At 38.0% G+C, this 144,179-nt stretch overlaps 1 protein-coding gene across 4 annotated transcripts; it reads left to right on the top strand.

Moving 5' to 3' along the window:
• Positions 1-29,844: 29,844 nt before the first annotated feature.
• CCDC7 (coiled-coil domain containing 7) lies at positions 29,845-110,209 on the top strand. Of its 4 annotated transcripts, none has more exons than XM_045554017.1 (6): positions 29,845-30,084; positions 33,837-34,166; positions 35,644-35,727; positions 43,254-43,337; positions 92,312-92,419; positions 110,127-110,209. In XM_045554017.1, the coding sequence occupies exons 2-5, from the start codon at positions 33,888-33,890 to the stop codon at positions 92,387-92,389; spliced, it is 525 nt and encodes a 174-aa protein (XP_045409973.1). In that variant the 5' UTR covers positions 29,845-30,084; positions 33,837-33,887; the 3' UTR covers positions 92,390-92,419; positions 110,127-110,209. The 4 variants fall into 4 exon arrangements, with proteins under 4 accessions (XP_045409973.1, XP_045409983.1, XP_045409995.1 ...); XM_045554027.1 differs by lacking the exons at positions 92,312-92,419; positions 110,127-110,209 and adding exons at positions 47,161-47,181; positions 49,504-49,535; XM_045554039.1 differs by lacking the exon at positions 43,254-43,337.
• Positions 110,210-144,179: the final 33,970 nt, after the last annotated feature.

Here is a 144,179-nt window from a genome sequence, read left to right as displayed (position 1 = left end):
GCCCCTCTCAGCTGATAAGTCTGCATGTGGGGGTGGGGCTGTCTGAGACCTACAGTCTAGAGCAGGCCTCACTCCTTTCCACCCTCCCCTATTCCACAGTTTCTCCCGGACCTCTGCCAGCAGGCAGGACCTCAAGCCAGTGGATCTCCTCTGGCTGTGATGCTGGACGTGAGGTTCCCTGCTCAGGATCACAGCCTGGGCTGGGTGCACAGCCTTCCTGTGGGAGGAGGATTGCCCCTCAAGCACGCTGCTCTGCCCTTGAAGGCACAACATCTCAGTAGGCTCATTCACAAATATCCCTTCTGTGCCCCCGGGCACTGCGATTGAGACTTGTATGTATGGGATCTGGTCTGTAGGCCTGTCCCTTGGGCTCCAGAGATCAATCCCTGAGTGCTGCCAGGGAGAGGAGTGCTGGTCTCAAGGCACCCTCAGGGTGCCTAAGCTGGATTGATGTTTCTCTGCCTCTGGATTTTCCCCAGTCTCTTGGAGTTACCAGGCAAGCAGCACCTGGAAGGGTTGGTGGGTAAGGTACATCTGAGTACCCCTCAGATCACTGTAGGGTCCAAAAGGAAAAGTCCCATTCCCTGCAGATGTCTCTGGGTCATGGCTAAATTGTCTCTCTTTGGGGGCCACGGGTAGGGAAGGGGAAGGGGAGAATGAAGCTATATGGTGCCTGCCAATCTGCTCGGGTCTGTGGCTCAAAGGTGCCCCGAGGGAGCTGGGAGCCTGGTGCTGTGTCTGAAAGAGGCTCATGCCTCACTGGTGGCGGTCTTCTCTGGGCTGGTATCAGGTCTCTCCAACTGCTCAGGAGCCCACCCACAGTCCGAGATGCAAGGGAGGGGAAATTTAACTGCTTCACCTACTGTTGTCACTGGTCTCCAAGCCTCTCAGGGGGACTTTCTCCTTTCAGTTCTTCTCCGGAACTTCTACCCATGGAGTCTCCTGCAGGTTCAGTCACCCTTCCTTCCAACCCTCATTTGATCTGTGTTTATCTGCCTGTTTTTTTTTTCACTTTCTTCTAAAATCTGACTTTCTTGAAGATACTCTGGCTGGTGGTTTTTCTTATCTGCCATCTACACCAAAATTTTAACGGCTATTCCCATAAGTAATTTTTTAACAGTTTATTATTAAAAGATGTTGAATATTTTTAAATGCTTTTTCTGCATCTATTAAATTGATCATGTAATTTTGCCCTTCTTTGTGTTAATATTATGAATGACATTTGTTTGTGTTTGTGGAACTAATCTTGCATCCCAGGGATAAATCCTACTTGATCATGGTAAATGGTGCCTTTAATGTACCATTAAAAATGTGGTTTACTGGTTGAGGATTTTTGCATCTATGTTCATCAGTGATATCATCCTGTAGTTTACTTTTCTTGTATGTACCCATGTAACTACCACTCTAATCAAGATACAGGCATATCTCAAATATATTGCAGGCTCAGTTCCAGGCCACCTCAATAAAGTGAATATTGAAATAAAATAAGTCACATCAATTTTAAAATTTCCTATTGCAATAAAAGTTATGTTTATTCTACACTGTAGTCTAATAAGTGTGCAATAGTATTATGTCTAAAAAAACAATGTACATACCTCAATTAAAAATACTTTATTGCCACAATGCAAATAATTATCTGGACCTTCAGCAAGTCATAATCATTTTGCTGATGGAAGGTCTTGCCTCGATGTTGATGGCTGCTGACTGATCAGGGTGGTAGCTGCTGAAGGTTGGATTGCTTGTGTCAATTTCTTAAAATAAGACAGCAATGAAGTTTGCCACATTGATTTACTCTTCCTTTCACAACTGATTTCTCTGTAGCATGCAGTGATGTTTGATAGCATTATACCTACAGTAGAACTTCTTTCAAAATTAGAGTCCATCTTCTCAAAACCTGTTGCTGATTTATCAACTAAGTTTCTGTAATATTCTAAACCCCTTGCTGTCATTTCAACAATGTTCAGAACATCTTCACCAGTAGACTCTATCTCAAGAAACCACTTACTTTGCTCATCCATAAGGAGAAACTCCTCATCCATTCAAGTTTGATCATAAGATTGCAGCAATTCAGTCACATCTACAGGGTCCACTTCTGTTTCTAGTTCTCTTGCTATTTCTAGAGTCTTCACCGCTCAATGTCATCCATGTGGATTGGAATGAACTTCCTTCAAACTCCTGTTAATGTTGATATTTTGATCTCCGCCCATGAATCATTAATGTTCTTAATGACATATAAAATGGTGAATCCTTTATGGAAGTTTTCAAGGTACTTTGCCCAGATCCATCAGAGGAATCACCGTCTATGGCATCTATAGTCTTATGAAATGTACTTCTTAAATAATAAGTCTTGAAAGTCAAAATTACTCCTTGATCCATGGGCTGCAGAATGGATGTTGCATTAGCATGAAAACAACATTAATCTCGTCATACATCTCCATCAGAGCTCTTGGGTGACTAGATACACTGTCAACAAACAATAATAGTTTGAAAGAAATCTCTTTATTTTTTTTGAGCAGCAGGTCTCAAGAGTGGGCTTAAAATATTCAGTAAAGCATGCTATAAACAGATGTACAGTCATCTAGGCTTTGCTGTAGCATTTATAGAGCACAGAAAGAGCAGATTTAGCATAACTTTTTTCTTCTTGAGACAGAGTCTGACTCTGTTGCCCCTGGTAGACTGTGGTGGTGTCATCATAGTTCACTTCAACCTCCATCTCCTGGGTTCAAGTGATCCTCCTGCCTCAGCCTCCTGAATAGCTGGGACTACAGGCATGCACCACAATGCACAGATAATTTTTCTATTTTTAGTAGAGATGGAGTCTCACTTTTGCTCAGGCTGGTCTGGAACTCCTGAGCTCAAGCAATCCTCCTGTCTTGGCCTCCCAGAGCACTAGGAATACAGGCTTGAGTCACCACTCCTGGCCAAATTTAGCATAACTCTTAAATGCCCTAGGATTTTCAGAATGGCAAATAAACATTGGCTTCAACTTAAAATTACCAGCTATGTTAGCCTAGCAAGACATTCAGCTCGTCCTTTGAAGCTCTGAAGCCAGGCATTGACTTCTACTCTTTAACTGTGAAAGTCTTAGATGGCATCTTCTTCCAATAGAAGGCTGTTTCACTTACACAGAAGATCAGTTCTTTAATGTAGCCACCTTCATCAATTATCTTAGATAGATCTTCTGGATAACTTGCTGCAGCTTCTATATCAGCACTTGCTGCTTCACCTTGCACTTTAATGTTATGGAGATAGTTTCTTTCTTTCAACCTCATGAACCAACATCTTCTAGCTTGAAATTTTTCTTCTGCAGCTTTCTCACTTCTCTCAGCCTTACTAAAATTGAAGAGAGTTAGGGCCTTGCTCCCCGACAAATTACAAGTAACATTGAAGATCACTGATCAAAGATCACCATAACAGATATAACAAAAATATTTTAAATATTGTGGGAAGTAATGTAACACAGAGACATGATGTGAGCATGTGCTGTTGAAAAAATGGTGCCGATAGACTTGCTTGTTACAAATTTGACACAAACCTTTAATTTGTAAAAAATGCAATATCCGTGTCTGTATAAAACAAACACTCTGGTAGCTTTTTACAAAGTCAAATATACACCTACTATATGCCTTAGGAACTTCAACTCCAAGTATCCATAACTGAAAAATTTTATGCAGTGTATCAATTTGTAAAGATTTTTTAAAAATATTATTCATGCCTTTTTCCCTTATTTTTTTATTTTTCAGCTCTTCATGGGGGTACAAAACCTCAAGTTATATACATTGTCCATGTCCCGCCAATCCCCCTGAGTCAGAGCCTCAGGTGTGTCCATTCTCCAGACAGTGCACCTGGCATACACCATGTATCATATCTCCATCCACTCCCCGCCCAACTCCCCGAGTCAGCACCTTCAAGCATGACCATTACCCAGACGGTGCACAAAAAACACATCATGTAGGCATGCATCCATCCCCTCCCCCAACCGCCCATCTGAGTCTGATATCCAATTGGTATCCTTCCCCGATGTGCATTTAGGTGATGATCAGGGAAACCAGTTTTCTGGTGAGTACACGTGATGCTTGTTTTTCCATTCTTTGGATACTTCACTTAATATAATGGGTTCCAACTCTCTCCAGGAGACCAAAGAGATGTCGTATCATCGTTATTTCTTATAGCTGAGTAATACTCCAAGATATACATATACCACAATTAAATAATCCATTCGTGGATTGATACGCACTTGGGTTGTTTCCACATCTTTGCAATTGTGAATTGTGCTGCTATAAACATTCGGGAATGGGTGTCTTTGTTATAGAATGACTTTTGTTCTTCTGGGTAGATGCCCAATAATGGGATTGCTGGATCAAATGATAGGTCTACTTGAATCTGTTTAAGTTATCTCCATAATGCTTTCCACAGGGGTTGCACTAGTTTGCAGTCCCACCAGCAGTGTATGAGTGTTCTTGTCTCTCCGCATTCATGCCAATATGTGTTGTTTTGGGACTTTTTGATAAAGGCCATTCTCACTGGAGATAAGTGATATCTCATTGTGGTTTTGATTTGCATTTCCCTGATGATTATGGATGTTGAGCATTTTTTCATATGTTTGTTAGCCATTCCTATATCTTCTTTTGAAATAATTCTATCCATGATATTTGCATATTTTTTGATAGGATTGTTTGATTTTTTCGTTGCTGATTTTCTTGAGTTCTAAATAGATTCTTGTTATCAGTCTTTTATCTGATATGTAGTATGTGAAAATTTTTTCCCATTCTGTAGGCTGTCTGTTTATTTTCGTGACTGTTTCTTTGGCTGTGCAGAAGCTTTTTAATTTAATCAGGTCCCATTCATTTATTTTCGTTGTTGCTGTGATTGCCTTAGGGGTTTTCTTCATAAATTCTTTGCCTAGACCAATGTCTATAAGAGGCTTTCCTACATTCTCTTCTGGAATTCTAATCGTTTCCCATTTAACGTTTAAATCTGTTATCCACCATGATGTGATTTTTGTGAGAGGTGAAATCTGTGGGTCCTGTTTCAGTCTTCTACATGTGGCTATCCAGTTTTCCCAGCACCATGTATTGAATAGGGATTCTTGTCCCCAGAGTATGTTTTTGTCTATTTTGTCAAAGATTAGATGGCTATATGAGGATGGTTTTATGTTTGGATTTTCTGTTCTGTTCCACTGGTCTGTGTCCCTGCCCTTGTGCCAATACCAGGCAGTTTTAAGAACCACAGCCTTGTAGTATAGTTTGAAGTCTGGCAAATCAATACGTCCCATTTTTTTTTTATTGCTTAAAACTGCTTTTGCTATACAGGGTCTTCTCTGATTCCATACAAAGTGTATAATTATTTTTTCTAAATCTGTGAAAAATGATGTTGGTAATTTAATAGGAATTGCATTGAATCCATAGATTACTTTGGGTAGTATAGACATTTTACCAATGTTGATTCTTCCAATCCATGAGCATGGTATGGTTTTCCACCTATTTACGTGTTCTGCAATTTCCTTCCTTAGTGTTTCATAGTTCTCTCTATAGAGTTCCTTTATCTCTTTAGTTAAATATATACCTAGATGTTTTATTTTCTTTGCTGCTGTTTTGAAGAGTATTGAGACCTTAATTTGGTTCTCCGATTGAATGTTATTGGCAACTATGAACGCCTCTGATTTGTGTGTATTGATTTTGTAACCGGAGACTCTACTGAATTCATTAATTAATTCCAGGAGTTTCTTGGTTGAGTCCTTGGGGTTTTCCAGACACAACATCATATCATCAGCGAAGAGTGAGAGTTTGATCTCTTGTGTCCCTATTTGGACACCCTTGATTCTGCTCTCTTGCCTGATAGCTCTCGCAAGGACTTCCAATACTATGTTGAAAAGTAATGGGGACAGTGGGCAGCCTTGTCTGGTTCCAGTTCTGAGTGGGAATGCTTTCAATTTTTCCCCATTCAGGATGATGTTGGCTGTGGGTTTGTCATATATGGCTTGTATGATTTTTAGGTAGGTCCCATTTATGCCTATTTTGTTAAGCGTTCTTATCAAAAAAGGGTGTTGAATTTCATCAAATGCTTTTTCTGCATCTATTGAGATGATCATATGGTCTTTATTTTTGCTTTAATTTATGTGGTGAATTACATTTATAGATTTTCATATGTTGCACCACCCCTGCATCTCTGGGATGAAGCCTACTTGGTCGTGATGAATTATTTTTTTAATAAGCACTTGGATACGATTTGCTAGGATTTTATTGAGAATTTTTGCACCTGTTTTCATGAGAGAAATTGGTCTACAGTTTTTTTTTTTGTTGTTGCGTCTTTTCTTGGTTTTGGTATCAATGTTATATTGGCTTGCTAAAATGTGTTGGGGAGAATTCCATCCTTCTCGAATTGGAGAATAGTTTATGTAGGAGGGGCACCAGTTCATCTTTGTATGTGTGGTAAAATTCAGGTGTGAACCCATCTGGACCAGAGCTTTTCTTTTTGGGAAGGTTTTTTATTACTGTTTGAATTTCGGTTCTTGGTATTGGTCTATTCAGGAATTCTATTTCTGCCTGATTGAGGTTCGGAAGGCTGTGTTTTTCTAGAAATTTGTCCATTTCCTCCTCATTTTCCAATTTGTGTGCATAAAGATTTTTGTAAAATTCATAGACGATGTCATGTATCTTTGTGGCATCGGTTGTGATTTCTCCTTTCATGTTCCTGATGAAAGTTATTAGAGATTTTTCTTTTCTGCTCTTGGTTAGTCTAGCCAGTGGCATGTCTATTTTATTTATCTTTTCAAAGAACCAACTTTTTGTTTTATTAATTTCCCTTATAGTATCTTTGTTGTTTTTTTCATTTAATTCTGATTTGATCTTAATAATTTCTCACTTTCTGCTGGGTTTGGAGTCAGTCTGTTCTTCTCCAGCTCTTTGTATCTATTCATTAAGTTGTCTATTTGTAAGTTTTCTGTCTTTTTGAAATAGGCATTTAGGGAAATGAATTTTCCTCTAAGGACTGCTTTAGTTGCGTTGCATAGATTTTGAGAAGTTGTGTCACCTTTGTCATTTAATTCAAAGAATCTTTTGATTTCTGACTAGATTTCTTCCTTTAGAAAAAAGTCGTTCAGGAGAAGGTTGTTTAGCATCCATGACTTTAGCCTCCATGACTTTGAGTAGGGATGAGAGTTCCTGTTAGGGTTCATTATTACTTTTATTGCACTGTGATCTGAGAAGATGCATGGTATGATTTCTATTTTTTTAAATTTTTTAAGACATGCTTTATGTCCTAGGATATGGTCAATCTTAGAGAATGTCCCGGAGCTGATGAGAAGAATGTATATTCAGTGGATTTCGGGTAGAATGTCCTGTAGATGTTAGTCAGGCCCATTTGTTCTAGCATTCTGCTTAAGTCTACTATTTCTTTGCTTATTTCCTGCTTTGAGCATCTGTCCTGTGCTGTGAGTGGGCTGTTAATGTCTCCAGCTATTACAGTATTGTTGTCTATCATTTGGTTCAGATCAAGTAGGGTTTGTCTTATGAATCTGGGTGCGCCTAGGTTGGGTGTATATATATTAAGTATGGTTATGTCTTCTTGTTGAATTGTGCCTTTCACCAGTATGTAGTAACTGTCTTTGTCTTTTAATACTTTTGTTGGTTTAAAGACTAAGTTATTGGAAATTAAAACTGCCACACCAACTTTCTTTTGGCTACCGTTTGCTTGAAATATCGATTTCCATCCTTTTATTTTCAGTCTATTGCATCTTTGCAGGTTAGGTGAGTTTCCTGAAGACAGCAGTTACTTGGTTTGTGTTTTTTTATCCATTGGCCCAGTCTATGTCTTTTGAGTGGGGAATTCAGGCCATTGACATTTAGTGAGAGAACTGATAAGTGGGACAGATTTCTGTTCATCTTATTGGGTAGAACTTCATTGCTATGTTTTCTCTCTTGAGCCATTGTGGTGGCTGGAATTTGATCTTTAGCTCTTGGGTGGTTTCACATTTGTGGGTCTTTGTTGTGCTGATCCGTGTATAACTCTCTTTTGAGTACTTCTTGGATGGGTGGTCTTGTCTTGGTGAATTCCCTCAGTCCTTGTTTATCTGAGAATGTCTTAATTTCTCCTTCATATAGAAAGCATAGCTTAGCTGGGTACAAGATTCTAGGCTGGGCATTATTGTGTTTCAGAAGAGTGAGAATGGGGCCCCAACTTCCTCTTGCTTGTAAAGTTTCAGTTGAGAAATCTGGTGTAATTCTAATGGGCCTCCCTTTGTATGTTACTTGTTTGTTTCTCCTTACAGCTTGAAGAAGGGTCTCTTTAGTGGATATTTTGGTCAGCCTGCTAACCACATGGCGTGGTGTTTTCCTATTTGCTATGAATCTCCTTGGGGTTCTTTGAGCTTCTTGAACCTGTATATCTAGAGTTTTAGCAAGGCCTGGGAAATTTTCCTCTATCATGTCTTCAAATAGTTTATCCTGCCCTTGCTTATTATCTTCTTCACCTTCAGGGGTGCCGATAACTCTCATGTTGGACTTCTTCACTTAATCCCACATTTCTTGTAGACTCTGATCTTTTTTCTTATTTTTTGTTCTATCTCTGTGACTGACTTATTTAATTGTAAAGAGTTATCTTCAATCTGTGAGATTCTTTCTTCTGTTTGATCTACCCTGTTCTTGAGACTTTCCACTGTGTTTTGTAGCTCCCTGAATAAATTCTTCATTTCTAGGAGTTCAGTTTGGTTTTTCTTCAATATTTCTATTTCCTTAGTGAATTTTTCTTCCAAATCCTGGATTTTTTTGTGTGTTTTCTTTGTGTTGGTTTTCCATTTTTTCTTGTATATTATTCAGCTTATTTATAATCCATAACTGAAATTCTTCCGGTAACATGTTGGTATTCTGAATCTGGTTTGTGCCAATTGGAGGAGAGCTGGTATTTCTCTTTGGGGGTGAGATTTCTGTTTGGTTCTTTGTGCTCCCCATATTTTTCTGCTGAGCCCTTCCTATCTGGCTCTATCATTAGATCTTTTCTCACAGCTTTAATTTGGCTAACAGCATGCCTTGTACTCTGTTCTTAGGCTGTAGAACCATCAAGGTATGTTGCTTCCTTTGTCCAGAGGGGGAGACTGTTTTGTGTTGTTTAGAGTTTTTTCTATCTCAGTTAGGGGACTGCTTCTGATGGGTCTACCCCTAGAGGATCGGCTTGACCTAAGACCGGTTTGGCAAGTTAAGTCACTGTGTTGTGGACTTTCAATTAGCAGGCAGGATTCACACTATTTGCAAGCAGAAAGTCTTTCTCTCTTCCCCCCCCCCCCTGTCTTTTGGTTGTTCCTCTAGATGTGTGGTTTCTGTCTCTTTCCGCAGAAAAGACACTGGCTAGGGGGAGGAGGTCATGTTCTCGCTCTCTCAGTGCCCCAGCTGCTGCAGCTCCCATGGGCAAAGGTCTACCCTGTTCCAATGTCCCCAAGGTCCAGGCTCCACACTCTTGTGTCTGGGGAAGCACTGAATGTTCACATCTGGGAAGGGGACCTGGAGAGGGTCCACGGACCAGGGGATGGAGCCCCCTGGGGAGCCGCCTGGCACTGTATGTCTCTGCAGCATCTAGGACTTGGACTCCACAATGGCGGCTGCCCACCTGCAGATCACTGGCACTGGGTGGGAATGTTCAGTGTCTGGTAGGAACCAAAGCTGGGGGCCAGGAGAGCTCAGGACTATACAGTAGCTCCTGGGCTAGAGGGCCATCGAAAAGGAGAAAAGAAAAAGAAAGGAAAAAAAGAAAAAGGAAAAACAAAGAAAAAAAATAAAATAATAAAAATACGAATAAAAAGAAAAAGAAAAAGAGAAATAAAAACAAAAAACAAAAAACAAACAAAAAACCACTAATAATACTAAACAATATTAATATTTTAAAAAACCAATATGAATGAAAGTAAAAAGAAAAAGAGAAAACAAGAAGGAAAAAAAACCAAACAAACCTGTTATTATGCGACCAAGTATGTAAGCTCTTTCCCGTTGATGTCTCTTGTCTTCAGAGTTCATATAAAGCCACAGCTCTTGGCGTGGGCTCACGGATTATAAAAGGGATCTGCTCGGGGACCCGCATGGCCCCCTATGGATCCACAGTGGCTACGCTGTGGGATCCAAGATGGCGACCACATGCCCACCAGTCGCTGGCGCTGGGGGGGAATGTTCAGAGCTCGGCAGGCGCCAGAGCCCACAGCAGCTCCCCGGCTGGGGGTGTGGGGGGGGGCCGCCGAAGAAGAAAAAGAGAAATTAAAAAAACAAACAAACAAAAAAACACTTATAATTTCATGATCGTGGTCCCTCTCCTTGGCGTAGGTCAGCCCCTTTTCCCGTTAATTGCTGGGTACCTGTGGGGATCCCCCAGAGTCCAAGCTCTTTCCCGCTGATATCTCCTGTCCACAGAGTTTATACAGAGCCACAGCTCTTGGCATGGGGTCACGGACTATAAAAGGGAGCTGCGCGGGAACCCACGCGGCCCACTATGGATCCACAGCGGCTACGATGTGGTCCCCAGATGACAACTGCATGTCCGCTGGTCGCCGGCACTGGGGGAGAATGTTCAGAGCTTGGCAGGTGCCAGAGCCGGGGGCTCAGTGAGCACCATAGCCCACAGCAGCTCCCTGGCCGGGGGGCCACTGAAGAAGAAAAAGAGAAAAAAAAAATCCCCACTTTATAATCCCACGATCGCGGTCCCTCGCCTCGGCGCAGCTCCACCCCCTTTTCCCCTAATTGCTTGATCCCTGCGGGGATCCCCCAGATTCCAAGCTCCTTCCCGCTGATGTCTCCCATCCACAGAGTTCACACAGAGCCACAGCTCTTGGCGTGGGGTCACGGACTATAAAAGGGAGCTGCACGGGGACGGCGCGGCCCCCTATGGATCCGCAGCAGCTACTCTGCGGGACCCAATATGGCGACTGCGCGCCGGCTGGTCACCGGTGCTTGGGGAGAATTTTCAGAGCTCGGCAGGCGCCAGAGCCCACAGCAGCTCCCCGGCCCTGGGTCCACCGAAGAAGAAAAAGAGAAAGAAAAAAAAACCCACTGTAATATTTCATGATCGTGGTCCCCCGCCTCAGCGCAGCTCCTCACCTGTTCCTTTAAGATTTATGTCGCTGCGGAAACCCCCCAGAGTCTAAGCTCCTTTCCGCTTATGTCACCTGTCCTCGGAGCTCCGGGTCTCCTGCGGTGATTCTGCACCAACTTCAGTCAGATCTTTGATTGAGTGGGTGTGGAGGTCAGTGGGGAGAACAAGCCGCTTTGCTGTGGGGCTGAACCCGCTTCACTCGTTGGTGAGGCAGGTACAGCCGTCCCGCACTCTGCTGTCTATTTTCTGTCCCGCACTCTCCAAATTATCTCAGTCTGATTTCCCAGTCGCCTCTGTTTTTTCTTGTTCTCTGTGTCCCATGGTGATTCTTTGTGGGTTCACACCGCTGTTCCTGTGGGGGAGTGATCCTCTAGCATTGTGGCAGGTCGAGATCCCTGGCTTCCTCTCTAGGAGCATGAATCCAGGAGGTCACCTCCACTCTGCCATCTTCCCGACCCCAGATTTTTTATATTTTTAATTGAAAAATGAGCATACAGTAAAAATGACTTCTGTGCTATACAGTGCTATGAATTTTAACACATGCATGGATGTACTCAACATGAATCTGGATACAAAACTGTTCCATAACCCCAGAAAATTCCCTCATGCTATGATTTTTTTTTAGCATTAATTGGTCACATGCTATCTTTTATAGTCACACCCCCCCACTTCTAATCCCTGAAAAATACTGATCAATTCTCTCCATTAATACAGTTTTGTCTTAAGAATGTCACATCTATGGAATTATACAGTATGTAACCTTTTCAGACTGAGTCCTTGACTTCGTGGAGATTCATCTAAATTGTTCTGTTTATCAAATGTACATTCCTTCTTATTGGACAGTGTCCCTCTGTAATAGTATATCATAGTTTGCTTATTTATTGATTTGTTGATGGACAGTTTTGTTGAACAGTGTCTCACTGTAATCATATATCATCCTTTGCTTACTCATTCATTTGTTGATGGACAGTTGTATTTTAAAATTTGAAAGAAGTCTAGTATGCCATTTTTTTTGGGTTCATAATTTGCATCTTGTCAAAGAAAACTTTGCTTACATGAAAGTCATGAATGTATTCTCCTGTGTGTTCTTTATGGTTTTTGCTTTTATAGCATTATGGTTTTGTTTTCATGGTTAGATTTATGTTGATTTGGGCCCTTCAGGAGGCAGATGTCAAAATGAAATTATAAGTGAAGGAAATTTATAACTGTAAAAGTTAAAGGAAAGAGGGAGTAGCGGTGGCAGAGAGAGCTTTCAGACCATGGTGTTGGTCTGATACGTGTACAAGGAGAGAGGAGAAGAGAGGATTGTGCAGAAAGAGCATCAGACTTGGTGTGGCTCTGGGAAAGACTTAGAAAGCCCAATGGAGATCTCAAGAACAAAGACAATTCATAGAGGAATCCCACAGTGGCCGGAAATAGCAAGTCTTTATATTGGTGCATGCTAAGTCATGGGCTGGAGGATGCCTTGGAGGTAGGTGGCCTCAGCACAAGAGCTAAGACAAACCCTGAAGGTCTCCATAGATGGAGGCTTTCAAAGACCTGCATTCTTTGGTGCAGAATCCTTCCTGCAGGAGGTTGTGAGTGGCTTATCTTCAGTGCTGCCACAGTTCCCTCTTTGCTTCACATGTATTTCTCCTTACACATTTTGGGGTGCAGCTCTTCCATAGCTCTTGTGGACTTCTCTTGCTGAAGATAAACTTATAAATGGGAGACTAATGGGTCAAATTACAAAATGCACTGGTGGAGGTGTACTCATGGCCTCCCTCCTCCACTATCCATTCTAAACTTCCTTGTCTTCAACAATCACCTATGTTGGACATGACAGCTTACCTGGTGGTGTTACCCACACCTTTGCTCCCGAGCTGTCTGAGTCCCTGGATCTCATAATTCTTAGGCCATGTTTGCTCCATTTGCTCATTTACAGTCACAATTGTGCAAGGGAGTATCAAGAAGCTCTCAAGTAGATCACTTGAATTCCACACATATTCCTCCCTTCCACCACATTAGCTCTACCTCATCCTGAGGATCAGTGTCACTTAGACTGCTAAGATGGCAACTCTTCTTCCAGCCCTCTGGTTCCTGGGCAAAAGGAGCCCAGAGTGCCCAGATGGCAGCTGTAGCTTGTAGTTCAATAGGAAGCTTTCTGTGCCTGCTTTAGGGACCAACACTTTTAAGTTTTCAAAGTCCAGAGTTGCAGGAAGAGAAGCACAAAGTTCCTTGAGTGGTTGTTTGGAATGGGGCTAGTTGGGTATCTCCTGCTTCCATCTTTTGGTTTTAAGACCCATATATTAATATTTCATTGGCTTTTCCAGGTTGGAAGGAATATAATGTACCCAACCTGCCACCAACTGGCCAAATGGCCTCCTGAAGGAATGGTGTGATATGAGGATATTGGTTTCTGTTGCTACCCTATTGGTTATTCAGAGCAATGGTATACAAATAAGCCTTGATAAGAGGAGTCCATGCTTTTGGTCTCATGTGTAGCTTCAGTCTTTGCCATTCTGAAGACTTCTTTCATGTGACCAAAATGCCAGGTCTGGGGTGGCTGAAGACAAAGGTTAGCTAACATCAACTGGCTGAGTAATTTTATCCACAAAGTTGTTCAGTGCTTATTCTGTGATGGATTCCTTCTGGTAGGTAATCACATGTAGTATGAAAAATTTCTTATGTCGATCCACATGCCTCTCCCAAAGATTTCCTTGTCTCTGACCTTTCAGTCCATTTCCTTCCAGCCCTTGATCAGCAGGATAAGCCATTTCCCACCACTCATGAGTCCATATATATTCTCATATTGAGCCATTTCTTCAACACAAAGTGGGCGGGTAGAGATACTGCTCATAGCTTCTCATGTTAGGAAACATTTCTCTCAAAACTGTTGGTTCAAGACTATCATAACTGTGGATATGGTGCACAAAGGGATGCACATCATAATGCATACAATGACACGGGGGTGCAGGCTACCTCCTCATGTAGATCACTCCTGCCTTCTACTCCTGTTCAGGCTTAATCCCAGATGAATGTTTCCATCCTATGATGAATTGCTGCTTGGTTCACTTATCTTTATGGCTTGGTAGATCTGACAGGAGCCTAGTTCACAATGGGCAATTTTTGACAAATGAATTCTAGGGGGTGGGAGATAAACTCTTCCAAGATGCTGGGACCCACCATTTCAGTAAATATTTTAGAGATCCGATGGTCAAAAACATGCAGAGACACCCTCTTTAAAGAAAGTCTTTTTTATGTTGCATCTTCCCCTACTACACTCTTTCTCAACCTTTTTGTCATTAATACCATGGTAAGGAAACTTTTTAGAACTTTTCCCCCAATTACCTTTCCATCATGGGATATTAATAGCATATATATACTGTATTTTATTTTTTTAGGTACTGTGGCCTTTGGAGGACCACAAGACCACAAATCATTAGATATATATATATATATATATATATATATATATATATATATATATATTTTGCCCCCTACATACCAATTTTTATCCCCAGTAAGAACTCAGGCCCCACTGAAAAGAAGGAAGTACCATACCTTGGTGGGTCTCTTGGGTACTGGAGGCAATGCATTCCACACCTCCAATACTGATCCAGCACAGAAGGCATGTGGGTGGAAGGAGGCCACATTTGAGTGTGACTCAGTAGGAGATACAGGTTGTGACATCAGCTGTTCTGCTGCTTGAGCAATACAAGTTGTCATTCTCTATGGTGATGGGAAGATGCAGTGTGGAGATTATGGCAAGCCCAAGTAGGAAAATCACACATTCAAGGAGGTACTCACTCTAGGTCATGCAAGTGTAGGCCCAACACCTGATAGTGCTGTTGAGATCTTTCATAGCAGATGCCTCACTTGCCTTCCCACAGTCCTGTTCCTGTCTCTGTGGGTCAAGTTTCTGGACTACTCATACCTTGTTGGTTGTTAAGGTAGTGCAGGTTACTCATATATTTTGTTCTAGAACCTTTATAGATTTAGGTTTCACATTTAGGCCTATGTATGAATGTATTTATGGAGCTGTTGGGAGACAATTCTCCCATAGGTCTTATGCTTTTGCATATCTTCTGAGCAACTGCATTGATCTCTTTTCTTCTGGACTGTCTTTTCAAGGCTTTTTTTTTTTTTTAAATAAACATGTGTTGGAACCCATTATATTAAGTGAAGTATCCAGAGAATGGAAAAACAACCATCACATGTACTCACCAGAAAACTGGTTTCCCTGATCATCACCTAAATGCACATCAGGGAAGGATACCAATTGGATATCAGACTGGGATGGGGGGCGGGGGGAGGGGATGGGTGTATGCCTACATGATGAGTGTGTTGCACACCCTCTGGGTAATGGTCATGCTTGAAGGTGCAGACCTGGGGAGGTGGGGGGGGGAGGGGATGGAGGTATGACTACATGGCGAGTGCCAGGCGCACTGTCTGGAGAATGGACACGCTTGAGGCTCTGACCAAGGGGGATGGGTGGGACATGGACAATGTATATAACCTGAACTTATGTATCCCTATGATGAGCTGAAATAAAAAAATAAATAAATAAATAAATAAACATGTGTCTTTATTGTTTGTATGATGTCAGATGATTAGAGAAGAATAAAGATTTCAGAAAAACATGAAGAAATATTTAAAATATTGATCTGTATAATGTTAGGAAGATTGTATTTCATCCCAAAGAGTTGTAAAATATTTTTTAAATTCAGGATATTATGGGGGTACAAGCATTTTGGTTACCTGTAATGCCTTTGCCCCACCCAAGCCAGTGCTACAAGTGTGTCCCGTCCCCATACAGGGCATTCCACTTCCATTAGTTGTGGGTTTATCCCCTCTGCCCTCCCACCGGACTGGCACCCAATGAGTATTAGTACCATGTGAGCACCTTAGTGTTGGTCAATTAGTACCAATTTGATGGTGAGTACATGTGGTGCATGTTTTTCAATTCCTGTGATACCTCACTTCAAAGGATGGGCTCGATCTCTGTCCAAGATAATATAAGTACAAGAGGAACACCCTTACACTCTTGTTGGGACTGCAAATTACTACAATCCTTGTGGAAAGTAATTTGGAGATACCGCAAAGAGCTAAAAATAGAACTACCATTTGATCCAGCAATCCCACTGCTAGTCATCTATCCAAAGGAAAAAAAACATTCTCTAAAAAAGATATCTGCAATCAAATGTTTATAGCAGCACAATTCACAATTGCAAAGATGGGGAAACAAGCCAAGTGCCCATCAACATGAGTAGATTAATAAAATGTGGTATATGTATGCCATGGAATACTACTCAGTTACAAAAAACAGTGGTGATATAGCACCTCAAGGATGTTTGCACAGCAAACAGCTTTGGAAGATATTGCGTCTCCTTCTGGAGAAGAGGGTAGATTTGTTGGCTGTTATGATAATAAAGAAAATGTCTCCCACTGGAAAAAGGTTGAAAAGATTTTCTAGCAATATTTTTAGAAAAGATTGAGGTTTCCTAAATAGGGTTACTCCTGAGTAACACAACTCACTGAGTGTGTCCTGTGGGAGTCAGTCTTGAGGAATCAGCACAAGTGTTGCTGCTCTGATTACTATTGTTTCTGTGATTAATAAACTGTCCTTTATCTCTGGCCCAGGAGTCTCATATCTTTTGCCAGTGTCTCTGAAATTGTGGTATGCTAACTTTTTTATTTTTGGCAAATAAGGAAAAATTGCAGATACTTTATTGTTCTTGACAGTTGTGGTGACAAAGATGGAATACTGACAATATATGGCTATCTGGAATAGGAAAGACAAGAGCCTCCCCGCAGTCCAATTAACATGATTTGAGCAAAATCCTTGGGATGTAGTAGCAGCTTTATTACTCAGACTGTACTGTCAATCAAGCAATAAATGATCCTTCACTTTATTTTCTGCTACCGATGAGGAACCAGGAAGATGGTTGCAGGTGGAGTATTGGAAGGTAGGTTCAAAGATATCAGGTGGAATCAGGAGGGTGAATTGATTTTCTTTATTTTTTTCTTTTTCTAAATCATTGATTCCTGCTCTTATCTTAATTATTTCCTTTCTTCTGCTTCCTTGGTGTTTCATTTGCTCTTCTTTTTCTAGTTTCTCAAACTGGAAGCTGACGTCATTACTTTGAGAATGTTTTTCTTTTCTATTTTAGGCATTTAGTGATATACATTTCCCACTAAATGCTGCTTTATCTGCATCACATACATTTTAATGGGCTTTGCTTTTATTTTTATTAAGTTCAAAATACTTTCTAATTTCCATTTTGGTTCTTTCTTTGACCAAAGTTATTTACATTGTATTACATATTATAAGTAATGTACAGATGATTTAAAGTATATGAGAGGGTATGTATAGGTTATATGCAAATATTGTACCATTTTACATAAGGGACTTGAGTATAAATAGATTTTTATCCTGGAACAATTTCCCCATGAATACCAAAGGATGACTGTATATTATGTCACTCAAAGTTGCTCTACAGTTTGCAAGAATCCTGATAATTTTTTCCAATTTTTTCTGTATCTTTTATTCTGAATAGTTTCTCTTGCTATGCCATCAGGTTCATGAACCTTTCCTTCTCTAACTGCCAATTTGCTATGTCTCTCATCCAGTGCATTTTTTATCTCAGACATTGTAATCTTCATTTTTGGAAAGTTGATTTCATTGTTTCATATCTCCTGTGTCTCTACTTAACATTTTAAATCTTTCCTCTAGATTTTTGAATACATGGAATACAGCTATAATAACTTTTATTGTTCTTGTCTACTAATGTTATCATCTGTCATGCCTGGGACAATTTTGACTGATTGATTTTTATCCCATTATTTTCCAGTTTATTTATATACCTTGTAATTTTTTTTTTTTGAGACAGAGTCTTGCTCTGTTGCCTGGGCTAGAGTGCCGTGGCGTCAGCCTAGCTCACAGCAACCACAAACTCCTAGGCTCAAGCAATCCTCCTGCCTCAGCCTCCCGAGTAGCTGGGACTACAGGCATGAGCCAACATGCTCGGCTAATTTTTTCTATATATTTTTGGTTGTCCATATAATTTCTTTCTATTTTTAGTAGAGACAGGGTCTCACTTTGCTCAGGCTAGTCTCGAACTTCTGAGCTCAAATGATCCACCCGCCTTGGCCTCCCAGAGTGCTAGGATTACAGGCATGAGCCACCTAGCCTGGACACCTTGTAATTTTTGATTGGACACTAGACATTGCGATTTTTTTTTATCTAGTTGGGTGTTGGCTGTTTCTACATGCCTATAAATATTCTTGGGCTTGGGATCTTAGCTCTGTTATTGGAAACATTTGGTCCTTTTAGGTCTTTTTTTAAAGCTTTGTATGACAGGTTCAGAGGAGTGTTTACTATAAGACTAGTTTTGACCCCTTCCTCAGGCAAAACCCTTTTGAACACTTTCTCAATGCCCCATAAATTATAAAGCTTTTCACTTTAGCTGGTGGTAACATGAAACATTCTGAGCACTTTGCGAGCTCTGAATACTGTACCCTATGATGCTTTCAGATGGTTTTTTTCCTAGCCTTGGGCAGTTTCCATACATGCATACAGTGATCATTACTCTGCTGAAGACTAAAGAGGTCCTCTAAAGATTTATGGAAGTCTATTTCTGTTATTTAATTTCTTCTTCAGTATTCTCTCCCCTGAACTGCAGCTTTGTTGGCCTTCCTGGACACCCCCTCTTTGCATCATGACTTGGAAACACCTCTCTTCAGACAGTAAGCTTAGGAAATCAGAGAGATCATCTTCTTTATTTCCTGTTATGCAGGGATCAAAGTTATTCATTAACTGATATCAAATGTCTTGAAATTCATTGTTTCATATATTTTATCTGGTTATTTACTTGTTGTAGGCAGAAGGATAAACCCAGTCCCTATTATTCCAACTTGGCTGGCAGCAGAACTCTCCATATTATCCCTTGAAGGTTGCTATATGTGGTACATGTCCATGGTACAAAATGTATGATCCAATTCAAATTAACTTTCAGGGATGGTATGAGGCAGGGGTCATGGATAATTTTTTTCTCATAATGGTATCAGCCTTTTTGTTTCCATTTGTAGGAAAGATTTTTCTTTCCCCACTGAAGTGATTGTCACTGTTGAAATCAATTGCCTTTGCATGTGTAGGTGTATATCTGCACCCCCTATTTATTCCATTTTTGTCTATCTTTGTGAAATATTATATTATCTTGATTACTATAACTTTATAACTCTTGAAACTCTGTAGGATATATTTTAAAATATGTGCTCATTTTCAAGATTGTTTCGGCTATGCTATATCTTTGCATTTCCGTATTAAGTGCAAAATTATTTTGCCAATTTGCATAAAATGGTCTGCTTAGACTTTGATTCCAATGGCATTTAATCTATAGATTAATTTAATATTGATAAACAGATTAATTTTAAGAACAGTTGACATTTTAACAATATTGAGTCTTCTAATTCATGAACGTGGTATACATCTCCATTTATTTGGGTCTTAATTTCTCTCAGTAGTGTTTTTGTTTTGTTTTGTTTTGTTTTGTTTTCTATTTCAGCATATTATGGGGGTACAAAAGATTAGGTAACATATAATGCACTTGCCCCCCGTACCCCCAGTCAGAACTTCAAGCACGTCCATTCCCTAGACAGTGAGCATCGCACTCATTATGTATCTATATACCCATCCCCTCTCCCTCATCTGCCTGACACCTGATTAACATTATTCCTAAATGTGCTCTTAGGTGATGATCAGTGAAACCAATTTGATGGTGAGTACATGTGGTACTTATTTTTCCATTCTTGGGATACTTCACTTAGGAAAATGGGTTCAAGCTCTGTCCAGGAAAACATAAGAGATGCTATATCCCCATTATTTCTTATAGCTGAGTAGTACTCCATGGTATATATATATATATATATATATATATATATATATATATATACCACATTGTATTAATCCACTCATGTATTGATGGGCACTTGGGTTGTTTCCACATATTTACAACTGTGAATTGTGCTGCTATGAACATTCGGGTGCAGATGTCTTTTTTATATATTGTCTTTTTTTCTTCTGGGTAGATGCCCAATAATGGGATTGCTGATCAAATGGTAGGTCTACTTGTATCTGTTTAAGGTATCTCCATATTGCTTTCCACACAGGTTTCACTAGTTTTCAGTGCCACCAGCAATGTGTGAGTGTTCCTGTCTCTCTGCATCCATGCGAACATTTATTGTTTTGGGACTTTGTGATAAAGGCCATTCTCACTGGAGTTAAGTGATATCTCATTGTGGTTTTGATTTGCATTTCCCTGATGATTAGAGTTGTTGAGCATTTTTTCATATGTTTGTTGACCATTCTTCTGTCTTCCTTTTTTCTTTTTTCTTTTTTTTTAATTTCAGGTCTTCATGGGGATACAAAAGCTCAGGTTATCTGCATTGTCCATGTCCCGCCCATCCCCCTGGGTCAGAGCCTCAAGCGTGTCCATTCTCCAGACAGTGCACGTGGCACTCACCATGTAGTCATACCTCCATCCCCTCCCACCACACCCCCCCTCCCCGAGTCAGCACCTTCAAGCATGACCATTCCCCAGACGGTGCGCAAAAAACTCATGATGTAGGCATACACTCATCCCCTCCCCCCACCCCCGTCTCAGTCTCATATCCAATTGATATCCTTCCCCAATGTGCATTTAGGTGATGATCAGTGAAACCAATTTTCTGGTGAGTACATGTGATTCTTGTTTTTCCATTCTTTGGATACTCCACTTAATATAATGGGTTCCAACTCTCTCCAGGAGAACCAAAGAGATGTCTTATCATCGTTGTTTCTTATAGGTGAGTAATACTCCGTGGTATACATATACCACAGTTTACTAATCCATTCGTGGATTGATGGGCACTTGGGTTGTTTCCACATCTTTGCAATTGTGAATTGTGCTGCTATAAACATTCGGGTACAGGTGTCTCTTTTATAGAATGACTTCTGTTCTTCTGGGTATATGTACAATAATGGGATTGCTGGATTGAATGGTAGGTCTACTTGAATCTGTTTAAGTTATCTCCATAATACTTTCCACAGGGGTTGCACTAGTTTGCATTCCCACCAACAGTGTATGAGTGTTCCTGTCTCTCCGCATCCACACCAACATGAGTTGTTTTGGAATTTTTTGATAAAGGCCATTCTCACTGGAGTTAAGTGGTATCTCATTGTGGTTTTCATTTGCATTTCCCTGATGATTAGGGTTGTTGAGCATTTTTTCATATGTTTGTTAGCCATTCTTATATCTTCTTTTGAAAAATTTCTATTCATGTCATTTGCCCACTTTTTGATAGGGTTGTTTGATTTTTTCTTGCTGATTTTCCTGAGTTCTAAATAGATTCTTGTTATCAGTCCTTTATCTGATGTGTAGTATGCGAAAATTTTTTCCCATTCTGTAGGCTGTCTGTTTAATTTGTGACTGTTTCTTTGGTTGTGCAGAAGCTTTTTAATTTAATCAAGTACCATTCATTTATTTTCGTTGTTGTTGTGATTGCCTTTGGGGTCTTCTTCATAAATTCTTAGCCTAGACCAATGTCTGTAAGAGTCTTTCCTACATTTTCTTCTAGAATTCTAAGCATTTCCCATATAAGGTTTAAATCTGTTATCCACCATGATTTGACTTTTGTGAGAGGTGAAATCTGTGGGTCCTGTTTCAGTCTTCTACATGTGGCTATCCAGTTTTCCCAGCACCATGTATTGAATAGGGATTCTTGTCCCCAGAGTATGTTTTTGTCTGCTTTGTCAAAGATTAGACGGCCATATGAGGATGGTTTTATGTTTGGATTTTCTGTTCTGTTCCACTGGTCTGTGTCCCTGCCCTTGTGCCAATACCAGGCAGTTTTAAGAACCACAGCCTTGTAGTATAGTTTGAAGTCTGGAAAATTAATACCTCCCATTTTGTTTTTATTGCTTAAAATTGCTTTTGCTATACAGGGTCTTCTCTGATTCCATACAAAGTGTATAATTATTTTTTCTAAATCTGTGAAAAATGATGTTGGTAATTTAATAGGAATTGCATTGAATCTATAGATTACTTTGGGTAGTATAGACATTTGAACAATGTTGATTCTTCCAATCCATGAGCATGGTATGGTTTTCCACCTATTTACGTGTTCTGCAATTTCCTTCCTCGGTGTTTCATAGTTCTCTCTCTAGCGGTCCTTTACCTCTTTAGTTAAATATATTCCTAGATATTTTTTTTCTTTGTTGCTATTTTGAAAGGTATTGAGTCCTTAATTTGGTTCTCTGATTGACTATTGTTGGCATATATGAATGCCTCTGATTTGTGTGTATTGATTTTATATCCTGAGAATTTACTGAATTCGTTAATTAATTCCAGGATTCTCTTGGTTGAGTCTTGGGGTTTTGCAGATGTAAGATCATATCATCAGCAAAGAGTGAGAGTTTGATTCTTCTTTCCCTATTTGGACACCTTTGATTCTGCTCTCTTGTCTGATAGCTCTCGCAAGGACTTCCAATACTATGTTGAAAAGTAATGGGGACAGTGGGCAGCCTTGTCTGGTTCCAGTTCTGAGTGGGAATGCTTTCAATTTTTCCCCATTCAGGATGATGTTGGCTGTGGGTTTGTCATATATGGCTTGTATGATTTTTAGGTAGGTCCCATTTATGCCTATTTTGTTAAGCGTTCTTATCATAAAAGGGTGTCAAATTTCATCAAATGCTTTTTCTGCATCTATTGAGAGGATCATAGGGTCTTTATTTTTGCTTCTATTTATGTGGTGAATTACATTTATAGATTTTCATATGTTGAACCACCCTTGCATCTCTGGGATGAAGCCTACTTGGTCGTGATGAATTATTTTTTAATAAGCACTTGGATACGATTTGCTAGGATTTTATTGAGAATTTTTGCATCTATGTTCATGAGAGAAATGGGTCTGTAGTTTTTTTTTTTTTGTTGCGTCCTTTCCTGGTTTTGGTATCAATGTTATATTGGCTTGGTTAAATGTGTTGGGGAGAATTCCATCCTTCTCGATATTGGAGAATAATTTATGTAGGATGGGAACCAGTTCCTCTTTGTATGTCTGGTAAAATTCGGATGTGAAGCCATCTGGACCAGGGCTTTTCTTTTTGGGAAAGATTTTTATTGCTGTTTCAATTTCGGTTCTTGATATTGGTCTATTCAGGAACTCTATTTCTTCCTGATTGAGCTTGGGAAGGCTATGTGTTTCTAAGAAATTGTGCATTTCCTCAACATTTTCCAGTTTGGGTGCATAAAGATTTTTGTAGAATTCATAGATGATATCGCGTATCTCTGTGGTGTTGGTTTTGATTTCTCCTTTCATGTTCCTGATGGAAGTTATTAGAGATGTTTCTTTTCTGCTCTTGGTTAGTCTAGCCAGTGGTGTGTCTATTTTGTTTATCTTTTCAAAGAACCAACTTTTTGTTTTATTAATTTCCCTTATGGCATTTTTGTTGCCTTTTCCATTTAATTCTGATTTGATCTTAATAATTTCTCGCCTTCTGCTGGGTTTGGGGTCAGTCTGTTCTTCTTTCTCCAGCTCTTTGAGTCTATTCATTAAATTGTCTATTTGTAAGTTTTCTGTCTTTTTGAAATAGGCATTTATGGAAATGAATTTTCCTCTCAGGACTGCTTAAGTTGTATCCCATAGATTTTGATATGTTGTGTCTCCTTTGTCATTTAATTCAAAGAATCTTTTGATTTCTGACTAGATTTCTTCCTTTATATAGCTGTTCAGGAGAAGGTTGTTTAGCTTCCAGGACTTTGAGTAGGAATGAGAATTTCTGTTAGGGTTCATTATTATTTTTGATCCACTGTGATCTGAGAAGATGCATGGTATGATTTCTATTTTTTTAAGTTTTTTAAGACATGCTTTATGTCCTAGGATATGGTCAATCTTAGAGAATGTCCTGTGAGCTGATGAGAAGAATGTATATTCAGTGGATTTCGGGTAGAATGTCCTGTAGATGTCAGTCAGGCCCATTTGTTCTAGCATTCTATTTAAGTCTACTATTTCTTTGCTTATTTTCTGTTTGGAGGATCTGTCCTGTGTTAAAGTCTCCAGCTATTACAGTATTGTTGTCTATCATTTGGTTCAGATCAAGTAGGGTTTGCTTTATGAATCTGGGTGCGCCTAAGTTGGGTGCATACATATTAAGTATGGTTATGTCTTCTTGTTGCATTGTGCCTTTCACCAGTATGTAGTAACTGTCTTTGTTTTTATTACTTTTGTTGGTTTAAAGACTAAGTTATTGGAAATTAAAAGTGCCACACTAGCTTTCTTTTGGCTACCGTTTGCTTCAAATATCGATTTCCATCCTTTTATTTTCAGTCTAAATGCATCTTTTCAGGTTAGGTGAGTTTCCTGAAGACAGCAGATACTTGGTTTGTGTTCTTTTATCCATTGGGGCAGTCTATGTCTCTTGAGTGGGGAATTCAAGCCATTGACATTTATTGAGAGAAGTGATAAGTGGGACAGATTTCTGTTCATCTTGTTGGGTAGAACTTCATTGCTATATTTTCTCTCTTGAGCCATTGTGGTGGCTGGAATTTGATCTTTAGCTCTTGGGTGGTTTCACATTCGTGGGTCTTTGTTGTGCTGATCCGTGTATAACTCTCTTTTGAGTACTTCTTGGAGGGCTGGCCTTGTCTTGGTGAATTCCCTCAGTCCTTATTTATCTGAGAATGTCTTAATTTCTCCTTCATATAGAAAGCTTAGCTTAGCTGGGTACGAGATTCTAGGCTGGGCATTATTCTGTTTCACAAGAGCGAGAATGGGGCCCCAATTTCTTCTTGCTTGTAAGGTTTCAGTTGAGAAATCTGTCATAATTCTAATGGGCCTCCCTTTCTATGTTACTTGTTTCTTTCTCCTTACAGCTCGAAGAAGGGTCTCTTTAGTGTCTATTTTGGTCAGTCTGATGACTACCTGGCGTGGTGTTTTCCTATTTGCTATGAATCTCCTTGGGGTTCTTTGAGCTTCTTGAACCTGTATATCTAGAGTTTTAGCAAGGCCTGGGAAATTTTCCTCTATTATGTCTTCAAATAGCTTATCCAGCCCTTCCTTATTATCTTCTTTACCCTCAGGGATGCCGATAACTCTCACGTTGGGCTTCTTCACATAATCCCACATTTCTTGTAGACTCTGATCTTTTTTCTTATTTCTTTTCTCTATATCTGTGACTGACTTATTTAATTGGAAAGAGTTATCTTCAATCTCGGAGATTCTCTCTTCTGTTTGATCTACCCTGTTCTTGAGACTTTCCACTGTGTTTTGTAGCTCCCTGAATAATTATTCATTTCTCGGAGTTCAGTTTCGTTTTTCTTCAATATTTCTATTTCCTTAGTGAATTTTTCTTCCAAATCCTGAATTTTTTTTTATGTTTTCTTTGTGTTGGTTATCCATTTATCCATTTTTTGTTGTATATTATTTAGCTTATTTATTATCTATAACTGAAATTCTTTCTGTAACATGTTGGTATTTTGAATCTGGTTTGTGTCAATTGGATGAGAGCTGGTATTTCTTTTTGCGTGTGAAGTTTCTGTTTGATTCTTTGTTTTCCCCATATTTTTCCGCTGAGCCCTTCCCATCTGGATCTATTATTAGATCTTTTCTCACAGCTTTAGTCTGGCTAACAGTACACCTTGTACTCTATTCTTAGGCTGTGAAAAATTGTAGGTTTGCAGCTTCCTTTGTCCAGAGGGGGAGACTGTTGTGTATTGTTTAGAGTTTTTTCTATCTCAGTTGGGGGCCTGCTTCTGATGGGTCCCGACCCAGAAGATTGGCTTGACCTAAGACTGGTTTGGAAAGTTAAGTCACTGTGTTGTGTACTTTCAGTTAGCAGACAGTATTCACACTATTTGCAAGCACAAAGTCTCTCTCTCTCTTTTTTTCCCCTGTCTTTTGGTTCTTCCTCTAGAGAGGTGGTTTCTGTCTCTTTCCACAGGAAAGACACTGACTAGGGGGAGGAGGCGGTGCCCTCACTTGCTCAGTGCCCCAGCTGCTGCAGCTCCCACAGGGAAAGGTCTACCCTGTCCCAATGTCCCCAAAGTCCAGGCTCCACACTCTTGCATCTGGGGAAGCACTCAGTGTTCACACCTGGGAATTGGACCTGGAGAGGGTCCATGGACCAGGGGAAGGAGCCCCCTGGGGAGCCGCCTGGCACTGTATGGCTCTGCAGCATCTAGGCCTTGGACCCCACAATGGTGACTGTCCGCCCGCAGATATCTGGCACTGGTGGTGAATGTTCAGGGTCCGGTAAGCACTAGAGATGGGGGCCTGGTGAGCTCAGGAGTATACAGTAGCTACCCGGCTAGAGGGCCACCGAATAGGAGAAAAGAAAAAGAAAGAAAAGAAAGAAAGAAAGAAAGAAAAACCTGATAATAATAATAATAAAAAATTAAAAACATACAAATACAAATACAAATAAAAAGAAAAAAACTAATAAGAATAAAAAAATATTAAATAAATACAAAGAAAAAGAAAAAGAAAAAGAGAAAAAAAAATCTGTTATTCCACGACCCTTCGCGGCTTTTCGCCTTGGCGCCGTTCCTCCCCTTTCCCTTTATGCGCCACTTCCCTGCAGGGATCCCCCAGAGTCTAAGCTCTTTCCCGCTGATGTCTCCTGTCCACAGAGTTCATACAAAGCCACAGCTCTTGGCATGGGTTCACGGACTATAAAACGGAGCTGTCCGGGGACCCGCGCGGCACCCTATGGTTCCACAGCAGCTGGGCTGTGGACCCCAAGATGGCAACTGCGTGCCCGCCAATCGCTGTTGCTGGGGGAGAATGTCCAGAGCTCAGCAGGTGCCAGAGCCGGGGGCCCATCGAGCACCAAAGCCCACAGCAGCTCCCCGGCTGGAGGGCCGCCGAAGGAGAAAAAGAGAAAAAAAAACACTGTATAATTCCGTGATTGCGGCCCCTCACCTCAGCGCGGTTCCACCCCTTTCCCTTTAATTGCTGCATCCCCACGGGGATCCCCCAGAGTCTAAGCTCTTTCCCGCTGATGTCTCCTGTCCACAGAGTTCATACAAAGCCACAACTCTTGGCGTGGGTTCACGGACTATAAGAGGGAGCTGTGTGGGGACCCGCGCGGCACCCTATGGTTCCGCAGTGGCTAGGCTGTGGGTCCCAAGATGGCGACCGCGTGCCCACCGATCACTGGCGCTGGGGGAGAATGTCCAGAGTTTGGCAGGCGCCAGAGCTGGGGCCCGGCGAGCACCACAGCCCACAGCAGCTCCCTGGCCAGAGGGCTGCTGAAGAAAAAGAGGAAAAAAAAAAAAAACAACGCTGCATGATTCTGCGATCGCTTTCCTCGGCTTAGTGCAGTTCTGCACCTTTCCCTTTAAGTGTTGTGTCGCCACGGAAACCCACCAGTCTAAGCTCCTTCCCTCTTATGTCACCTATCCTCAAGAGCTCCATATCTTCTGCCGTGATTCTGCCTCAACTTCAGTCAGATCCCTGACTGAGTGGGTGTGGAGGTCAGTGGGGAGAACAAGCCGCTTTGCTGTAGGGCTGAACCCGCCTCACTCGTTAGTGAGGAGGGTACAGCCCTCCCGCACTCCACTGTCTATTTTCCGTCCTGCATTCTCCAAATTATCTCATTCTGATTTCCCATTTGCCTCTGTTTTTTCTTGTTCTCTGTGTCCCATGGTGATTCTCTGTGGGTTCACACCGCCGTTCTTGCGGGGGAGCACTCCTCTAGCATTGTGGCAGGCCAAGATACATGCCTTCCTCTCCAGGAGCACGAATCCAGGAGGTCACCTCCATTCCGCCATCTTCCGAGACTCTTCTGTCTTCTTTTGAAAAATTTCTATTCATATCCTTCACCCTCTCAGTAGTGTTTTGTAGTTTTCATTTTAGATGTCTCATGTTAATATATTTTGTTAACATTGTTATATATTTATTTTTTGGTGATAATGAAAATGATTATTTAAAAAGTATATATTCTATTATCTGTATAGCCGTTCAGTTATTTCTTACTAGTGTGTAGAAATACAATTGATTTTTGTACATTGAACTTCAACTCATGCCCCTGATACATTTAATTATTTGCTTTAGTAGTTTGTAGGTTACTTTAGGTTCTATTTGAGCACACTCATGTTGTCTGGAAATAAAGACAGTTTTATTTGTTTCATTGCAATCATTATGCCTTTTATTGCTTTTGTTTGCCTTATTGCACTGGCTAAGATGTCTAGTACAAATATTGAGTAGACATAGTGAGATCAGATATTCTTGCCTTGTTCCAAAGCTTAAAGAAAAATCATTCAATTTTCCACCATTAAACATTATGTTAGCTGTAGATATTTCAGAGGTCCTTCATCAGATGAAAAAGTTCCCTTCTATTCCTAGGCTTGGCTAAGTTTTCAAAGGATAATAGACTCCTTTGCGTCATAGATTTGAACCACTGCAAAGTTTGACATTACATGCTTAAAGTTGTTCACCTTTTAGACTTCTTCAACTTGCTTCGCCAGCACTGATAATTTTCTTTCGTTGCAATTATGTTGAATAATAAGGCTACAGATAGATATGGATGTTGGATTTTTGGCTAGACTCATGATGAGAGGTTTGCTCATGTATGCTAACTTGACAACTCTACCACTCAGATTTTACCAGCAAAATTAGAAATGACCACATACAATCAATTTTCAGGATTCTGGAAAACAGTGGAAATCTGTTATGTCAAATCTAGAAAGTTCAACAGTCTCTGTTCTCTAAATTAAATCTCTTTCCTGATTTTTAGTTCCATCTTTCCTACCCCTTTAATTTAAAATGGTTTTGGGAAATCTTGAATTTAGCAATTCTATGTAAACATCCTTAAATTTACTGCCAACCTTTTTTTTATGTTGGTGGAATTGTTTGATCACTACATGTGTATTTTCTTTATTATTAACATAAAACATGCATGAAGTGCCCAAATGATAAGTGTAAGCCTTCATGAATTTTTGAACACACCCAGGAAGAGCAGAAAACCTCTTCAGGTCCCTTTCCAGTTAACCCCAAAGGTAACTACCAGTGGTGTGCTGGAGCTAGCTTGCACCAGCCCTTGAGGGCTGATGGGTAAATTTTCAGGAACCTGAAAATACAACCACTATTAAAAATCAAGTTACATTGAGTTAATATTTTTAATATTAAAACATTTAACCTTGGTCATAACTTCGTTTTGGAGAGTGTTTTAAATTAACCTTCAACTTCTTTTTTAAAAACAAAATTTCTTGAGATGAAATTATCCAAGAAAACCTCTCAGAAAATTGCATGTAAAAGCAATGAGTGGAAGCTGACTGCAAAAGACTGCTTTGAGTTCATTTCTAGCCCATTATATTTTGAAAGCCACAAAGCTGCGGTACAATTCCGTGGGATCTTGGAGTCTGGTAAAGGACTTCGCCAAACCTGGCATGGAGAAGAGCCTGAGGCACCGGCAGCGGACGGCCTGGGGCTCAGGTATTGCGAGCAAAGCCCCGGTTCTCAAAGGCCCTACCAGGCTCGAGTTTTATTTCCCCCTCTCCAGCCTCCAGGTCAAACGCCTCAGTGACTCCGGCCCCGTGAGGCGTCCTGGAATCACAGAGGGAGCGAGTGACAAAGAAAGAGGGCGAGATCTCCACGGACATCACGTTCTCGCAGGCCCGCAGCGGCTGAGGTTTTTCGTTCTTTCTACTCGCTCGGAAAGCTTCCGCTGGGCATTCCCTCCGCGCGCCGCTTGCGCCCGTAGGGTCGGCGACGTTGGCGTCACGAAGAAGGGCGGCGGTGACGTGACGTCAACGGCCCTACCCGGCGCCGCTGGCCCTGCGGTGGTTGCGCCGCTGGTGCGCCGAGGCCGGGCCGTGCGCCTCGGCACAAATCCGGTTTGTAAGGGCAGGGCGAGGGTGGAGTCTGCGGAGCTCGCAGGCTTCCGCCTCGAAGGCCGGCGGGCTCGGGAGTCCCCCTTTCTCAGGCGGGCGGTTTTCGCCTTAGAGCCGCCTCCCCGCGGCGAAGTCCGCCGGTGACCCGCCGCCAGCGGCCGGGCAGGTAGGCCGGGCGGGGGAGGTGGAGCTGACTCTCCTGGCGTCTCTGCACGAGCGGCCTTGCCTGCAGGTCGTCCCCGCCGCTGCGTGGCTGCCTGCGGGGCAGGGGCGCTACTGTTGATGGAGGATCTGAGGCAAATCCTCCTTTCCCAACACCCCATCCCTGCTGCTGTCTCTGTGATTAAAGGGTTCGAAATGAATATCAAGTCAGTCTTTGAAGCATAAACCTACAAAACATTTGTTGTGGTGGTGGAAAGTGACGGGTAAAACTTGGGCAAATTAATAGTGATGTACTATCCACCTCCGAGGATTTTAGGAAGGCTAAATGAAGTAAACAGGTAAAATCCTTAAACATTTTCTTGTTAATATGAGTATTCACTGCATGTGACTGTTATTTTAGTATTTATGCAAACTTCATGGAAACATTTGTCAGGTCTGTTTTTTTTAAACATCAAGTGATCATCGTATCTTTTTCTTACTGTTTTTTAAAAAGTACCCCACCTCCACCTTCCTGTCTGTTACCATAAACAAACTTCTCCTTTACTCATCTGAAGAGGGTGGCCTCATTTATTTTTATTTTTTGGAGACAGAGTCTCACTCTGTTGCCCGGGCTAGAGTGTCATGGCGTCAGCCTAGCTCACAGCAACCTCAAACTCCTGGGCTCAAGCGATCCTCCTGCCTCAGCCTCCTGAGTAGCTGGGACTACAGGCATGTGCGACCATACCCGGCTAATTTTTTCTGTATATATTTTGAGTTGTCCAGATAATTTCTTTCTATTTTTAGCGGAGATGGGGTCTCGCTCTTGCCCAGGCTGCTCTCAAACTCCTGACCTGGAGAGATCCACCCGCCTTGGCCTCCCAGAGTGCTAGGATTACAGGCGTGAGCCACCGCTCGGCCACCTCATTTATATTAAAACACGTTTCTTCTTGTTTACACAAGGATATCCCAACAATTTCCTCTCTATGAGTCATACGTTTTTCTTTTCAAATTGGATCATTTCCATCAGCATGTATGTTTCCTCCTGGTAAACTTGGTGGCTTAAAACGGAAATTTATTCTTTCGTATTTCTGGAGTCTGGAAGTCCAAAATGAAGATGTTGGGAGGGTTAGCTCCCAATGGAGGCTCTTAGAGAGCTGATGCTCCATGCTTCTCTCCCAGCTTCTGGCAATCCTTGGCGTCCTTTGTTTTGTAGACTCATCACTCCAGTCTCCGCTTCTGTCTTCACATTATATTCTCTCCTATGGGTGTCTGTGTCTTTGTCCTGTCTTGTCCTCTCTTCTCCTCTCCTCCCCTCCCCTAACTTCCTCTTTTCTTTCCCTTTCCCCTTCCCGTCCTCTTTTCTTTCCCTTCCTTTCCTTTTTCCTTTCCTTTCCTTTCCTTTCCTTTCCTTTCCTTTCCTTTCCTTTCCTTTCCTTTCCTTTCCTTTTCTTTCCTTTCCTTTCCTTTTTCCTTTCCCTTTCCTTTTTTCTTTTCCTTTCCTTTCCTTTTTCCTTTCCTTTCCTTTTCCTTTCCTTTTTCCTTTCCTTTCTCTTTTCCTTTTTCCTTTCTCCTTCCCTTCCCTTCCCTCCCCTCCCCCCTCACCCCCTCCCCTTCCCTTCAGGATCTCACTCTGTTGCCTAGGCTGGAGGGCAATGGAGTGAATAGCTCACTGCAAACTTGAACTGAGCACAAGAGATCCTCCTGCCTCAGCCTCCTGAGTAGCTGGGACTATAGGCACATGCCACCACAACCATCTATTTTTAAACTTTTTTTGTAAAGAAGGGGGTCTTGCCATGTTGCCCAGGCTGGTCTCGATCTCCTGGTCTCAGAGATCCTCCAGCCTCAGCCTCCCAAAGTCCTGGCATTACAGGCATGAGCCACCAGACCTGGCCTGCTTTTTCTTCATATAAGGACATAGTCATTGAATTAGAGTCCACTCTAATGCTTTAAAAAATCTCTCCCTATCCCTCTCCTCTTCCCTTCCCACCCTCTAGTACCCTCTGTTCTATGTTTTACTTCTATAAGATCAACTTTTTTTAAGCTTCCACATATGAGTGGAAACGTGTGGTGTTTAACTTTCTCTTCCTGTCTTACTTCGCTTAACATACTGTCCTCCAGTTCCATCCATGTTGCTGCAAATGACAGGATCTGACCCTTCTTATGGCTGAATAGTATGCCATTCTCTCTGTCTGCCACATTTTTTTTTTTATCCATTCATCTGTTGTTGGACACCTAGTTTGATACCATATAAACACAGGAGTACAGATGTCTCTTTGATATACTGATTTCCTTTCCTTTGGATAAATGTCCTGTAGTGGGATTATGGTAGTTCTAATTTTAGTTTTTTGAGGAATTTCCACACTTCTCCATATTGCCTGTACTAGCTTGAATTCCCACCAACAATGTATGAGTTCCCTTTTCTCTGCATCTTTACCAGCATTTGTTATTTTATGTCTTTGTGATAATAGTCATCCTAACTGGGGATGGTATCCTCATTGTGGTTTTAATTTTCATTTCCCTGATGATTAGTGATGTTGAGCATTTTGTCATATATTGTTGGCCATTTGTGTGTCTTCTTTTGAGAAATGTTTGTTCAGGTCGATTGCCCATTTTAAAAATTGTATTGTTTGTTTTTTTGCTGTTGAGATGTTTGAGTTCCTTGTATATTCTGGACATTAATCCCCTGTCAGATGAATAGTTTGCAGATATTTTCTCTAGTTCTGTAGGTTGTCTTTTTACTCTGTTGATTGTTTCCTTTGCCGTGTAGAAGCTTTTTAGATTGATATAATCCCACTTGTTTATTTTTGATTTTGAGATCTTATCCATAAAAATCCTTAGCCAGACTGATGTCCTGAAGCATTTCCCCTATGTTTTCTTCTAATAGTTTTATGTTTTCAGGTCTTATATTTAGGTCTTTGGTGCACTTTGAGTTGATTTTTGTATAGGATGAGAGGTAGGAGTCTAGTTTCATTCTTCTGTATATAGATACTGGGTCTTCCCAGCTCCATGTATTGAAAAGACTGTCCTTTCCCTAGCGTATGTTCTTGGAACCTTTGTTAAAATCAGTTGGCTGCAGATATGTGGATCAATTTCTGGGTTCACTACTGTATTCCATTGGTTTATGTTTCTATTTTTATGCCAGTACTATGCTGTTTTGGTTATGACAGTTTTGTAGTATATATTGAAGTCTGGTCATATGATGTCTCCAGCTTTGTTCTTTTTGCTCGGGATTCCTTTGGCTATTTGGGGTCTTTTGTGGTTCTATACACATTTTAGGATTTAAAAAAAGCCAACACTTTCCATATGGAGATAACATGGTATAGAAAAAAAGCTGTATTTTTTGCCAATTGATGTATGTTGAAATTCCAACTTTAACATTTATTTGCTTTGTGACTCTTGGCTTCTCTGAACTCAGTTTACTCACATGTAAAATTGGAATAATGATATATATAAAGGATATATATTAGCTTAAAATGATTGACCTTTTACTATTATTGTTATTATACTTGGACTTAAGTAACTACTTGATGTAAATTAGATACTGTGATAACTGCATTGTATTTTTCTTTATTTTGTTTAAGTAATTGTAACTCAAAGCAGCCCAAAGTGTAATTGTAGCTTCCAGATGTTGCTTGATGTACTCTGAGCAAATTGCTATAGCATGAGAACAACAAAAACAGAAATGTAATATGTGAATTTAATTAGAATAAACCTATTTTTGTTGTTTAATTAAATAGTGTGATATTTTCTCTGAATCTCTTAATGTTTTATTCACAGGGAGGAAGAACATTTTTTCATCTATAGTTTGAAAGCTAAGTTAATAACAAAATGAAGTCAGCAAAGCATCTGTTGACCACTACTAAGAAGATGGCAAGTGTTTCAGAATTAACTAATAAAAAAGGACTACTTCTCTTACCAGTGTCACCTATGCCAAAGAAAAAACTCAGTCCAAAATTAGTACATGATAAAATTGAACCAATGGTCCTAAGATCTCCACCAACAGGAGAATCTGTTGTATGGTATGCTTTGCCTATTCCATCGAGTAGGACAAAGGACTTAGAAGCAGAAGATGAAATGACCAGGAAAATTATCAGAAATCTGAAGATGGTAAGACACTTGTTGGTCTCTGTGTTGGGGGATCCCTATGACCATCCCCAGGTTTGGTGACTTGTTAGGGGGACTTGCAGAACTCAGCATATAGTCATACAGATGACTAAGATTTATTATAGTACATGAGGTAGAATCTGGAGGAAATCAGATCTAAGCTTGCAAGAGTCTTCTCCCTTTAGTGTAACACAGAGTATACCTAATTGCTTTAGCAATAAATTGTGACAGCACATGTGAAATGTATACCAGGGAAAATTATTCAGCACTCAGGGTTTTTACTGGGAAGTTGGTCACCTAGGCACCCTCTGCCTAACCTGTTCCAAAATTCCCAAGTCCCACAAGGAAAGCAGGTATTCAGCATAAACCACATTGTTTGTACAAACAGTTTAGGGAGAGTGAGCTGCTCTTATTAGTAGGAACCCTCCCGAAATCTAAGTTCTCAGATGCAAGGTTAAGGCCAACCATGCAAGCAGTCCTTTATAAGGATAGGCCACTCTAAGTCTTATGCCTGCTTTTTGCTTTTTTTTTTTTTGAGACAGAGTCTCACTTTGTTGCCTGGGACAGAATGCCTTGGCATCAGCCTAGCTCACAGCAACCTCAAACTCCTGGGCTCAAGCAATCCTACTGCCTCAGCCTCCTGAGTAGCTGGGATTACAGGCATGTGCCACCATGGCCGGCTAATTTTCTTTATATATTTTTAGGTGTCCGGTTAATTTCTGGATATTTTTTAGTAGAGACAGGGTCTCACTCTTGCTCAGGCTGGTCTTGAACTCCTGACCTCGAGTGAGATCCTCTCGCCTCAGCCTCCCAGAGTGCTAGGATTACAGGCATGAGCCACCTCGCCTGGCCCTTATGCCTGCTCTTAACTCTTCTCTGTGCTTCAGAAACTTTAGCTATTAGTGCGGAAAAAAATCTTCTTTTTTGGTTTCTTTTTGCACAGTGATCCAGAATTGAATTGTTTGTAAATGTAGTAAACATCAAATGAGAACAGTGAGGAAGAACACTAATATAAAAAGAATATATAGTTTATCAAACTTCCAAAATACAAGTTTGTTCAAAGTTTGAGGGGTTAGGTCAGAGAATTTCTTTTAAAAACTGATTTCTTTCTGGTCTCCATCTTTCTATTTTCCATACTCTCTTCAGAGGAAAAAGTCAAGGCAGTCAGACTTTGAAGAAAACTCTACTTAATGCTTCAACTATTCATGGACAGACCCTCTCCCTTTTAGGGACCTGTCAACACAGAAGTTGTAAAGTCATAGAGAATCTCTCCACTGCTAAGAGGAGGATAAAGGACTATTGCCTTTTCCTCATAATGATATGAGATGGGGTATGGGATGGAAAATATAAGTTTATGGCACTGGCAGAAATAAGTCTTGCTGCTAAAAAGCTCCTGGCATGATTGCTTAAATATCTTTTATGTTCTGTAAAATAATTTTAAACTATGAAAGTGTTCAATTTGCTTTGATGTTTTTAATAGGTTGTTTCTAGTTTGGAAGAAACCTATGGATTTAACATTGAAAATGCTTCTGTGAAGCCTGAACAGAAAGAATTATCTTTATCTGTAAGTACAGGTAACCTTAATGTAGACACATTATCACTGAAAAAGGCCAAGATTTTCTTTTGGAATCCGTATGTGTTCTCAGAATAAATTCCCCATCCATTAAAATGATCCTCCTAGGAAATTAAAGTACTGTACTGATTTTTCCATCTTCTGCTAATACTTCTCTTAAAGTTTAATTAAGGCATATCTGTATCTTGGGACTGCTTTTAATAATGCTTCTTCTTCTGTTTAATTTTTAAGCATGGGCTTATCTGTTGGTTTGAGATTTATATTCTATATCACATCAAGAAAGTATTCTATTTCTAGCTTATTAAATAAAAAAACCCCAAAAGAATAAATGGGGTTAACAAATGTATTTATTGTGTATATTGAAGTAATGCAACTATTGAGGTAATTATATTGTTCTTCAATCTGTTGAGTTATTTTATGTATTAATATTGAACCATACTTTAATATACTTTATATATACAATACTATTCTTTTATTATATAATTTAGTTTTATTAGTTAGGGATTGAGTTTAGCTCTATGTAGTGAAACACCTATGCTGAGTCTTTTAATTAATGAACGTAATATGTCTCTCCATTTATTTAGGTCTTGTTTGATTGCTTTCATTAGCATCAAAAATTTTTCATTATATAGATCCTATGCATGATTTGATAGATATATACATGGATATTTCATGTTTTTTTGGAGCGATTGTTAATGACATTACGCTTTAAATTTCAACTTCCACGTGTTTGTTACTAGTAGAGAAACATGAATGATTTTTTTGTGTTGATCTTATATCTTGAAACTTTGTTCAATGTATTATTTTCATTTTAGGGGCTTTTATGGAGATTCCTTGGGATTTTCTACGTAGACAATCATGTCATCTTTAAATAGGGACAGTTTTATTTCTTCCTGTCCAATCTGAATGCTTTTTATTTTCTTCTCTTGACCTACTGTGCCGGCAGGGGTTTCTACTGTCCACTGAGGAACGGTGGTGAGAGCAGGTGCCCTTGCCTCATTCTGAGGGCTGCTTTCAGACGAGGGTAGGAGTACAGTTCCCTACTTGGCACCACTAGTATCACCCTGGTGGGGGCATCGAAATGCCACTTATTACTGCGAGGTAGGTGATGGAGATTTGCTCTCCAGTTAGCACTGCTGCTACCACCCTGGTGGGAGAGATGGTGTGGCAACTTTCATTGCCACATTATTCTTGGGCACTGCTGACGTATATGAGGTGGTGGTACAGAATTTTTCTTGGTATTTGGCTCAAGTAGGATAGGTATTGCCAAAAAGTTATATGTTATGCTAGAGACCCCTTTTCATAGTCCCTTGGCTTTTCTTAGGGCTTTTTTCATTTGTGCTTATTGGCAGTTGCAGGGTACAGACTTTTCCAGTGCCCCATCCAGTATATGCAGGTAAAAAGAAAACCCAGGGAACTCATTGACATGTGTTCATCAAGAGCTGAGATTCCTGCTGCCTTCTTTCCACTTTGCAGAATCTTCCTGTATTTGTTGTGTTGAGTCTAGGGTATTTTAGTTGTAGGAGACAGGATTGAAGGAATGGGGTTAGTCCATCATGGCCAGAACTGGAAGTCCAAAATAATTTTTTATTTTTGATACAACCTATGTTCTAAAGCATATTTTGTCTGATACCGGCTTTCTTATGATTAATCATTGCATGTTATATCTTTCAAAGTTTTAATTCCAAACTACTTATAACTGTATATTTATTGTGTATCTCTTTGAAACAATAGAGTTGAATCTTTTTTATCCAGCCTTGATAACCTCTGTCTTTTAATTGGTATATTTAGTTCACTTACAATTAATTAATACAATTACATGTAATTTCATATAATTATTGTAATAAAATGTTAATAAACTAATTTAATGTAAGTCTACTCTCAGCTGTTTTTTGCTCATTTTTGGTCCCATACAGTCTTTGTTCCTTTGTTCTTTCTTTTCTGTCTTATTTTGGGTTAATTATGTGTCTTTCTTAGTATTTTATTTTATTTACTTTTTTCTTGAATTAATATTATAACACTTTGTTTCTTATAGCAATACAATTTTATTAACCTCTACTTATTTTTTGTACTGTTTTTGTTATATCATTGTTTCCCTTTTTTTCTCTGACTGCTTTTAAGATTTTCTCTTTCATTTTTAGCAGCTTGAGAAGACATGTCTAGGTGAGGTTTTCTGTATATTTGTTTTGCCTGGGGTCCACTAAGTTGAGTCTGTAGTTTGATGGTTTTCACTAAATTTGGAAGATTCATTATTTCTTCAGATATTTTACTGCTTCTCCTCTGCCCTTTTATGGGACTCTAATTACACATATATTACACTGCTTGATAGTATGTAAGAAGTTATTCATACTCTGTTCATTTATTTCAGCATTTTCTCTTTTTGTGCTTTAGTTTGGACAACATATACTACCTTATCTTCAAGTTCACCAATGCATTCTGTAGTGTCTGATATGCTGTTAAACTCTATCTGATAATGTTTTTTATTTCCAATATTACAATTTTTGTATTTAGGATTACCTTTTGGTTCCTTTTTAGAGAGTTTTGTATCTCTCCTTCTGTTATCAATCTCTTATTCTCTCTTCCTGAAAATTCTTGTATCTTAATAATAGATTAAAAAAAATTCCTTGTCTGCTAATTTCAATATTGGGGTCATCAGTGTTTGCTTTACTGACTGTTTTTTCTTTTGACTGTGGATCATATTTTCCTGGTTCTTCATATGTTTTGTAATTATTCTTACTGGATTCTAAGCATTGCATATAAAAGAACATTGGAAACTGAGGTATAATATCTTGTTTTCTTTTGTTTCCTAGCGAATGGTGGTTGGTTTCCTTTGTCTGGAATTTAGGGCAAAGGGCTAAGCATTCACATTCTGCTAAGAATTGAGTTGAGGTCCACAGTTAACCTTTAGTTAGGTTGAGTTCTCATCTGATTTGTCTAATTCACAATCTCCCCTATTGCTACTTTCCCTGAAGGGCTGATCTTTTTGATCTTGTCAGTATTTGAGCTGGCAGGAGTTTGGATTTCACTTTTTAATAGTTTTGGTTCACATTTTGCTTCAATCCTGGCAGGAATTCAAAATACAATCGCCACAGGGACATTCAGGATAAGCTTTCTCTGCTTTCTAGCCCCTCCTTTTCTATAGTTGCGTAATCACCATCACAATCAAAATATGAAACTTTTCCCATCATCCCACAAAGTTCCACTGTATTTCGTTGCAGTCAGTTCTTTCCTCCTACCTTGGATCCAGACAGCCACTGGTCCCTTACTATAGTTTTCCATTTTCTAGAATTTCATATAAATTAAATCATACAGTAAGTAGCCTTATCGATTGAGCTTTTTTCCCTTATAATGCTTTTGAAATTCATCCATGTTGTTCTATGTGTCAGCAGTTTGTTCCTTTTATTGTGAAGAGTATTCCATTATATGCAATACTGCCAATTTGTTTATCGATTCACCAGTTAATAAACATTTGGGTTGTTGGATTCAGTAGCTATTTTGGCTGTTATGAATGAAGATTTTATGAACATTTGTATACAAGTCTTTGCGAGGACATATGTGTTCATTAATCTCAGATAATTTCTTATGAGTGGAATTGGTGGGTTATATTGTAAGTATATTGTAAGTATATGTTAAGATTTATGAGAAACTACCAAACTGTTTTCCACCATGGCACTACCATTTTGTGTTCCCACCAGCTGTGTATGAGACTTTCAGTGGGCCCACATCCTTACCAAAACTTGGTATTGTCAGTCTTTAAATTTTGGCCATTTCTATGGGTATACAGACCTCCTTTTCTTTTACCTTCTTGGCAAAATTCAGGTTGGAGGGATTTGGTGGGAGAAAAATGGTAGGGTTGAGTTATTTATCTTCAGAGCTCTCCCTTATTCTAATTGATCTGCCAGGCAAAATGACTGTCAAAGGCTCGGTTGGGTTTTCTTCATCCCTCCAAATTCTGTTTGTCAATGACAGGTCTGCTTTTAGACTACACCCACTGGTCCAAGTGCCCACTTCCCTCCACCATACCGCCCTTTAGGTATGGGTATGGCCTTTGTTCTGTGTTCATCCTATGAAGTGCTTGGTCTTCTGTGGAACTCAACTCATCCAGTCTTCCTTGTATCCTTCCCTTTTCAGTGTCCTCATGGAAAAGCATGAACATTATGTTATTTTGTGATGTAAACACTTCAGTGAAGGCCTCTCATGTCTTTTTACATCCTAATCTTAAGTGACATTTTTGTCCTTCTTAGGCTCTTTCTAGAAGAGGTACCCAACACTTTCTTTTTGTCTCATTGACCTGATTAGGACACATGATTATGCTTATTGGTAAATAAGGCTGGGAAATTTGTTATTATTGTTATTATTAGCTGTGTGCATTGCCATCCCTAACAAAATTGAAGTCCTGTTAGTAAAGAAGGAAGTATCAATATAAGGTAGGCAGCTATAATAGTAATCTGTATTATAATATATTCTACTTATCTCACAACACTCCTGTTGTCACAAGTCTTGATGATTACAATATCTTTGTAGAAGAGCTTTCCAAATAATTTAGTAGTTTAGTTCACTGATTTTTTTTTTGGTAGATCTTTAGGTGATTTATTTATTTATTTTTTCCCCACAGGAGAAAGTTTTTTTTTTTTTATTTCAGCATATTATGGGGGTACAAAAGTTTAGGTTATGTATATTGCCGTTCTCCCTCACCCCCCCGAGTCAGAGCTTCAAGTGTGTCCATCCTCTAGACAGTGCGCATCGCACTCATTATGTATGTATATACCCATCCCCTCCCCCCCACATCTGCCTGACACCTGATTAATGTTATTCCTAAATGTGCTCTTAGGTGATGATCTGTGAAACCAATTTGATGGTGAGTACATGTGGTACTTATTTTTCCATTCTTGGGATACTTCACTTAGTAGAATGGGTTCCAGCTCTATCCCGGAAAATACAAGAGGTGCTATATCACCATTATTTCTTATAGCTGAGTAGTACTCCATGGTATACATATACCACATTTTATTAATCTAGTCATGTATTGATGGGCACTTGGGTTGTTTCCACATCTTTGCAATTGTGAATTGTGCTGCTATAAACATTCGGGTGCAGGTGTCTTTTTTATACAATGTCTTCTGTTATTTTGGCTGGATGCTCAATAATGGGATTGCTGGATCAAATGGTAGGTCTACTTGTATCTGTTTAAGGTATCTCCATATTGCTTGCCACAGAGGTTGCACTAGTTTGCAGTCCCACCAGCAGTGTATGAGTGTTCCTGTTTCTACGTATCCACACCAACATTTATTGTTTTGGGACTTTTTGATAAAGGCCATTCTCACTGGAGTTAAGTGATATTTCATTGTGGTTTTGATTTGCATTTCCCTGATGATTAGAGATGTTGAGCATTTTTTCATATGTTTTTTGGCCATTCTTCTGTCTTTAGAAAAATTTCTATTCATGCCCTTTGCCCACTTTTTGATAGGGTTGTTTGATTTTTTTCTTGCTGATTTTCCTGAGTTTTAAATAGATTCTAGTTATCAGTCCTTTATCAGATGTGTAGCCTGCGAAAATGTTTTCCCATTCTTTAGGTTGTCTGTTTGCTCTTGTGACAGTTTCTCTGGCTGTGCAGAAGCTTTTTAATTTGATCAGGTCCCATTTATTTATTTTTGTTGTTGCTGTGATTGCCTTTGGGGTCTTCTTCATAAATTCTTTGCCTAGGCCAATGTCTGTAAGAGTTTTTCCCACATTTTCTTCTAGAATTCTAATAGTTTCACACCTTAAGTTTAAGTCTGTTATCCACCATGATTTGACTTTTGTGAGAGGTGAAAAGTGCGGGTCCTGTTTTGAGTTCACTGATTTTTTTCCCTTCAACGATCTACCTCTATCACTAATTGATAAGGCGATATCCTCTAGTCCTTTTCATGATTAGTAGCTGTTTCATAATTTGAATGTCAACAATTCCATTTTCTGGGCACCACCTCCTATCTTTCCCACTGAGTTCTTACTCCAAAAATCCTTTGATTTCACTGAGACCTACAAGCCATTGTTCTTACTGCTTTTTTAGTGTCCCAGGTCCTCCTTGTGTCCTTACTCACCCAGCCTAGATAGCATGGTCCACTATTATCACTCCCTGCACAAGTACTTTACTCTCTTTAAAACCATTTCATCCTTTATTGATCTTTCTTGGTTAAATTGCAAACCTGGTAAAACTGATCTCTGTTTTCTCTGTATCTGTGACACCTGAGTGTAGGTAGAAAGAAATCCCCAAGAATGCTAAAGGTCTCACTTTATATTTATGACTAATAACCCTAGTCCCTTCATTTCCCACTCTCCTGGGTAATTACTTTAGTTTTTTTCCTCTCTTCTATGTAATTATGGTCTTTACCATGACAGAAAGTATGTGAGCCTATGAGTATGTTTAAAATGCAATGCTTGGAGAACAGACTCTTCATGGAGAACCGTTCTATGAGAATCCTAACTACATATAAAGTGCCTAATATTTGTTTCTTATGGGTCAACTCTCTGGTTTACAGATCACTGCTCTACTAGAAGAGATTTAGTCATTGTGATATTTTAAGCTGTAACTATCTTTTTCCTCAGAGTTTTTTATTGCCCATTAGGTGAAAGGACTATAGCTCTCGGCAAGCATACTTATAATCAGAAGTTGTAGTTAGAATGCATTTTTTTAACATAAAGAAATATTTTAAAGGTATATATACATTGGTTACTATTTGGAGGGGCCACCCAGAAATTTCTAGAGCGTAAGACTTGATTTTCTGGACTGTGTAGAGGAAAATGAGAGGAGAGACATAGCTGCATATATGTCATTAATGGACCACTTCCTGGAATACGTTTTTTTCCCATATTTTTTCTCTGGGAGAATTTGTTAGTATAACATTTGAAGCATGGTGTCTTAGTCTGTTTTGCATTGCTATAAAGGAATACCTGAGACGGGGTAATTTATAAAGAAAAGAGGCTTATTTGGCTCACTGTTCTGCTGGCTTTACAAGAAGCATGGCATCAGCATCTGCTTCTGGAGAGGGCTTTCGAGAGCTTCCAGTCAGGGTGGAAAGTGGAGGAGCAGGCATGTCACATGGTGGGCGAGAGAGGGAACCAGGGAGAGGGAGGGAGTATCAGGGTCTTTTTTAAACAATGGGAGCTCAAAGGAACCAGTAGAGCAAGAACTCACCTCAGGGAAGGCACCAAGCCATTCATGAGGGATCTACCTCCATGACCCAAACACCTCCCACTCAGCCCCACCTTCAACTGCAGAGATGGGATTTTAACATGAGATTTGGAGGGTACAAACATCCAAACTATATCTCTTAGAATGTGCTTTCTTTCATATTTTTTCTCTGGGAGCATTTGTTAGTATAGCATTTGAAACATGGTTTCTTGCCTTATATTTGAAGAGACATCAATTACACAAAATTAAAATATTTAAAATTAAAGTAGTTAAATATACTAAGACAAGAAATGCATATGGATTCTGAAAGAAAAGTAACTTTTTGTTTTGTTATTCTTTTTGAAAGGTTGGGGATGATCTGAGTTCATTCTTGGAATGTTGTTCACAGTTTGCAGCTCAGGTTGAAGACACTGTTAAGGAAGAACGTAATGTAGGTATTCTGTATAAACTACCAAGTATAAAATCTTAAAACATGTGTTGGTTGTTGAAACTTGAATGTGATAGCCAGTCAGCAATATTAGCCTAGGTTCAATGCCTTAAGGAGTTATACATGGCATTAAGCATTATTTATTTATTTATATTCTTTTTTCATCAGCAAGGGTATTATGTCCAAATCAAAGATTATGCCACTGACCCACCACTAATAAGACACAAATTTTGAGTTGATTTTTCAATAGTTGTGTGGGTGTTAATGAACTACCATATCCCCTCAGAGCAGTTAAGTAGTTACAAGATAGTTAAAGATATTGACGGGGAGACAATCAGCAACAAAGGGAGAGTGATTGGCCATTAATAGAGAATGACTACACAATTATTTTTTTTTTCATCTCCCACGGTGGCAGTCACCCATGAGGCTAGGCAGGCACCAAAGCTCACAGATGGACAAGCTTCTCCACCCCAATCCCCACCGCACCTGGAGTCTCTGAAGCATTTTATTGAAAACAGAATGTTCTTTATCAGTTGGCCACACCCCGGAGTCCTTCTCTCTCACAACACACGTGTATCACAGCCCTTATCAATTATCCATGAGTAAAAAGTAAGAATATATAGAGTTGTTTATATTTTCTTTCGTATGTTGGTATACACTTGATTTCTTGTTTTTGGCAATATTATTTTTTAAATTGGCATATAATAATTAATGTATTTTTGGAGTACATAGTGATACTTTGTACAGTGTGTAGTGATATTTTGGTACAGAGTAATTAGCATATCTGTCACCTCAAACATTTATCATTTTTTTGTATTGTGAATATTTAAAATCCTTTCATCCAGCTATTTAAAAATATGTAATAAATTATTTTTAACTATAACTATAGTTATCCTACAGTACTATAGAACACTATAACTTACTCCTCCTGTCTAGCTGAAATTATGTATTCTTTAGCCTACTTCTCTCTATGCCCCTTCACCCCTACCCTTCTCATTCTCTAACAGCCACTATTATACTTTCTACTTCTATGAGATCAACTTTTTTTTAGCTTCCACATGAGTGAGAACATACAATATTTATCTTTCTGTTCTTGGCTTATTTTTCTTAATATTATATCTTCCAGGCCCATCCATGTTGCCACAAATAACAGGACTTTATTCTTTTTCTGAGGCTTAGTAGTATTCCATTCTCTATATATACCATCTTTACCTATTCATCTGTTTTTTCAAAATTCTTTATTTTTATTTTTTTAGAGACAGGGACTTGCTCTGCCATCCAGGCTGCAGTGCAGTAGCACAGTTATAGCTCACTGTAATCTCACATGCTTGGGCTGAAATGATCCTCCCACCTCAGCCTCCCAAGTAGCCAGGACTACTGGTGTACACCACCATGCTTGGCTCAGTTTTGAAAACTTTTATTGGTAGAGACAGGATCTGCTGTGTTGCCTAGGCTGGTTTTTAACTCATGGCCTCAAATGGTTTTCCCACCTTGGCCTCCTAAAGTGCTGGGATTACAGGCATTACCCATGGCATCCCGTCCCATTCATCTGTTGATGAACTCCATATCTTGGCTATTGCGAATAGTGTGGCAGTAAACATATGAGTGCAGATTACTCCTTGATACACTGTTTTCTTTCCTTGGGATATATATAACAGCATAGGATGGCTGTATATGGTATATAGTAGTGCTATTTGTAGTTTTTTAAGGAACCTCCATACTGTTTTCCATAATGGCTATACTAGTTTACATTCCCACCAACAGTGTATGATACTTTTTCTTTTTGATAATAGCCATTTTAACTGGGTTGAGATGATATGTCATTGTGGTTTTGGTTTACATTTCCCTGGTGGTTACTGATGTTGAGCATTTTTCCATATACTTGTTGACCATTTGTATGTCTTTCTTTTGGGAAGTACCTATTCAGGTCATTTGTCCATTTAAAAATCAAATTATTTGTTTCTTTACTGTTGTTTGAGTTCCTTGTATTTTCTGGAGATTAATCCCTTGTCAGATGAATTTTTTTTTTTTTGCAAATATTTTCTCCCATTCCGTAGATTATCTGTTTATTCTGTTGGTTATTTCTTTTGCTGTACAGAAGATTTTTAGTTTAATTTAGTCCTTATTTATTTTTGTTTTTGTTGTATTTGCTTTTGGGGTCTTAGTCATATATTTTTTTTTTACCTAGGCCAATGTCCAGAAGAGTTTTTCCTAAGTTTTCTTCTAGAATTTTTCTAGTTTCAGGTCTTACATTTATAAACATCTTTAATCCATCTTGAGTTAATTTTTGTATATGGTGAGAGATAGGGATCCACTTTAATTCTTCTGCATGTGGCTCTTCAATTTTCCCAGCACAATTTATTGAACAGGACATCCTTTTCTTAGTGTATGTTTTTTTCTGTTTTGTTGAAGATCATTTGTTGTAGGTGTATGGTTTTATTTCTGGGTTCTCTATTCTGTTCCATTGGTCTATGTGTTTACTTTTATACTAGTACCATGATGTTTTGGTTACTATAACTTTGTAGTATAATTTGAAGTTGGATAATGTGATGCAGCCAGATTTGTTCTTTTTGCTGAGGATTGCTTTGGCTGTTCGGACTCTTTTTAAATTCCATATGAAATTTGGGATTTTTTTTTTCTATTTCTGTGAAAAATGACGTTGGTATTTTGATGGGAATTGCATTAATCTGTGAATCACTTTGGGTAGTATGGACATTTTAACAATATTGATTCTTCCAATCCATAAGCATGAGATATTTTTCCATTTGTATGTGTTATCTAGGATTTTTTTCATCAGTGTTTTGTAGTTTTCCTTGTGGAGATCTTTCCACCTTCTTGGTTAAGAATATTCATAAGTTTTTTTTTTTGTAGACATTGTAAATGGGATTGAGTTCTTGATTTGATTCTCAGCTTGGCTGTTATTAGTGTATACTGATTTGTGCACATTAATTTTGTAACCTGAGATTTCACTGAATTTATTTATCAATTCTAGGAGTCTTTTGGAGGAGTCTTTAGGGTTTTATAGATACAGGATCATATCATTGGCAAACAGGGATAGTTTGACCTCCTTTTTCCTGAATTGGATGCCCTTTATTTTTTTCTCTTGGAAAGAGAAGTCATAGAACTTCCAGTACTATATTGAATGGAAGTGGTGACAGTAGGCATCCTTGTCTTGTTCCAGTTCTTAGGGGGAATGCTTTCAACTTTTCCCCATTTAGTGTGATGTTGGCTGTGGGTTTGCCATGTATAACTTCTATTATTTTGAAATATCTTCCTTCTATGCTTAATTTGTTAAGGATTTTTATCATGAAAAGGTGCTGGATTTTATCAAATACTTTGATAAAGTGGTTTATCAAATACTTTGCATCTATTGAGATGATCTATGATTTTTGTTTTCAGTTCTGTTTATGTGGTGAATCACATTGATTGATTTCCATATGTTGACTCATCCTTGCATCCCTGGGATGAAACCCACTTGATCATGGTGAATTATTTTTTTGAATTTAAATTTTATTTCTTACCTATTTTGAGAAGATATATGAAATGATTTATATGAATTATTTGGGGGCCTCCTAATATAGGTCTATAAGGGTAGAAAATTATTTTTTATTCTAGAACTAAGTTGTCTATGCAAGATGAACTCAAAAAACAATCTCTAAATATAAAAGTATTATGATTTTGGACTGTAGATTTATAAAGTTATATTTTAACCATTAGTGCTCTTTTGTGATTGAAAATTACAAAAGACTTGAACTAAATATTATATCATGTCATACAGTATGAAGAGTTCTATTTTAAATGTATTAATTAAAAATTTATTTTCCAGATTTTGGAATCTCTTTTTAAGGTATGTTCAATATAATACAGCTTGAGCCTACTAAAACTTGATATAGGAATACATGTACATGAAGAAGAGGTTTCTAAGTTTAGGAAGTAAAAGAACTTCCAAACTTGTAGCTCTGTATATTTAAAAATTTTATTTTTATTTTATTTTATTTTATTTTTTTTTCTTTCTTGTTTATCTATCTATTTTTTTTTTATTTCAGCTCATCATGGGGGTACATAAGTTTAGGTTATATACATTTTCCATGTCCCACCCATCCCCCCGAGTCAGAGTCCCAAGCGCGTCCGTTCTCATTCTCCAGACAGTGCGCCTGGCACTCATCATGTAGTCATACCTCCATCCCCTCCCCCCCCCCACCTCCCCGGGTCTGCACCTTCAAGCATGACCATTCCCCAGAGGGTGTGCAACGCACTCATCATGTAGGCATACACTCACCCCCTCCCCCCACCCCCCATCCCAGTCTGATATCCAATTGGTATCCTTCCCCGATGTGCATTTAGGTGATGATCAGGGAAACCAGTTTTCTGGTGAGTACATGTGATGCTTGTTTTTCCATTCTTTGGATACTTCACTTAGTATAATGGGTTCCAGCTCTCTCCAGGAGAACCAAAGAGATGTCGTATCATCATTATTTCTTATAGCTGAGTAGTACTCCATGGTATACATATACCACAGTTTACTCAACTCACTTAGTTTAACAAGATCACCTTCTTCATCATGGAAGTGAACAACCCAAGTCTCTAAGATCACTTCAGATTACTGGGTGAAGTGACCCAGAGGACTGTACATTGTTTCCATTGTAGGCACAAGACTCAACAATTTGCTGCATCACAAGCTCTTTGAGTTCCAGGGACATGCTTAGAGCTGACAGTAGTTACTGGGTGCAGCTCAGCATGCAGGCTCTCTGATGACTTTTGTTCCCATTGCCTCAGAGGACTGTATCAGTAGCTAGGAATTGCTTCTTTTGCTTTCCTAGAGCCCTTATTTTGGATTTGTAATTTGAACCACTAGGAAAGCTCACCAGGGAATTGAAAACTAAAGGGAAGGACCGTTCATCCTCCCTGAGACCTGAAAAGCCTATGTATTAATAAATAGTCACTAGCATTCTCAAAAGCACTTCTGGGGTCCACAAACACTTCCTGAGACACATTGTCATGGCTGGTGAAGTGCCCCATGGGGCCCTCAGATTCTTGCAAATGATCCAATAGCATCATCCAAGAGTATCTCAGGGAATAACACCTCCCCAAAATTCCCCATGGAATCTTCACAGTTTTTGCCTTTCTTCTGTGCTTTCGTGACCACCCTGTTCACTGCTCCACTTTGTCAGAGAGAGAGCAAGTTGTTGGGCTGGTTAATTAAGATAAGAAGCCAAGCTAAAAGTAATAATTAAGTCTTTATTCAAACACCGTGATAGTATAAGCCAGACTCTACATAGGAAAGGGGCCAGTTCACCAATGTTCCCTTTTTCCCCATTGAAGGCAGTTAGGTGAATGACAGATGTTTCATAACAAATTGTGGGGATCTTCTCACTCTGCCAAGAACCCCAAACAAAACACTCTTGCTGTTATAAGGATGCAGCATGTGGGAGGACTATGAGTGGAAAAGTACTGAATACTGTCAGAAAAGAGAAAATTGTTTTCAAGGCTCCCCAACAAGGTCGTCTAAGCAGAGGCACCTGAACAACACAGTGCCTCAGTTGAGCTCCTTTGAAGAAACCTCATAAAGAAACCTTTGAATGGAAGCTCCAGAGCTAGGAACACCGACACTCGAAAGAGCATGTTTGGCTTGGAGAGATCAAAACCCTAGGCTGCATATCCCTCCAGAGACCACAGTGCATTGGCTGTGTGTCAGGTCTGATGTGGAGAGGGAAGCTTTCTCCCATGCTAACTGCCAGATAAAAGCTTTGTGCTTGTCTGTGGTTGGACCTGAGAGATCACACATAGGATTTTAACTTGAGCCCATGCTCCTTAGTATCCACAAATATATTTATATGTGTACATGTACACATGCGTATATGCATACCCACACTCATCTACAAACACATGCGTGTGCACATATACATGCACATGTACATGAATATACATATTTTAGAAATCATGAGGTCTCTTGGACACCTTCAATTTTAGTGCCTCAGAGCTTATTCCTGCTTGTCTCTATTTTGTATGTGTGTGTATTCCTTTCTTCCATTTGCGAATCCTGACTCTCAAAACAATCAATTTATGCTTTTGCTAAATGCTATAGTACTTCAAACCTTGTTACAGAATTGCTTAGCATATACTGCTATAAAAACAAACCTACTAAAAAGATTTCATGAATTGTTTGCAGGATGCCCCCAACACTCTTGCCTAAGACTGAAGGTATGTTTCAAATATTGTATTTATGAGTTACTTGGATTAGTACTTCTTTTTGTGTTTTCCCTATAGTGCATTCATTTTATTAAGTTTGCTTTCAGTTTTAGGTCTCACTTCTTATCCTCATTGATTTAATTTTATTTTTGGAATATTTACATCATTAACCTACTTCTACAAGTAATTACTTGTAAAACTTATCCTTAGAGGAATATCATTCCTTACATAGTCCTTCCCTGTGCATACCTATCCTCGTTCCCATCCATCTTGTTCTAGATAGCCAGTTACATTGTTTCCTTATCTTTCCTGTGTTTCATTTTGAGAAGTTTAATATCTCCCCATTTCTTTTTTTTTTTTTTGCTAATTACTTCTTTCTGACCTAAAAGTTAGCATACTATATACTTTATTTTTTAGATTTTTATCACTTAATATTATGTCCTACAAATCCCTCCATGTCAGTTTTTTTTTTTTTGGTCAGAGTATTATGGGGGTACAAATGCTTTAGTTACATAAATTGCCTTTGCACTGCCATGGTCAAAACTACAAGTGTGCCCATCCCCCAGACAGCGAGCACGACACCCCTTAGGTGTGAGTTTACCTATCCCCTCCTCCTTCTCCCAACTGCCTGACATCTGATGAATGTTACTTACATATGTGCACATAAGTTTAGATAGATTAATACCAATTTAAAGGTGAGCACATGTGACATTTCTTTTTCCATTCTTGTCATAGTTCACTTAGAAGAATGGACACCAGATCCATCCAGGATAATACAAGAGGTATTAGTTCACCATTTTTTATTGCTGAGTAGTGCTCTATGATCTACATATACCATATTTTATTAATCCACTCACGTATTGATGGGCATGTGGGTTCTTTATACATCTTTACAATTGTGAATTGTGCTGCTATAAACATTTGAGTGCAGATGTCTTTTTTAGAGAATGTCTTTTTTTCCTTTGGGTAGATACCCAGTAGTGGGATTGCTGAATCAAACGTTAGTTCTACTTTCAATTCTTTGAGTTATCTCCATACTACTTTCCATAGAGGTTGTACTAGTTTTCAGTCCCACCAGCAGTGTATGAGTGTTCCTATCTATTTGAATCCACACCGTTTGTTGTTTTGGAACTTTTTGATACAAGCCGTTCTCACTGGAGTTAAGTGATGTCTCATTGTGGTTTTGATTTGCATTTCCCTGATGATTAGAGATGTTGAGCATTTGTTCATATGTTTGTTGGCCATACTTCCATCTTCTTTTGAAAGTTTCTGTTCATGTTCTTTGCCCACTTTTTAATGGGCTTGTTTGATTTTTTTCTTGTTGACTTTCCTGAATTCTTTATAGATTCTACTTATCAGCCCTTTGTCAGATGTATAGCATGAAAATATTTTCTCCCATTCTGTAGGTTATCCATTCACTCTAATGATTGTTTCCTTGGCTGTGCAGAAGCTTTTTAATTTGATCAGGTCCCATTTATTTATTTTTGTTGTTGCTGTAATTGTCTTTGGGGTTATCTTCAGAAATTCCTCACCTAAGCTGATGTCTATAAGATTTTTTGTAAAATTTTCTTCTAGAACTGTTATGGTTTCAGGCCTTAGGTTTAAGTCTGTTATTCATTTTGAGTTGATTTTTGTGAGTGGTGAGATGTGCATATCCTGTTTCGGTCTTCTGTATGTGGCTATTCAATTATCCCAGCACCATTTATTGAATAAGGATTATTTTCCCAGTGTATATTTTTGACTGCTTTGTCAAAGATCAGGTGGCTCTATAAAGATGGCTTTATAGCTGAGCTCTCTTTCCGGTTCCATTTGTCTATGTCTCTGTTCTTATGCCAGTACCATGCTGTTTGGTTACTATAGCCTTGTAGTATAGCTTTAAGTTTGGTAAATTGATGCCTCCCAATTTGATCTTTTAGCTTAAGGTTGCTTTGGCTATACGGGGTATGCTCTGGTTCCATAGAAAGCATAGAATTATTTTTTCTAGATCTGTGAAAAAACATGTTGGATTTTAATAGAGATTGCATTCAATCTGTAGATAACTTCGGGTATTATAGACATTTTAGCAATGTTGATTCTGCCAATCCATGAGCACAGTATGGTGATCTGTCTGTTAACATCATCTGCTATTTCCTTCCTCAGTGTTTAATAGTTCTCCCTGTAGAGGTCTTTCACCTCCTTAGTTAGATATATTCTTAGGTATTTTATTTTCTTTGTTGATAGTGTAAAAGGTATTGAATTTTTGATTTTGTTCTCAGCTTTGCTGTTGTTGGTGTATGTGAATGCTATTGATTTGTGTATATTGATTTTGTAACCTGACACATTGCTGAATTTGTCGATTCCAGTAGTCTCTTCACAGAATCTTGGGGTTCTAGATATAAAATCATATTGTCAGCAAAGAGTGATAGTTGGACCGCTTCTGCCCACATTTGTATACCCTTGTTTCCCTTCTCTTGCCTAATTGCTCTGGCTAGGACATCCAGCACTAGTTGACTAGAAATGGTGGTAGGGAACAACTGTGTCTGGTTCCAGTTCTAATTGGGAATGTTTTCAGTTTTTCCCCGTTCAGTATGATGTTGGCCATGGGTTTGTTGTATATGGCTTTTATCATTTTGAGGGAAGCCTGTCTATGCCTATTTTGTTAAGCGTTCTTATTATAAAATGGTGCTGAATTTTGTCAAATGCTTTTTCTGCATCTATTGAGAGGATCGTATGGTCATTGTTTTTACTTCTATTTATATGATGAATTACATTAATAGGTTTCCATATGTTGAACAATCCCTGCATCTCTGGGATGAAGCCCACTTTGTCGTGATGGATTATTTTTTGATGAGCTGCTTAATTCAGATTGCTAGTATTTTATTGGGAATTTATGCATGTATATCCGTAAGGGATATCAGTCTGTAGTTTTATTTTTTTGTTGAGTCCTTTCCTGGCTTTAGTGTCAGAGTGATGTTGGTTTTGTAAAATATGTTTGGGAGAATTCCTTCCTTCTCAATGTTGTGGAATAATTTCTGCAGGATAGGCACTAGTTCTTCTTTTTAGGTTTGGTAAAATTCAGGTGTGAGAGTATCTGGTCCAGGACTTTTTTTTTTGTGTAAGTTTTTTTATTGCTTTTTCAATTTCAATACTTGATATTGGTCTGTTAAGGGATTCTATTTCTTCCTGATTGAGCGTAGGGAGGCTGTGTGTTTCTGTGAATTTGTCCATTTCCTCCATGTTTTCAAGTTTATGTCCATAGAAATTTTTATGGTATTCAGAGAAGATATTTTGTATTTCCATGGTATCAGTTGTAATTTCTCCTTTTTCATTCCAGAGTGAGCTTATTAGAGTCCTTTCTTTTCTGCTTCTTGTTTATCTAGTAAGAGGCATGCCAATTTTGTTTATCTTTTCAAAAACCAACTTTTAATTTCATTAATCTTCTGTATAGTTCTTTTATTCTCGATTTCATTTAGTTCTGCTCTGATCTTGGTTATTTATTTTCATCTGCTGTGTTTAGGATTGGTTTGCTCATCCTTTTTCAGTTCTTTGAGATGATTCATTAGATTGCTTACTTGTAATCTTTTGGTCCTTTGGATGTAGGCGTTTATGACTGTGAATTTTCCTCTCAGGACTACTTTAGCTGTATCTCACAGATTTTGATAACTATGTCCCCTTTATTGTTTAGTTCAAAGAATCTTTTGATTTTCATCTCAATTTCCTCATTGATCTGAGTATCATTCATCAGTAGGTTGTTTAGTTTCCACAACCTTGTGTAGAGGTGAGTGTTTCTGTTGTAGTTGATTTTTAATTTTCTTCCACTGTGATCTCATATGGTGCATAGTATAATTTATATATTTTTAAATTCATTGAGACATGTTTTGTGACCTAGGATGTGGTCAATCTTAGAGAATGTCCCATGAGCTGATGAGAAGAACATATATTCAGTGGTTTTTGGGTAGAATATTCTGTAAATATCTGTTAGACCCATTTGTTCTAGAGTTCCATTTAAGTCTATTGTTTCTTTGTTTATTTTCTGTTGGAGTGTTTGTCCTGTTCTGTCAGAGGGGTGTTGAAGTCCCCAGCTATTATGGTGCTGCTGTTTATCATTTTGTTTAGATCAAGTAGGATTTCCTTTATAAATCTGGGTGCACCTGCATTAGGTGCATACATATTTAGAATTGTTATGTCTTCTTGTTGAATTGTTCTGTTAACATTAGTTAATGACCATCTTTGCCCTTCATTACTTTTGTTGATTTGAAGATTATGTTATCTGACATGAGAACTGCTACACCAGCTTTCTTTTGGTTTCCATTTGCAGGGAATATTGTTTTCCATCTCTTCACCTTGAATCTGAAGGCATCCTTGTGAGTTAGATGTGTTTTCTGAAGACGGAAAATACTTGGCTGTCTATATTTATCTATTCAGCTAGCCTATGTCTCTTGAGTGGGCAGTCAAGCCATTTCACATTTATTGAATGAATTGATTAGTGGGGTGGATTTCTGTTCATCCTGTTGAGTTTAACTATGTTGCTTTGTTCTATCTCTTGAGCCATTGTGGTATCTGGCCTTTGACATTTAGCTTTTGGGTGATTTTACACTGGTGGGTGTCTTTTATGGTGATCCATATATAATGCAATTCTGAGTACGTCCTGCAGGGCAGTTCTTATCTTGAATAATTCCCTCAGTGTTTGCTTGTCTGAGGTCTTTATTTCTCCTTCATACAGGAAACTTTGTTTTTCAGGATACAAAATTCCAAGCTTGCCAGTATTCTGTTTGAGAAGACTGAGAATGGAGCCCCAATCCCTTCTGGCTTGTAAGGTCTCAGTTGAGAAGTCTGTAGTTAGTCTGATGTGGGTTTTCCTTTGTAAATTTCCTGTTGCTTTCACTTCATGGCTTGTAGGAGCACCTTTTTCAAGTTTATTTTGGGCAGTCTGATGTGTCATGGTGTTTGTCTCTTTGGGATGAATCTCCCAGGAGTCCTTTGAACTTCCTTCTGGATATCTCATTTCTAGCAAGCCCAGGGAAATTTTCCTTGATTATTCCCTGAATTAGATTTTCCAACCCTTGTGTATTTTCTTCTTCATCCTCAGGGATGCCTATGATTTTTACGTTAGGCTTATTTACATAATCTCATATTTTCTTGAAGAGAAGGCTTTTCTCCTTCCTCTTATTTATCTGCTCCCTGTTTGTGACTGACTTGTTTAGTTGAAAGGTGTTGTCTTCAAGCTCTGAGATCTTTCTTTTACCTGATCTAACCTAATCTCAAGGTTTTCCACTGTGTTTCATAATTCCTCAAATGAATTTTTCATTTCCATGAATTCTGTTTGATTTTTCTTTAATATTTCAATTTTTAAGTGTATTTCTCATTCATTCCCTGCATTATTTTTGTGGTGTCTTTGTGTTGCATGTCCATTTTACTTTGTATTTCATTGGGCTTCCTTACAAACCATTTTTAAAATTCTTCATCTGTCATTTTAATACTCTGATTTTGGTTGGTATCCATTGCTAGAGAGCTGCTGTTCCATTTTGGGGGTGACCTTTTGCTTTGATTCTTTATACTTCCAGAATTCTTTCACTGATTCCTTCTCATCCAGAGCAGCTGTTTCTTCTTACTTTTGGATTTTCTTTTGTTTAGATCATGACATGCCTAGTTTAACCTCTGAGCCAGTAGGTGGTGCTTATGGGTGAGAATCAACCACACACTGTATGATGAGTCAGTAAATGCAGTAAAAGGGCATGTAAATTGACCTCCCTGTCAGTAGGTGGCACTTTCCAGAAGGAACAACCCACAGTGTTGTTTTTGGGTCCTGCAACCAGCTCTAGTTCCTCAGGAGAAGCACTCTAATGCCTCAGGTGGTAGATGGGGCCCTAGAGCTTCCAGGTGTGTTCTTATTCTCCATCTCAGCAGGGGAAGATGGGGGAGTGAGGCTGGGCATGGCTGGGTTTGGTGAGCCTGCCCTCAAGCTTTATAAATGCTTTTCACAGGCATCAAAGTTCTGCCATGTGCCCCTGGGCAAAGCTGCCAGGGAAGGGCTGAAAAGGTTCCACTCAACCAGAAAGTCTGCATGTGGAGGCAGGGCTGTCTGAGACCCTGAATCTGGCAGTCTGGGGCAGGCCTTGCTCCCTTTCCACCCTCCTGTATTCCTTAGTTTCTCCTGGGCCTTTGCTAGCAGGCAGGACCTCAAGCCAGCCGAGCTCCCTGACAACTGTGATGAGCACACTGCAGCTAGGGTCTACACTGCACTTTCCCCTCTGATCTGCCCCTGCAGGCACCCACACTTCATGAAACTAATTCACAAATATCCCCTCTGTGCCCCCAGACAATGTGAACAAGACCTTGGTGTATGGAATCTGGCCCGTGGGCCAGTCCCCGGGGCCCCAGAGATCAATCTCTGATGATGGCAGGGAGGAGGATGCTAGTCTCAAGTCTTCCACGGGGTGCCCAAGCTGGTTTGATGTCCCCCTGCCTTGGGGCATGCCCCACACTGCCGGAGTCACTGGGCAAGCAGCACCAGGGAGGGCTGGAGGGCAGTGAGCTCACAGTCCAAGCACCCCCTCAGCCCTTTGCAGGACCCCAAAAGGAAAGGTCTGAGCTCTGTTTCCTGTGGAAGGTTCTGTGTGGTGGCTCAGTGGTCTCTCTTGGAAGCTGCGGGTTGGGGAGGGGAAGGGAAGAAAAAGTCTAGGTGGAGGAGAGTCCACATTCTGGTCATCTCCAACTGTCTCTCCACGAGGCAGTCTTCCCAGAATGACTGGGCTCTGGAGTCATGCAGATCATCCGGGACCCACTGGACTCCTGTGGCTCCTGCAGTCTGGGCCAGAGTTGGGAAATGTCTGTGTGGGGATGAGCAAGACTTAACCTGCAAAATTGAAGCCCCCTGGGGAGGACAAAGGCATTTGGGAAGAGAAACAATATGGCACCTGCCATCCTGTTTGGGCTAGGAGGTGCCCTGGTGAGGCTGGAAGCCTGTTGCTCTGTCCACAACAAGGTGCCTGCTTACTCCCTGCCCAAGCTCATGTGGACATGAAGTCTCTCCGGCAGCTCTGGAGCCCACTAACAGTCAGAGATGTGAGGGAGGTAGAAAGTAATCACTCTAGCCACCCTTCTCTCTGGTCTCTAAGCCTCTTGGGGCATAATCCCTGCTGATTCCTTTCTCCTTCCAGTTCTGCTCCACAACCTCTTCCCATCAAGTCTCCTGTAGGTTCAGACACCCTTCCTTCAGACCCTCATCTGATCTATGTTTGTCTTTCTGTTTTTTCTCTTTCATCTAAAACTTTTCCTTCTTGCAGAGATGCTCTGGCTGGTTGTGTCTCTGGTCTTCCATCTTCACAATAGTGCCCCTCCATGTCAGTTTATAGAAGTCTCTTTTTTTTTATTTCAGCTTATCATCATGGTGGTACAAAAGTTCAGGCCACATACACTGCCCATGTTTCGCCCATCCCCCTGAGTCAGAACCTCAAGAATGTCCATTCCCGAGACAGTGCACATTGTATTCATCATGTAGTTGTACCCACATCACCTCCCCCCACCCCCCATTCCCCCGAGTCAGAACATTCAAGCGTGTCCATTCCCCAGACAGTGCGCATCGCACTCATCATGTAGGTATACATCCATCCCCTCCCCCCACCCTCCACCTCTGTCCGATACCCAATTGGTGTTATTCCCAAATGTGCACTTAGGTGATGATCAGGGAAACCAATTTGCTGGTGAGTACATGTGGTGCTTATTTTTCCATTCTTGGGATACTTCACTTAATAGAATGGGTTCCAACTCTCTCCAGGAGAACCAAAGAGATGCCATATCACCGTTATTTCTTATAGCTGAGTAATACTCCATGGTATACATATACCACATTTTACTAATCCATTTATGAATTGATAGACATTTGGGTTGTTTCCACATCTTTGCAATTGTGAATTGTGCTGTTATAAACATTCAGGTGCAGGTGTCTTTTTTGTAGGTATTGTGTATTTAATTTGAAATTTCACTTGTTTTTTGCTGGTGTACAAGAAAGCAATTACCTTTTGTATATTAACCTTGTGTCTGGCAACCTTGCTGTAATTGCCTATTCGATTTTTTTTGTTATTGAACAAAGACAATTTCATCTCCTTTCCTTTCCCCCCTCATTTTGTATACCTTTTATTTCCTTTTCTTGTCTAACTGCATTAGTTAGGACTTCCAGTACAGTGTTGAATAGGAGTGGTGATGAGTGATGTCCTTGATTTGTTACTGGTCTTAGGGAAAAAGTATCTGTTTTCTCATGATTAAATAAGATGTTACCTGTTGGTTCATTGTAGATATTCTTCATCAAGTTGAGAAAGTTCCTTACTATTCTTAGTTTGCTGAGAGTTTTTACCATAAATGGCCTTTAGGTTTTCCAAATGATATTTCTGCATTTCTTATTGATCATATAATTTTTCTTCTTTAGTCTATTGATGTGATGGGTTGCATTAATTGATTTTTGAATATTGAAACAGTGTTGCAAAGCTGGAATAAATCCAACTTGTAGTTGTGGTGTATTATTCATTTTATACAGTTTTCCTAATTTCCTAATATTTTGCTGAGGATTTTTGCATCTTTATTTATGAGAGATGCTGGTTTCTAATATTCCTTTCTTGTAGTATCTTCGTCTAGTTTTGGAATTAAGGTAATATAGTTTAACCCTATTGTACTTTAATTGTAATTTAAATCTATTATGTTATATAAGATACTGTACTTTGTATGACTTCTATTCTTTTAAATTTGTTAAGGCGTGTTTATAGCCTAGAACATGTGCTATTTTTTAAATGTTCTATGAGAGTTTGAGAAGAATGATCATTCTGCTGCTGTTGTTGGGTAAAGTAATCTATAAATGTTGATAAATTAGATCCACTTGATTTATGATACACTAAGTTCAACTACATTCTTACTCCTTTTCAATCTACTGGATCTGCCAGTTGCTGATAGGTGGTATTGAAGTCTGAAAATATAATGGATTTGTCTGTTTCCTTTGCAGTTCCATTAATTTTTGTCTCATGTATTTTGTTGTTCTGTTGTTAGGTATGTACTCCTTAAGCATTATTATATTTTCTTGGATATTGAACCCTTCATCATTATGCAAAGTCCCTCTCTATCTCTGATATATTTTCTTCCTCTGAAGTCCACATTGTCTGAAGTTAATGTAGCTTCTCCAGCTTTGCTTTGATTTGTGTTAGCATAGTGTATCCTTCTCTGTCTCTTTACTTTCAATCTACCTTTTTTTAAATATTGAAAGGCAGGTTTCATATAGACAATATATAGTTGAGTTTGCCTATTTATCGACTTGACAGTCTCTGTCTTTGAATTGATATATTTAGACCATTCACATTTAAAGTGATTATTGATATATTTGATTTATTTTTTTATTCTTCATGCTTCTAATTTGTTTCTTTTTTAGATTTCAGAATATTGCAGAGGTATGAATGCTTTGGTGATATAAATTACCTTCATACCACCCCAGTCAAAGCTGCAAGTGTGCCCATTCCCCAGACAGCATGCACTGCCCCCATTAGATGTGAATTTACCCACTCCCCCCTCCACCCTCCCACCTGCATGACATCCAATGAATGTTACTTCAATATGTGCACATAAGTTTGGATAGATTAGTACCAATTTAATGGTGAATATATGTGGTGTTTGTTTTTCCATTCTTGTGATGCTTCACTTACAAGAATGGGCTCCAGTTCCATCCAGGTTAATACAAGAGGTATGAGTTCACCATTTTTTTATGGCTGAGTAGTACTCCATGGTATACATGTACCACATTTTATTAAATCCACTAATGTATTGATGGGCACTTGGGTTGTTTCCACATCTTTGCAATTGTGAATTCTGCTGCTATAAACATTTGAGTGCAGATGTCTTTTTTAGAGATCGTCTTCTTTTCTTTGTGTAAATACCCAGTAGTGGGATTGCTGGATCAAATGGTAGTCCTTTTAGTTCTTTGAGGTATTGCCATACTATTTTCCATAGAGGTTGTACTAGTTTTCAGTCCCACCAGCAGTATGAGTGTGCCTGTCTCTCCACATCCACATCAACATTTGTTCTTTTGGGACTTTTTGATAAGGGCCATTCTCACTGGAGTTAAGTGATATCTCATTGTGGTTTTGATTTGCATTTCTCTGATGATTAGAGATGTTGAGCATTTGTTCATATGTTTGTTGGCCATTAGTCTATCTTCTTTTGAAAGTTTCTGTTCATGTTCTTTGCCCACTTTTTAATGGGGCTGTTTGATATTTTCTTGTTGACTTTCCTGAATTCTTTATAGATTCTACTTATCAGCCCTTTATCAGATCTATAGCATGCAAATATTTTCTCCCATTCTGTAGATTGTCCATTCACTCTAATGATCATTTCCTTATGTGTGCAGAAGCTTTTTAATTCGATCAGGTCCCATTTATTTATTTTTATTGTTGTTGTGATTGCCTTTGGGGTTGTCTTTATGAATTCATTGCCTAGGCTGATGTCTGTAAGAGTTTTTCCAACATTTTTTTCTAGAATTATTGTGGTTTCCTGCCTTACGTTTAAGTATGTTATCCATTGTGAGATGATTTCTGTGAGAGGTGCAGATCCTGTTTCAGTCTTTTACATGTGACTATCCAATTTTCCCAGCACCATTTATTGAATAAGGATTATTTTCCCCAGTGTATATTTTTGTCTGCTTTGTCAAATATCAGATGGTAATATGAGGATGGTTTTATATCTGGGTTCTCACTTGTGTTCCATTGGTTTATGTCTCTTTTCTTATGCCTATACCATTCTGTTTTGGTTACTATAGGCTTGTAATATAGCTTGAAGTCTGGTAAATTGATGCTTCCCAATTTGATCTTTTTGCTTAAGGCTCTTTTGGCTATATGGGGATTTATCTGGTTCCATATGAAGCGTAAAATTATTTTTTCCATATCTGTAAAAAATGATTTTGTTATTTTAATAGGGATTCCATTGAAACTGTACATCACTTTGGGTAGTATACACATTGTAACAATGTTGATTCTGCCAGTCCATGAGCATGGTATGGCTTTCCATCTGTTTACATCCTCTGATGTTTTTTTCCTCAGTGTTGCATAGTTCTCCCTGTAGAGGTCTTTCACTTCCTTATTTAAATATGTTCCTAGGTATTTTATTTTCTTTGTTGCTGTTGTGAAAGGTGTTCAGTCTTTAATTTAATTCTCAGTTTGACTGTTGTTGGCATGTAGGAATGCTACTGATTTCGGTACATTGATCTTGTAACCTAAGACTTTGCTGAATTTGTTTATCAATTCCAGTAGTCTGATGGAAGATTCTTTGGGGTTTTCTAGATATAAGATCATGTCATCAGCAAAGAGCAATAGTTTCACCTTTTTATTCTCCCATTTGGACGCCTTTGATATCCTTGTCTTGCCTGATTGCCCCAGCTAGGAATTCCAGCACTATGTTGAATAGAGGTGATGATGGAGGGCAACCTTGTCTGGTTTCCATTCTAAGAAGGAATGCTTTCATTTTTTCCCTATTTATTATGATGTTGGTTGAGGGTTTGTCATATATGGATTTTATCATTTTAATGTAAGTCCCATCTATGCCTATTTTGTTAAGTGTGAAAGGGTGCTGAATTTTGTCAGTTGCTTTTTCTGCATCTATTGAGAGGATCCTATGGTCGTTGTTTTTACTTCTATTTATGTGTTGAGTTTACATTTATAGGTTAGCATATGTTGAACCATCCCTGCATCTCTGGAATAAAGCCCACTTGGTCATGATGGATTATTTTTTGTCCCCCTTTTTTTTTATTTCAGCTTATTATGGGGGTAAAAAAGTTGAGGTTATATATATTGCCCATGTCCCGCCCATCCCCCTGAGTCAGAGCTTCAAGCGTGTCCACTCCCCAGACAGTGCACCTGGCAATCGCCATGTAGTTATAGGTCCATCCCCTCCCCGCACCCCCCACCTCCCCGAGTCAGCACCTTCAAGCATGACCATTCCACAGACGGTGCACAACGCACTCATCATGTACGCATAACCCATCCCCTCCCCCCACACCCTGCCTCAGTCAGATATCCAATTGGTATCATTCCCAAATGCGCATTTAGGTGATGATCAGGGAAACCAGTTTTCTGGTGAGTACATGTGATGCTTGTTTTTCCATTCTTGGGATCCTTCACTTAATAGAATGTGTTCCAACTCTCTCCAGGAGAACAAAAGGGATTCTGTATCACCGTTATTTCTGTTTTTTTTTTTTTTTTTTTATTTCAGCTCTCCATGGGGGTACAAAATCTCAGGTTATATACATTGTCCATGTCCCGCCCATCCCCCTGAATCAGAGCCTCAAGCGTATCCATTCTTCAGACAGTGCACCTGGCACTCAACATGTAGTCATACCTCCATCGCCTCCCTCCATCCCCCACCTCCCCAAGTCAGCACTTTCAAGCATGAACATTTACAGATGGTGTGCAACGCACTCATCATGTAGGCATACACACATCACCTACCCCTACCACCCGTCTCAGTCTGATATCCAATTGGTATCCTTCCCTGATGTGCATTTAGGTGATGATCAGGGAAACCAATTTTCTGGTGATTACATGTGATGCTTGTTTTTCCATTCTTTGAATACTTCCCTTAATATAATGGGTTTCAACTCTCTCCAGTAGAACCAAAGAGATGTCATATCACCGTTGTTTCTTATACCTGAGTAATACTCCATGGTATACATATACCACAGTTTACTAATCCATTTGTGGATTGATGGGCATTTGGGTTGCTTCCACATCTTTGCAATTGTGAATTGTGCTGCTATAAACATTCAGGTACAGTTTTGTTTTTACAGAATCACTTTTGTTCCTTTGGGTAGATGCCCAATAATGGGATTGCTGGATCGAATGGTAGATCTACTGGAATCTGTTTAAGGTATCTCCATAATGCTTTCCACAGGGGTTGCACTAGTTTGCAGTCCCACCAGCAGTGTATGAGTGTTCCTGTCTCTCCGCATCCACGCCAACATGTGTTGTTTGGAACTTTTTGATAAAGGCCATTCTCACTGGAGTTAAGTGGTATCTCATTGTGGTTTTGATTTGCATTTCCCTGATGATTAGGGATGTTGAGCATTTTTTCATATGTTTGTTAGCCACTGTTATATCTTCTTTAGAAAATTTTTTATTCATGTCATTTGCCCACTTTTTGATAGGTTTGTTTAATTTTTTCTTGCTGATTTTCCTGAGTTCTAAATAGATTCTTGTTATCAGTCCTTTATCTGATGTGTAGTATGTGAAAATTTTTTCCCATTCTGTAGGCTATCTGTTTATTTTCGTGACTCTTTCTCTGGCTGTGCAGAAGCTTTTTAATTTAATCAGGTCCCATTCATTTATTTTTATTGTTGCTGTGATTGCCTTAGGGGTTTTCTTCATAAATTCTTTGCATAGACCAATGTCTGTAAGAGTCTTTCCTACATTTTCTTCTAGAATTCTAATCGTTTCCCATTTAAGGTTTAAATCTGTTATCCACCGTGTTTTGATTTTTGTGAGAGGTGAAATCGGTGGGTCCTGTTTCAGTCTTCTACATGTGGCTATCCAGTTTTCCCAGCACCATTTATTTAATAGGGATTCTTGTCCCCAGAATAGGTTTTTGTCTATTTTGTCAAAGAATAGATGGCTATATCAGGATGGTTTTATGTTTGGATTTTCTGTTCTGTTCCACTGGTCTGTGTCCCTGCACTTGTGCCAGTACGATGGAATTTTAATAATCACAGCCTTGTAATGTAGTTTGAAATCTGGTAAATTAATACCTCCCATTTTGTTGTTATTGCTTACAATTGCTTTTGCTAAATGGGGTCTTCTCTGGTTCCATATAAAGCATAAAATTATTTTTTCTGTATCTGCGAATAATGATGTTGGTAATTTAATGGGGATTGCATTGAATCTGTAAATCACTTTGGGTAGTATAGACATTTTAACAAATTTGATTCTTCTGATCCACGAGCATGGTATGGTTTTCCACCTATTTACACGTTCTTCAATTTCCTTCCTCAGTGTTTCATAGTTCTCTCTATAGAGGTCCTTTACCTCTTTAGTTAAATATATTCCTAGGTATTTTATTTTCTTTGTTGCTATTTTGAAGGGTATTGAGTCCTTAATTTGGTTCTCCGATTGAATGATATTGGCATATATGAATGCCTCTGATTTGTGTGTGTTGATTTTGTAACCTGAGACTTTACTGAATTCGTTAATTAATTCCAGGATTCTCTTGGTTGAGTCCTTGGGGTTTTCCAGATATAACATCATATCATCAGCGAAGAGTGAGAGTTTGATCTCTCCTTTCCGTATTTGGACACCTTTGATTCTTGCCTGATAGTTCTAACAAGTACTTCCAATACTATGTTGAAAAGTAAAGGGGACGGTGGGCAGCCTTGTCTGGTTCCAGTTCTGAGTGGGAATGCTTTCAATTTTTCCCCATTCAGTATGATGTTGGCTATGAGTTTGTCATATATGGCTTGTATCGTTTTTAGGTAGGTCCCGTTTATGCCTATTTTGGTAAGCGTTCTTATCATAAAAGGGTGTTTAATTTTGTCAAATGCTTTTTCTGCATCTATTGAGAGGATCATATGTTTTTTATTTTTGCTTCTATTTATGTGGTGAATTACATTTATAGATTTTCATATGTTGAACCACCCCTGCATCTCTGGGATGAAACCTACTTGGTCGTGATGAATTATTTATTTAATAAGTAGTTGGATATGATTTGCTAGGATTTTATTGAGAATTTTTACATCTATGTTCATGAGAAAAATTGGTCAGTAGATTTCTGTTTTTGTTGCATCCTTTCCTGGTTTTGGTATTAATGTTATATTGGCTTGGTAAAATGTGTTGGAGAGAATTTCATCCTTCTCCATATTGGAGAATAGTTTATGTAGGATGGGCACCAGTTCTTCTTTATATGTGTGGTAAAATTCGGGTGTAAACCCATCTGGACCAGGGCTTTTCTTTTTGGGAAGGTTTTTTTTATTGCTGTTTCAATTTCAGTTCTTGATACTGGTCTATTCAGGAATTCTATTTCTTCCTCATTGAGCCTCGGACGGCTATGTGTTTCTAAAAAATTGTTCATTTTTTCCACATTTTCCAGTTTGTGTGCATAAAGATTTTTGTAGAATTTATAGATGATATCATGTATCTCTGTAGCGTCGGTTGTGATTTCTCCTTTCATGTTCCTGAGGGAAGTCATTAGAGGTTTTTCTTTTCTGCTCTTGGTTAGTGTAGCCAGTGGTGTGTCTATTTTGTTTATCTTTTCAAAGAACCAACTTTTTGTTTTATTAATTTCCTTTATAGTATTTTTGTTGTCCTTTTAATTTAATTCTGATTTGATCTTAATAATTTCTCGCATTCTTCTGGGTTCCGGGTCAGTCTGTTCTTCTTTCTCCAGCTCTTTGAGTCTATTCATTAAGTTGTCTATTTGTAAGTTGTCTGTCTTTTTGAAATAGGCATTTATGAAAATGAATTTTCCTCTCAGGATGGCTTTAGCTGCGTGCCATAGATTTTGGTAAGTTGTGTCTCCTTTGTCATTTAATTCAGAGAATGTTTTGATTTCTGACTTGATTTGTTCCTTTATAAAATAGTTGTTCAGGAGAAGGTTGTTTAGCTTCCATGACTTTGAGTAGGAATGTGAATTTTTGTTAGGGTTCATTATTACTTTTATTCCACTGTGATCTGAGAAGATGCATGGTATGATTTCTATTTTTTAAAATTTTTTAAGACATGCTTTATGTCCTAGAATATGGTCAATCTTAGAGAATGTCCTGTGAGCTGATAAGAAGCATGTATATTCAGTGAATATCGGGTAGAATGTCCTGTAGATGTCAGTCAGGCCCATTTGTTCTAGCATTGTATTTAAGTCTACTATTTCTTTGCTTATTTTCTGCTTGGAGGATCTGTCCTGTGCTGTCAGTGGGGTGTTAAAGTCTCCAGCTATTACAGAATTGTTGTCTGTCATTTGGTTCAGATCAAGCAGGGTTTGCTTTATGAATCTGGGTGCGCGTAAGTTGGGTGCATATATATTAAGTATCGTTATGTCTTTTTGTTGAATTGTGCCTTTCACCGGTATGTAGTAACTGTCTTTGTCTTTTATTACTTTTGTTGGTTAAAAATTAAGTTATTGGAAATTAAAACTGCCACACCATCTTTCTTTTGGGTATCATTTGCTTGAAATATCAGTTTCCATCCTTTTATTTTCAGTCTATTGCATCTTTGCAGGTTTGGTGAGTTTCCTGAAGACAGCAGATACTTGGTTTGTGTTTTTTTATCCATTGGCCCAGTCTATGTCTCTTGAGTGGGGAATTCAGGCCATTGACATTTAGTGAGAGAACTGATAAGTGGGACAGATTTCTGTTCATCTTGTTCGGTAGAACTGCATTGCTATGTGTTCTCTCTTGAGCCATTTTGGTGGCTGGAATTTGATCTTTAGCTCTTGGGTGGTTTTACTTTCATGGTTCTTTCTTGTGCTGATCCGTGTGTAACTGTCTTTTGAATACTTCTTGGAGGACTGTTCTTGTCTTGGTGAATTCCCCCAGTCCTTGTCTATCTGTGAATGTCTTAATTTCTCCCTCATATAGAAAACTTAGCTTAGCTGGGTACGAGATTCTTGGCTGGGCTTTATTCTGTTTCAGAAGAATGAGAATGGGACCCCAACCTATTCTTGCTTGTAAGGGTTCAGTTGAGATATCTGGCGTAATTCTAATGGGCCTTCCTTCATATGTTACTTGTTTCTTTCTCCTTACAACTCAAGGTAGAGTCTCTTTCTGGGATATTGCGGTGAGTCTGATGACTATGTCACGTGATGTTTTCCTATTTGCTATGATTCTCCCAGGGGTTCTTTGAGCTTCTTGAACCTGTATATCTAGAGTTTTAGCAAGGCCTGGGAAATTTTCCTCTATTATGTCTTCAAATAGTTTATCCAGCCCTTGCTTGTTATCCTCTTCACCCTCAGGGATGCCGATAACTCTCACGTTAGGCTTCTTCACATAATCCCACATTTCTTGTAGACTCTGATCTTTTCTCTTATTTCTTTGCTCTATCTCTGTGACTGACTTATTTAATTGGAAAGAGTTATCTTCAATCTCTGAGATTCTTTCTTCTGTTTGATCTACCCTGTTCTTGAGGCTTTCCACTGTGTTTTGTAGCTCCCTGAATAAATTCTTCATTTCTAGGGGTTCAGTTTGGTTTTTCTTCAATCTTTCCATTTCCTTAGTGAATTTTTCCTCCAAATCCTGGATTTTCTTTGTGGTTTCTTTTTATTGGTTATCCATTTTTTTCTTGTATGTTATTCAGCTTATTTATAATCTATAACTGAAATTCTTCCTGTAACATATTGGTATTTTCAATCTGGTTTGTGTCAATTGGAAGACAGCTGGTATTTCTCTTTGGGCGCGAGGTTTCCGTTTGGTTCTTTGTGCTCTCCATATTTTTCCTCTGAGACTTTCCCATGTGGATCTCTCGTTAGGTCTTTTCTCACAGCTTTAATCAGGCTAACAGCACACCTTGTACTCTGTTCTTAGGCTGTGAAACCATCTAGGTATGTTGCTTCCTTTGTCCAGAGTGGGAGACGGTTGTGTGTTGTTTAGAGTTTTTTCTATCTCAGTTGGGGGGCTGCTTCTAATGGGTCCAGCCTCAGAGGATTGGTTTGACTTAAGACCAATTTGGCAAGATAAGTCACTGTGTTGTGGACTTTAAGTTAGCAGGGAGGATTCACACTATTTGCAAGCAGAAAGTCTCTGTCACTTTTTTTTTTTTCCTGTCTTTTGGTTCCTCCTCCAGAGGGGTGGTTTCTGTCTCTTCGCAGGAAAGACACTGGCTAGGGGGAGGAAATAGTGCCCTCGCTTGCTCAGTGCCCCAGCTGCTGCAGCTCCCACGGGCAAAGGTCTACCCTGTCCCAATGTCCCCAAGGTCCAGGCTCCACACTCTTGCATCTGGGGAAGCACTCAGTGTTCACACATGGGAATGGGACCTGCAGTGGGTCCATGGACCAGGGGAGGGAGTCACCGGGGGAGCCTCCTGGCACCCTATGGCTCCTCAGCAGCTCAGCCTTGGATGCCACAATGGCGACTGCCCGCCCGCAGATCAGCAGCACTTGGGGTTAATGTTCAGGATCTGGCTGGCACCGGAGCTGGGGGCCTGGTGAGCTCAGTAGTATACAGTAGCTCCCTGGCTAGAGGGCCGCCGAAAAGAAAGAGGAAAAGAAGAAAAAAGAAAAAGAATATCTGTATATTGGTGACCCTTCCCTCCTTTTCGCCTTAGCGCTGTTTTGTCCCTCTCCCTTTGAGAGCCGCATCCTGGTGGAGATCCCCTAGAGTCTAAGCTGTTTCCCGTCGATGTCTCCTGTCCACAGAGTTCATACGAAGCCAGAGCTCTTGGAGTGGGTTCACAGACTAGGGGAGGGAGCAGCCTGGGGAGCTGCCTGGCACCCTATGGTTCTGCAGCGGCTAGGCTGTGGACCCCAAGTAGGCGACTGCACACCCGCAGATCGCCATTGCTGGGGGGAGAATGTTCTGAGTCTGGCGAACACCGGGGCCGGGGGCCTGGCGAGCACCGGAGCCCACAGTATTTCCCCAGCTAGAGGGCCACTGAAGAGGAGAAAAGAAAAAGAAAGAAAAAAAATTATAAAAAAAATAATAAAAAAACGAAAAAAAATTTTAAAAAAGATAAAAAACAAAAATAAAAAAAGTAAAATAAATCTGTAATTTGGTGACCCTTCCCTGCTTTTTGACTTAGCGCAGTTCCGCCCCTTTTCCTTTAGCACCGCGTCCCCACGGATATCCCCTAGAGTCTTAGCTCTTTCCCGCTGATGTCTCCTATCCACAGAGTTCATACAAAGCCAGAGCACTTGGCGTGGGTTCACGGACTAGGGCAGGGAGCCATCCAGCACCCTATAGTTCTGCAACGTCTAGCCTGTGGACCCCAAGATGGTGACCGCGTGCCTGCAGATCTCTGGCTCTGGGGGAGAATGTCCAGAGCTCAGCAGGCACCAGAGCCGGGGGCCCAGCGAGCACCAGAGCCCACAGCAGCTTCCCGGCTAGTGGGCCGCCGAAGAACAAAAAGAAAAGGAAAAAAGAAAAAAAAAACTGAAAAAAACAATCTATAATTTCACGATCCTTTGCAGCCTCTTGCCTTAGCACAGTTTTGCCCCTTTTCCTTTAATTGCTGCATCCCCGCGGAGATCCCCTAGAGTCTAAGCTCTTTCCTGATGAAGTCTCCTGTCCACAGAGTTCATACAAAGCCACAGCTCTTGGCGTGGACTCACGGACTAGGGAAGGGAGCCATCCGGGGACCCGTGCGGCACCCTATGGTTCCGCAGTGGCTAGGCTATGGACTCCAAGATGGTGACTGTGTGTCTGCCAATCGCTGGCACTGGGGGAGAATGTCCACAGCTCAGCAGGTGCCAGATTCGGGGGCCTGGCAAGCACGAGAGCCCATGGCAGCTCCCTGGCTACAGGGCCACTGCAGAAGAAAAAGAAAAACAAAAACAATCTATAATTCCTCGATCGTGGCCCCTCGCCTTAGCACGGTTCCGCTCCTTTCTCTTTAATTGCTGCATCCCTGCGGAGATCCCCTAGAGTCTAAGCTCTTTCCCGCTGATGTCTCCTGTCCACAGAGTTCATACAAAGCCACACCTCTTGGCGTGGGTTCATGGACTAGAGAAGGGAGCCGCCTGGGGACCCGCACGGCACCCTATGGTTCCACAGCAGCTAGTCTGTGGGTCCCAAGATGGCGACCGCACACCCGCTGATCACCGGTGCTGGGGGAAATGTCCTGAGCTCAGCAGGTGCCAGAGCCGGGGCCCGGCGAGCACCAGAGCCCATGGCAGCTCCCCAGCTAGAGGGCCGCCGAAGAAGAAAAAAAAAAACAATCTATAATTCCATGATCATGGCCCCCTTTCCTTAGCGCAGTTCCACACATTTCCCTTTAAGCATTACGTCACCACAGAAATCCCGCAGACTCTAAGTTCCTTCCTGCTGTCACCTGTCCTCAGAGCTCCATGTCTCCCACGGTGATTCTGCACCGACTTCAGTCAGATCCCTGATTGGGTGTAGAGGTCAGTGGGGAGAACAAGCCGCTTTGCTGTGGGACTGAACCCACCTCACTCGTCGGTGAGGCAGGTACAACCGTGCTGCACTCTGCTGTCTATTTCCGTCCCGCACTCTCCAAATTATCTCGGTCCTATTTCCCATTCGCCTCTGCTTTTTCTTGTTCTCTGTGTCCCACGTTGATTCTCCATGGGTTCACACTGATGTTCTTGTAGGGGAGCAATCCTCTAGCGTTGTGGCAGGTCGAGATCCATGCCTTCCTCTCCGGGTTCATGAATCCAGGTCACCTCCACTCCGCCATCTTGCCCCTCTCCCAGTCTATGTCTCTTGAGTGAGGAATTCAAGCCATTCACATTTATTGAGAGAACTGATAAGTGGGACAGATTTCTGTTCATCTTGTTCGGTAGAACTTCATTGATATGTTTTCTCTCTTGAGCTATTGTGGTGGCTGGAATTTGATCTTTAGCTCTTGGGTGGTTTTACATTTGTGGGTCTTTCTTGCGATGATCCGTGTGTAACTCTCTTTTGAGTACTTCTTATAGGGCTGGTATTGTCTTGGTGAATTCCCTTAGTCCTTGTTTATCTGAGAATGTGTTAATTTCTCCTTCCTATAGAAAACTTAGCTTAGCTGGGTACAAGATTCTAGGCTGGGCATTATTCTGTTTCAGAAGAGTGAGAATGGGGCCCCAACCTATTCTTGCTTCTAAGGTTTCAGTTGAGAAATCTGGCATCATTCTAATGAGCTTTCCTTTGTATGTTACTTGTTTCTTTCTCCTTATAGCTTGAAGAAGGGCCTCTGTAGTGGATATTTTGGTCAGTCTGATGATACGTGGCATGGTGTTTTCCTATTTGCTGTGAATCTCCCAGGGGTTCTTTGAACTTCTTGAACCTGTATATCTAGAGTTTTATCAAGGCCTGGGAAATTTTCCTCAATTATGTCTTCAAATAGCTTATCCAGCCCTTGCTTATTATCTTCTTCACCCTCAAGGATGCCGATAACTCTCACATTAGGCTTCTTCACATAATCCCACGTTTCTTGTAGACTCTGATCTTTTCTCTTATTTCTTTGCTGTATCTCTGTGACTGACTTATTTAATTGGAAAGAGTTATCTTCAATCTCTGAGATTCTTTCTTCTGTTTGATCTACCCTGCTCTTGAGACTTTCCACTGTGTTTTGGAGCTCCCCGAATAAATTCTTCATTTCTAGGAGTTCAGTTTTATTTTTCTTCAATATTTCTATTTCCTTAGTGAATTTTCTTCCAAATACTGGATTTTTTTGTGGTTTCTTTGTGTTGGTTATCTATTTTTTCTTGTATATTATTCAGCTTGTTTATAATACATAATTGAAATTCTTCCTGTACCATGTTTGTATTTTGAATCTGGTTTGTGTCAATTGGAAGAGAGCTGTTATTTCTCTTTGGAGGCTAGATTTCCATTTGATTCTTTGTGCTTCCTTTGTTTTTCCACTGAGCCCTTCCCATCTGGATCTATCATTAGATCTTTTCTTACAGCTTTATTCTGGCTAGCAGCACGCCTTGTACTCTATTCTTACACTGTGAAGCAACCTAGGTATATTCCTGCCTTTGTCAAGAGGGGGAGACTGTTGTGTATTATTTAGAGTTTTTTCTTTCTCAGTTGGGGGGCTGCTTCTGATAGGTCTAGCCCGAGTATTGGTTTGACCTAAGACTGGTTTGGCGAGTTAAGTCACTGTGTTGTGGACTTTCAGATAGCAGGCGGGATTCACACTAGTTGCAGGCAGAAAATCTCTCTCTCTCTTTCTCTTTTTTTTTTTTTTTTCTTCCTCTAGAGGGGTGGTTTCTGCCTCTTTCCACAGGAAAGACACTGGCTAGGGAGACGGGCCAGTGCCCTTGCTTACTCAGCACCCCAGCTGCTGCAGGTCCTATGGGCAAAGGTCTGCCCTGGCCCAATGTCCCCAAGGTCCAGGCTCCACACTCTCGCATCTGGGGAAGCACTCAGTGTTCACACAAGGGTGACGCTCCTAGAGAGGGTCCACGGACTAGGGTAGGGAGCCCACTAGGGAGCTGCCCAGTACCCTATTGCTCCACAGTTGCTAGGCCGTGGACCCCACAATGGCGACTGCCCGCCTGCAGATTGCCGGCACTGGGGATGAATGTTTGGGGTCTGGCAGGCACCAGAGCTGGGGGCCTAGCGAGCTCAGGAGTACACAGTAGCTCCCTGGCTATAGGGGCACCAAAAAGAAAGAGAAAAAAGAAATCTGTAATTCAGCAACCCTTTACTGCTTTTCGCCTTAGCGCAGCTCCGCCCATCTCCCTCTAAGTGCCATCCCAGCGTAGATCCCCTAGAGTCTAAGCTGTTTCCCATTGATGTCTCCTGTCCACAGAGTTCATACAAAGCCAGACTGTTGGTGTGGGTTCACGGACTAGGAGAAGGAGCTGCCTGGCACCCTGTGGTTCCGCAGCGGCTAGGCTGTGGACCACAAGATGGCGACTGCCCGTCCACAGATCACCGGCGCTGGGGGAGGATGTTCAGGGTCTGGCAGGCACCAGAGCCGGGGGCCTGGTGAGCACAGAAGCCCACAGTAGTTCCCTGGCTAAAAGGCCACTGAAGAAACAGAAAAGAAAGAAAGAAAAAAAAAATCTGTAATTCGGTGACCCTTCACTGCTTTTCGCCTTAGCACAACTCTGCCCCTCTCCCTCTAAGCGCCATTCTGGTGGAGATCCCCTAGAGTCTAAGCTGTTTCCCTTTGATGTCACCTGTCCACAGAGCTCCACGTCTCCCGCAGTGATTCTGCACTGACTTCAGGTGGATCTCTAATTGAGTGGGTGTGGAGGTCAGTGGGGAGAACAAGCCGCTTTACTATGGGGCTGAACCTGCCTCACTCATTGGTGAGGCGGGTACAGCCATCCCGCGCTCCGCTGTCTATTGTCCATCTCACACTCTCCAGATTTTCTTGATCCTATTTCCCATTCATCTCAGTTTTTTCTTGTTCTCTGTGTCCCACATTGATTCTCCATGGATTCACACCACTGTTCTTGTGGGGGAGCAATCCTCTAGTGTTGTGGCAGGCCGAGATCCATGCCTTCCTCTCCGGGAGTACGAATCCAGGAGGTCACCTCCACTCCGCCATCTTCCAAGTTTTTGGATTATTTTTTTGATAAGCACCTAAACTCTATTTCCTAGGATTTTATTGAGAGTTTTTGCCTCTATATTCATAGGGATATCAGTCTGTAGTTCTCTTTTTTTGTTGTATCCTTTTCTTGCTTTGGTATCAGGGTGATGTTGGCTTCATAAAACATAGTGGGGAGGATTCCTTCCTTCTCAATGTTGTAGAATAATTTTCAGCATTTCCTCTAGGAGATGTCTAGTAATGGACAAATTCCTAGTGTTTACTTGTCTATGAACATCTTTATTTCTTCATCATTTATGAAACTTAGTTTTGCAAAATACAAAATTCTTGACTGGCTGTTGTTCTGTTTAAGAAGACTAAAAATGTACCTCTAATCTCTTCTGGCTTTTAAGATCTCTAATGAGAAGTCTGTTGTTAGCCTGATGGGTTTTTTTTCCTAGGTTAGTTGTTGGTTTTGTTTTGTAGCTTGTAGAACTTTCTCTTTCACTTTTACTTTGGATAAGTTGATGAATATGTGTTTTGGAGTTGTCCTATTTGCTGTGAATCTTCCCAGTGTTTGATGATCTTTTTGTATCTAGACATCTGAATCTCTGACAATCCCAGGGAAGTTTTCCTCAATAATTCTTTCAAACAAGTTTTCCATGCTTTTTGCTTTTTTTCCTCTCCCTTGGTGATACCTATAATTCTTATATTGGTCCACTTTGCATAGCCCCATACTTTTCTGAGTGATTGTTCCTTCTTCTTTTTTCTGCATTTTTGACTCACTAGGTTAGTTCAGAAGCCTGTCTCAAGCTCTGAAATTCTTTCTCTGGCTTTGTCTTGGTAGAAAATTTAATATTAATATAATTCCTTATGACCCTAACTCATATTTCCAATACCCAGAATCTCTCTAAGAAGTTTCTTCTTTACTAACCCTAATATTTAGACAAAGCACACATCCACCTAATCAAGGCAAGAAAATATTTTTACATTTTTATCTTCTATCTTTAATAATTATTTTATTTTCCCATTGCCTTTTTAAGTTTAAGCAGCATTCAGGGGGTGGTAGGGGGTTATGATATGTTCGCACTATATTTTGTTTTTAGCTCAGCTAGCATCCTACTGAATTGGGAAAAACCAATAGCTTTTTCTCTAACATCTGAATAAGAGAAGGATGCCCACTTTCAATATGTGTTTTCACCATAGTGCTAGAAGTCCTAGCCAGGGCAATTAGAGAAGAGAAAAAAAAACAAGGGGCATTGAAAGTGAAAATGAAGAAATCAAATTGTCCTTTTTTGTAGATAATATGATCTTATATGTGGGAAAACCTAAGAGATTTTGGCAAAAAATTGTTAGAACTGATAAACAAGTTTACTAAAGTTGCAGAACACAAAATCAGCATACAAAAATCAACAGAATTGATGTATGCCAACAGTGAACAACTTAAAAAAGAAATAAAAAACAGTTCCATTTATAATAGCTACAAAAATATACCTAGAAATAAACTTACCCCAAAATGTAAAGCATCTCAACAATAAACACAATAAAATACTGATTTGAAGAGGACACACAAAAGAGGAAAGGTTTCGTGTTTATGAATTGGAGAAACTAATATTGTCAAAATGACTATAGTGCTCATAATGATTGACTGATTTAGTGAAATCCCTATTAAAATACCAAAGACATTTTTTGTAGAATTTTTTTTAAATCCTAAAATTTGTATGTAACCACAAAAGACCCCCAAATCCAAAGCAATCCTGAGCAAAAAGAACAAAGCTAGAGACATCACACTACCTGACTTCCAAATATACCAGAAAGCCATAATAAGCAGAACACCATGGTACTGGCATAAAAACAGACACATAGACCAATAGAATAGAATAGAGAACCCACGAATAAATCCACACATTTACAGTCAACTTATTTTTGACAAAGGCACCAGGAATATACATTGGGGAATAGACAATCTTTTCAATAAATGGTACTGATAAAACTGAATAACCATATGTAGAAGAATGAAACTAGACCCCTATGTTTTACCATACACAAAACTCAAATTAAAATGGATTAAATATTAGAAGAAAACATTAGAAAAATGCTTCAAGACATTTCTCTGGGCAAAGACTTTTTGAGTAAGACCTCAAAACCATTGGCAACCAAAGCAAAAATTGACAGTTAAATCCATTAATAAAAAGCTTCTGTACAGCAAGGGAAACAACCAACAAAGTGAAGAGACAACCTATAGAATGGGAGAACATATATGCAAACTATTTATTTGATAAGAGATTAATAATGAAAATATTAGGTTATTATGTATGAAATGTCTGATTTTTCTTAAGTTTGACAGTTTATATCTCTGACATTTGACTTTGATGCTTTTGTTTTATTTTTATTGTGAAGTTACATCTTCTTTATTTCAAACACATGGTTTGGCTTGTGATTATCTTTCTAATTTTTTTAGAGTAATTCTTGTGAAAACATGGATAAGTTAAAAATTCAAGTTATTTTCGAATATGAGTTCTGTCATGAAACTAGTGCAGCACAGGCAGCTCAAAATATCAATGAAGTGTTTGGGAAGGTTGTGGCTAATTAATTGACAGTACCTCAATGGTTTGAGAAGTTCCATCCTGGTGATTTTAATCTTGAAAATGAGCCATGTGTGTGACCTGAGACTAAGGTGGATAATGATGAGCTGAAAGCTGTAGTGGAAGCGAGTCTATCTCAACCTACACGTGAATTAGCAGCAAGGTTTGACATTAGTATTCCAACAATGTTGGACCATTTGAAACAAATCAGCAATGTACAGAAGCTGGGTAGATGGGCACCACATGAATTAAACAAGTGTCAGAATAGAAATCATCTCAAAGCTTACCTTTCTTTGCTGTCATGACATAAAGGTGAACCATTTCTACACCGAGTTGTTATGTGTGATGAGAAATGGATTCTTTTTGATAATTGCAAGCATTCATCACAATGGTTGGATAAAGATGAAGTGCTGAAACATAGTAAAAAACTGAATATTCATCAAAAAAGCTACTGGTGTCTGTTTGGTGGTCCCATGCTAGTATTATTCACTACAGCTTCATGAAACCTGGTCAATCGATTACAGTGGGTATCTACTGCAACCAACTGGATGAAATGATAAGGATACTTGCAATTAAGCAGCCAAGATTGGTCAACAGAGACAGGCCAATCCTCTTGTAAGACAACGCTTGACCACATGTCACACAAACAACACTTCTCAAACTACAGAGGCTAGACTTGGAAACTCTCTGTCATCCGCCGTGTTCACCAGACCTTGCACCAACTGATTACCACTTCCTCCAGGCTTTGGGCCAATTCTTGCAAGGAAAATACTCAATTCTTAACAAGCTGCAGAAAATGCCTTTTGCAATTTCATCACTACGTGCTCTCTAGGCTTCTTGGCTGCTGACATAAACAATCTACTGTTAAGATGGCAAAACTGTGTCCATAGTTTAAGTGCCTACTTTGATTAATTGTACTGCTTCGTGTTTGAGATATAATAAACTTTAGATTCAACATCGGACATTTCATATTTAATGACCTAATATAGTAGAAATTCAAGTAACTCAATATAAAAAAAAATCTGATTTAAAAATAGGTCAAAATTTTTAATAGACATTTTCTCAAAGTAAGACATTTAAAGGGCCAACAGATATATGAAAAAATGCTCTACATCACTCACCAACAGGGAAATACAAATCAAAATCACAACTAGATATCCCCTGACCTTAGTTAAAATGGCTATGATCACAAAGACAGAAAATAACAGATGCTGGCAAGGATTCAGAGGAAGAGGACTGCTTATGTATTGTTGGTTGGAATGTAAATTAGTATGGCCAGTATCAAAACAGAGTATAGAGGTTCCTCAGAAAACTAAAAATAGAACTACCATTTGATCTAGCAATCTCTCTGCTGGGGTATGTATACAAAAGGAAGGTAATCAGTATATTGAAAATATATCTGCACTCCCTTGTTTATTGCAGCATTATTCACAATAACCAAGATATGGGATCAATCTAAGTGTCCATGAACAAATGAATGAATGAAGAAAATTTGGTATATAAACCCAGTCAAGTAAGTTCTAGTGTTTGATAACACAGTAGGGCAATTTATACTTAATAATTTATTGTATATTTCAAAATAGCTAGAAGAGAAAATTTTGAATGTTCTCAACACAAATGATAAATGTATGAGGTTATAGATTTGCTAAATACCAAGACTTCATTTTTATACATTGTATGCTTGTATACATGGTATAGAATATATAACATGTACCCCATAAGTATGTACAACTATTATGTATACATAAAAATTAATAATGGCCTGGTTGTGGTGGCTCATGCCTGTAATTTCAACACTTTGAGAGGCCGAGGCAGGAGGATCACTTGAGACCAGGAGTTTGAGACCAGCCTGAACAACATAGCAAAACCCCCCATCTCTCCAAAAACAAATAAATTTAGCCAGATATGGTGGATTTGTATCTACTTTGAGTTGGTATTTGTATCCAACTTCATTTTTTTGCATTTGGATATCTAGTTTTTCCAGCACAATTTATGGAAAGTGTGTCTTTTCCACATTGAATGCTCTTGGCATCCTTGTCAAAAATACATTAACCATATCTGGAGGGTTTTTTATTTTTAGGCTTTCTATTCTATTCCTTTAGTCTATATGTCTGTCTTTATACCTGTATCACACTTGTTTTTTTGAGACAGTGTGTCACTCTGTTGCCCGGGCTAGAGTGCCGTGGCATCAGCCTAGCTCACAGCAACCTCAAACTCTTGGGCTCAAGCAATCCTCCTGCCTCAGCCTCCTGAGTAGCTGGGACTACAGGCATGCACCACCATGCCAGGCTAATTTTTTCTATATATATTTTTAGTTGTCTGGTTAATTTCTTTCTATATTTTTAGTAGAGATTGGGTCTCGCTCTTGCTCAGGCTGGTCTGAAACTCCTGACCTGGAGTGATCCTCCTGCCTTGGCCTCCCAGGGTGCTAGGATTACAGGTGTGAGCCACCGCGCCCGGCCTGTACCACACTTTTGATTACTGGAGCTTTGTAGTATGTTTTGAAATTAGGAACTGTGAGGCTCTAATTTTGTTATTTTTCAATATTGTTTTGGTTATTCAGGGCAGGGCCTGTGATACTATATGAAATTTAGGATGAGTTTTTCTATTTCTTTTCATTATTATTATTTTTTATTTATTTCAGCTTATTATGGGAGTACAAAAGTTCAGGTTATATATATTGCCCATGTCCCGCCCATCTCCCCGAGTCAGAGCTTCAAGCGTGTCCATTTCCCACACAGTGCACATCACACTCATCATGTAGGTATACACACATCCCCTCCCAGGAGTGGAGGACCACCAGGTTGCCTAAGGAGGGGAGAACCAGCCTGGGTCTGAAATGGAGCAAGTCAAATCTCGCGTGCTGATCAGGAGTTTTTCTATTTCTGCAAAAACAAAACAAACAAAAAAACAAAAAAACAAACAAAAACAAACAAACAAACAAAAACTACCACTGGGACTTTATAGTGATTGCAATAAGTCTGGAGGTTGCTTTAGGGGATATTGTCATCACATGGTATATCTTTCTCCAATCTATCTGTCTATTTCTAAACTATTCTTATAGATAATAGTGTGAAAGTGTGTTTTGGGTATTTTTAATTTTTATTTTAATTTTTGTTTTAAGAGACCGGTCTTGCACTGTCAGCCAGGCTGAAGTACAGTGGCAACATCATAGCATAAAAAAATTCAAGCAATCCTTCTGCCTCAGCCTCCCACGTAGCTAGGATTACTGGTACTCACCACCATGTCCACCTAACTTTTTCTTTTTGTAGAGATGGGGTCTCGCAGTGATGCCAGTCTCTTTTAATTGATATATTTGGACCATTAACATTTAAAGTGATTATTAATATAGTCGGACTAATATATAGCATTTATTGCTGTTTTGTATTAGTTTATTAATTTCTTGTGGTCTTTGTGTTGATTTTGTCTCAATTCTTTTCTTTTTTTATCTTTTGTGGCTTTCATTTGGCATTTTTATGTGATTCCATTTTTTCTATTATCATATTAATTATGCTCCTTTTAAAAACAATTTTTAGTGATTGCCTTTGATTGCTGTATAAATTTACAACTAACTCAAGTTATCTTTCAAATATTAATAACACTATTCCCACTTCATGTGTAGTGCTAGTGTCATATAGCAGAGTATTCCCATTTCCTCACTCCTATCTCTTATCACATTGCTGTAATTAATTTCACTGATCTATAAACTATAATCACTTGAATACCTTGTTGCTATTATTTTTATAACTTATTGAGATATAATTGGCAAATAGCTGTACATATTCACAGTGTATCATGTGATGATTTGATATTTGTATACAGTACATTAAGGATTACCACAATAAAATTAATCAGTATATCCAACACCACACATAGTTACCCTTTGTGTGTTTGTGTTTGTGTGTGTATGTGTGTGTGTGTGAAAGAGAGAGAGAGAGAGAAATGAGGACACAGCAAGATCTATTCTCTCAGCAAAGATCTACTCATTCTTTGTTGTTATTGGTTTTTGTTCCTTCCTATGTCTTCCACTCTTTGTCTGCCTTTTTTATATTAATTGGGTATTTATGTGATTTCATTTTCGCTCCTTTACTAGCATATAAGCTATACTTCTTTTTTTTACATTCTTTAGTGGATATCTGAAACTTTCAAATATAAATTTATGCTAATTCAAGTCCACTTTCAAATAACATTGTACCACTTCATAGATAGTGCAGGTACTTTATTTTAAAAAATCCACATTTCTTCTTATTCCTTGTATTATTGTTGACATTCATTTTACTGATGCATATGCATCTATATATACACATATGTACACATATGAGCAAGCATATATAGTTGAATGCAATGTCACTATTATTTTGAACAAAAACATCTATGAAATTAATAATAGGAAAAAGAAAATATTTTATTTTACTTTAATTTATCCCTTCTCTAATGGTTTTCATTTCATTATGTAGATCCAAGTATCCGACTGATATCATTTTTCTTTTTCTCTGAAGAACTTCTTTTAAATTTCCTGCAATTCAGATCTACTGGCAACAAATTCCCTGAATTTTTATTGTCTAATACAGTCTTTATTTCTCCATAACTTTAAAAGATTATTTCCATGGGTGCAGAATTATAGCTTGGTAGTTTTTTTCTTACACTACTTTAAGTATTTCAATATGCTGTCTTGCTTGTGTGGTTTCTAAAGAGAAGTCCCATGTAATTCTTATCCTTTCTTCTCTGTGTGTAAGGTTTTGGAATTTTGTTTGTTTTAAAATTTTCAATTATGTTTTTTTCTCTGATGTATTTCAAGATTTTTCTTTTTTTTTATTTCAGCTCATCATGGGGGTACATAAGTTCAGGTTATATACATTGACCATTTTCCACCCATCCCCCTCAGTCAGAGCCTCAAGTGAGTCCATTCTCCAGACAGTGCGCCTGGCACTCACCATGTAGTCATACCTCAGTCACCTCCCCCATCCCCCCACCTCCCCGAGTCAGCATCTTTAAGCATGACCATTCCCCAGATGGTGCGCAATGCACTCATCATGTAAGCATACACCCATCCCCTCCCCCCACCCCCCGTCTCACTCTGATGTCCAATTGGTATCCTTCCCCGATGTGCATTTAGGTGATGATCAGGGAAACCAATTATCTGGTGAGTACATGTGATGCTTGTTTTTCCATTCTTTGGATACTTCACTTAATATAATGGGTTCCAATTCTCTCCAGGAGAACCAAAGAGATGTCGTATCATCGTTATTTCTTATAGCTGAGTAATACTCCATGGTATACATATACCACAGTTTACTAATCCATTCGTGGATTCATGGGCATTTGGGTTGTTTCCACATCTTTGCAATAGTGAATTGTGCTGCTATAAACATTCGGGTACAGGTGTCTTTGTTATAGAATGACTTTTGTTCTTCTGGGTAAATGCCCAATAAAGGGATTGCTGGATCGAATGGTAGGTCTACTTGAATCTGTTTAAGGTATCTCCATAATGCTTTCCACAGGGGTTGCACTAGTTTGCAGTCCCACCAGCAGTGTATGAGTGTTCCTGTCTCTCTGCATCCACGCCAACATGTGTTGTTTTGGGATTTTTTGATAAAGGCCATTCTCACCAGACTTAAGTGGTATCTCATTGTGGTTTTGATTTGCACTTCCCTGATGATTAGGGATGTTGAGCATTTTTTCATATGTTTGTTAGCCATTCTTATATCTTCTTTTGAAAAATTTCTATTCATGTCATTTGCCCACTTTTTGATAGGGTTGTTTGATTTTTTTCTTGCTGATTTTCCTGAGTTCTAAATAGATTTTTCTTATCAGCCCTTTATCTGATGTATATAGTATGTGAAAATTTTTTCCCGTTCTGTAGGCTGTCTATTTATTTTCGTGACTGTTTCTTTGGCTGTGCAGAAGTTTTTTTAATTTAATCAGGTCCCATTCATTTATTTTTGTTGTTGCTGTGATTGCCTTAGGGGTCTTCTTCAGAAATTCTTTGCCTAGACCAATGTCTGTAAGAGTCTTTCCTACATTTTCTTCCAGAATTCTAATCGTTTCCCATTTAAGGTTTAAATCTGTTATCCACCGTGATTTGATTTTTGTGAGAGGTGAAATCTGTGGGTCCTGTTTCAGTCTTCTACATGTGGCTATCCAGTTTTCCCAGCAACATTTATTGAATAGGGATTCTTCTCCCCAGAGTATGTTTTTGTCTATTTTGTCAAAGATTAGATGGCTATATGAGGATCGTTTTATATTTGGATTTTCTGTTCTATTCCACTGGTCTGTGTCTCTGCCCTTATGCCAATACCAGGCAGTTTTAAGAACCACAGCCTTGTAGTATAGTTTGAAGTCTGGTAAATTAATACCTCCCGTTTTGTTTTTGTTGCTTAAAATTGCTTTTGCTATACGGGGTCTTCTCTGATTCCTTACGAAGTGTATAATTATTTTTTCTAAATCTGTAAAAAATGATGTTGGTAATTTAATAGGAATTGCATTGAATCTATAGATTACTTTGGGTAGTATAGACATTTTAACAATGTTAATTCTTCCGATCCACAAGCATGGTATGGTTTTCTACCTATTTACATGTTCTGCAATTTCCTTCCTCAGTGTTTCATTGTTCTCCCTATAGAGGTCCTTTACCTCTTTAGGTAAATATATTCCTAGATATTTTATTTTCTTTGTCACTATTTTGAAGGGTATTGAGTCTTCCATTGTTTCTCTGATTGAATATTATTGGAATATATGAATGCATCTGATTTGTGTGTATTGATTTTGTAACCTGAGACTTTACTGAATTCATTAGTTAATTCCAGGAGTTTCTTGATTGAATCCTTCGGATTTTCCAGATAACATCATATCATTAGCGAAGAGTGAGAGTTTGATCTCTTCTTTCCCTATTTTGACTCCCTTGATTCCGCTCTCTTGCCTGATAGCTCTCGAAAGGACTGCCAATGCTATGTTTAAAGGTAATGGGGCCAGTGGGCAGCCTTGTCTGGTTCCAGTTCTGAATGGGAATGTTTTCAATTTTTCCCATTTAGTATGATGTTGGCTGTGGGTTTGTCATATATGGCTTGGATCATTTTTATGTAGGTCCCATTTATGCCTCTTTTGTTAAGCGTTCTTATCATAAAAGGGTGTTGAATTTTGTCAAATGCTTTTTCTGCATCTATTGAGAGGATCATATGGTCTTTATTTTTGCTTCTATTTATGTGGTGAAGTACATTTATAGATTTACGTATTTTGAACCACCCCTACATCTCTGCCATGAAGCCCACTTGGTCGTGATGAATTATTTTTTGATAAGCACTTGGATACGATTTGTTAGGATTTTATTGAGAATTTTTGCATCTATGTTCATGAGAGAAATTGGTCTGTGGTTTTCTTTTTTTGTTGCATCTTTCCTGGGTTTGGTATCAATGTTATATGGGCTTGGTAAAATGTGTTGGGAAGTTGAATCCTTCTCAATATTGGAGAATAATTTATGTAGGATGTGCACCAGTTCATCTTTGTATGTGTGGTAAAATTCAGGTGTGAACCCATCTGTTCTAGGGCTTTTCTTTTTGGGAACGTCTTTTATTCCTGTTTCAATTTCAGTTCTTGATATTGGTATATTTAGAAATTCTATTTCTTCCTTATTGAGGTTGGGAAGGCTATGTGTTTCTAAAAATTGTCCATTTCCTCCACATTTTCCAGTTTGTGTGCATAAATTTTTGTAGAATTCATAGATGATATCGTGTATCTCTGTGGCATTGGTTGTGATTTCTCCTTTCATGTTCCTGATGGATGTTATTAGAGATTTTTCTTTTCTGCTCTTGGTTAGTCTAGCCATTGGTGTGTCTATTTTGTTTATCTTTTCAAAGAACCAGGTTTTGTTTTATTAAGTTCCCTTATGGTATTTTTGTTGTCCTTTTCATTTAATTCTGATCTGATCTTAATAATTTCTCTCCTTCTGCTGGGTTTGGGGTCAGTCTGTTCTTTCTCCAGCTCTTTGCATCTATTCATTAGGTTGTCTATTTGTAAGTTTTCTGTCATTCTGATATTGGCATTTATGGAAATTAATTTTACTCTCAGGACTGCTTTAGCTGTGTCCCATAGATTTTGATGTCTCCTTTGTCATTTAACTCAAAGAATCTTTTGATTTCTGACTTGATTTCTTCTTTTATAAAATAGTCGTTCAGGAGAAGGTTGTTTAGCTTCCATGACTTTGAGTAGGAATGAGAGTTTCTGTTAGGGTTCATTATTACTTTTATTCCCCTATGATCTGAGAAGATGCATGGTATGATTTCTATTTTTTTAAATTTTTTAAGTCATAAAGCATGTCCATATAAACTTTAGAATCAATTTTGTGAATATCCACTAAATAATGTTCTGAGATTTTGATTGGAATTGCATTGAATATACAGATAAAGCAGTGAAGAACTGATATCTGGACAATAGTGTCTTCCTATTCATGAGCATGCCGTATCTATTTATTTGGTTCTTTGATTTTCATCCATCAGAATTTCATAATTTTTCTCATACATATTTTGTACATATTTATAGGTTTATAACTATTTCATTGTTAGTGTGCTAATGTATATAGTATTGTGTTTTTAGTTTCAAATTCCACTTGTTCATTGCTGGTATTTTGGGAAGTGAATGATTTTGCTGTTATTTATTATTAAATTTAATTTATTGATAATTAACACATAATAATTTTATATATTTATGGCATATATGCATGTATACATTGCATATAACAATTAAGTCAAGGTAATTACCATATCCATTCCTTTAAAGCATTCATCATTTCTTCGTGGTAATGACATTCAAAATCTTTTAACTATCTTTATATATCCACCATATTGTTATTTGCTATAGTCATTCTACTGTGTAACAGAACACCAGAATTATTCTGTCTAATTGTAACTGTGTGCCCATTCACCAACCACTCCTACTCCCTAATCTGCTTCTCTATGTTTTCTTCTAGTAGTTTTATAGTTTTGGGTCTTACATTTAAGTCTGTAATTTATTTTGAGTTGATTTTTGTGTGTGGTGATAGATAAGTGTCTAGTTTCATTCTTCTGCATAGGGATATCTTGTTTACCTTAGAATCATTTATCAAAGAGACCATCTTTCCCCAGTGTGTGTTCTTGGCACCTTTGTCAAAAATGACCTGGTTGTAAATGTGTCGATTTATTTCTAGATTCTCTATTTTATTCCATTGGTTTATGTGTCTGTTTTTATATGAGTACCATGCTTTTTTGGTTACTATAGCTTTATAGCAAATTTTGAAGTCAAGTAGTGTAATGCTTTCAGCTTTTTTCTTTTTGCTCAAGATTGATTTGGCTATCCCATATCTTTAGCACTTTTATATAAATTTTAAGATTTTTTTCTATTTCTGTGAAAAATATCACTGGTATTTTAATATGGATTGCATTGAATCTGTAGATTGCCTTTGGTAATATGGATATTTTATCAATATTATTTGTTCTAATTCATGAATATGGGACATATTTCTATATATTTATATTCTCTTCATTTTCTTTCATCAATGTTTTATAGTTTTCACTGTACAGATCTTTCACCTCCTTGGTTAAGTTTATTCCTGGGTATTTTTTTATATATACTATAAATGGAATTGTTTTCTTAATTTATTTTTCAGATAGTTTTCTATTAATTTATAGAAATGATATTGATTTTTCTTTGTTGACTTTGTAACCTGCAACTTTACTAAATTCATTTATAAGTTATGAGAGTTTTCTTAGGGATATATATGTATATATGATATGACATACATATAATATATGTATATACATACATATGATATATATACATATATATACCTAGTTATATATATAATTTCGTCTACAAACAGGGATAATTTGACTTCCTTCTTTTCAATTTCTATGCCCTTTCTTTCCTTCTCTTGTCTAACTGCTTTGGCTAGAACTTCCAGTACTATGCTGAATAAAAGTGGTAAAAATAGGCATCCTTGAATTGTTACAGATCTTATACAAAATGCTTTTTACTTTTCTTCATTCATTATGATGTTGGCTGTGGTTTTGTCTTGAATGGCCTTTATTGTGTTGAAGTGTGTTTCTTCTTTTTTTTATTTTTTATTTTTATTTCAGCTCATCATGGGGGTACATGGGACCTACCTAAAAATGATACAAGCCATATATGACAAACCCACAGCCAACATCATACTGAACGGGGAAAAATTGAAAGCATTCCCACTCAGAACTGGAACCAGACAAGGCTGCCCACTGTCCCCATTACTTTTCAACATAGTATTGAAAGTCATTGCGAGAGCTATCAGACAAGAGAGCAGAATCAAGGGTGTCCAAATAGGGACAGAAGAGATCAAACTCTCACTCTTCGCTGATGATATGATGTTGTATCTGGAAAGCCCAAGGACTCAACCAAGAGACTCCTGGAATTAATTAATGAATTCAGTAAAGTCTCAGGTTACAAATCAATACACACAAATCAGAGGCATTCATATATGCCAATAACATTCAATCGGAGAACCAAATTAAGGACTCAATACCTTTCTAAATAGCAACAAAGAAAATAAAATATCTAGGAATATATTTAACTAAAGAGGTAAAGGACCTCTATAGAGAGAACTATGAAACTCTAAGGAAGGAAATTGCAGAACACGTAAATAGGTGGAAATCCGTACCATGCTCATGGATTGGAAGAATTAACATTGTTAAAATGTCTATACTACCCAAAGTAACCTATAGATTCAATGCAATTCCTATTAAATTACCAACATCATTTTTCACAGATTTAGAAAAAATAATTATACACTTTGTATGGAATCAGAGAAGACCCCATATAGCAAAAGCTATTTTAAGCAATAAAAACAAAATGGGAGGTATTGATTTGCCAGACTTAAAACTATACTTCAAAGCTGTGGTTCTTAAAACTGCCTGGTATTGGCACAAGTCCAGAGACACAGACCAGTGGAACAGAACAGAAAACCCAAATATGAAACCATACTCATGTAACCATCTAATCTTTGACAAAATAGACAAAAACATATTCTGGGGACAAGAGTCCCTATTTAATAAATGGTGCTGGGAAAACTGGATAGCCACATGTAGAAGACTGAAACAGGACCCACAGATTTCACCTCTCACAAAAATCAAATCATGGTGGATAACAGATTTAAACCTTAAATGGGAAATGATTAGAATTCTAGAAGAAAATGTAGGAAAGACTCTTACAGACATTGGTCTAGGCGAAGTGTGTTTCTTCTACACCCAATTTGTTGAGAATTTTTATCATAAAGGGATGTTGAATTTTATCAAATACTTTTTCTTCATCTATTGAAATTATCCTATGTTTTTTGTTCTTGATTCTGTTAATATGATGTATCACAATTATTGATTTGTGTGTGTGTAACCATTTTTGCATCCCTGGGATGAATCCCACTTGATCATGGTGAATGATCTTTTTAATGTGGTGTTGAATTCGGCTTCCTAGTATTTTGTTGAAGGATTTTTTTCATCTGTTTTCATTGGGATATTGGTCTGTATTTTTCTTTTTTTTTTGCTGTGCCTTTGTCTGATTTTAATGTAAGTGTAATGCTAGCCTCATATAATTAATTTGGAAGTATTCCTTCTTCTTCAAGTTTTAGAAATACATCAGGTCCTCAAATAATGTAGCTTTATTCAATATCATTTAGTTATAATCTTGATTAGGAAAAAAATCAATTCTAAGCTGGGACCACTGTCTGTGTGGAGACTGTATGTTCTCCCCATGTCTCAGTGGGTTTTCCCCAGGTACTCTGGTTTCCTCCCATATACCAAAAGTGTTTACATTTGGTTAATTTGCATGTCTAAATTGTCCCCATTTGAGTGAATTCAAGTGTATGTTTTAGTGTGCCTTGTGATGGAACCATGTCCTTTCCAGAGTTGGTTCCTGTCTTACACTCTGAGCTTTCAGGGTAAGCTCTGGCCACCCACAACCCTGAATTGGAATAAGTTTGTTGAAAAATGAATGAATGAATACAAATATTTTTAAAATAAAAATTGGTAAAGTATATGATAATCATACAATTTCATGACAATAAGTAATGTGGCACCAAAGTCCTCAGTGAGCCCACCATATTTCTTATTGTTTGTTTTAGAACTTCTTGGTGGGAAGAGATGCTCCTTAGAATTTTAGCTTTCTAAACATTTGTTCCTTGATTTAACCCGCCAGCACTGTGACCATCATCACTCACTGATCCACCAAAAATTGGGTAAATAATTATCTTACTTGTTTTTATTAATCTTTTCTAAATATAGGTGTATAGATCATCTTTATTTCAATATTTAATATTAGAATGTTTTGGGTGTGTGTTTGAAGTTTGATGATGCATTTGTTACCTGAAATATGCCATAGAAACCTAACTGTTGTTTATATCAATTAGCCTATGGTAGAATTGGTCTCATTATATGTCGTTTTGCTTAAAGCCATTGTTTCCAAGAACCTACTGATGACGTTAGGTGAAGACTTACTGTAGTTTGTGTGGAAGTGGTATTAGTTCTTTAAATGTTTTGTAGAATTCAGCAGTTAACCCATCAGCTCTTTGGTGCGAGAATTTTTATTACTACTTCATTCTTATTACTCATTATTTGTCTGTTCAGCTTTCCTATTTCTTTTTTTTTTCTTTCAAAACATTAAGGGAGTACAAATGTTTTAGGGTCAATTTTTTAATGCTTGAGTCTTGGCCTATAGGTGTACCCATCAGCCAAATAGTGTTCATAACACCCAGTAGGTAGTTTTATTCCTCTCCCCTCCTCCCCCTCTTGCCTGGTTGCTTTCCAATGAGTTTTACTTCCCTCTGTGCACATGTGCTCACCGGTTAGTTCCAATTTAATAGCGAGTACATGTGGTGTTTATTTTTCCATTCTTGTGATACTTTACCCAGGAAGATGGTCTCCACTTCCATCCAGATTGTTGAAAAAGGTAGTATTTCATCTTTTTATGGCTGAGTAATACTCCATGGTGTACATATAACACATTTTATTAATCCACTTATGAATTGATGGGCATGTGGGTTAATTGCAATTGTGAATTTTGCCATAATAAACATTCAAGTGCAAGTGTCTTTTTGATAAAATGACTTACTTTCCTTTGGATAAATACCCAGTAGTGGGATTGCTGGATCAAATGTTAGGTCTATTTTTAGTTTTGGGGGGAATCTCCATATAGTTTTCCATAGAGGTTGTACTAAATTGCAATCTGAACAATAGTGTATAAGCATCCCTTTCCCTCTGCATCCATGCCAGCATCTATTATTTTTGGACTTTTTAATAAAAGCCATTCTAACTGGGGTAAGATGATATCTCACTGTGTTTTTAATTTGCATTTTCTGATGATTAGTGATGTTGAGCATTTTTTCATATGGTATTGGTACAAAAATAGAGGCATAGACCAATGGAACAAAACAGAGAACCCACATATAAAACCATCTACCTACAACCAACTGATCTTTGAGAAAGCAAACAACAATTTACACTGGGGAAAAGAAGCCCTATTCAATAAACGGTGCTGGGATAATTGGATAGCCACATGCAGGAGAATGAAACAGCACCCCTACCTCTCACCACTCACAAAAATTAAGTCAAGATGGATAAAAGACTTAGATCTAAGGTATGAAACCATAACAATTCTAGAGGAAAATGTAGGAAAATAATGGCCTATGCAAAGAACTTATGAAAAAAACCCAAATGGCAATTATGGCAACAATAAAAATTAATAAATGAGATTTGGTTAAACTAAAAATTTCTGTACAGCTAGGGAAACAATCAACAGAGCAGACAACCTACAGAATGGGAGAAAATATTCGCAAGCTACATATCTGATAAAGGGCTAATAACCGGAATTTACAAAAAACTCAAGCAAATCACCAAGAAAAAATAAACTACCCTATTAAAAAGTGGGCAAAAGACATGAACAGAAGCTTCTCAAAATAAAAAAGACAATTGGCCAATAAACATAAGAAAAAATTTTCTGTTTCTTTATTATTTAACTTTGGTAAGTTGTATGTGTGCTTGAATTTATCCCTTTCTTCTAGTTTTTCCAATTTGTTGGTATATATTATTCATGGTAGTTCTTATGATTCTTTGTATTTCTGTGGTATCAGCTGTAATGTCTTCTTTGATTTTATTTATTTAAATTGTCTCTCTTTTTTATTAGTATAGCTAAAGGATTGTGGATATTTTTATCTTTAAAAAAAACAGCTCTTGTTTTGTCAATCTTTTGTATTTTTTATTCTCTATTTTATTTATTTCTGCTATGATCTTTCTTTCTTTCTTTCTACTTTAGGTTTAGATCATTTTTGATTTTCTAGTTCCTTGAGTTGTAATGTTAGGCTGTTCATTTGAGATCTTTTTACTTTTTTGATGTTGGTATTTATTGCTGTAAGTGTTCATCTTAGAAATGGGATGATATGATGGTATGGTACATTTCCATTTTCCTTTGTCTCAAGGAGCTTTTAAGTGTTCTTTTTAATTTCTTCATTGACACAATGGTTCTTGTGATTGACTTTTGTATATTAACCTTGTATCTTGCAAACTTGCTGTAAACAATTATTAGCTCCAGAAGATTTTTTGTTATTGTTGATTCTTTTAAATTTTCTACATAGATGATTGTGTCATCTGTGAACAAATTCAGTTCTATTTCTTTTTTCCGAATATTTATACTTTATTACCTTTTTTAATTTTATTTTGTTAGCTAGGACTTCCAGTATGATGTTGAAAAGGAATACAGAGAGGGGACATCCTTGACTCCTTCTTGATCTTAGTGGGACATTTATAGCTTTTCACCATTAAGTATGATCTCAGTTGTAGGCTTTTTGTGGATATTTTTTATCAAGTTGAGGCCCTTACATTTTTTGCTAGCTTAATGAGACTTTTTGTTATGAATTGCTGTTTGATAATGTGAAATTATTTTTCTTCATCTATTAATATGATCATGTAATTTCTCTTCTTTAGCCTACTGATGTGATGAATTACATTAATTAGTTATCAAATGTTGAACCAACGTTGCATAGCTAGCACTTGGTCATGGTGTGAAATTATTTTTATACTTTGGTGAATTCAACTTGCTATTCTTTTGTTAAGGATTTTTACATCTATGTTATTGAGAGATATTGGTCTGTACTTTTCTTTTCTTGTACTATGTTTGTCTGGTTTAGAATTAGGGTAATATGTACTTCATAGAATGAGGTAGGAAATGTATACTATGGTTTAATTTTCTGAAAGAGACTGTAGAGAATTGGTATAACTTCTTCCTTGTACACTTTTTTATTTTTCAGCTTTATTGAGGTATGACTGACCAACAAAATTGCATATATTCAGGGTATACAAGGTTACGATTTGATATATGTATATATTGTGGAAAAATTGTCACAATTAAGCTAATTGAAATATCCATCATCTCACATAGTTGCTTTTTTTGTTTTTGTGCTAAGAATGTTTGAGAGCTACTCTCTTCATAAGCATCAAGTATAGAATACGTTATTATTTACTATAGTCATCATGCTATACATCATATCTTTAGAACTTATTGATCATATAATTGAAAGTTTGTACCCTTTGATGAATATTTACCCTATCTCTCCACTTCCCAGATCCTGGTACCCATCATTCCATTCTCTGTTACTGTGAGGTTGACTCTTTTAGATTCCACATATAAGTGAGATCATGCAGTATTTATCTTTTTGTGTCTAGCCTATTCACTTAGCTTAATGTCCTCCAAGTTCATTCATATTTTCACAAATGACAGGATTTCCTTCATTTTAAGGCTGAATAACATTCCATTGTGTGTATGTGCACATACACGTGTATACGTAAATATACATCATATATTCTGTGTGTGTATACACACACACACACACACACATATACACACACACACACACACACACACACACACACACACACTCCACGCTCCTTTATCCATTCATCTGTTGATCGGCACTTAGGATTAGGGTTTTTCTTGCCTTTGTTATTGTAAATAATACTGCAACAAGCATTGATAGTGCAGATGTCTTTTCACTAGAGTAATTTTATTTTCTGTGGATATATACCCGAAAGTGGGAGTGCTGGATTACATAGTTCTGTATTTAGTTTTTTGAGAAACTTTCATACTATTTCCATAATGGTTATACCAATTTACATTACCACCAATAGTGTACGTGAGATCACTTTTCTTCATATCCTCATGAACATTTATCTTTTCCCTTTTTTATAATAGCCATCCTAAAACTTGTGAGGTGATATCTCATTGTGATATTGATATGAATTACCCTGAGATTTCTGAAGTCTTTTATGGTTCTGTGCAAATTTTAGGATTGTTTTTTCTATTTCTGTAAAAAATGTCATCACTTGGGTCCTATAGTAGAATATTTTTAACAATATTAAATTTTTCATTCTATGAACATGGGATATCTTGCTCTTTATTTGTGTCTTACTCAACTTCTGTCATCAATATCTTATAGTTTTCAGTATACAGAACATTTATTTCCTTAGGTAATTTTATTTCTAAATATTTTATTTTTGATGCTATTGTAAATAGGATTGTTTCCTTAAATTTTTTTCATATTGTTTGTGATTAGTGTACAGACATGCAACTAATTTTTCTATTTTGATTTTGTATTCTGCAATATTAATAAATTTGTTTATTAGTTCTAACAGTTTATTTTGGTGGAGTATTTAGGTTTTTCTATACATAAGATCATGTCACCTGCTAACAAAGACAATTTAATGTCTTTATTTTTTATTAGATGCCTTCAATATGCATAATATTCTTAAACTCTACTTCCCTCATTTGTTAAATGAGAATAAAATACATATTTCCTTCATGTTAGAATTAAATTAGATAATGTTTGAAAAGTTCTCAGTATAATAAATGGCATGTAATAGCTATTTAGTAAGATTTAAAATTATTTAAAATATTTGTATTCAATTGAATAATTAGTGTGTTAAATTATTTAATATGTAAGGTTAAATATTTGCATGGTAAAATATCTCTAATTACCACAATTTTACCTCAATCTAAATGTTACTTTTAAATCAACTAATTTGGCAATGTCTTATTATTCCAGTTAAAACAGAGGCAGCTTCAGAACTTCCAGATACAACAGAAAATCTTCCAGAAGATTTTCCCTCAATTAATGACCTAATATTTCAATTAGATTTAAATGAAGTTGTTGGTAAGTACAGATTTATGTTGGACACAGTAGAACACAGTCTAAGAGTTAAAGTATTTCAGCTTTATAGTTCTATCATTAATACAACAGCAACAATAATAGCAGCAAATTTAAACAAGTTATATTCTTTTTTAACTTAATAATTTCATTCTAATCAATCAATCTACATATAAATTAATATGTTTATTTATATTATGTGCTGTTTACTCCACCAAATAACATTAATTATATAATGCTAAATATATTTTCTTTTCTCTGCTCATGAGACAAAATATGTAGATTTTTCCTTGCATTGTGAATTTTTATAACATATAATATATGCCATATTATCAGTTCCTTGATAACATAATTTTCATTACTAATATCTTTTGTGTAACAAGATGGAATATCATATGGGACTAGTACCTTATAGGCAATATGACTGCATTGTGATCTGCTTATCATTAAATTGGGAAATTTCTTATGGTAAAAAAATAGTAAGAAGTTAAAACATGTGCTAAAGCCAGTGCTGGTGTAGCCAAGTGACTAAGTATTTTCCAATAAAATATAAACTAAAGTGTTCCGTGGTAGCTTTCAAACCACTACCTTAAAGGCAATGGGAAAGCATTAGCAAAATGGCAGATTAGAACATCCAAGGTCACATTCCCTGATAGAAACATTGAAAAAAATAAGCATAATCCATCAGAAAAAACTTTGTCAGAGCTTTGGTAAATGCTCAAAGGTTTACAGCAACAATGAAAATGCCCAATTAAGAAAAAGCCATCTTCAAAGTGGTAAGAAAGATTTTTGGAAATGTTGAAGGATTTCTCCAGCAAAAGCCAATCTGGAAAGAGTGGGAGAGCTCTTGGCATTCAAGGCATTACCAGTAGACCTGTCCCATTAGATATGCTAAAGGGAGTTCTTCAGGTTAAAATAAAAGGATGCTAAACAATAACTTCAAGTATATGAAGAAATAAAGATGTCTGGTAAAGGTAAGTACATGGACAAACATAAAAGCCATTATTAGTATAATTTCAGTTTGAAGCTCTAATTTTTGTATGTATAGTATTCAAAACACAAATATGTAAAACAAATAACCACATGACAAATATAATAATTATATAGAAAATAATCATAAATCTATAATCTATTATTGGGCATATAATATATAAAGATATGATTTTTGGTGTCAATAAATAATGGCAGAGCAGATGAACTAAATAGAGGTACAGTTTTGGGATGAGATTTTTTTTATTTCAGAATATTATGGAGGTAGAAATGTTTTGGTTTCATGAATTACCTTTTTATGGTGTGAGTCAAAGTTATAAGTGTGTCTGTCACCCAGATAGTGCATTGTATTTGTTAGGTGTGAATTTACCCATTCCATCTTCCCCCCTTCCCTGCTTGATTTCCATTGAATTTTACTACCATATGTACAGGAGTGTTGAACATTTAGTTCCAATTTAATAGTAAGCACATGTGCTGTTTTCCATTCTTGTGATACATCACTTAGGAGTAGGGTCTACAGTTCCATCCAGGTTGTTACAAAAGGCATTATTTCACCATTGCTTTTTATGGCTGAGTAATACTCCCTGGTATACATATATACATTTTATTAATCCACTCATGTATTGATGGGCACTTGGGTTGTTCCCACATCTTTGGAATTGTGATGCTATAAAAAACTACTCAAGAGAAGATAAAAACTCAGTTATCACAATGACTCAAGTGAGAAAACAGAATAATGAAATTCAAGCCAATATGAGGAAAAGAAATCGGTCTCAATTATCAATTCTCTCATTAAATGTGAATGGATTGAATTCCCCACTCAAGAGACATAGACTGGCCCAATGATTAAAAAAATACAAGACAAGTATCTGCTGTCTTCAGCAAACTCATCTAACCTGCAAGGATGCATTTAGACTGAAAATAAATGGGTGGAAATTGATATTTCAAGCAAACGGAAGCCAAAAGAAAGCTGGCGTGGCGGTTTTAATCTCTGATAACTTAGTTTTTAAATCAATAAAAGTAATGAAAGACAAAGATGGTTACTATATACTGGTGAAGAGTACAATTCAACAAGAAGACATAACTATACTTAATGTATATGCACCCAACCTAGGGGCACCCAGATTCATAAAGCAAACCCTACTTGATTTGAACAAAATGATAGATAATAGCACGTTGACAGTTGGAGACTTTAATACGCCACGGACAGTACAGGACAGGTACTCCAAAGAAAAAATAAACAAAGAAATAATGGAGTTAAATAGAATGCTAGAACAAATGGGCCTTACTGACATCTACAGGACATTGTACTCAAAATCCACTGAATATACTTTCTTCTCATCAGCCCATAGGGCATTCTCCAAGATTGACCATATCCTAGGACATAAAGCATGTCTTAAAAAATTTAAAAAAATAGAAATTATACCATGCATCTTCTCAGATCACAGCGGAATAAAAGTAATAATGAACCCTAACAGAAATTGCCACTCCTACTCAAAGTCATGGAAGCTAAACAACCTTCTCCTGAACAATTATTTTATAAATGAAGAAATCAAGGTGGAAATCAAAAGATTCTTTGAATTAAACAACAATGGAGACACAAGTTATCAAAATCTGTGGGGCACAGCTAAAGCAGTCCTGAGAGGAAAATTCATTTCCATAAATGCCTATATCAAAAAGACAGAAAACTTAAAAATAGACAATCTAATGAATACACTCAAAGAGCTGGAGAAGGAAGAGTAGACCAACCCCAAACCAAGCAGAAGGAGAGAAATTACTAAGATCAAATCAGAACTGAATGAAAAGGATAACAAGCAAACCATAAGGGAGATTAATAACACAAAAAGTTGGTTCTGTGAAGAAATCAAAAAGATTGACACACCTCTAGCTAGGCTAACCAAGAGCAGAAAAGAAAAAACTATAATAACCTCCATCAGTAACATGAAAGGAGAAATCACGACCGATGCAACAGAGATACATGACATCATCTATGAATTTTACAAAAATCTTCATGCACACAAATTGGAAAATGAGGAGGAAACTGACAAATTTTTAAAAACACACAGCCTTCCCAGGCTCAACCAGGAAGAAATAGAATTCCTGAAGAGACCAATATCTAGATCTGAAATCAAAACAGCAATAAAAAACCTTCCCTAAAAGAAAAGCCCTGGACCAGATGGGTTCACACCTGAATTTTACCATACCTACAAAGAAGAACGGGTGCCCCTCCTACATAAACTATTCTCCAATATCGAGAAGGATGGAATTTTCCCCAACACATTTTACCAAGCCCACATAATTTTAATACCAAAACCAGGAAAGGATGCAACAAAAACAGAAAACTATAGACCAATATCCCTTATGAATATACATTCAAAAATTCTCAATAAAATCCTAGCAAATCGAATCCAAGTGCTTATTAAAAAATAATCCATCACGAACAAGCGGGCTTCATCCCAGAGATGCAGGGATGGTTTAACATACGCAAATCTATAAATGTAATTCACCACATAAATAGAAGCAAAAATAAAGGTCATATGATCCTCTCAATAGATGCAGAAAATGCATTTGACAAAATTCAACACCCTTTTATGATAAGAACACTTAACAAAATAGGCATAGAGGGGGCCTATCTAAAAATGATGCAAGCCATATATGACAAACCCACAGCCACCATAATACTGAATGAGGAAAAATTGAAAGCATTCCTACTTCGAACTGGAACCAGACAAGGCTGCCCACTGTCCCCATTACTTTTCAACATAGTATTGGAAGTCCTTGTGAGAGCTATCAGGCAAGAGAGCAGAATCAAGGGAGTCCAAATAGGGAAAGAAGAGATCAAACTCTCACTCTTTCCTGATGTGATGTTATATCTAGAAAACCCCAAGGATTCAACCAGGAGACTCCTGGAATTGATCAATGAATTCAGTAAAGTCTCAGGATACAAAATCAATACACACAAATCAGAGGCATTCATATATGCCAATAACAGTTAAATGGAGAACCAATTAAGGACTCAGTTCCCTTCAAAATAGCAACAAAGAAAATAAAATACCTAGGAATATATTTAACTAAAGAAGTAAAGGAGCTCTATAGGGAGAACTACGAAACACTGAGTGAGGAAATCGCAGAACATGTAAATAGGTGGAAAACCATACCATGCTCGTGGATCAGAAGAATCAACATTGTTAAAATGACTATACTGCCCAAAGTTATCTACAGATTCAATGCAATCCCTATTAAATTGCCAACATCATTTTTCACAGATATAGAAAGAATAATTTTATGTTTTGTGTGGATCCAGAGAAGACCCCATTTAGCAAAAGCAATTTTAAGCAACAAAAACAAAATGGGAGGTATTAATTTGCCAGACTTCAAACTATACTACAAGGCTGTGATTATTAAAACTGCTTGGTATTGGCACAAGTGCAGGGACACAGACCAATAGAACAGAACAGAAAATCCAATTATAAAACCATCCTCATATAGCCATCTAATCTTTGCCAAATCAGACACAAACATACTCTGGGGAAAAGATTCCTTATTTAATAAATGGTGCTGGGAAAACTGGATAGCCACATGTACAAGACTAAAACAGGACTCACAGCTTTTACCTCTCACAAAAATCAAATCACGGTGTATAACAGACTTAAATCTTAGGTGGAAAACGATTAGAATTCTAGAAGAAAATGTAGGAAAGACTCTTACAGACATTGGTCTAGGCAAAGAATTTATGAAGAAAACCCCTAAGGCAATCACAGCAACAACAAAAATAAACGAATGGGACCTGATTAAATTAAAAAGCTTCTGCACAGCCAAAGAAACAGTCACAAAAATAAATAGACAGCCTACAGAATGGGAAAAAATTTTTCACATACTACACATCAGATAAAGGACTGAGAACAAGAATCTATTTAGATCTCAGGAAAATCAGCAAGAAAAAATCAAACAACCCTATCAAAAAGTGGGCAAATGACATGAATAGAAAATTTCAAAAGAAGATATAATAATGGCTAAAAACATATGAAAAAATGCTCAACATCCCTAATGATCAGGGAAATGCAAATCAAAACCACAATGAGATACCACTTAACTCTGGTGAGAATGGCCTTTATCAAAAAATCCCAAAACAACACATGTTGGCATGGATGTGGACAGACAGGAACACTCATACACTGCTGGTGGGACTGCAAACTAGTGCAACCCCTGTGGAAAGCATTATGGAGATACCTGAAACAGATTCAGGTAGACCTACCATTCGATCCAGCAATCCCATTATTGGGCATCTACCCAGAAGAAAAAAAGTCATTCTATAACAAAGACACCTGTACCCGAATGTTTATAGCAGCAAATTCGTAATTTCAAAGATTTGGAAACAACCCAATTGCCCTTCAATCTACGAATGGATTAGTAAACTGTGGTATGTATATATACCATGGAGTATTACTCAGCTATAAGAAATAACGATGATATGACATCTCTTTATTTCCCTTGGAGAGAATTGGAACCCATTATATCAAGTGAAGTATCCAAAGAATGGAAAAACAAGCATCACAGGTACTCACCAGATAATTGGTTTCCCTGATCATCACCTAAATGCACATCTGGAGAAGGATACCAATTGGATATCAGACTGATATGGGGGATGGGGGAAGGGGATGGGTGTATGCCTACATGATAATTGTTGCGCACCATCTGGGGAATGGTCATGATTGAAGGTGCTGACTCCGGGAGGTGGGGTGTGGGAGGAGGCGATGGAGGTATGACTATATGGTGAGTGCCAGGCGCACTGTCTGGAGAATAGACATGCTTGAGGCTCTGGCTCAGGGGGATGGGCGGGACATGGTCAATGTATATAACCTGAACTTATGTATCCCCATGACGAGGTGAAATAAAAAAAAAAAACATTTGAGTACAAGTGTCGTTTTTATAGAATGTCTCATTTTCCTTTGGGTAAATACGTAGTAGTGGGACTGCATGATCAAATGGCAGGTCTACTCTTAGTTCTTTGAGGAATCTCCATATGACTTTCCACAGAGGTTAAATTATTTTGTAGTCCCACCAGCAGTGTATAAGTGTTCCTTTCTTTATGCATCCTCGTCAGCATCTGTTGTTTTGGGACTTTTTGAGAAAAGCCATTCTTGCTGGTGTTAGGTAATATCTCATTGTGGTTTTGAGATGTTTAGCAATTTTTATATATTTATTGGCAATTATCTTCTTTTGAAAAGCTTCTGTTCCTGTCTTTTGCCCACTTTTTAATATAGTTATTTGGTGTTTTCCAGCTGATTTGGGTGAGTTTTTTGCAAATTCTGGTTATCAGCCCTTTATCAGATACATAGCATGTAAATATTTTCTCTCATTCTGTAGGTTTTCTGTTCACTCTAATGATTGTTTTCTTGGGTGTGCAGAAGCTTTTTAATTTGATCAGATCCCATTTATTTATTTTTGTTGTTACTGTGACTGTCTTTGGTGTCGTCTTCATAAATTCTTTGCCCAGGCAGATACCTACAAGAGTTTTTCCAGTCTCTTCTTCTAGAATTCTTATAGTTTCATTCCTTTGGTTTAAGTCTGTTATCTATCATGAATTAATTTTTGAGAGTCGTGAGAGGTACAGATCCAGTTTCAGTCTTCTACAAGTGGCTATCCAATTTTCCCAGCACCATTTATTGAATAGGGATTTTCCCCCATTTTATATTTTGTCTGCTCTGTCAAGGGCCAGATGGCAATATGAGGATAGTTTTCTATTAGGTGCTCTTTTCTGATCCATTGGTCTAGGTCTCTGTTCTTGTGTCTGCACTATGATGTTTGGTTACTACAGCCTTTAAGGATAGCTTAAAGTCTGGTAATGTGATGCCTCCAGATTTTTCTTTTTGCTTAAGATTGTTTTGGCTTATGTGGTTTTTCTGGTTCCATACAGAGTGTGGAAATATTTTTTCTAGATTTGCAAAAAGTCATGTTGGTATTTTAATCAGGATTACATTGAACCTGTAGATCTGAACTTTGGGTACTATAGACATTTTAACAATGTTGATTCTTCCAATCTATGAACATGGTATGTTTATCCATTTGTTTACATCCTCTGCAGTTTCCTTCTTCAGTGTTTCATAATTCTTCCTGTAGCAGTCTTTCCCCTTCTTGGTTAAAAATATTCTTATGTATTTTATTTTCTTTGTTGTTATTGTGAAAGGTGTTGAGTCTTTTATTTGATTCTCATCTTGACTGTTGCTGGTGTATAGGAATGCTACTGATTTGTGTACATTGATTTTGTAACCTGAGACTGTACTGAATTTATTTATCAATTCCAGGAGTCTCTTGGTGGAGTCTTTGGGTTTTCTAGATAGAATATCAAATCGTCAGCAAATAGTGAAAGTTTGACTTCTTCTTTCCCCATTTGAGTATTCTTGATTTCCTTCTCTTCCCTGATTGTTCTGGCTAGGACTTCCAGCACTATGTTAAATAGAAGTTGTGATAGTGGGTTTGGGATTGGTTTTCTCTTCTTTTTCCAATTACTTGAGATGATTCATTAGGTTGTTGATTTCTGATCTTTTTGTCTTTTGGATGTAGTTATTTATGGCTACCAATTTGCCTCTTAGGATTGCTTTTGGTGAATCCCACAGATTTTGATGTTATGTCCACTTATGTTCCATGACTTTTTGTAGAGTTGGGTGTTTCTGTTGGAATTGAACTCTAATTTTATTACACTGTGGTCTGAGATGACATCTGGTGTAATTTCTATTTTTTAAAATGTGTTGAGACATATTTTGTGGTCCAGGATGTGATCAATCTTAGAGAATGTTCCATGAGCTGATGAAATAAATGTATATTCAGTGGCTTTGCAGTTGAATATTCTGTGAATGTTTGTTAGGCCCATTTGTTATAGAGTTCTATTTAAGTGCATCATTTCTTTGCTTATTGGCTTCTTGGAGGATCTGTCCCACTCTTTCAGTGGGGTATTAAAATCCCTAGCTATTACAATGCTGCTGTTTACCATTTTGTTTAAATCAAGTAGGGTTTGTTTTATGAATTAGGCTACACCTGTGTTAGGTGCATAAACATTTACGAATGTTATGTCTTCCTGTTTTTCTTCACCATTATATAATGGCTGTCTTTGTGTACATTTGCTGATTTGAAGTCTATGTTTTCTGATATGAGAATGTCTACACCAGCTTTGTTTTGGTTTCCATTTGCATGAAATATTGTTTTCCATCACTTTACTTTGAGTCTGAATGAGTCCTTGTGATTAGATGTGTTTCCTGGAGACAGCAGATATTTGGTTTGTATTTTTTTTTTTATCCATTCAGCCAGGCTATGTATCTTGAGTGGGGAGGTCAAGCCATTCACAGTTATAGAAAGGATTGATAAGTGGAGTGGATTTCTGTTCATCCTGTTGAGTAGAACTTTATTGCTTTGTTTTAACTCTTGGGCCATTGTGGTATCTGGACTCTCACCTTTAGGTTTTAGTGGGTGTCTATTGTGCTGATTTGTGCATAATGCAGTTCTGAGTCCTTTGTGCAGGGAAGTTCTGGTCTTGACAAATTCCCTCATTGTCTGCTTGTCTGAGAAAGTGTTTATTTCTCCCTCATATAAGAAACTTAGTTTTGCAGGATACAAAATTATTCTAGGCTGGGCATTATTCTATTTGAGAAGACTGAGAATGGGACCCCAATCATTTCTAGCTTGTAAGGTCTTAGTTAAGAAGTCTACAGTTAGTTGGATGGGTTTTATTTTGTAAGTTACTGGCTGCTTTCGCCTTATAGCTCATAGCAGTGTTTCTGTTGTGTTTACTTTGGTCAGTCTGATGACTGAGTGTTGTGGTGATTGCCTCTTCTTGATAAATCTCCCAGGGGTCCTTTGAGTTTCTTGTACCTGGGCATCTAGATTTCTAGCAAGGCCAGGGAAATTTTACTCAATTATTCCCTCAAATATGTTTCTCAATCCTGGTGTACTTTTTTCTTCACCCTCAGGGTTGCCTGTGAGTCTTATGTTAGGCCTCTTTATAAAATCCCATCTTTCTTGTAGGTTTTGTTTGTTCATCTTGTTCTCAGATCTTTCTCTTTGACTGACTTGTTTAACTCAAAGTAGTTCTCTTCAAGTTCTGAAATTCTTTCTTCTGCCTGATCTAGCCTATTCTTAAGGCTTTCCACTTTGTTTTGTATTTCAATGAATGATTTTTTCATTTCTAGATGTTCTGTTTGATTTTTGAAAAATAATTTGATTTCCTTAGAAAATTTTTTATTCATTTCCTGCATTGTTTTTGTGGTTTCTTTGTCTTTAGTTTCTATTTACTCTTGTATTTCATTGTGCTTCCTTACAATCCATATTCAGAATTCACTTTTCATTTCAGTCTTTTCATTTATGTTGGTATCCATTGGGAAGAAATTATTTTTTGGGGGGGTGTCCTTTCACTCTGATTTTTCATGTTTCTGGAGCTCTTTCACTGATTCCTTCTCATGTGGCCTCTCAGTCAAGACCCGGGTGTGCTAGGCCTGGTTTATGGACTTGTCTCTGCGTCCCTGAAGATCGATCTCTGAGCTTGCTAGGGAAAAGAATGCTGGTCCTGAATTGCCTATGGGGTGTTCTAGCAGGTTTGGTGTACCTCTTTGGTTACCTCTGACTTACTCTTTTCACCTCTTTCCAACAGTGTGTAGTGAGTTAGGGCCCCCAGCATACTCTCAGGGATGGTGGGTGATACTTGTGAGTATGAATCCATCACACCATCTTTACTCGAGTTGGAAGATGCTCTGATGAACTATGCTATTGTTCTCGCCGTCATTGGTTGATATTTATGTGATAGAGCCAGATTCCAAGATGTTCTTTTGTGTCTGTGGTACAGTATGGTCTTCCAGGTGGAGTACTTGAGTGCTCCAAGCATTAGGATGGACCCTGTAGCTCCCAGGTGGTTTCTTGATCTCCACCACCACTGAGATGGGGGAAGGAGCAAGGCAGTTTGTGGCTAGGTTGTGGGAGTCTGAAAGGCTTTGCAAAGCCTCAGTGTGGCTCAGAAGTTGCTTTTCTGGCCTCTAAAGAGAGGCACTGGTAGGAATGTCAGGACAAGCTCTCCAAACTGAGAGAGCTGTTCATGGTGGAGGGGGCCAAACTCTTGTATGCTACAGCCCTGAGCTGGGTTCTTTCCACTCTTATCCAGTAGTGCAGTTTTTCTGTGGCCACTCCTTGGGCACCCACATATTCTGTAAAACCGAGTCAGCAAATTCTGTAAAGGGCATGCAAATTGACCTCCCTGTCAATAGGAGACACTTGACAGAAGGAACAAGCTGAAATGTTGTTTTTGGGTCCTGTGACTAGGTCCAGTTCCTCAGGAGAAGCTCTTGAGCGCTCCAGGTGGTGTGTCTGCCCTGGAATTTCCAGGTGAGCTTTTATTCTCTGATATAGCAGAAGCAGATGGGGGAGTATGGCTGGGTGGGGTAGGATTGTGTGCACTTGCCCTCAGGCTCCAGAAAAGCTGGCTAGGTAGCTGTTTTGGCAGGGGTCAAGTGTCTGCTCCCAGCTTATAGGCAGAGTCACCAGGGAGGGGCTGCCGTGGCCCCACCCAACAAGAAGTCTGCTTGTGGAGGCAGGTCCGTCTTAGATTCACAAACTGGCAGACTGAAGTGGGCCTTGCTAATCTCTTTCCTCTGCTCCACAGTCTCTTCACAGAATCTGCTAGCAGGCAGCAGACCAAGCCAGCCCAGCTCCCTGATGACTCTGCTGTGGGCAAGGAGGTTCCCCCCCCAGGATCCCGGCCTGAGCTTGGGAGTGTGGTACCCCCATGGGGTAAGGGGTTCTCCACAAACATGCCACAGCTAGGACCCACACTACATTCAGCCCCCAGATCTGCCCATGCTGCCTTCTTCACCTCCTGAGACCAAGAAAATTAATCCCTGACAATATCAGAGAGAAGAGCACTGGTCTTGAGTAGCCCATGGAGTGTCCTAACAGGATCAATGTCCCTCCACCTTGGTGTGTGCCCTGCTCTGATGGAGCCACTGGGCAAGAAAGACCACAAATAATCTAATTTAAATGGCAAGTGACCTAACCAGACACATCATGAAGAAGACATATAAATAGTAAATAAACTTATGAAAAGTTACTCTTATCATTGTCATTAGGGAATTGCAAAGTAAAACAAAAGTGAGATGTCACTATACACTTATGAGAATGCCAGATTTAAAATACTGGCAACACCAAATGCTGTTAAGATTGTGGAACAATAGGAGCTCCCATTCATTGCTGGTGGGAATACAAAATGATACAGCAATTTTGTATTTGGCAGTTTTTACAAAGTTGTATATAATCTTATTATATAATTGCCAGCAATTGCACTCTAGTCGTTACCAAAATGAGCTGAAACCTATGTCCATGCAATAACCCAAACATGAATTTGTATAGCTGCTTTATTTATAATTGCCCCAAATTGAAAGAGACCAAGATATTCCTTAGTAGATGAATACATAAACAAACTGTGGTACATTCATACAATGGTATATCATTCAGCAATAAATAGAGATGAGCTATTAAGCCACAATGAGACATATCTGGACGTATATGCAAATTGCTAAAAAGAAGCCAGTGGAAGGCTACATAATGTATGATTTCCACAATATAATACTTTGGAAATCACACAACTATAGATGCAGCAAAAATGTCAGGGGTTACCAGAGATTCAAGGTGAAAGGGGGATGAATAAGTGTAGCACAGGAAATTTTCAGAGTGCTTAAACTATTTTGTGTCATTATGTAGGGGTGGATATATGACATCATGCATTTGTCAAAATACATAGAACTGTACAACAGAAAGAATTAACTGTATGGTAAACCATGGATATTAGTTAATGTATCAATAGTGCTTTATCAATTTTATCAAATATACCAGGTAATGCAATGTAATAATAGAGGAAATTGTGTATAGTGGAGAGGATTATGTGGGAATTCTGTGTACTTTCTGCACAATTTCTCTGTAATTCCAAATTACTCTAAAAATAGTCCGTTAAAATTTTTGAAAGATATACAAAATATCTACACCACAAACTACAAAACATTATTAAGAGTAATTTTAAGAGACAAATAAATGGAAACTTATTTTAAGTTTTTAGATTGGAATATTCAATATTTAAATAACTTATTTCTTTAAAATTTATACATAAGTTCAATGCAGTTACATTCAAGATTCCAGGAACAATTTTTCTAAAACTTGGCAAGCTAATTTTAAAATTTATATAGAAGTTGATAGGGCCCAAACAGCAAAGATTAGCCTGATAAAGAAGAATAAATTTGAAGGACATAAAGTACTAGGTATCAGATGTTATTATAAAGGTACCATAATTGAAGCAGCGTGGTACTGGTACAATGTTAGACAAATAGATTAATGGAGGAAACTATTTTGGGAAACAGGCTCATATGTATTAATTTCAAAAAATAAACTATAAAACAATAATAAAATATATTTTTTCGAAGTAATTCTATTTATATGCATATTGAAAAACAAATTCTTCTTAAAAATAATATAACAAAATATAAATAATCTTATTGTCTTTGGATTAGATTTATGAAAAACAATACAGTAATCACTAACCTTAAATGTAAATGGTTTAAACTAGTTTTAACATTAATAATTTATGTGCATCAAAAGACACTATTAAGAGATTTAAAAAGCAAATGACGGATGGGCCCAGTGGCTTATGCCTGTAATCCTACCATTTTGGGAGGGCAAAGCAGGAGTTTCACTTGAGCCCAGTAGTTTGAGACCAGCCTGTGCTACATAGTGAGACCTTGTCTCTATAAAAAGCAAATGACAGAGTGGGAGATTATTATACAGCACAAATAACCAACAGAAGGCTTTCATTCAGAATATTTAAAGAATTTCCAACAAACCAGTAATGAAAAAAATAACTGAATTTAAAAATAGACAAGTATCATAAACATTTACTTCACAAGAGAAGATATGTAAATGACCAATAAACATCTGAAAGTGCTCAATCTTAGTAATCAGAACACTTGAAATTAAAGTCACAAGGATATTATACTATTAATATATGTTTTCAGTGAGTATAAATTAGAAAGAATAACAGAATCAAGTTATGGTAATTTTTTAGGGCAACTGGAACATTCATAAGCTGCAGGTCATAGTGTAAACTGATACAAACACATTGGAATACTGTTTGGCATTTCTTCTATTTATTGGGAACCCCATTAAGATTAATAGCTGACTTGACATCAGAAACACTGGAGGCTAGAAGGCAATAGGATGGCATATTCGAAGTTCTGAAAGAAAAACTGTCAACCAAGAGTCTTGTATTCAGCAAAACTATCTTTCAAAAAAAAAAAAAAAACACAAAACACCTAAGATAAAATAGATTCTCAAAGAAATAAAAATTAAGAGAATTGGTGCTATATTTGGATTGTCTGTTCTGTTCCATTGGTCTGTGTCCCTGCACTTGTGCCAATATCAAGCAGTTTTAATAAACATAGCTTCGTAGTATAGTTTGAAGTCTGGCAAATTAATACCTCCCATTTTGTTTTTGAGGCTTAAAATTGCTTTTGCTAAACGGGGTCTTCTCTGGTTCCACACAAAGTGTAAATTATTCTTTCTATATCTTTGAAAAATGATATTGATAATTTAATAGGGATTGCATTGAATCTGTAGATAACTTTGGGCAGTATAGTCATTTTAACAATGTTGACTCTTCTGATCCACGAGCATGGTATGGTTTTCCACCTATTTACATGTTCTGCGATTTCCTTCCTCAGTATTTTGTAGTTCTCCCTATAGAGGTCCTTTACCTCCTTAGTTAAATATATTCCTAGGTATTTTATTTTCTTTGTTGCTATTTTGAAGGGTATTGTGTCCTTAACAAAGCAGACAAAAACATACTCTGGGGAAAAGATTCCTTACTTAATAAATGGTGCTGGGAAAACTAAATAGCCACATGTAGAAGACTGAAACAGGACCCACAGATTTCACCTCTCACAAAAATAAAATCACGGTGGATAACAGATTTAAACCTTAAATGGGAAACGATTAGAATTCTAGAAGAAAATGTAGGAAAGACTCTTACAGACATTGGTCTAGGCAAAGAATTTATGAAGAAGACCCCTAAGGCTATCACAGCAACAACAAAAATAAATGAATGGGACCTGATTAAATTGAAAAGCTTCTGCACAGCCAAAGAAACAGTCATGAAAATAAACAGACAGCCTACAGAATGGGAAAAAATTTTCGCATACTACACATCAGATAAAGGACTGATAACTAGAATTTAATTAGAACTCAGGAAAATCAGCAAGAAAAAAATCAAACAACCCTATCAAAAAGTAGGCAAATGACATGAATAGAAATTTTTCAAAAGAAGATATAAGAATGGCGAACAAACATATGAAAAAAATGCTCAACATCCCTAATCGTCAGGGAAATGCAAATCAAAACCACAATGAGATACCACTTAACTCAAGTGAGAATTGCCTTTATCAAAAAGTCCGAAAACGACACATGTTGGCATGGATGCAGAGAGACAGGAACACTCATACACTGCTGGTGGGACTGCAAACTAGTGCAACCCCTGTGGAAAGCATTATGGAGATACCTTAAACAGATTCAGGTAGATCTACCATTCAGTCCAGCAATCCCATTATTGGGCATCTACCCAGAAGAACAAAAGTCATTCTATAACAAAGACACCTGTCCCCGAATGTTTATACCAGCACAATTCACAATTTCAAAGATGTGGAAACAACCCAAATACCGATCAATCCATGAATGGATTATTTAATTGTGGTATATGTATACCATGGAATATTACTCAGCTGTAAGAAATAACGATGATACGACATCTCTTTGGTTCTCCTGGAGAGAATTGGAACCCATTATATTAAGTGATGTATCCAAAGAATGGAAAAACAAGCATCACATGTATTCACCAGAAAACTGGTTTCTCTGATCATCACCTAAATGCACATCGGGGTAGGGTACCAATTGGATATCAGACTCAGACAGGGGGTGGGGGGAGGGTATGGGTGTATGCCTACATGATGAGTGCATTACGCACCATCTGGGGAATGGTCATACTTGAAGGTGCTGACTTGGGGAGGTGGGGGGTAGGGGAAAGGAATGGAAGTATGACTACATGGTGAGTGCCAGGCGCACTGTCTGGAGAATGGACACGCTTGAGGCTCTGACTCAGGGGGATGGGCAGGACATGGACAATGTTTATAACCTGAACTTATGTACCCCCATGATGAGCTGAAATAAAAAAAAATTAAGAGAATTAATTGCTAGAAGAGGAGGTTTATGAAAATACTAAAGAAAGGTCTTTAGGAAGCAAGCAGTTTACCTCAGATGGTAATCTGAATCACACAAAAAAGAGAAGGGATAAAAGTAATTCTATGAGTGCATTGTGCACCGTCTGGGAATGGTCGTGCTTGAAGGTGCTGGCTCTGGGAGGTGGGAGGGCAGGGGATGGAGGTATGACTACAAGGTGAATTCCAGGCGCACTGTCTGGAGAATGGTCACGCTTGAGACTCTGACTCAGGGGGATGGGCGGGACACAGACAATGTATATAACTTGAGCTTTTGTACCCCCATGAAGAGCTGATATAAAAAAAATAAAAATAAATAAATTAATATCAAGAACTAAAAAAAAGAGTAATTCTATAGTTATAAAAGATAGTATAAAGTGTGTATTTCATTTCTTTTCTTTTTTTATTAATTTAAAAAGTAATTGTGTAAACAATGAGCATAAGATTGTGTTTCTAGGTCAATCATATATAGACATGTAATATATTTCACAGTATTAGGAAAAAGTGTAGAGTTGGGTGAAGAAAATGATAAGACATAGTATCCTGAATTTACAGGAACAAATGATAAGAGCCAAAAAGTATAAATAACGTTAATAAAAGAAACACTATAAATATATACTTATTTTTCTTGTCTCCCTTTATTTAGGAGGCATAAAGTTATATAAAAAAATAATTCTAACAATAATTATACCAATGTCTTCAATATTTATAGGTATAAAAGGTATAACAGTAGCACAAATGGGAAAGAGGAAAGAGAGCTACATAGAAGTCACATTTCTGTATCTCATGAATTTAATTAGTATAAATCTGAGGTAGAATTTAAAATTGACTGTGTTGATGGTAACACAATTCTGAACATTCTAGTAACAATTTAATTGGACACTTGACAAATTATAGGATATGTTATATGTTTTTTAAAAAATAGCTCAGTGAACTCTGGGCATAATAGGATATAGAAAGGAAATAAAAGTGGGAAGATATTGTAAATGAGGAAAATTGTGTCTTACTAGATTATAAATTTCTTTAACAGGTATTTTTCATTACTAATGTTTAACCCTGTCTCCCCTCAGTGAGTTGCCTCCCTGCTTATCTAAGAATCTTTGCATGGTCATTTCAAGTGAATGAGTCCTTTTTACATATACCAGTTGAAGAAAGAACCAGATCAGCTGAAATTTATCTGCTATTGTTACTCAGTTTTGTTTTGCTAAGATCTTATTATTTTCACAATTGTTGTTACCTGCATTTTGAAAACTTGTTCTGCCCAATTTGATAAATCTTTGTTCATTTTGGTAATTATGGCCCAGCTGGTCCCTGCCTTTATACACATTCCAGTTGTGGTACATTTGTGATGCTAAAGTCATAGTGCAACCTTTAACACTTATTCATGAATTTAGCTACTTATCAAAACAAAGACATCGTTCTACAGTGTCTGGTGTCCAGGTCACAACAGGTTTCTAACTCTCACAGCTTTCTAGCCATTAGATGTGCTGCTAGAAACAGATTTTACCCACAAAACTTTAGGCCCAGTAGTTGACTTTAGTTGATCGGTCCTTATTACTACTTTCTAATATTAATTTCCTCTTAGTGACTTTCGTATTTTTTTCTGTTATTGGACCTGGTTAGTATTTTCTAAATCCAACAAAAATGTCAAATTACATAAAAATTTGAATGGAAAGGGACCCAGTCTCATTCCTGGGATATATGCAAATTTAACCATATCCTCCTGCCAAACTACAAACTACATGCTAAAAGGTCCAAAGAAGGTATGCCATCTTCAGTCCACAAAATATCTTGTTATTGTTTTCCATCACTGATGCCTACTTGATTTAAGTTTAAGTAACATTAAAAGGGCATTAAAATATTCCTGGATGAGTCCAAAGATGTCTGCTCCACAGTAATTTTCTGTGACTATGGAGGTCATTTTTTTCAAGTTGACCTGTAAAAAAAAAAATGTATGTTCCCTTCACCAGCTATATCCATATGGTATCAATGTGATTTAATGTAAACTTGAAAGTCATGTTATTATCATGAACTCTGTAGGATATTTTCATTTTCCAAAAGAGATAGCATTGTATGGGGAAAGCACTGATTCTGACTCAGGGGGATGGGCAGGACGTGGGCAATATATATAACCTGAACTTTTGTATCCCCATAATAAGCTGAAATTAAAAAAAAGAATTATGAGGCATTGTTTGTGAAAAAATTCTTCTATTACCTAGATATGTGGTCTTTGTCATTTCTAAGCTTTGACATACTGAGACTTATATGATTGTTAACAGACCTTCCAATTCTAATTTTTGGCGATTTGACAAAGACATTTTATCATAACTCGTATTCATTAATAAAAAAGCTAATTAAGTTAGTATTACACACATACATCACATTTTTATAAGAATTACCTTACAAAGTGTTGTAAAATCTACTTCTTTCTATAGAGACTGATATAGAACACTTGAAAGATGCTTCTGGAAACATTTATCAAAGCCTGAATTTAAGACACAAGTAAAGAATCTCCCTGGTAAGAAAAAAATTTTCAAAGCTAATATTTCCCATTTATTTTTCTTTAAAATTAAAGTGTGTATCTTCAATAACAATAATACTTACATATTATTATTACATAGGCCAAGATCCTCATGAATTCTTGGGGAAAGTATGTCCAATGCTATTCTAGTCACTTTATATTTCCGGTTTAAATATAAAGTTATTAAATACTTTGAATTTGCAAAAAGCAGAAAGGCTAGATGATGGCTATAGTAAGTAAAGGAGAATAACAGTTATAAGCTTCCAATTTTCTCTGTATTTTAAAATGTCAGGCATAGTAGTGATATCTTATCTATACTGGAGTCCTTTAGTTGTACAATATTGTTCAGAGATTGTATCCTGCTTTTAATCCAGAAATAACAATGTTAGACCAACCATTCTTTGATCTCTGGTATGATACCAGAAGGCACAGATGGTTTAATAGAGAAATAAGGGAAACACTCGAAGAGAGACCCTCCAATGCCACTATCATCCAGAGGTGATTGTGTGCATGCCCTAGGTTGTTCCCTTGGACAAGCAACATTAGAAACTCCACATTGCAGGGGAAAGAGACTTTAGTAAAATAATCTGCCTAATCACTAAACAAACAACCAAACAACAACAACATGCCCCTGGAAAAAAAGAAAATTATTATCCAGACTTGGTATATTACATATCTAAAATGTCCAGTTATTAGCATAAAATTATGAGTCATTCCAAGAAATAGCAAAGTATGACCCATAGACAGAAAAAAAAGCAGTCAACAAAAACTACTTGTGAGAACCCTAGATGTTAGACTTAGCAGACAATTCTTACAAAGCTGTTATTATAAATATGTTAAAGGAACTAAAGGAAACAATTCTTAAAAAAGAAAAGGAAGATATGATGACAATGTCTCATTCAATAGAAAATATCTACGAAGAAATAGAAAAGATTTTTTTACAAAGGACCACATGGAAATTATGTTGTTAAAAAGTACAAAAACTGGAAAGAAAAGTTCCCTAGAGGGACTCAAGTACATTTGAAATATCAGAAGAAATGATCTTCAAACTACAGTTATTAGGAACACTAGAAAAAGTGAAAATAGATAAAGGAATAGAAAAAAATACTTGAGGAAATAGTAGCTGAAAACATTGAAAAGTATTTATTGGTAAATATGAGTCTATGTATTGAAGCTCAATGAAATCTAAGTAGAATAAAAACAAGTCCACAGCCACACCCATCATAGCAAAAATATTGAAAGGAAAAGAGAAAAGCTTAAAAGCAGCAAGAGAAAAACAACGTATCATATAAAAGGAAACCCCACTAAGATTAAAAGCTGAATTACCATTAGGAATTATTAAGGCCAGAAGGCAGTGGGATAGCATATTCAATTTGCTAAATAAAGGTCTTTCAACTAAGAATATTATATCCAGAAAAACTATTTTTCAAATATGGAAGTAAAATGAAGATATTCCTAAATAAATAAAAAATGAGAGAATTCACTGCTTGTAGAACTACTTTCCCCAAAATATAAAATTACTTCTGACATTAACTTTTAATCCCATAAAATGAGCATGGGTTAAATGAATTCTGTAATTTTGAAAGACCACATCAATGCATATTCCATCTCCTTTTTGCTCTTATTGATTTAAAAAGCAATTATATAATTGTATTGTTGGGACTTTAAAATATAGACATGTAATATATTCCACCATAGCAACACAAAGGAAATAGTTGGAAGTGATGAATTGTAATAAAAAAGTAACAAGAGCTCCAAGATGGCTAACTAGGAACATTTGCTATCCACCTCCTCCACAAAGAAGAACCAAAATAGTAAGTACTTCGAATAGATCATATAAGAGAGAACACTAGAATTTATCAGAAAACTCTCAGGAAATGCCTCAGGCATGGAAGGAAAGGGAAGTAAGGCTTCCAGCTTTGCAAGGATAAGATGAGAGACCAGAGAATCTCCCAAGTGTGGGAAAAGAGTAAGTGAGAGATACCCAATGAGACACAAACCCATTGCAGACTCCTGCAGTCTTAGCCATGTGACAGCCCTTGACCGTTGCAGGCCCTGAGCCTAGTATAGGGAGCTGACTGGAGTCCGTGCAATGTCATTGCTCCAGAGAGGGAGCTCATGCTGGGTCACAAGCATACCCTAAGACCCAAGCAACAATAGCATGGTACCATTTTTAGAGCCCGGCTTCCACCAGACTGAATCCTGCCCTGGAGTCCAACACCTCCCACATCTCCATGTGCCTGGAGCTCCATTGACATCCTCCCACATCCACCAAGAAGACTGCAGTGGTGCAGCAGTTGGACCCAGCAGTGTGATAGGGTCCCCAGCACACTAGCCCACACGATGTTCAACACCCCAGGTAAAGGGTGGTGCAGTGCACTGGGAAAGTTGCCTTGAGACAAAAAGAGCTGAAGAACGTACTCTCCAGAGGTTGAAAGCAACCTTCCTGGGGCTTCTGTAACTGACAGAAACCCTGCTTTCACCAGCAGCAGGGTTTCTGTGTACTTGCACATACCCTGAGAACAAGGTTTCACCACCCATTACCACCATCAGAGTCCAAAATATGTGCCTACCAGAGCCTGAGAACCACCTATCTGGGGCCACTACCGCTGACAGCAACTCCACCCCACCCTGCAACAGGGCCACTGTGCAGTTGTATATGCCCTGAAAACAGGTTTCCCCACTACTGCTGCCAACTAGGCATACTGCTCAGGGACCTTGGGATTGCCTACCCTGCCCTCCACAACATAGATCCTTGTGTACCACCAGTGGACCTGAAGATAGGCCTGCCTGGCCTGGCATTGCACCCACAGTGCCTAAAGATGGACCTGAGGGCCTGAGGATTGCCCTTCCCTGTTAGTCACCATGGGCGTATGTGAACACCACAAGGAGGCCTAATAACAGGCTCAGAACACCTATCACTAGCACCAAAACACATCATCTGGAAGCCAGGGTATCACCCTCCCCATCCATCACTACTGGCATGTATGCACTCTTCCCAGGGGCCCAAGGCCCACTCAGCCTGCTGCCACCACCACTGTAACTACCCACACAAGAGCTGGGGCCTGGAGACTAGCCTACCCAGCCAGTCTTAACCACCACTAATACCAGTGCATGCTACCTGGGAACCTAAGGATTGTACTCCCATTATTACTGCAATTTCCTATGCCACATATGGTGCCCAGGTTCCCAAGGATTAACCTATGTGTGTGGCCCACCATTGCCCCAGCCAGCACTTGAACAAGCCACCAGGAGGCTCAGGAATAAGCCTACCAGGACCCACTGACACCAGTGCCTGCATATACTGCCCAGGGGCCCAAGGAAAGGCATGCTTGGCCCACTGCTGCCATCAATAAGGCCCAAGGAATAGCCCACTTGACATCCCCATCTCCAGCAAAGCTTCCCCACAGCCTCCACTAACAGCTGCAACCTAAGCCACTAAGAAAATTACAGGCATCACTGATGCTGCTTACAGCTGAAGAAATCATATGGAGACTATACTGCTTCACACACCCAGAATCAAAGCTAAAGAGCCCTACTCACCCAACACCATAGATACATCTTCAGGAAAACGTCTTCCTCTAGGAAACCAATCCAAACAATTGGGAGAAGTGACTTATACCAGATGCACAGATCTCAAAGTGAGGACACAAGAAATATGAAAAAGCAAGTAAATGCGACACCTCCAAAGGACCACAATAATTCTCCAGCAACAGATTTCATTGAAAAAGAAATTTATAAAATGCATAAAAAAGATTTCAAAATAATATTAAAGAAGCTCAGTGAGATATAAGAGGACACAGATGATCAATACAGATCAATCAGAAAAACAATTCAGAATAGGAATGAAAAATATGCCAAAGAAATATAAGAAAACCAAACAGAAATTCTGGCACTAAAGAATTCAATGAGTGAGATGAAAAGTACAACTAGGAGCGTCAACAATAATCTAGACCAAGCAGAAGAAAGAATTTTAGAACTTGAAGAGAGATTTTTTGAAATTACACAGAGAAAAAAAAAATGAAAAAAGCCTATGTGATGTATGGGACCCCATAAAGGACCAAATATTGAAATTTGGGTGTTCCAGATGGTAGATCTTCTCCAAGGCACATGATAGTCAAACTGTCAAAAATCAAAGACAAAGAGAGAATTTAAAACAGCAAGAAAAAAGTGTGAAGTCACATATAAGGGACCCTTGCCCCATCAGACTAACAGTGGACTGCTCAACAGAAACCTTATAGGCTAGGAGAAAATAAGGTGATACATTCAAAGGAATGATATTTAAAAACAAATAAACAAAAACAACCACCTGTCAACCAAGAATACTGAACCCAGCAAAGTTACCCTTCATAAATGAAAGAGAAATAAAGTATTTTGCATACAAGCCAAATTGAGAGAATTAATCACTACTAGACTGAAACTACAAGAAATGCTAAATAGAATCCTACACCAAAATGTGAAAGGACAATATCTATCATCATAAAAACACACAAAACTATAAAACTTACTGGAAATGCAAGCACACAAATGATGAAGAGAAAGAACTCAAATGGTACTACTACAGAAAACCACCACACTGCAATTATAGGCAATAAGAGAGAAAGAAAGAAATAAAGAATATACAAAACAACAGGAAAACAACAAAATGACAGGAACAAGTTCTCATATATCAATAATAACCTTGAGTGTAAATCGATTAAATTTTCCACTAAAGATATAGACTGGCTGAATGGATTTAAAATAAAAAGTGACCCAACTATATGCTGCCTAAAAGAAACTCACTTTACCTGTAAAGACACATATAGACTGACAATATAGGGGCATAAAAAATATTTCACACAAATAGAAATCAGAAGTGAGCAGGATTCAGATATTAAGAAAATAGACATTAAGTCAAAAACAGTAAAAACAGAAGGAAGAACATTTAGAAAGAGAATATAATAATTCTAAACACCCAAGACTAGAGCACCCAGATATATAAAGCAAATATTATTAGATCAAAAGGGAGAGATAGACTCCAATACAATAATAGTTGAAGACTTCAACACCACACTCTCAGCATTAGACAGATAATCTAGATACAAAATCAACAAAGAAACATTGGACTTAAACAGTATTTTAGACCAAATATATCTAACAGACATTTACAGAACATTTTATCCAATAGTTGCAGAATACACATTCTTCTCATTGGCATGTAGATAATTCTCCAGGCCATAAAATAAGTATTAAAAAATTTTTAAAAATTGAAATCATATCAAGTATTTTCTCAGACCAAAATGGAATAAAACTAAAAATCAATAATCAGAGGAACTTTGGAAGCTGTACAAATACATGGAAATTAAAAAACATGTTCCTGAATGACCACTGGATCAATGAAGAAATTAAGAAGTTGGAGATTAAAGAGAGCTTGTTTAATGGGTACAAACAGAATAAGTTTAAATGTTCAATAACAGAGTTGGGTGACTATATTTAACAATAATGTATCTTATATTTCAAAATAGTTAGAACAAAGGCCTGCAAATGTTCCCAACACATAAAAACGATAAATACTTGATGTGATGGATATCCTAAATAAACTCACTTGATCATTACACATACCATGCATGAAACAAAATATCACATGTACCCCATAAATATGTACAAATATTATGTATCAATAAAAAGAGAAAATGAAAAGATATGGTAACCTGAAGCTGTAGGAACAAATGAATAGGACCATAAATTGTGAATAAGGTAATATAATAGCATTGTAAATATATACTTCTTTCTTAGCTTCTTTAAAAAGCATAGGAGGAGAATCAAGATGGCAGATCAGAAAGCAGCTGATACAGATGGGAAGGAATAAGTGAAAGAACTCCGAAAGTATGAAGAATCAAACGGAAAGGACACCCACAAAGAGAAATACCAGCTCTCTAGCAATGGACATTAATAAAACTCAGAACACCAACATGACAGAAGAATTTCAAACATGGACCATCAGAAAACTGAACGATGTGTAAGAAAAAAGTGGTAACGAACACAGAGAAACCACAAAAAAATCCAGGTAATGGAAGAAAAATTCATTAAAGAAATCAAAATATTAAAGAAAAATCAAACCAAACCCCTGGAAATGAAAAATTTATTCAGGGAACTACAAAACACAGTGGAAAGCTTCAAGAGCAGGGTAGATCAAATAGAATCTCAGAGAGTGAAGATAACACCTTCCAATTAAATAAGTCAGTCACAGAGATAGAGCAAAGAAATAAAAGACTAGAGTACTCAAGAAATGTGGGATTATGTGAAGAAGGCTAACATGAGAGGTATAGGCATTTGTGAGGATGAAGAAGACAAAACGCAAGGGTATTTGAAGATATAATTGAGGAAAATTTCCCAGGCCTTCCTAAAAACTTAGATATACAGGTACAAGAGGCCCAAAAGACCCCTGGGAGATTCATCGAAAATAGGAAGACACCATGTCATGCAGTCATCAGACTGACCAAAGTATCCACTACAGAGGCCCTTCTTCAAGCTAGCTGTAAGGTGAAAGAAACAAGTAACATACAAAGGAAAGCCCATCCAAATAATGCCAGATTTCTCAACTGAAATCTTACAAGCAAGAAGAGACTGGGGCCCCATCCACACTCTTCTAAAACAGAATAATACCCAGCCTAGAATCTTGTGCCCAGCAAAGCTAAGTTTTGTGTACAAAGGAGAAATTAAGACATTCTCAGATAAACAAAGACTGAGAGAATTCACCAAGACAAGGCCATCCTTCCAAGATGTACTCAAAACAGAGTTGCACATGGACCAGCATAAGAAACACTCACAAATGTAAAACTACTCAAAAGCTAAAGATCAAAGTCCAGATACCACAATGATTCAAGAGAAAAAACATAATAATGAAGTTCTACCCAACAGGATGAACACAAATTTTCCCTACCTATCAGTTCTCTCAATAAATGTGAATGGCTTGAACTCCCCACTCCCGAGGCACAGGCTGGCCCAATGGATAAAAAAATACAAGCCAAGTATCTGCTGTCTCTAGGAAACTCATCTAACCTGCAAAGATGGATTTAGACTGAAAATAAAGGGATGGAAATTGATACTTCAAGCAATCAGAAGCCAAAAGAAGGTTGGCATGGCAGTTTAAATTTTAGATAACTTAGTTTTTAAATCAACAAATGCAGTGAAAGACAAAAGACAGTCACTATATAATGCTGAAGAGTACAGTTAAACAAGAAGACATAACTATACTTAGATGCACCCAGATTCATAAAGCAAATGCTACTTCAACTAAAACAAATGATAAACAGCAACACTATAATAGTCAGAGACTTCAATTGCATGCTGACAGGTCAGGACAGATCCTCCGAACAGAAAATAAACAAACAAACAAAAAAATGGACTTAAACAGAATGCTAGAACAAATGGGCCTGACTGACATTTACAGGACATTCTATCCAAACTCCACTGAATATATGTTCTTCACATCAGCTCATGGGACATTCTCTAAGATTGACCATATCCTAGGACACAAAGCATGTCTTAAAAAATTTAAAAAAAAAAGAAATTATACCATGCATCTTCTAAAATCACAGTGGAATAAAAGTAGAAATCAACTGTAACAGAAATTCTCATTTCGGGGGGCTGAAAGATGGCAGAGTTGTGGTGACCTCCTGGATTCGTGCTCCTGGAGAGGAAGGCGTGGATCTCAGCCTGCCACAATGCTAGAGGATCGCTCCCCCACAAGAACAGTGGTGTGAATCCATGGAGAATCAGCATGGCACACAGAGAGCAAGAAAAGGCTGAGGTGAACAGGAAATCAGATCGTGAAAATCTTGAAAGTGTGAGACGGACAATAGAGAGGGAAGTGTGGGATGGCTGTACCCACCTCACCAGCGAGTGAGGGGGGTTCAGCCCCACAGGAAAGCGGCCTGTTTCCCCACTGACCTTCACACCCACTCAATTAGGAATCTGCCTTAAGCCAGTGCAGAATCACTGCGGGAGATGCGGGGCTCTGTGGAGAGGAGACAATAGTGGGAGGCATTTTGGACTTTGGAGCTATGTGAGTGGACTGCAATTGGTGGGAGAGGGTTTGCACTAGGCTGCAGCAAAAGACACCTGGGGGACACCAAACTGTCTCCTTTATGCGGGCGGCTGGGCTCCCTCAATCCTCGGCTCCCCCAGCCCCTGCTGAACCCTGAACATTTGCTCCCAGTGTCAGTGAATGGCAGGCGGGTGGCTGCCATGGTCAGGGTTCACTGCCTAGCTGCTGCGGAGCGATTGGGAAATGGGCAGCTCCCTGGGCTGCTCCATTCCCTAGTCCGTGGACCCCCACTAGGAGCTCCGCCTTTGGTGAACACTGAGTGCTTCCCCAGTCGCGAGGGAGTGGAGCGTGGACCTTGCAGACAATGGGGTGGGGCGGAACATCGCCCCAGGGAGCTGCAGCAGCCAGGGCACTGGGTGAACGAGGGCACCGCCCGCTCCCCCAAGCCACTGTCTTTCCCGCAGAGAGAGGAAGAAACCACCTCGGGAGAGGAAGAGGCAAGGAAAAAGTCACTTTCCATCTGCAATTAGAACAGCCCAGTGACGGGACTCTCAAACTGGTTTTGGGTCAAATTAATTCTTTGGGACTGGACCCAACAGGAGCAGCCCGCCAACTGAGGTAGCAAAATCCTGAACAACACGTGAAGGGCTCCCCCTAGTGACAGAGGAGGCAGCTTACCTGGGCTGCTGCACATTCCAAGATCAGCGTACATGGCGTGCCTCTATCCAGGCTAAAGCTGAAAGAAGGGACCTAAGGATTGATCCAGATGGGAAGGGCTCAGCAAAAGAACTCTAGGAGTATAAAGAATCAAGCTGAAGCCTTGCTTTCAAAGAGGATTACTAGTTCTTTACCAATTGACACAAGCCAGACTTGAAATAGCAACATCACAGGAAGAATTTCAAACATGGATCATAAATAAGCTGAATTTTATGCAAGAAAAAATGGATAACCAACACACACAAAAAAAAAAAAAACACAAAAAAGATCCAGGATTTGGAAGAAAAATTCACTAAAGAAATCGAAATATTGAAGAAAAATCAAACTGAACTCCTGGAAATGAAGAATTTATTCAGGGAGCTACAAAACACAGTGGAAAGTCTCAAGAGCAGGGTAGATCAAACAGAAGAAAGAATCTCAGAGATCGACGATAACACTTTCTAATTAAATAAGTCAGTCACAGAGATGGAGCAAAGAAATAAGAGAAAAGACCAGAGTCTACAAGAAATGTGAGATTATGTGAAGAAGCCTAACATGAGAGTTATCGACATTCCTGAGGGTGAGGAAGACAATAAGCAAGGGTTGGATAAGCTATTTGAAGACATAATTGAGGAAAATTTCCCAGGTCTTGCCAAAACTCTAGATATACAGGTTCAAGAAGCTCAAAGAACCCCTGGGAGATTCATACCAAATAGGAAGACACCACGTCAGGCAGTTATCAGACTGACCTAAATTTCCACTAAAGAGGCCCTTCTTCGAGCTATAAGGAGAAAGAAACAAGTAACATACAAAGGAAAATCCATCTGAATCACGCCAGATTTCTCAACTGAAACCTTACAAGCAAGAAGAGACTGGGGCCCCATTCTCACTCTTCTGCAACGGAGTAATGCCCAGCCTAGAATCCTATACCCAGCTAAGCTCAGCCTTATATATGGAGTTGAAATTAAGACATTATCAGATAAACAAAAACTCAGAGAATTCACCAAGACAAGACCAGCTCTCCAAGAAGTACTCAATCAGAGCTACACACAGACCAGCACAAGAAAGACCCACGAATATAAAACTACTCGAGAGAAGATAAAAACCTAGTTATCACAATGGCTCAAGTGAGAAAACAGAATAATGAAATTCAAGCCAACATGAGGAGCAGAAATCAGTCTCAATTATCAATTCTCTCATTAAATGTGAATGGATTGAATTCCCCACTCAAGAGACATAGACTGGCCCAATGGTTAAAAAAATACAAGACAAGTATCTGCTGTCTTCAGCAAACTCATCTAACCTGCAAGGATGCATTTAGACTGAAAATAATAGGGTGGAAATTGATATTTCAAGCAAATGGAAGCCAAAAGAAAGCTGCCGTGGTAGTTTTAATCTCCAATAACTTAGTTTTTAAATCAATAAAAGTAATGAAAGACAAAGATGGTTACTAACACACCACTAACAGTACAGGACAGGTCCTCCAAAGGAAAAACAAACAAAGAAATAATGGACTTAAATAGAATGCTAGAACAAATGGGCCTGACTGACATCTACAGGACATTCTACCCAAAATCCACTGAATATACTTTCTTCTCATCAGCTCATGGGGCATTCTCCAAGATTGACCATATCCTAGGACATAAAGCATGTCTTAAAAAATTAAAAAAAATAGAAATTATACCATGCATCTTCTCAGATCACAGTGGAATAAAAGTAATAATGAACCCTAACAGAAATTCTCACTCCTACTCAAAGTCATGGAAGCTAAACAACCTTCTCCTGAACAATTGTTTTATAAATTAAGAAATCAAGGTGGAAATCAAAAGATTCTTTGAATTAAACAACAAAGGAGACACAACTTATCAAAATCTGTGGGACACAGCTAAAGCAGTCCTGAGAGGAAAACTCATTTCCATAAATGCCTATATTAAAAAGACAGAAAACTTACAAATAGACAATCTAATGAATAGACTCAAAGAGCTGGAGAAGGAAGAACAGACTAACCCCAAACCCAGCAGAAGGAGAGAAATTATTAAGATCAAATCTGAACTGAATGAAAAGGGCAACAAACAAACCATAAAGGAGATTAATAGAACAAAAAGTTTGTTCTGTGAAGAAATCAAAAAGATTGACACACCTCTGGCTAGGCTAACCAAGAGCAGAAAAGAAAAAACTATAATAACCTCCATCAGTAACATGAAAGGAGACATCACGACCGATGCCACAGAGATACATGACATCATCTATGAATTTTACAAAAATCTTTATGCACACAAATTGGAAAATGAGGAGGAAATCGACAAATTTTTAGAAACACACAGCCTTCCCAAGCTCAACCAGGAAGAAATAGAATTCCTGAAGAGACCAATATCTAGATCTGAAATCAAAACAGCAATAAAAAACCTTCCCTAAAAGAAAAGCCCTGGACCAGATGGGTTCACACCTGAATTTTACCATACCTACAAAGAAGAACGGGTGCCCCTCCTACATAAACTATTCTCCAATATCGAGAAGGATGGAATTTTCCCCAACACATTTTACCAAGCCAACATAATTTTAATATACCAAAACCAGCAAAGGATGCAACAAAAAAAGCAAACTACAGACCAATATCCCTTATGAATATAGATGCAAAAATTCTCAATAAAATCGTAGCAAATGGAATCCAAGTGCTTATCAAAAAAATAATCCATCACGACCAAGTGGGCTTCATCCCGGAGATGCGGGGATGGTTTGACGTACAAAAATCTATAAATGTAATACACCACATGAATAGAATCAAAAACAAAGAACGTATGATCATTTCAGTAGGCAGAGAACAAACAATTGACAAAATTCAACACCCTTATATGATAAGAACGCTTAACAAAATAGGTATAGACAGGGCTTACCTAAAAATGATACAAGCCATATATGACAAACCCACAGCCAACATCATACTGAATGGGGAAAAATTCAAAGCATTCCCGCTTGGAACTGGACTCATACAAGGTTGCCCACTGTCCCCTCTGCTATTCACCATAGTGCTGAAAGTCCTTGTGAGAGCAATCAGGCAAGAAAGCAGAATCAAGCGTGTCCAAATGGGGACAGAGGAGATCAAACTCTCACTCTTTGGTGATGATATGATATTATATCTAGAAAAACCCGAAAATTCAACCAAGAAACTCCTGAAACTGTTAAATGAATTCAGTAAAGTCTCAGGATACAAAATCAATACACACAAATATGCCAATAGCAGTGAAACTGGGAAGCGAATCAAAGACTCAGTACCCTTCACAATAGCAACAAAGAAAATAAAGTACCTAGGAATATATTTAACTAAGGAGGTAAAAGACTTCTACAGGGATAACTATGAAACACTGAGGAAGGAAATCACAGAGCACATAAACAGGTGGGAAACCATACCATGCTCCTGGATTGGAAGAATCAACATTGTTAAAATGTCCATACTACCCACACTGATCTACAGATTCAATGCAATCTCTATTAAATTACCAACATCATTTTTCACAGATATAGAAAAAATAATTTTATGCTTTGTATGGAACCAGAGAATACCCCATTTAGCAAAACCAATTTTAGGGAATAAGAACAAAATTGGTGGTATTAATTTACCAGACTGCAAACTATACTACACAGCTTTGGTTATTAAAACAGTTTGATATTGGTACAAGAACAGGGACACAGACCAGTGGAACAGAATGAAGAATGCAGATATAAAACCATCCTAATATAGCCATCTAGTCTTTGACAAAGCAGACAAAAACATTCTCTGGGGAAAAGAATCCTTATTCAATAAATGGTGCTGGGAAAACTGGATATCCACATGTAGAAGACTGAAACAGGACCCACAGATTTCACCTCTCACAAAAATCAAATCATGGTGGATGACAGACTTAAACCTTAGGTGTGAAAGTATTAGAATTCCAGAAAAAATGTGAGAAAGACTCTTACAGACATTGGCCTAGGCAAAGAAGTTATGAAGAAGACCCCAAAGACAATCACAGCAACAACAAAAATAAATGTCTGACCTGGTTAAATTAAAAAGCTTCTGCACAGCCAAAGAAACTGTCACGAGAGCAAAAAGGCTACCTACAGAATGGGAAAAAATTTTCACATGCTGCACATCTGATAAAAGACTGATAACTAGAATCTATTTAGAACTCAGAAAAATTGGCAAGAAAAAATCAAACAACTCTGTGAAAAAGTGGGCAAAGCACATGAATAGAAATTTTTCAAAAGAAGACAGAAGAATGGCCAAAAAACATATGAGAAAATGCTCAACATCCCTAATCATCAGGGAAATGCAAATCAAAACCACAATGAGGTATCACTTAACTCCAGTAAGAATGGCCTTTATCAAAAAGTCCGAAAACAATACATATTTGCATGGATGCGGAGAGACAGGAACACTCATACACTTCTGGTGGGACTGCAAACTAGTGCAACTTCTGTGGAAAGCAATATGAAGATACCTCAAACAGATACAAGTAGACCTACCATTTGATCCAGCAATCCCATTATTGGGCATCTACCCAAAAGAACGAAGAACATTCTCTAAAAAAGACACCTGCACCCAAATGTTTATAGCAGCACAATTCACAATTGCATAGATGTGGAAACAACCCAAGTGCCCATCAATACATCAGTAGATTAATAAAATGTTGTATTTTATACCATGGAATATTACTTATCTATAAGAAATAATGGGGATATAGAACCTCTTATATTCTGGATAGAGTTGGAACCCATTCTACTAAGTGAAGTATCCCAATAATGGAAAAATTAGCAACACAGGTACTCACCATCAGATTGGTTTCACTGATCACCTAAGAGCACATTTAGGAATAACAGTAATCAATTGTGGGGCAGATGGGGGGAGGGGATTGGTGTATACATACATGAGTGTGATGTGCACCTTCTAGGGGATGGACATGCTTGAAGCTCTGATTCGGAGTGGGCAAGGGCAATATAGGTAACCTAAACTTTTGTACTGCCACAATATGCTGAAATAACAAAATAAATAAAGAAATAAATACATATATTATCAAAAAGAAAAAAGCATAAAGTTACATAAAGAACTTTTAACAGTTGTAACAATATCTTTAATATTTATAGATGTAATATGTATAACAGCACACAAATGAGGAAGAGGGATTAGAGTTCTATAGGGGTGACTTTTCTATATTTTGCTAGAATTTAATTATTCATACTATAATTTTGAAGTGCATTCTAAAATTGTGGTGATGGTTACAGAAGTGTTTAAATATAATAAAAACCATAGAATTTGATGTTTTAAATGTACAAATTATATGGTAATTGCATATTTTTAAAAATATCTCAGTGAACTTCAAGCAGAAAAAGATTTTCCAAAAAATTTAAAGCAATATAAGGTTATTGTGAAGGAAGAAAATTATGACTCTTACTAGTTTATGTTTTTCCAGCACATAGCTTTTAATTTCTAGTACTTATCCCAATCTCCCCTCAAATTATCTTCTCATTTACTCACCACTTATGTAAATATCATTTGCTTACTCATCTCAAATGAATGTCCTTTCCCCCTTGGGGGAGGGGAAGAACAAGGGTGCTAAAGTATATCTATGTTTCCAGATTTGAGTTGCTGTATCTCTTATAATTTTTACTTAATTATTGAAAACTTGTTCTGCCCAGTCTCACACATCTCTTATTTTGTAATGATACAATGCTTAGTATATAATGCAGCAGTGCTATTTGATCTGTCAGGATTATAAGACAACCATTTAAATTTGCCCATGGGTTCACCCACTGGAAAAAAATCCCACAACATTCTACTTTATAGTGTCAGGATAATTAAGTTTCCAACCACAGTTACATGCTCTGATAGAGCCAATTCCACCCCAAAAATGTTAGGCTCAATGTTAACCTTATGTCACTGATCTTTATTATCACCTTTTCAATATGATTTTCTTTTTAACAAATTTCATGTATTTTTCATATCATTTAACGTAGTTAGTGATTTCTAATCCCAGCAAAAATATCAAATTGTATAATAACTCAAATGGAAGGGTCTTGCACTCTACAAATTTAATCATGTCCTCCTTACTGTAAACTAAAGGGAACTCATAGGGTGCTTTTTCTCAGTCTAATACATATCTTATTATACTTTTCATCACTGATACCTACATGATTTACAGATTGCATAACATAAAAAGGGAAGGGAAATATTGCCAGATGAGTCAAAGAATTTCTGCCTTATGGTAAGTTTCTGGGACTAATGAGACAATGGTTTGCTGCTTGACCTGTGGGAAAATATGTTAAGTTCCAATACAAATGGTAATACCTACAGAATGAGTGTTTTTTAATGTAAACTTGACAATTATTATCATAATATATGTAGGATAATTTCAGTTTGCCTAAGATGGCATTGTATAGGAAAACCATTCATTAAGGAATTAATGCAGCATCAAGTTGTGCATCAGTTTTACCTTTCCCTGCATATATGGTCCTGGTCAATTCCCTAAACATATCTAATCCTAATATGGTTTATATAATTGCTATAATGTGGTTTATATAATTGCTAACAGCCTTTCCATTTTAAAATTTTGCTATTATTCAATCTAGATATTTCATTATAACTCTTCTTCTATAAATATGCATGTTTTAAGTTAGTACAACACATACATGCACATGCACATTCACATTTGTATGTAAATAATTACCATACAGCAATTTGATATCTGTTTATTTCTATAGGAATGAATATAGAACAATTGACAAATACAGTTGGAAGTGGTTTAATAAAGGATGAATTCAAGATACAATCAAAGAATCTCACTGGTAAGAATAAGAATTTTACAAATTTAGCACTTCTGGTTAGTTTGTATTTTCTGGAGTTTAATTAAGTGTAGACTTTTAATGAGAATTGTACCTATAAGTTATTACATGGGCAAAATTTTCATGAATTTCCCTTGATAATTAGTTGTACTCTAGTTTTAACTAGCAATATAAAATTAGCTTTATTTTATTACTTTTTGAACTCATTAATTTAGAATATAATCCGATAAAAAACAGTGATATAGTAACCGTAGAATATGCTTTGTGCAAGCATATCCAATTCTATTCTAGTCATTTACATATAAATTTTTCTTTTGAATTTGCAGAAGCAGAAAGGCTAGTTGATGGATATGATAAGAAAGGGAATATAACAGATACTTATTTTATTGGTTACCAATTCCACCTATATGATGGAGATGCCAGGCAAGTTTGTAACATCTCAGCTGCAATAAAGTTCTTTAGCTAATTATATATTTCAGATGTTACACAACTGAATTTAGTCCTGGGCTTACAGTTTTGGATGCACTTCTATTACCCTTCTTTTTTTTAATTTCAGCATATTATGGGGGTACAAAAGTTTAGGTTACGTATATTGCCCTTGTCCCCCCACCCCGAATCAGAGCTTCAAGTGTGTCCATCCCCTAGATGATATGCATCTGATCATTCTTATGATGCCAAAAAAAGACACTTTATAAATAATGGAAAGAGACATTCAAAGAAAGCCCTGTGAAAATCAGTTATCCAATGGAGACTGTTTGCATGCCCAAGGAGGTGCCCTCAAGGAGTAACACAAGAGACTTCACACAGTAGAGGAAAGAAACTTTAGTAAAATACTCCTGTCAAATCATTCTGTGTGTCTCTGCCCCCTCCTCTCTGTCTCTGTCTCTCTCTCTCTCACACACACACAAAACAAGCAAACAAAAATAACAAGCCCTCAGAAGGAGAAGAGTGAAATAGTATACATACTTGCTAAAACTATATTGTCTATTATACTCAGATTTTAGCAAAAATGTTTGTGACATGCAGAAAGAAACAGTAAATTTTGACCCAAATACAGAAAAGGCAGGCAACAAAAACTGCTTGTTAGAGTACTAGATTGTTAGATTTATCAGACAATTACTGAAAACCAGTTATTATAATATCTTCAAAGAATTAAAGAAAGCCTTTCTTAAAGAAGAAAAGGAAGGTATAATGACAGTATCTCATTAAATATATAATATCAACATTGTGATAGAAATTAATTTTTAAAAGAATCAAACTGATATTTGGAATTGAAAAGTATAATAACTGAAAGAAAAAATTCACTGAAGGGTCAACAAAAGATTTGAATTGTCAGAAGAAAGAATAAGCAAACCTAACATAATGGGACTACTAGAAGGAGAGTATTTCTAGCAGGGAGAGAAACAATCAGAAAAACTATTTAAAGAAAAATGGCTAAATACTTTGAAAACTATTTCATGAATAACACTAACCTACATACCCACACTTAATGAATTCTAAGTAGAATTACCACAAAGAAATCTACAACCAAACTAATTATAGTAAAAATGTTGAGAGAGAAAGAGAAAATCTAAAAAGCATCAAGGGAGAAACAACTTATCATGTAAAAAGGAATCCCAGTGAGATCAACAGATGACTTAGCATTAGAAACTATGGAGTCCAGAAGGCAGTGGGATGATATATTTAAAGTGCTAAAAGAAAACAACTGCCAACTAAGAATTTTATAACTAGCAAAACTATCTTTCAGAAAGGAAGGTGCAATTTTGAAGATGGTAAGTTATATATGTATATTTTACCTCAATAAAAACCCTTTTCTTAAAAAAAAAAAAAGGAAAGTGAAATACAAAGGTTACTAAGTATACTTTGGCAGACAAAGGTGGGAGTATTGCTTGAGCCTAGGAGTTTGAAATAAGCCTTGGCAACATAGTGAAACCCTGTCTCTTTAAAAAAAAATTTCAAAATTAGCCAGGCATGGTGGTGCTACCCTGTAGTTACAGCTACCTGGAAGGCTGAGGCAGGAGGATTTCTTGAGCCTAGAAGTTTGAGGTTGCAGTGAGCTGGGATCATGCCACTGCACCCCAGCGTGGTTGACAGAGCAAGACAATGTGTCTGAAAAAAAAGAGATTGATAAATAAATAAAAATTGAGGGATTTCATTTCTAGCATAATTGTTTGCCAATAAATACTAAAGAAAGTTCTTCTGTCTGAAAGGAATTGAACTCTAAGAGTAATTTTAATTACCCCCAAAAGAGCATGGGTTAAGAAATGTTATAATTCCAAAAGACTGTATAAGTGTATATTCCATCTGCTTTCTTTTCTTAATACATTTAAAGACAATTATATAAAAGTATAATTATAATTGTATTATTGGAAATATAACAAATAAACATGTAATGTATTTCACAACAGCAGCATAAGGTGATAAATGAGAGAAATGATGTATTTGGGTTAGAAGACAACACTGAAAGGTAACTCAAATACACACGAACAAAAGAAAAGAAACAAAAATTATAAATAAGAATGTTAATATAGAAAATACTATAAATATATACTCACTCTTTTTTCTTTTCTTTGTTTCTTTAGCATGCACACTGTTACATAAAATAATTATAACAACTATTACAATGTATTTTATACATACAAATGTAGTATGTTTAAAAATACCACAAAAATTGAGATGAGGAAATAAAGTTGTACATATAGGAGTAATGTTTCTATATCTCATTAGAATTTAATTAGTATAAATGTGAAATAAATTCTAGAATTGACTGAGGTGATGGTTACACATTTCTGTGAATATATTAGTAACCATTGAATTGGATACCTTATAAGGAAAAATTGTATGGTATGTTTTATATATATTTAAAATAGCTCAGGAACTCTAAGCAGGAAAATTTGTTTAAAAATTTAAAACAATTAGATGATAATGTGAATGTGGAAAATTGACTCTTACTAGGTTATAAATTTCTTCAGCACATAACTTTGTACTCCTAGTGTTTAACATTGTCTGCCCTAAAATGTTCTTCTCAATGTCTCCCTGCTTATCTAAAAATCCTTTTGATTTCTTTTTTTTATTTCAGCATATTATGGGGGTAAAAAAGTTTAGGTTATGTATATTGCCCATCACCCCATTGCCCCGAGTCAGAGCTTCAAGTGTGTCCATTCCTCAGGCAGTGCGCATTGCACTCATTTTGTAGGCATACACCCATTCCTTCCGCCCCACATCTGCCCAACACCCAATTGGTGTGATTCCCAAATGTACACTTAGGTGATGATCGGGGAAACCAATTTGTTGGTCAGTATATATGGTGCTTATTTTTCGATTCTTGAGATAGTTCACTTAGTAGAATGGGTTCCAACTCTCTCCAGGAGAACAAAAGGGATTCAATATCACTGTTATTTCTTACAGTTGAGTAATACTCCATGGTATACATATACCACATTTTACTAATCCACTCATGTATTGATGGGCATTTGGGTTGTTTCCACATCTTTGTGATCGTGAATTGTGCTGCCATAAACATTTGGGTGCAGATGTTTTTTATTTTATGAAAAAATAACTTTTAATTTGATTTATGCTAAAATAAAAAAATTTTGCATTTCTTCCTATATTACATCCCTTACATCCCTTTTATGTTTATTGCAATCTTAAAATATTTTCCAAAGACATTTTTAGTTTTTTATTTTATTTTATTTTTTTTAATTTCAGCTTATTATGGGGGTATAGAAGTTCAGGTTATGTATATTGCCCATGCCCCCCATCCCCATGAGTCAGAACTTCAAGTGTGTCCTATCCCAGACAATGCACATCGCACTCATTATGTAGGTATACACCCATCCCCTCCCCCTCACCCCACATCTGTCCAACACCCAATTGGTGTTATTCCCAAATGTGCACTTAGGTGATGATCAGGAAAACCAATTTGCTGGGGAGTACATGTGGTGCTTATTTTTCCATTCTTGGGATACTTCACTTAATAGAATGGGTTCCAGTTCTCTCCAGGAGAACAAAAGGGATTCTATATCACCGTTATTTCTTATAGCTGAGTAGTACTCCATGGTATACATATACCACATTTTATTAATGCACTCATTTATTGATGGGCATCTGGGTTGTTTCCATATCTTTGCAACTGTGAATTGTGCTGCTATAAACATTCGAGTACAGGTGTCCTTTTTATAGAATAGCTTTTGTTCTTTTGGGTTGATGCCCAAAAACGGGATTTCTGGATTGAATGGTAGGTCTCCTTGAATCTGTTTAAAGTATTTCCATATTGCTTTCCACAGGGGTTGCACTAGTTTACAGTCCCACCAGCAGTCTATGAGTGTTCCTGTCTCTGCACATCCATGCCAACATGTATTGTTTTGGGACTTTTTGATAAAGGCCATTCTCACTGGAGTTAAGTGATATTTCATTGTGGTTTTGATTTGAATTTCCCTAATGATTAGCGATGTTGAGCATTTTTTCATATGCTTGTTGGTCATTCTTCTATCTTCTTTTTAAAAAATTCTGTTCATGTCCATTGCCCATTTTTTGATAGGGATATTTGATATTTCTTGCTGATTTTCCTGAGTTCTAAATAGATTCTAGTTATCAATCCTTTATCAAATGTGTAGCATGTGAAAATTTTTTCCCATTCTGTAGGCTGTCTGTTTGCTCTCGTGACTGTTTCTTTGGCTGTGCAGAAGTCTTTTAATTTAATCAGGTTCCGTTTATTCATTTTTATTGTTGCTGTGATTGCCTTTGGGGGTCTTCCTCATAAATTCTTTGCCCAGGGCAAAGTGTATAATAGTCTTTCCTACATTTTCTTCTAGGATTCTAATAGTTACACACCTAAGGTTTAAGTCTGTTATCCACCGTGATTTGATTTTTGTGAGAGGTGAAAGGTGTGGGTCTTGTTTCAGTCTTCTACATGTGGCTATCCAGTTTTCCCAAAACTGTTTATTGAATAAGGATTCTTTTCCCCAGAGTATGTTTTTATCTGCTTTGTCAAAGATTAGATGGCGATATGAGGATGGTTTTGTATCTGGACTTTCTGTTCTGTTCCACTGGTCTGTGTCCCTGCACTTGTGCCAGTACCATGCAATTTTAATAATCACAGCCTTGTAATGTAGTTTGAAATCTGGTAAATTAATACCTCCCATTTTGTTGTTATCGCTTAAAATTGCTTTTGCTAAATGGGGTCTTCTCTGGTTCCATATGAAGCATAAAATTATTTTTTCTGTATCTGTGAAAAATGATGTTGGTAATTTAATAGGAATTGCATTGAATCTGTAAATCACTTTGGGTAGTATAGACATTTTAACAATGTTGATTCTTCTGATCCACGAGCATGGTATGGTTTTCCACCTATTTATGTGTTCTGCAATTTCCTTCCTCAGTGTTTCATAGTTCTCCCTATAGAGGTCTTTTACCTCTTTAGTTAAACATATTCCTAGGTATTTTATTTTCTTTGTTGCTATTTTGAAGGGTATTGAGTCCTTAAGTTTGTTCTCTGATTGAATGTTATTGGCATATCTGAATGCCTCTGATTTGTGTGTATTGATTTTGTAACCTGAGACTTTGCTGAATTCATTAATTAATTCTTGGTTGAATGCTTGGGGTTTTCTAGATATAATATCACATCAGCAGCAAAGAGTGAGAGTTTGATCTCCTCTGTCCCTATTTAGACACCCTTGATTCTGCTCTCTTGCCTGATAGCTCTCGCAAGGACTTCCATTACTATGTTTAAAAGTAATGGGGATAGGCCAGGTGCAGTGGCTCACGCCTGTAATCCTAGCCCTCTGGGAGGCCACGGTGGGTGGATTGCTCAAGGTCAGGAGTTCAAGACCAGCCTGAGCAAGACCCCATCTGTATTAAAAATAGAAATTAAAGAAAAATTATCTGGACAACTAAAAATATGTATAGAAAAAATTAGCCAGGCATGGTGGCATATGCCTGTAGCCCCAGCTACTCGGGAGGTTGAAGCAGTGGGATCATTCAAGCCCAGGAGTTTGAGGTTGCTGTGAGCTAGGCTGATGCCACAGCATTCCCTCTAGCCTGGGCTACAAAGTGAGACTCTGTCTCAAAAAAAAAAAAAAAGTAATGGGGACAGTGGACAACCTTGTCTGGTTCCAGTTCTAAGTGGGAATGCTTTCAATTTTTCCCCATTCAGTATGATGTTGGCTGTGGATTTGCCATATATGGCTTGTATGAGTTTTAGATAGTTCCTGTCTATCCCTATTTTGTTAAGTGTTTTTATCATAAAAGGGTGTTGAATTTTGTCAAATGCTTTCTCTGCATCTATTGAGAGTATGATATGATCTTTGATTTTGCTTTTATTTATGTGGTGAATTACATTTATAGATATGTGTATGTTGAACCATCGCTGCATCTCTGAGATGAAGCCCACTTCGTCATGATGGATTATTTTCTTCATAAGCACTTGGATTTGATTTGGTAGGATTTTATTGAGGAGTTTTGCATCTATATTCATAAGGGATATCGGCCTATAGTTTTCTTTTTTTGTTGCATCATTTCCTGGTTTTGGTATCAAAGTTATGTTGCCTTCATAAAATGTGTTGGGTAGAATTCCATTCTTCTTGATATTGGAGAATAATTTTTGTAGAATGGGCACCAGTTCTTCACTGTAGGTGTGGTAAAATTCGGGTGTGATACTATCTGGTCTAGGGCTTTTCTTTTTGGGAAGATTTTTTATTGCTTCTTCAATTTCAGATCTAGATATTGGTCTATTCAGGAATTCTATTTTTTCCTGGTTGAGCCATGGGAGGCTATGTGTTTCTAAAAATTTTTCCATTTCCTCCACATTACCCAGTTTGTGTGCATAAAAGTTTTTGTAGAATTCCTAGATGATATCTTGTGTCTCTGTGGCATCAGTCGTGATTTCTCCTTTCATGTTCCTGATAGAGGTTATTAGAGATTTTTCTTTTCTACTCTTGGTTAGTCCAGCCAGTATCGTGTCTATTTTGTTTATCTTTTCAAAGAACCAACTTTTTGTTTTATTAATCTCCCGTGTGGTTTTTCTGTTGTCCATTTCATTTAGTTCTGATTTGATCTTATTAATTTCTCTCCTTCTGCTGGGTTTGGGGTAGGTCTGTTCTTCCTTCTCCAGCTCTTTGAGTCCATTCATTAGGTTGCTTATTTGTAAGTTTTCTGTCTTTTTGATATAGACATTTATGGAAATAAATTTTCCTCTCAGGACTGCTTTAGCTGTGTCCCACAGATTTTGATAACTTGTGTCTCCTTTGTTGTTTGATTCAAAGAATCTTTTGATTTGTCTTGATTTCTCCATTTATAAAATAATCATTCAAGAGAAGGTTATTTAGTTTTTATGACTTTGATTAGGACTGAGAATTTCTGTTAGAGTTAATTTCTACTTTTATTCTGCTGGGATCTGAGAAGATGCATGATATAATTTCTATTTTTAAAAATTTTTTAAGACATGTTTTGTGTCCTAGGATATGGTCAGTCTTAGAGAATGTCCCATGAGCTGATGAGAATAACATATATTCAGTGGATTTTGGGTAGAATGTCATGTAAATGTCAGTCAGGCCCATTTGTTCTAGCATTCTGTTTAAGTCCATTATTTCTTTGTTTAGTTTCTGCGTGGAGGATCTGTCCTGTGCTGTCAACAGGCAGTTGATGCCTCCAGCTATTTTAGTGTTGCTGTTTATCATTTGGTTTAGTTCAAGTAGGGTTTGCTTTATGAATCTGGGTGCACCTAAGTTGGGTGCATATAAAGTATAGTTATGTCTTCTTGTTGAATTGTACCCTTCACCAGTATATGGTGACCATCTTTGTCTTTCATTACTTTTATTGATTTAAAAAACTAAGTTATTGGAGATTAAATCCACCACGCCAGCTTTCTTTTGGCTTCCATTTGCTTGAAATATCGATTTCCACACTTTTATTTTCAGTCTAAATGCATCTTTGCAGGTTAGATGAATTTCCTGAAGCCAGCAGATTCTTGCCTTGTATTTTTTATCCACTGAGCCAGCCTATGTCTCTTGAGTGGGGAATTCCAGCCATTCACATTTATTGAGAGAACTGATAGGTGGGGAAAATTTGTGTTCATCCTGTTGGGTAGAACTTCATTGCTATATTTTCTGTCTTGAGCCATTGTGGTATCTTGCCTTTGATCTTTAGCTCTTCAGTAGTTTTGCATTCGTGGCTCTTTCTTGTGCTTGTCTGTGTGTAGCTCTGTTTTGAGTACTTCTTGGAGGGCTGGCCTTTTCTGGGTGAATTCCTTCAGTCTTTATCTGAGAGTGTCTTAATTTCTCCTTCATAGAGAAAACTTAGCTTAGCTGGGTACAGGATTCTAGGCTGGGCATTATTCTGTTTCAGAAGAGTGAGTATGGACCCCAGTCTCTTCTTGCTTGTAATGTTTCAGTTGAGAAATCTGGCATTATTTGGATGGGCTCTCCTTTGTATGTTACTTGTTTCTTTCTCCTTACAGCTCAAAGAATGGCCTCTTTAGTGGAAATTTTGGCCAGTCTGATGACTGCGTGATGTGGTGTCTTTCTGTTTGCAATGAATCCCCAGGGGTCTTTTGAGCTTCTTATACCTGTATGTCTAGAGTTTTAGTCAGACCTGGGAAATGTTTCTCAATTATATCTTCAAATAGCTTATCCAACCCTTGCATATTATATTCTTCACCCTCAGAAATGCCCATACCTCTCATATGAGGCTTCTTAACATAATCCCACATTTCTTGCAAACTCTGGTCTTTTCTCTTATTTCTTTGCTCTATCTCTGTGACTGACTTATTTAATTGGAAAGTGTTATCTTCGATCTCTGAGATTCTGTCTTCTCATTGTTCTACCCTGATCTTGAGGCTTTCCACCATGTTTTGTAGCTCCTTGAATAAATTCTTCATTTCCAGGAGTTCAGTTTGATTTTTCTTTAATATTTAAGTTTCTTTAGTGAATTTTTCTTCTAAGTCTTGGATTTTTTTGTGTGGTTTCTTCGTGTTGGTTATCCATTTCTTCTTGCATATCATTCAGCTTTCTTACAATCCAATTTTGAATTTCCTTTTTTTTCTGAATAAAATGATATTTATTATTTGCATATTTCATACAAATATTTTCACATCTTTTGTCAGAAGGTAGGTACATATTGATATCCTATTTTCCATTTAACATTATATAATAATTATAGCTCCACGTTTTCATATAATTTGCATTATAAGTAATTTCAAGGGAGCAGAATATTATGTTACGTTAATGTATCATAAACCTATTTTGGACATTTAGTTGTTTCCAGTTTTGGAGTTTTTCTTTCTTTGTTTTGGCAGGATAGAAAAGACTACAGTAAATACCTTTGTGCACATAGCCAATTGCTTTTTCTGTATTCTTTTTTTAAGGCTAATTCTCAGAATTTGGATAATAGTGTTGCTAGTCAGAGTCTAGGAACATCTCAATGCCTCTATTATCCTATTGCTTACCAAAAGGTCGTAAGCTACCAGCAGTGCGTGTACTTGCATTACTGAAACCTCATTAAAATTGCATGTTATAATTAAAAATATTTGCTCTTTGGTTTTGAAAATGTAAATAACACCTTTGCTTTATTTTGCATTAAAGGGAAAATTATCTTTTATCATATGTTTTTTATTTATTATTTTATTTTTTATTTTTTTTATTTCAGCTCATCATGGGGGTACATAAGTTCAGGTTATATATATTGTCCATGTCCTGCCCATCCCCCTGAGTCAGAGCCTCAAGCGTGTCCATTCTCCAGGCAGTGTACCTGACACTCACCATGTAGTCATACCTCCATCCCCTCCCCCCACCCCCACCTCCCCGAGTCAGCACCTTCAAGCATGACCATTCCTCAGACGGTGTGCAACACACTCATCATGTAGACATTTTAGTGTTCTGAATTTGGTTTGTGTCTATTGCTAGAGAGCTTGTGTTCCTCTTTGGGGGCATGATTTCCGTTTAATTCTTTATACTCCCAGAGTTCTTTTGCTGAGTCCTTCCCATCTGGATCAATGGTTACTTGTCTTCCTTCAACTTTCGTCTGGATAGTAATATGCATTGTTCTCTGTTCCTAGACTTCATAATAGCCTAGGTGTGTTGCTTCCTTTTTCACTAGGGGTAGCCTCTTATGTGTTGTTCAGGATTCTTCTACCACAATTGGGGGGTTGTTCTTGGTGGTTCCAGCCCCAGAGTATTGTTTGATCTAAAATCAGTTTGATGAGTTAAGTCACTGGGCTGATGACTTGTGATCTACAGCCAAGAGTCACACTGGTTGCAGATAGAAAGTGTCTTTTTCTTATCTCTCCCTCTCCAGAGGTGGTTTCTACCTCTTTCCACGCAAAAGATACTGGCTAGGGGGAGGGAGTGGTGCCCCTGTTCACCCAGTGCCCCAGGTGCTGCAGATCCCATGGGTGTTGGTATGCCCTGTCCCAATGTCTGGAAGGTCCATGCTCTAATCTCTCGCAACTGGGAAAGCACTCAGAGTTCACACAAGGGAAGAGCTCCTAGCAAGAGTCTGCAGACTACAGGAGGCAGCCGCCTGGCATGCTATCACACTGCAGCAGCTAGGCTGTGGACCCTAAAAATGGTGACTGCCCACTTGCAGATTGCCACCACTGGGGGTGAATGTTCAGGGGTTGGCAGGTGCCGGAACCAGGGGCTGTGTCCTCAAGATGCCTCCTTGTTTCACTTATGTCGCCCTCCCACAATCTCACGCCTATTCAGCAGTAGATCTTGTTCTTTCTGATCCACCCTGAGCAGGTCTAATGGCCCACGATGGTTTCCAGGTTAGAGTCCCCTAGTTTGTTTTCATCTCCATCAATCTGTACTTGCTGAGTGGTAGAGGCAGTTTAACTGTCTCCTAACTGCCCCCAGCGGTAGCCCAGACCAGTCCCTCCCCCGCCAAGTGCAGTCCTGGCACAGAGCTTGGGAGTTCAAGATGCTTCCCGCTAATGTCTCTTCTCCACAGAGCCCCATGTCTCCCACAGTGATTTTTCACTGACTTCAGGCAGATCCCTGTCTGACTGGGTGTGGAGGTCATTGGGGAAGCAAGACGTTCTCCTGTGGGACTGTTCCCACCTCACTTGGTGGTCAGCCGGGTGCAGCCGTCCCATGCTCTACTCTGTATTGTTTGTCTCGCACTCTCTAGATTTTCACGATGTTATCTCCCATTCACCTTATCTTTTTCTTGCTTTTTGTGTCCCACACTGATTCTCCATGGATTCACACCACTGTTCTTGTGGGGGAGCATTCCACTCGCTTTGTAGTGGGTCGATATCTATGCCTTCCTCTCTGGGAGCATGAATCCAGGAGGTTACCTCCACTCCGCCATCTTTCCACCACCTTTTTATTTCTTAATTCAAATTAATGAGTCTTTCTTACTTATGTCTGTAGGAGAAGACCAGAAAGCTTAAAAATGTATGCTAAGGTTTCCGAGGTTTGTTTTTTTTTTTTTTTAAGCTACAGCTCATTGGATTCACAAAAGGTTTATAATGAGTTTTTAATAACTTATTTTGCCAATCTTATGCATCTTTGTTCGTTTTGGTGATGATATCCCGAATGGTCCCTAGCTCTATTCACATTGTAGTGGTGGTACATATGGGATGCAGCCTTAAAATTTATTCATGGACTCAGCCATTTCTCTAAACCAAAACTTCCACTCTATGTTGTCTGGATCACTTCAGGTTTCCAATTGTAGTTACATGCTTTGCCAAATCCAAATTTCACCATAAAACTTGAGGCCACAGAGATGACCTATTATGGGTTCACCAATCCTGATTATCTAATTTTTAATGTGAATTCCCCTTTATTAACTTTGATTTTAATTTTTCTGTCATTGGACCTACTAGTAGTTTCAAAATCTAGCAAAAAGTTCCGATTGCATAAAAACTCAAGAGGAAAGGAATCTAATCCTGTGTTGGTCCTAATGTAAATCTATCCCATTTCCCCCTCTCCAGTATAGAAATGTAGACCACAAAGTCTACATTCTAAATGGACTTGAGAGCATATTTTATCTCAGTGCACAAGATTATTATTATTTTCCATTCCCAATGCCACTTAATTTACACTTACATAACCTAAAAAGGAGCTAAAATATTATTGGAAAAATCAGAGAAAATGGGTCACAAGTTGACCTGTGAATAAAATTATGTGCCACCTCACCAGGTATATACATACAGTATGAATGCTTGTAATATAAACTTGAAAATTACATTTTCACCATAAACATTCTAGGATTATTTCAGTTTGCGTAAGATAGTTTCCAATGTGTGGAAAAAATCCTGGTTAAGGAATGAGAAATCCATTTCTTTATCAGTTTTATTTATTTATTTTTATTTTTTATTTTTTTTATTTTTTTATTTAAGCTCTTCATGGGGGTACAAAAGCTCAGGTTATATACATAGTCCGTGTCCTGCCCATCCCTCTGAGTCAGAGCCTCAGGCGTGTCCACTCTCCAGACAGTGCGCCTGGCATTCACCATGTAGTCATACCATCATCTGTTCCCCCCTACCTCCCAGAGACAGCATCTTCAAGTATGACCATTCCCCAGACGGTGCACAACGCACTCATCATGTAGGCATACATTCATCCTCTCTCCCCCTGTCTCAGTCTGATATCCAATTGGTATACTTCCCCGATGTGCATTTAGGTGATGATCAGGGAAACCAGTTTTCTGGTGAGTACATGTGATGCTTGGTTTCCATTCTTTGGATACTTCACTTAATATAATAGGTTCCAACTCTTTCCAGGAGAACCAAAGAGATGTCGTATCATCGTTATTTCTTATAGCTGAGTAATACTCCATGGTATACATATACCACAGTTTACTAATCCATTCGTGGATTGATGGGCACTTGGGTTGTTTCCACATCTTTGTGACTGTGAATTGTGCTTCAATAAACATTTGGGTACAGGTGTCTTTTTGTTATAAAATGACTTTTGTTCTTCTGGGTATATGCCCAATAATGGGATTGCTGGATTGAATGGTAGGACTACTTGAATCTGTTTAAGGTATCTCCATATTGCTTTCCACAGGAGTTGCACTAGTTTGCATGCCCACCAGCAGTGTATGAGTGTTCCTGTCTCTCCGCATCCACACCAACATGTGTTGTTTTGGGATTTTTTGATAAAGGCCATTCTCACCGGAGTTAAGTGGTATCTCATTGTGGTTTTGATTTGCATTTCCCTGATGATTAGTTGTGTTGAGCATTTTTTCATACGTTTTTTAGCCATTCTTGTATCTTCTTTTGAAAAATTTCTATTCATGTCATTTGCCCACTTTTTGATAGGATTGTTTGATTTTTTTCTTGCTGATTTTCCTGAGTTCTAAATAGATTCTTGTTATCAGTCTTTTATCTGATGTGTAGTATGCGAAAATTTTTTCCCATTCTGTAGGTTGTCTGTTTATTTTCATGACAGTTTCTTTGGCTGTGCAGAAGCTTTTTAATTTAATCAGGCCTCATTCATTTATTTTTGTTGTTGCTGTGATTGCCTTAGGGGTTCTCTTCATAAATTCTTTGCCTAGACCAATGTCTGTAAAAGTCTTTCCTACATTTTCTCTAGAATTCTAATCATTTCCCATTTAAGTTTCAAATCTGTTATCCACCATGATTTGATTTTTGTGAAAGGTGAAAACTGTGGGTCCTGTTTCTGTCTTCTACATGTGGCTATGCAGTTTTCCCAGCACCATTTATTGAATAGGGATTCTTGTCCCCAGAGTATGCTTTTGTCTATTTTGTCAAAGATTAGATGGCTATATGAGGATGGTTTTATATTTGGGTTTTCTGTTCTGTTCCACTGGTCTGTGTCCCTGCCCTTGTGCCAATACCAGGCAGTTTTAAGAACCACAGTTTAGTAGTATAGTTTGAAGTCTGGCAAATTAATACCTCCCATTTTGTTTTTATTGCTTAAGATTGCTTTTGCTATACGGGGTCTTCTCTGATTCCATACAAAGTGTATAATTATTTTTTCTATATCTGTGAAAAATGATGTTGGTAACTTAATAGGAATTGCATTGAATGTATAGATTACTTTGGGTAGTATAGACATTTTAACAATGTTAATTCTTCCAATCCTTGAGCATGGTATGGATTTCCACCTATTTACCGGTTCTGCAATTTCCTTCCTCAGTGTTTCATAGTTCTCTTTATAGAGGTCCTTTACCTCTTTAGTTAAATATATTCCTAGATATTTTATTTTCTTTGTTGCTATTTTGAAGGATATTGAGTCCTTAATTTAGTTCTCTGTTTGAATGTTATTGGCATATATGAATGCCTCTGATTCGTGTGTATTGATGTTGCTACCTGAGACGTTACTGAATTCATTAATGAATTCCAGGAGTCTCTTGGTTAAGTTCTTGGGGTTTTCCAGGTAAAACATCATATCATCAACAAAGAGTGAGAGTTTGATCTCTTCTGTCCCTATTTGGACACCCTTGATTCTGCTCTCTTGTCTGATAGCTCTCCCAAGGACTTCCAATACTATGTTGAAAAGTAATGGGGACACTGGGCAGCCTTGTCTGGTTCCAGTTCTGAGTGGGAATGCTTTCAATTTTTCCCCATTCAGTAGGATGTTGGCTGTGGGTTTGTCATATATGGCTTGTATCATTTTTAGGTAGGTCCCATTTATGCCTATTTTGTTAAGTGTTCTTATCATAAAAGGGTGTTGAATTTTGTCAAATGCTTTTTCTGCATCTATTGAGAGGATCATATGGTCTCTATTTTTGCTTCTATTTAGGTGGTTAATTACATTTTTAGATTTTCATACGTTGAACCACCCCTGCATCTCTGGGATGAAGCCTACTTGGTCGTGATAAATTATTTTGTTAATAAGCACTTGGATACGATTTGCTAGGATTTTGTTGAGAATTTTTGCAACTACGTTCATGAGAGAAATTGGTCTGTAGTTTTCTTTTTATGTTGCGTCCTTTCCTGGTTTTGGTATCAATGTTATATTGGTTTGGTAAAATGTGTTGGGGAGAATTCCATCCTTCTCCATATTGAAGAGTAGTTTATGTAGAATGGGCACAATTTCATCTTTGTATGTGTGGTAAAATTCAGGTGTGAACCCATCTGAACCAGGGCTTTTCTTTTTGGGAAGGTTTTTTATTGCTGTTTCAATTTCAGTTCTTGATATTGGTCTATTCAAGAATTCTATTTCTTCTTGATTGAGCTTGGGAAGCCTGTGTGTTTCTAAAAATTTGTCCATTTCCTCCTCATTTTCCAATTTGTGTGCATAAAAATTTTTGTAATATTCATTGATGATGTCATGTATCTCTGTGGCATCAGTCGTGATTTCTCCTTTCGTGTTCCTGATGGAAGTTATTAGAGATTTTTCTTTTCGGCTCTTGGTTAGTCTAGCCAGTGGTGTGTCTATTTTATTTATCTTTCCAAAGAACCAACTTTTTGTTTTATTAATTCCCCTTATAGTATTTTTGTTGTCCTTTTCATTTAATTCTGATTTGATCTTAATAATTTCTCGCCTTGTGCTCGGTTTGGGGTCAGTCTGTTCTTCTTTCTCCAGCTCTTTGAGCCTATTCATTAAGTTGTCTATTTGTAAGTTGTCTGTCTTTTTGAAATAGGCATTTATGGAAATAAATTTTCCTCTCATGACCGCTTTAGCTGCGTGCCATAGATTTTGATAAGTTGTGTCACCTTTGTCATTTAATTCAAAGAATCTTTTGATTTCTGACTTGATTTCTTCGTTTACAAAATAGTTATTCAGGAGAAGGTTGTTTAGCTTCCATGACTTTGAGTAGGAATGAGAGTTCCTGTTAGGGTTCATTATTACTTTTATTCCACTGTGATCTGAGAAGATGCATGGTATGATTTCTAGTTTTTTAAATTTTTTAAGACATGCTTTATGTCCTAGGATATGGTCAATCTTAGAGAATGTCCCGTGAGCTGATGAGAAGAATGTATATTCAGTGGATTTAGGGTAGAATGTCCTGTAGATGTCAGTCAGGCCCATTTGTTCTAGCATTCTGTTTAAGTCTACTATTTCTTTGCTTATTTTCTGCTTGGAGGATCTGTCCTGTGCTGTCAGTGGGGTGTTAAGGTCTCCAACTATTAAAATGTTGTTGTCTATCATTTGGTTTAGATCAAGTAGGGTTTGCTTTATGAATCTGGGTGCGCCTAGGTTGGGTGCATATATATTAAGTATGGTTATGTCTTCTTGTTGAATTGTGCCTTTCACCAGGATGTAGTAACCGTCTTTGTCTTTTATTACTTCTGTTGGTTTAAAGACTAAGTTATTGGAAATTCAAAGTGCCACACCAGCTTTCTTTTGGCTACCATTTGCATGAAATATCAATTTCCATCCTTTTATTTTCAGTCTAAATGCATCTTTGCCAGTTAAGTGAGTTTCCTGAAGGCAGAGGATACTTGGTTTGTGTTTTTTTATCCATTGGCCCAGTCTATGTCTCTTGAGTGAGGAATTCAGGCCATTGACATTTAGTGAGAGAACTGATAAGTGGGACAGATTTCTGTTTATCTTATTGGGTAGAACTTCATTGCTATGTTTTCTGTCTTGAGCCATTGTGGTGGCTGAAATTTGATCTTTAGCTCTTGGGTGGTTTTACATTGATGGGTCCTTGTTGTGATGTCCGTGTGTAACTCTCTTTTGAGTACTTCTTGGAGGGGTGGTCTTGTCTTGGTGAATTCTCTCAGTCCTTGTTTATCTGAGAATGTCTTAATTTCTCCTTCATATAGAAAGCGTAGCTTAGCTGGGTACAAGGTTCTAGGCTGGGCATTATTCTGTTTCAGAAGAGTGAGAATGGGGCCCCAACTTCTTCTTGCTAGTAAAGTTTCAGTTGAGAAATCTGTCATAATTCTAATCAGCCTCCCTTTGTATGTTACTTGTTTCTTTCTCCTTACAGCTCGAAGAAGGGTCTCTTTAGTGGATATTTTGGTCAATCTGACGACTATGTGGTGTGGTGTTTTCCTGTTTGCTATGAATCTCCCAGGGGTTTTTTGAGCTTCTTGAACCTGTATATCTAGAGTTTTGGCAAGGCCTGGGAGATTTTCTTCTATTATGTCTTCAAATAGTTTATCCAGCCCTTGCTTATTATCTTCTTCACCCTCAGGGATGCCTATAACTCTCACGTTAGGCTTCTTTACATAATCCCACATTTCTTGAAGACTCTGATCTTTTTTCTTATTTCTTTGCTCTATCTCTGTGACTGTCTTATTTAATTGGAAAGAGTTATTTTCGATCTCTGAGATTCTGTCTTCTATTTGATCTACCCTGTTCTTGAGACTATTTTGTAGCTCCCTGAAAAAGTCCCTCATTTCCAGGAGTTCAGTTTGGTTTTTCTTCAATATTTCTATTCCTTTAGTGAATTTTTCTTCCAAATCCTGGATTTTTTTTGTGTTTTCTTTGTGTTGCTTATCCATTTTTTCTTGTATATTATTCAGCTTATTTATAATCCATAACTGAAATTCTTCTGGTAACATGTTGGTATTCTGAATCTGGTTTGTGCCAATTGGAGGAGAGCTGGTGTTTCTCTTTGGGGGTGAGGTTTCCGTTTGGTTTTTTGTGCTCCCCATATGTTTCCGCTGAGCCCTTCCCATCTGCCTCTATCATTAGATCTTTTCTCACAGCTTTAGTCTAGTTAACAGCCGTCTTGTACTCTGTTCTTAGGCTGTGAAACAATCTAGGTATGTTGCTTCCTTTGTCTAGAGGGAGAGACTGTTGTGTGTTGTTTAGAGTTTTTTTCTATCTCAGTTGGGGGACTGCTTCTGATGTGTGGACCCTCAGAGAATTGTCTTGACCTAATACCAGTTTGGCAAGTTAAGTTACTGTGTTGTGGACTTTCAATTAGCAGGCAGGATTCACACTATTTGTAAGCAGAAAGTCTCTCCCTCTCTCTTTTTTTTTTTCCTTCTTTCCCCTGTATTTTGGTTGTTCCCCTAGATGTGTGGTTTTTGTCTCTTTCTGCAGGAAAGACACTGGCTAGGGGGAGGAGGCGGTGCCCTCGCTCACTCAGTGCCCCAGCTGCTGCCGCTCCCACGGGCAAATGTCTACCCTGTGCCAATGTTCCCAAGGTCCAGGCTCCACACTCTTGCGACTGGGGAAGCACTCAGTGTTCACACCTGGGAAGTGGACCTGGAGAGGGTCTATGGACCAGGGGATGGAGCCTCCTGGGTAGCCGCCTGGCACCCTATGGCTCTGCAGCAGTTAGACCTGGGCCCGCACAATTGCTGCTGCCCACCCGCAGATCACTGGCACTGGGAGGGAATTTTCAGGGTCCGATAGGAATCAGAGCTGGGGGTCTGGAGCACTCAGGAGTATACAGTAGCTCCTGGGCTAGAGGGCCACCGAAAAAGAGAAAAGAAAAAGAAAGAAATGAAAGAAAGAAAAAAAAAAACACACAAAACAAACAAGCAAACAAAAAACCACTATAATAATAGTAAAAAATAATAATAATATTTTTAAAAAAACAATATGAATA

Source organism: Lemur catta, chromosome 1 (genome assembly GCF_020740605.2).
Source record: "Lemur catta isolate mLemCat1 chromosome 1, mLemCat1.pri, whole genome shotgun sequence".
In the NCBI taxonomy this organism is placed as follows: Eukaryota; Metazoa; Chordata; class Mammalia; order Primates; family Lemuridae; genus Lemur; species Lemur catta.
This window is presented reverse-complemented; position numbering and strand designations above follow the sequence as displayed.

Coding starts and splice junctions, on each gene's coding strand:
- CCDC7 (XM_045554017.1), top strand. CDS start 33,888: ATGAAGTCAGCAAAGCATCTGTTGACCACTACTAAGAAGATGGCAAGT. Junction 34,167..35,643: donor TTATCAGAAATCTGAAGATG/GTAAGACACTTG, acceptor TGTTTTTAATAG/GTTGTTTCTAGTTTGGAAGA. Junction 43,338..92,311: donor CTGTTAAGGAAGAACGTAAT/GTAGGTATTCTG, acceptor TTATTATTCCAG/TTAAAACAGAGGCAGCTTCA.